Source organism: Gymnogyps californianus, chromosome 13 (assembly GCF_018139145.2).
Source record: "Gymnogyps californianus isolate 813 chromosome 13, ASM1813914v2, whole genome shotgun sequence".
Classification (NCBI taxonomy): Eukaryota; Metazoa; Chordata; class Aves; order Accipitriformes; family Cathartidae; genus Gymnogyps; species Gymnogyps californianus.
In genome coordinates, this window is record NC_059483.1 from 24408403 (window position 1) to 24552581 (window position 144179).

General features: G+C 45.0%; 3 protein-coding genes across 6 annotated transcripts; 1 reads left to right on the forward strand and 2 right to left on the reverse strand.

The window, feature by feature from the left end:
- Positions 1-13336: 13336 nt before the first annotated feature.
- On the forward strand, positions 13337-33564 carry NINJ1 (ninjurin 1). Its single transcript, XM_050904987.1, has 4 exons — positions 13337-13415; positions 22877-23111; positions 28023-28184; positions 31271-33564. Exons 1-3 carry the CDS (start codon positions 13344-13346, stop codon positions 28175-28177), a joined length of 462 nt encoding a protein of 153 aa, XP_050760944.1. The 5' UTR covers positions 13337-13343; the 3' UTR covers positions 28178-28184; positions 31271-33564.
- An 8031-nt stretch (positions 33565-41595) lies between these two features.
- Positions 41596-64253, reverse strand: CARD19 (caspase recruitment domain family member 19). Of its 4 annotated transcripts, none has more exons than XM_050904984.1 (6): positions 64235-64253; positions 57326-57468; positions 55219-55372; positions 50222-50281; positions 48277-48348; positions 41596-46569 (listed from the first exon to the last, which is right to left on the reverse strand). In XM_050904984.1, exons 1-6 carry the CDS (start codon positions 64239-64241, stop codon positions 46457-46459), a joined length of 549 nt encoding a protein of 182 aa, XP_050760941.1. In that variant the 5' UTR covers positions 64242-64253; the 3' UTR covers positions 41596-46456. The 4 variants fall into 4 exon arrangements, with proteins under 4 accessions (XP_050760941.1, XP_050760942.1, XP_050760943.1 ...); XM_050904985.1 differs by lacking the exon at positions 64235-64253 and adding an exon at positions 63297-63369; XM_050904986.1 differs by lacking the exon at positions 64235-64253 and adding an exon at positions 60276-60335.
- A 12273-nt stretch (positions 64254-76526) lies between these two features.
- SUSD3 (sushi domain containing 3) lies at positions 76527-110259 on the reverse strand. The gene is made up of 5 exons (XM_050904908.1): positions 110175-110259; positions 92259-92447; positions 90625-90772; positions 87526-87693; positions 76527-77153 (listed from the first exon to the last, which is right to left on the reverse strand). The coding sequence occupies exons 1-5, from the start codon at positions 110257-110259 to the stop codon at positions 76940-76942; spliced, it is 804 nt and encodes a 267-aa protein (XP_050760865.1). The 3' UTR covers positions 76527-76939.
- Positions 110260-144179: the final 33920 nt, after the last annotated feature.

Below are 144179 nucleotides of genomic sequence, written 5' to 3' on the forward strand. Positions count from 1 at the left end.
CTGAGCTAGGCTGAGACTCTGTGTTTTCTTTTCCTAAAAATGTGAAGGTGGTTATTTCTGTCTTCATCCAGAAACCCCTACTTGGTCAAACTTTTCTTTTTTAACCATTTCAAAATTCCTGTTCTGTACTTCGAGTCTCTAGTAGCAATGCCTTTATAAAGGTTCTGAGATTGCCCAGCGTGTTGGTATAAGCATCCATTACTCTTACACACTACCATTAGAGTTTCTCTTCTGAAATAAAAACCAAGTGCCTAGAAATGCAGCATGCAGCAATATCCAAACCACAGTTGCCCTGGCCCCAGCATTAGAATGTTTCCTGTCTCTCAGTCATTGATTACCTCTTGTTTGTATATCAATCCTGCAGAAAAGCAATGCCAGAGAGAAAGATAAATTCCTATCTCACTCCTTCTGCCTACTCAGGAAGTCAGAAAAATGATTTGGTGGTGCTCAAGAAGGAAATCCTCAGAAGGGACTAATGACTTCCCCTTTTATTGTAACCTTTTTACAATCCATCACGCTGACTGCTAGATTTAGGGCTTCACAGTTAGACCTCCTGGCAACCAGCTGCACTGCAGAAGTGATTCACATATAGTCCTACAACAGAGACAGTTCTAGTCCAAAAGATTAATTTCTGCCTGCTTCCATGCCTTAAAAACAGCCTTCCCTGGAACCGTGGAGGCTGGCAGTGAATAAGAGCACAGGTCTGCAGATGAGGACACCTGGACCCTGCTCCAAGCACGGATATAGCCTGTGTTTAGTCGCTTCAAGGTCCCTTAGGAACCAGATCCAATACAGAACTTACGTTCAGCAATACTTCATCCTGCAGCATCTGATCCCAAAGCAAATCTCAGGATTCTGTGTTTGGTACCTGGCTGGTCTATCAAAACGGGTTTCGAAGTAGCCAGCATGCTAGATTTCCTTTTGGGGCCCACTTTCATTAGAATGTCTGGCTTGCAAATGTTTTGAACTAGCAACTTTTCCTCCTTCTATCTTCAGCCAGTGTAAGAAGTCACTCAATTTCATTTAAAATCCATAGCCTAGACACCAGAATGACTTCCCCCCCCACCCCGAGATGAGTGAAATTCTTTATTCTAAAATAAAGAAGCAATGGTGTTTCCCCTTTAAACTGTAGCAGTGTAGTTGTTAGAGTACTTAGCTATGTTCCATTTCTTTCCCAATAAGAGAGGTTCAAACCTGTGCCCCAAAGACTGTAACAATGGCTTTCACACTGTGCTAGTCGGGGTGCTCAGCACCTCTCACGCTGAAGTCATGCCATCACTCCTCGCAAAATTTGCTGGGTCGGGGAAAATGGGATTTCAGATCAGCTTTCCCTATGCTCCCCAAAGCACCCACTGAGCAGCTCTGCGCTGGGCTGAGACCTTGGACCTCCCACTTCTGGGCATAACTCCAAACTTTTATCTAGAACTACCAACTTGCCTCCTCTAAGGACCATGTTTTAAAGTAAAGTAGCATCTTACCCCTGCACTCTAGAGGGATCCCAGTCTTGTCAATACAAACTGCACATGCCCTGGGGTAGGTGGGGAACAGAGCTCCATCCTCAGAGCCCTCAGGCAGATGAATTAACCAGCCTTTAGATTTCAGTCCAGCTTCAGCATTAAGATGCTCAACGCAAGCAGTTCTTGACTTTAGGTAGAAGCACAACTATTGATTTTAATCTCCAGCTAGACAGGGGTTTTAAAAATCACATTTTTGGATCTAAACCCCATCTATCTATGCCCCATTTAAAACGTTATTTATCAGTTCTGGTTCATTTCCTCCATACCTCAGTATTTCGGTTTGTAACACTGGGCCGATGCTCTACTTCTTTGTAGGAGTAATGCGAGCATTAAGCAGAGATGTTTGCAGCACAGCTCAGCAGATGGCAGAACGTGACACAGCAGACAAAGTTTAAAAAGTAAAATATGCATCTTAATGGGACAGTTACCCTGAACTCACATTCCATGCAAGCTCCTCACAAAGCTTACAACAAAAGCAGATATGAATGAATTACAACAAATACCCTGTAAATACAAAGATGTTTTTATATCTGTGGGCTATGTAACTGACATTATAATATTCTTGATTGATAGCTTTTTTCTTTATGGCCTATTAATGACTTATGGTTTAATTCCCTAATTATTATATTCTAAGTCAGAGAAGATTACTCACAACTAGTGCAACCATCAAGATTTAATAAGAATACAAAAGTCACTCAGCAAATAAAAGAAGAAAAGCCAACAATGGGAAATAATTGCAAGCATAAGCACCTAATGAAGTGACAACATGGCAACGCAGTGCTAGTAAACTGGCTATATTGGAAATTTTTTTGCTATATTGCATCAAATATTCAGTCGATAGAAGAAACAAAAAGCCAGATGGCGCTGCTTTCTTTAGGCAACAGGTCTCCAAAGACCAAATCGCTTACATATATATGTATTCTTGAAGATAGGAACCAAAAGAAAAAAACATATGCAATGTATTTCTGATAGTCTGCCAGTAAAACACCAGCATAAATCTGTGTTTCTACAGACGGCCAATAACACTCAGCATAACTGCAGCGGGGAATGAAGATCACAGGTGGAATGAAAGCGTCTACAAGTTCTGCTGAAGACACTCAACACTTTCTGGTCTAAGTCGATTTAAAAAATTCCTTATGTATCATATTTAATGGTTTCAGTTCAGTCTAGTCTATAGGCTGATTGTTTACCACATCCCAAAGCTGTCGAGTACCTTCAATGTCAGTTTTAAAAGCAATGCCAAGGCCTTAAACAAAACCAACTGTCTTTCTGAAATACATGCTCTGGTTCAACCACAAGCTACGGGGCAAACTGTAAGCGGTGCTGAGTGAAATTCAAGCAAAATGATCACGACAGTGATTTCTGGCCTTGAAATACACATTTGAGATGGAATTTCCTCTTGCTACTTTAAACTGTGTTTCAGTAATGAACAGCAATCAGATTGTGCAGATATCATTTTAAATGATCCAGACCTAAAGATTTCATGTGGTTTCCTCAAACGAACAAACAAACAAATAAAAAATTATACTGTCAAATTCCTGGCTTTCCAAAAAACTTCTGCCTATGAACCTCGCAAAAAGACAACATGAAAGGGATGTAAATTGATATTTGTAAATTTATATATTGGAACATTATCATGACAAAGAAACTACCAAAAAACCGCTTAAAGGCTGATGAGCATGGGCCAGCAGTGTGCTCTGGCAGCAAAGGTGGCCAACGAGATCCTGGGCTGTGTTAACAGCAGCATAGCCAGCAGATCGTGGGTAGTGATTATCCCCCTCTGCTGCTCAGCACCCATGAGTCCACCTGTAGAAAACTGCACCCAGTTTTGGGCTCCCAATACAAACCAGACATCAATTACCTGCAGTGAGTTCAGCACAGTGCCACCAAGACGGTCAAGGGACCAGAGCACGTGCCCTGTGAGGGAGAGGCCGAGGGAACTGGGCTTGTTCAACATGAAGATTTGAGAGGAGCTCGTAGCAGCCTCCCAATACCTACGAAGAGCCCACCAAGGAGACAGAGCCAGGCTCTGCACAGTGGTGCCTCGTGGGAGGATGAGAGAGAACAGACGTTAACTGAAACAAGAAAGATTCACACTAGACAGTAAAAATAACTTTTTCACCATGAGGACAAGCAATGGAACAGGTTGTCCAGAGAGTCTCCAACTTTGGAGGTTTTCAAAACCAGGCTGGGGTAAAGCCCTAAGTCACCTGGCCTGACCTCATAGCTGATCCTACTTCGAGCAAACTGTTAGACTAGCTGACCTCCTGACGTCTCTTTCAGCCTGAATTAGCCTAAGAATCTAGGAACAAACAACTTCCAGAAATTCTGGAAAAAACCACCTTAAGTAGGCACTCTTACTGGACAATGAAAACAGCCTCACTACTTGCACACTCAAGACACATGGTCTCCCTTATTGCATACGTTAGTCACACTGATAAGCCTCTCTTGCAGTATTTAAGTGCACATGTAATGCACATAAACTTACCCCGTTGCACACAGTGGAACCTGAACTCGGTCTTGGGAGAGTCCAAACAAAACCAAACAGGTTCAGGCCCTACAGCCTGTGCAGCCCTGCACACAGTCACAACCCTGTTACAACACAAGAGCTCTAAAAACTGACTGACTGCTGCAAGACTGTGACATCTAGCCAGGATCAGGGTTTTTTTTTTTAAAGACAGTAAAATTAAGAAAATACATAATGAATGGGGATGGGCTGGACCTTGGCAACGGAGTCTACTTTTCTGGAGTCTACATTTCTTTCCTCTGGCCCACTGCAGGGTAGGTGCTTCAGGACCTGGGGAACCTCACCGCTGCTATAGCATCTGTGGAGCTGGTGCTCTGCCTCACGGGAAAATTTTCTTTTCTCCTTCCTTCCTCCCTCCCTCCTCTCCCCGTACATCTTGTGAGCTGGGAACTACTCCTAAAAGCATGAGTCTGTGATACAAAAGAACCCTTTGAACAGCTTTTTTTCCTTCTTCTTTTTTCTTTTTTTTTAAACTACATTTCAATAGCACGCATTGTTCTATGAATTACATTTTGGAGTAATTCCATATACAGAGGCCTTTTCATTTAACTGGATTATTCCTTTCATTGAATCACACTTTGCCAATAGTAGCCTTAGGGCCTGATTCTTCTCTTATTTACCCCATTGTTGACAAGCTATGTAAGGACATACAATTCACATTCACACCTGTACAAAGACCTGGCATTTTACACAGATGCATTGTTTACTCATGTTTACAGATAACCTCCTGCCACTCTCCTAGAGCACTGCACCACCTCTGCTGACAACATCTGGAAAATACATTAGGCTGGCTTTTTCTTTAAACTCATTGTTCTGGGATGTATTACTGATAATGTGTCATCTCTGACCTATCACTGAGTATACATTTGATCAAAAGAGCTAAAACTAACCTTTCAAAAATAAACATTATTTCCCAGAGTGTGCACATAGAGGTTTTTAAATCATTCTCCATCTATTTTATGTAATAAAACCTATAAAAAGCATTTATAAAATCTATAAAAATGATTTAATGATAATAAGAAGATTCTGTTGGCTAGAATAAAACAATAACAACACAGTTTGGAAATTTAGGTGCAACTGATTCCTGATCTCACATTCATTACCTAGACGTAGATTCAGCACCTCTAAAGTCAATTACCTGTATACCCTCTAAAAACACACCACCACCTCTTAAACCTGTATGTTATTTGTATACTTTGCAGCGTGCAGCTAAAAGTTACGCAGCTTCAGACACATGCAAATGTCCTTTTCTTAGCTAGGTACTTTACCAGCCAAGATAAATCATTAATGTACATCACAGTACATTTCACGAACAGTTTTAATAAAGACAGTGTTCAAGCTCCCCAGAACTTTTAGACCAGCCTCATGATGCCAAACTTGCAACTTTATATCCCATCTCATTTCAGCTATACAATTTTTCACAACTTTTGCATAAAAATCATGTGTTCCCTCGTTGTAGAAGTGTGTAAATACACACACACAGACATATATGCTGTGGTTAAAAAAAGGTGCAGTGATTTTACTGGGACTTTAAAAAGGAGAAATTAATATGTAGAAATAGACTAAGCTAAGCTATTTCAGCCTGAAAATGTAAAGGTTATGAAGTCCCTAAAACTGAGGATAAAAACAGGAGCTTTGTTTCCCCCTATTGAGTCTCTTCTATCCATACTCTTGACATTTATTTGTTTATTTCCTATTTTCAGTAAAAGGCTGAAACTAGTTTCTCAGATAACATTGTGTGGTAACACTTCTTGAAGAGTGAATACTGTCCCTTTACAGGAGAGGCAGATGCAGCAACGTAAGCACACACTGAAGCAGTCTTTCCAGGATGGAGTTAATAGAAAGCTTAAGCCAACAGTGCCAGACCTCCTCAGGAAGTGTGCTCCGGAATGGGAGAACAGCAGAACCACCTGACAACCTGGCTGGCTGTCATCATCTCAAACAAAAGGAAAAAAGGATCAACAGACTCTCCAGGGAGGAATGCCAATAATTTGTACAAAGCACAGATTTTTGCTCCATGGGCCAGGCTAGGGGACCGCACAGTTATCTATGTACACACGGTTTGTAATTAGACGGCATGCTGACATGCGATGTCAACCCCATGCAGATTTCTCTGGTTTCCAGATGACATGTGGCCGTGCGGCTGCTTTGGACTCTACATTCAGATGGGACACAGTCACTTGTGGACGCTTCTTCGTCAGTGCAGCGCAGCACCCCGGCCACCTCCCTTCACGGGGGTCCAAGGCCACGGGGGCCCTCTTCTCCCTAAAGCCAATCCCCTCAGGCACAGTCTAGCTAACATCTGTACTACAGTCACTCTAGCTGCTTAAATAAACAATACAAAGCACTTTATATTATGTGAACATCTGTTTGCACAATGCTGAATAGAGCAGTTAAGAGGTTTATTTGAGTGTACAGCTAATTTGATGTGTACTGTGAATACAATGCACTGTACAGAAATGTGTTAGTGCGTGAAGGACAGCAAGCCCAGGGGAAATAATAAGCACTATAGCATGGAAGACTCATTTCCATAACGGGTAGTACTTGCTCTTTACTGAGAAAATTAACTGCCTTACACTTCTAAATGCATAAAAAATGAATCCAAAAGAGTATTGTTAAATTGTATATCCTGGGTCAGATCATTTTCACAAACTCCAGACGTCCCTATTTTAATGCTAAACCATTTGCGTAGATGTTTCTGCATATTTCTAGGCGGGAGCTTACTCATTTCCTTCTGGCATGAGTCCAATGCTGCTCGAAACCTTCTCTTTCTCAAAAAGTCTGTTTCAAGTATGTCTGTGCCAAGCAAGCCAGCACATCTTAAGCAAAAGAATATTTTTAATCACTAGTTTCACAGATTTTAAATCCAAAATGGACAATTGTGATTGCTGAATCTGATCTTCTGAATAACAGAGGCCAGAGAATTCCCAATGTGCTTCATGCATTAAGCCCACAACCAATTCTCTGTGAACAGGCAAAACATCTTTCCAGAATCTACTGACTAGAAGTGAAGGGCACCATCACTTGCCTCGATCATTGGCTTTTCATGAAAGCTCATAGTAAACCAAAATATTCAGGTCACTTTCAGAACTTTGATATTGTCATAACCATCCATGTACCTTGATTCCTGGGGGCTGCCAGGCAGACCGACAATTTAAGTTATTCTGGAGCAATGCCAGCCACTTGCAATACAAGTAGGCTGTTACATAGTGGATTCAATAAACCTCCTTACCCCTGTGTTATGCAATGGTAATTGTTCACGAAATGGTTTCTGAAGTAGCAGAGAACTAGTTATCTGCCTACAATACAGAAAGCTGCTCTGTCATACCGATATTATACACCCACAAATGTAAACCCCTCTTCCCCAGACACTTGTTACAGCCCCTAAAAATATTCTAATGGCCTGCTTCTCTGACTGTGTGGCCATAGCAGATGTACTGCTACAACTAATTCTCAAATCAAAACTTTACTTTGACAAGTTTCAGCTTATCTAAATACGTTTCAGTGAGCCCAACCAACTCCTCCATCCACAACCATCTCTTAATATTAGAGACGGCTGTAGCCATAACCCAGAACGGTTTTAAGACTGTTTCTTCCTCTTGCTCTGCAACGCATAGCCTTGTCCAGGTAGTCAATTTAAACTTTTTTGCAGTGTGTAGGCGCTTGATAGTCGTGATCACACCAGACCTTCCAGCTTTACGTGCCCTATATTGCTACAGACTAAGTCGCAGTTTGTGGGAAGTCAGTAATTTTGTAACATAAATATTGCAAAATATGTTATGGCTCTATGGAATTAATAGTGTCATTTAAACACAGATCTACTAAAGAGCCAGGGTATGCAACAGGTCAGGTCTAAATTATGTATCGTGACCCCTGGACACAAAACAAACTACAGGAGATTAGCTTGCAGTGTCAGTTACATCACTGGATATGTCCAACTGCAGAGAAGTAATTCCATACAGGCACCATTCATAATAGAAAAAAAGCACCATTTTCATACACATTATGAAGTTATTTAAAACAGGCTGCCTTCCTGGGAACTAGCAGACAGAAGCACAGGAAGCAAAGACGGATTTTAGAGAGATGAATGGAAGATGCGGGGAATTTTGCAGTTCTGCTGCTAGGCTAGATGTTTGTCAGGCCCTTCAAATCTCCTTTGCTTTTTCTTCAAATTAATGCTTTGATTTTTTTACCCACCCGATTTTTATTTGAAAAGGGAAAGTGGGACAGGTCTCCCGCCCTTAGGTGGAGAATATCTCTCTACTGCATCCCATCCTGTCATTCACAGAGAGCATCATGGAAACTCCTTTTTGTCTATCTTCTCCCAACTCCAAAGTAGTTCATGTAAACACAAAGAGCAAGCATCAGGCAGGAAATTATGACAGGAGACCACAAGAAAACAACTAAATGCATAATTCAGGTGAAAATATAAAGAAAAAAAAAGTCAATTTCTTTCCTGGAGTTCACATCTATCAGGAGTGATGAACTAAGAAGATATGAGATACTAACAGCTAGCTATGTTTTTAAATGTTATTTTCATTAAAATCAGTCAGGCATTTGGAGCAAGAACTTCCTAAATTAAGTATTTACCTTTAAAATTATTTCTAAACCACCATGATTTTCTGCAGAGTATAATGCAAGACTTGAAGGAATAACAGGAAACCGAAAAAGGAAGAAACAGCACAAAACAATGTGCTTTCACTCCAAGTAGTTTCAATGATACGACACATGTTCACCTCTTCCCAAAACAAACAAACAATCAAACTACACACATCTTACAGGAGATAGAAAGGTTTGGGGTTTTTTTTTGTTGAGAATATCTGCCAGGGCAAGGAACTAAAATTTCATGTGTGTAAATCTAGATGCCAGCAAAAAAAAAGTAGGATGTGCCAAGGGAGGTAGGAGGAGATTATAAAAGGTGACACAGTTGTAACGGGTACAAAGTACCAGTTTTGGAATTGCAACCTCTATATCCATGTTAAATAGCTCAAGCAGTCTCATTTCTTCATCACCAGTACCCTCCTCCTTAGATCCTTCCCTCACTCTTCATTTTTGAATGACTGATCTGTTTTTCCCATAGAGAGATTACACCAAATGCCATTTTGTTTACTTAAACTTGTGCTCTAGTTAGGAAGTACCAGTCTGCATAATGACTTGTTTTTATAGTGACCACAACTGCCAGGTAGTACCATGTACTTTTTATTTTGGGCTTCTTCAGATTGTCTTTTTGGTCACATAAATAGTATTCACTCAGAGAAAATGAATCCCTAGATTAAAAAAAAAAAAAATCAACAAAAAATCCCTCCCCAAAACCAAACCAAACCAAAAAAACTCATGAAATTTTAGTGAAAATGCAAAATGTTGTCCTTTCTAGTTAGGTTTCATTAGTGTTCTAGGGTCATTCTGTGCCTGTCACATAGTCATCACAGTGATTTTGAGGAAAAAAAACCCCCAAACCGTTAATAACAATTAGTGGCTTGAGAGTCTAATACAGACTGCAAATTCATTTCATGGCTAAGATGCAAAGGCGCAGTGCAATGGGTCTTTTTTTGTCTTGAGTATTTCCATCCAGGTCTCAATGGCTGTTCTGACAGTGGTCCGAAGGACCCTCTCTGCACCCTCCCATATCCGCTCTGCATAACACTCACCAAAAATCCTGACTCAGACTAATGTGATAACACTTGCAGAGTTCTCATTTTATAATGACTGTGCTCAAATTCACACACAAACAAGAATGACCTAGCACACAGTATTGTCTTGCCGCTTCACTGCATGGCTGCAGACTGATCACATCACGAGCCTATAACCTCTCTTACCACCAGCTTGAGTCTGCAACTATTTTCCTATAGGGAGCACAGGGTCCTTATGAAAAGGACATAAGCAGTATAAGCAGTAAAGCAGTAAAAAATATATATTTTTTTTCAGATTCACCCAGCAGAACTAACTCAAAAGCTGGATAACAGGAAAATTTATTGTTAAAAAATTGATACTGAGCTGACATGCGCAACAATATAAAGATGCAACAGAGCACTGACTGTTTCAGACCGTATGTGAATACTGGCTCACAGGCCATTTCACAAGCTCAGACTAAGCTGCTTCTCAGTTCCACTGAAATTATACCAATTTCCCGTAAGCTTAACAACAGGTCCTATTCTCACAGAGCTCTTTGGCATGTGACTGTACAGTACGAATGTGAGTTAGCACAGAGAAGGAATAACTCAGCACTATCACTCCTAAGTGTCACCTACAGAGAGCAGACCTTCTCTAATTTTTAGGATTAAGGGCAGAATATTTTCACTAGAGCGAATCAAACCTTTACAGCTGCCAAACAAGTTTATCAAAATGCATTTGCAAAGAGCTGCAGAAGATGAAAAAGGGGCAATTAAAAATATAGCAGTATCTCTGAAAACGTCACTGAACACTTGCAGCCAGAGAGGATTCTGATCAGCTTTTCTTGGGGTTCAACCACCATGGCAATTATGGTCCAAGCATATTTAATGACTGTTAAATTAACTGGTAATGCGTCTGATAAAGGCTAGCCTAGTTGAGTGCATTACTGAAGTTCAGCTACTACAAACCCAAAAACTAAGGAAAGCATTGTGCTTTTTCAAGCCTTGGACTTGTTAAGAACTGACAACACAGTGTGGTTTATAGCTTTGCTTCAAAGTGCCCCAGTGTCACCTTCTTGTGCTTACTCTTTGACTAAATATTTGTGCCCACCCTGGCAAGCCGTAACACCACCTGAGCAATTAATATGATACTCCCATCCACTGGAAACATCGCAGGTGAGGGTTCAGCATAGCACTGGTTCAAAATAGTGCAACAAACATTTTTTTCAGCTTATGTCCATTCTTCTCCTTTTACTGTATACTCTCCTCAGCATAAGAGCAAAAGATACAAATATATCTTTGCTCTCATAAGACATTGTTTCTTCCATTTTCTATGGACTATAATAACAAAACTTTACTTCTCTCTCTAAATAAGTGTTTTCTAGCCCACTGTACTAAAGAAAGGCAGAGAAGGCCACTAGGAATCAAGATAGATGAGGACTTCCTATAAAGTCTAATTAAATAAATGTTTGCTGTGCAGTTTGTGAAGACAGTAACTTGCTAGTGTATCTGTAACTTGGCATGTGACTGTACAGTACAAATGTGAGTTAGCACAGAGAAGGAATAACTCAGCACTATCACTCCTAAGTGTCACACTCCTGAGTACAGTGAAATGTAATCTTCAGTGACCTTTAGCATTAAAAATGGAAGCCTAACTTGTGCTTAATTTGTGCTTAGCCACATCTGGTTGTCCATATGCTTCTGCATGGACTCTAAAAATGGATTCAGTCACCAATTAGGTCTGCTTTAGCAAAAAGTCACTGTGAACTCAAAACCAAAAGCCAGCTACAGGAAGTCAGCGCAGTTTAATGCCAAGGGGAATATAAATTTCCATCAAACCCTACTGGAGAAACTCCAAAGGACTAAATAGTCAGAGAAACTCACAAAATTTTAAGGTGGTTGCCACAATTCCACTCTCATATCTGCTCAGTAGCTATTGCACGTTAGAGAGGCGCGCCCATCTGCTGTATGGAAAAAGCTGTAGCGATACGGTATATGGTAGAGGTTTTTACTCGATGTGCCACAATCCTTACGCCTGAGTCTGCATTTTTGGGCAGGCTCACTTTGTAGGGTACACTGCAGTCCGAGACCTCATATATAACCCCTGACTAGTCCAGCTGGAGGACCTGCTGAAGTGAACTGCAGATCCCTCCCTGCAGGCAGGGCATGGTCTTGGTGTGTGTCTGTGAGACTCAGACTAAGGGCTAAGTCCCAAGCCCAGTGGCTAGAAAGCGAAGGACAGCCAAGGCTCCAGACCTCCTTTCAGCAGTGGCCTCTTGCAACCTGTTCATGAGTGTAGGTCCAACAGCTTTGTGTTTATTGCACTACGCAGTACAACTGGGGCTTCCCTCCACGGGAGCTGCTTATGTAAAAATCCTATCTTGGTGATAAGGGAATTGGTAGTAATGCTTCTCATTGGCTCTCTTTATGCAAGGTCTAGCAAAAGGCCTTTATACCTTTTTTAAAAATTCAATTTATATTTATTTATATTTACATTCTGTATGTTTATATTCTATATGTTTGATTACATTCTGTAAAGAGAATATCCTTTAATTCTCTTTAGAGAGTGAGAAAAGTGATTCCTAACATAGAAGATTTTGAAGGAGTTAACCTGAGGACTACATGTTTGGACACCACACATAGGAACAGGCTCGCTGAACAACTACTCAAGAACATATTCAGCGCAGATGAGCAGTTCATTGCTAGCCTTAGAAGAGATTACGTGTGGTCATATAAGACACATCTTTTATTTATTTATTTATTTATTTATTACTCTGAACACTGTTAAATTTAAGTAGCGGAAGGTTTGCTGGTAACAATAACATTTTAAAATCTAATGTAAATTATTTTGCTTTGTTTCATACTTTAGGCTTACTTTACTGCTCTCGTTGCCAGTTGTGTTGTTTCTATGCATCCTAGTGTTCCTCTGATGTTCCATCACCATCAAACCTGTATGTTAATTGTTTTTATGTGCGTCCTTCGCCGTGGTACAGGTGGGAAAATAAGTCTAGGGAGAAAAAAAAAAAAGGATAATGAAACTGAAAACGTAAAAACACTGATGAGAGTGCTCTTAAAATACAACCCTAGCCTTCAATTTTGTCCAGATAGATATTTTTCTAAAATGAAACGTTTGCATGTGGTACCAATTACCTATACTCCTCCCCAGAACAGCACAAACTGATTCTTGGCCAACATTGGAAATTTGGTCTTAAACCCAAGCTTTTTGGTCTTAAAACCACGCTGACCGTGCGAGACAGCCGCTCGGGTCCCCAGGCCCCGCTCAGCCCCAAACCCAGCAGGAGCTGAAGGAACCTCACCCCAGCCCCGAACGCTGGCGGGCAAGAGGCCGCTGCCGCAGGGCGGGCGCTGGGCCCCGGCGGGCCGCCCGCCGGGTCTCCGTCCCGCACGGAAACCTCCACCGGCGGGGACGGCGGGCTGCCTCTGCCAGGCGGGGGACTTCCCCGGGGCGGGCTGGAAAGACAGCCCCCGGGGCGGCGTGTGTGAGGAGAGGGAGGGACGGGAGCGGGAGCGCCCGCCGCGCCAGCTCCCGCAATCGCCGCCTCGCTGGGAACTTTCTTCTCAGCGGCCAGCGGCCCTTCCCGCCCCTGACCCGCCGAGCCGGGCCCAGCCGGGACCAAAGGGCTCCCCGCGGGCAGCCGGGGCTGGGGCCGAGGTCTGCCCTGCGCCGCGATGGACTCCGGCGGCGAGACCCACGAGCTCAACGGGCTGGCGGAGGGCGCGGAGCCGGCGGCCGCCGAGCGGGTAGGGGCCGGGGGCGCTTCCCGCCGGCTGCGGGGAGGGGAGGGGGCGGCGGAGGGCGGGAGCGGGCTCGGCTGCCGCGGCGCCCGGACATGGCGGGCGGGAGCGGGGCGTGAGGAGGCGGCGGAGCGGGCCGGGAAGCGGGCCGGGAAGCGGGAAGCGGCGGGTCTCACAGCAGCGGTGAGGCAGGCGCGGGGGGGGGGCCGGGGCCGGCCCGGAGCCCATCTCCGGCAGCGGCAGTTGCAGGTGCCCCCGCGGAGCCCTCCCGCTGAGCCGGGGCGGGAAGAAACTCCGGGAAGGGGATGGTGTGCTGGCTGCTGCCGCGGTCCTGTGATCGGTACTTCTCGATTATTATGTTTCTTTACACGTCTTCCATTAATTCAGCACCTTTTTGTAGGGGTGCCGCTGCAAGCATCCCATTTTGTCTCACTTCAAAGACAGAAAAGTGCCAACGGAGGACTGAAAAGAAAATCCTTTTTATTCCTTAGCACGATGATCCCTTAGTTCCTACACACATCAGCTGAAAGGTCATCAGATGTCCTCCCTACCCAAAAATCTCTGCTCGGAGCACACCGGCACCGCTCTGAACCTGGGAGGGTTTTTCCACCCGGATGACTTGGGAGAGGATGGAAAAGTTACTCAGGGATGTCTACACAGGAGATAAGTGAGCACAAAAGTAGAGGGAATTACTTAAAGGGTTGGGCCAGTATGGTTTTTCTTCCATACAGTAATCCAAATAAAAACAAGAAGAGAAATACCCAGCTTTTTACTACTCCATGTAGTCAAAACATGACCGGAGATCTTCACTGGAAAGCATTTCATCCCATATTCTGTTTACGCATAAAGGATGTTTTCCAAGCATGCCACTTATCTGAAAAGCCAGACTGGTAAAAGAGCATCCTTTATGTTGTTTTGGAAAGGACTAAACTCTAAAAAGCAGCTCTTATTCCAACCTAAGACTCTGCCACATAGAAACAGTTGTACTAAACCACCTTGTACGTCACTGGTAAAACTTTCTGGTTACAGACAGACTGGACTGATTGAGTAGCAGATCTGTCCTTCCTCCCTCCCTTCCTGACAAACCCTTGTAGTCATGAATATCATCAAGAAAAAAAATGTCTGGTTTTAATAAATCCTGGAAAGTCCCTAAAGAGAATCAAGGCTGGGATACGCAGGTCAAACTGGTGGCCTGAGGGGTTTCCTTTAAGCCACTGGCTTCTCAGCAATTTTCTTTTTTTTATTAACGTAGAGTTGTGATTGCATCACAAGTACTAGTCATGGGGATTTATTTTTTTAAACTTGGTCTGCTCCAAGAATTTTTCTGCAACTTTCCTGTTTTACTTCATCTTCAGTTGCAAGCAATCATCATTTTGTTACATCTTTCCCATAGAAACTGCAAGTTCTATGTGAGTGTCATATAAAAAATAAGCAGCGAGATGTACTATTATATTGTATTACATGTATACAGTAGCACTTCAGAGAAGTTTGCAGACACTTTTTTTCATTTTCTCACAAAAAAAAGATAAAAAAAGAAGTATATGCGAGATAAAACAGATGGGGACAGATTTCTTAAAAACCGATCTGTGAATAGGAGATACCTTAAAAAATCTGACCAAGTTCACAATTCACACAAACAAAAGAACTCCCCAACTCAGCAGCCAACTAAACCTGGAGAGACCACAAATCTGCAGGTGCCTGAATCTTCAGTATTGGAGTCAAAAGTGCATAAATACCTGCTTTTAGGAATGCTCGCAGGCATCGGCAGCTTGGACCACCCTGGTTTGCCTACTGCCCATCCTAGCGTCTGCCCTCTCCTCAAAATAGATTCTCTTGCACGTCTTCAGCAATAGACTGCTACCTTCTCTTACAGAAGAGCTGACGTCAAATGCAGATGTAGTTGTCTTACCTTCAAAGCATTCAAAGCACACGAACTAAAAAAAGACTAGGTAAGCCCACTGTACTTCTGAATGAGTGGTCACACAGTGGTTTAATGTGGTTTATTTTAACTCCATCATTAATTTGGATAAAGTTTTTTAGCAGCTATCAAGCTTTTAGGAGCAAGAAATTCCTTGCTTCTAATACTGGGTTGGCCTGGCACACCTCACTGACTAATGTGAATAATTACACTTGGCAGAAGTGTCTGGCCGCTTCTGCAAAGGATCCCTTCGTACAAATGCAGACAGTAACTGTTTTTTCATCTTCCTCTATTTGCTTTCCCTGTTCATGGTCCATATTGAAACAGTCTAGATTCACCATGTTGTAAAACCTAGTTTAATGTTTCCAAGATAACAGGAAATGCTAGTTGAAAAAGTTAAAGAAGAACTATGAAAAAAGGTGAACAAGAATTGGATAGTAGAAAAGAACAGCTCTGGAATAGTTGGCTTCTATTAATTCATAAGTAATTTTGGGACATGGCAGTTTCTTGGCATCATACTGCAAGTAACAAATTTCAAATTTGTAGGACCTTGAAATAATTTTACTGCATATAGAATGAAATGGAATGTTCTAAAGCATTACTTATGTCAACTTGAATTGGGAGTATTTGATATACTCCAAATATTAAAACTATTGGTGATAGGTTTTTGTTTGCTTGTTTTTTACATAGCTAGAATAAACTAACAGTGCTTTAACAACACGAAATAGGCAGCCCAGTTGTGAGAAACAGTATTATGAGACCAAATCAGTGCAATGAGCAGTAGTAGTGCAAGACAGAAAAAGAATTGTACAGGAGAAAGCTTCTATTTAAATAGCTATACGAACAAGTTTAAGTTATTACTTCATTTCACAAAGTTAGTCATCAGGTGTGCTGATTATTTTTAAGTCATTTAATGAGTGAAAATATTCTAACTTGGTCCTGGAACCAGTATAGCTTTAGGAAAACTGTGCTCCGCCCTGAACTAACATGACTGTACTTTTCCCTTTTTTTTCATACTAACTTTTTAGCTCTCAGGAATCAGCATGGTTTTTTTCTTCTTAACGTAGTCATACTTACATTTTCTGTCTGTCCGTATAGAAGGAGGCTCTTCTTAAGTATAGGCTTTTAAAGATGCTAGAAGATTGATGCTGTCTATGAAGTATGAACACAGGCTGAGTTTTTCCCTTTTTTAAATTGCCTGCAACTGTACTGTCTCAAGCTGTGATTGCAGAAGTCTCACAAGCTAGTTAATGTTACGCTAGGTTGGTACTTGGATGGACAGATTCCCCACCACCAGCAAAATGAAATTCCTACAGGAAATGTAACCGATGATTCAGTCCAGATGTAGGGGTTTTCTCTCTGAGTCAGTGCTAAGCTGAACAAGTGATCTAATGTTTTATTGAGGGAAAAGAAATAGTATCTTCTGAGGAGGTGTACAAAGGATCTAATCATCCATTACATAACTGATATAGCTTAAAATATTTTTATTGGAAGAATATTTCTTTTCTTTGTAGAATATTTTCCCTATTTTTTTAGATCAGCAAGATCTCCGAGACAGAGGGGAGGTCTGATTTCAGAGCGGCCACATATGGCCCATCACATTTGCAGTACGTAGGTGATGGAGATGTGGACAGAAATTCCACATCTCTGAGGATTATTAAATAATTGTATAAAGTTACTAGTTCAACTGCAGGGTTGATCTTAGAAAAAAATAAAAGTTCTGAAATTGTGTTCTGTTTTAGTCCTGTATTATTCCTTTTATGTCTGATCCTTTCTCTTTTTTGATATAACTGGAATTTTTCTGGAACATGAAATTACCACTAAAAGATCTGGAAAAGTTTGCCGTGCAGTGTTTTTCTTAAAGGTGAATACTTAAAAAACTTAGAAAATTACTTTTTAAACAAAAGGGCTTTTTAGCATCTTTTTAACAGTTTTGATTAGAAAGACTATTGCAAAACACAGTAAAGAACAGTCCGCTGTAAGATCAGTATGACTCAGCCTTTTATTTGCACAGCCTCATTATTACGTAGCATGTTTCCATTATTTTAAAATTAGGACTGTCCCTAAACGTAAGAATTTAAGGAAGCTTGCTCCATGACATTACAAACCCAGAGGACAAGCTTGTCCGATCCGATCTCATTTCGAATGAAGGCTTTTTGGCTATTAAAAGTGTCTAAAAGCTGCCGTACAATTGCAGTAATCACTAATCTAAAATAGAAAGAAAACTGGATGCAGAGTTAGAGCAAGCCAAAGACTATGAAGACTGTATTTCAGAGTGAATGTACTTGAAGGCGAAGAACCTTCTGACAGCTTAAGGAAGGTGTTATTAATCAGAAGCACAACTTGTTTGGAATACATAAATCAGCATACAGAATCAGCATTATTTTCCCAATTATCCCGTACAAAACTGTGGGTCCCCTGTATTTAATAAAGGCATTCTACCGCATAATGATTTGAAGTTAGAATACCATGAAAGTGTTCAGTGCTAATACTGTACCAATACTAAAATAAGTATTTGTGTGTTTTCAGAGCCCAGATATGACACTGGGCCTGACAAGCAAGGCACGGTGAGCTCTGGGTCCTGCAGTCCCAGCTGATATTAAGTAGCTGCAATTACAAGTTGCAAATCAAAATTAAAGCAACTCACGCTGTACTTCTGGCTTATACTTTGCAGTTTCTGGTTCTAAGTGTTCATTTGGGAAATTGGAAGTTCACCTTGCTAACTGCAAAATACTGGTTTTCTAGTGGGATTTCAGAAGAAAACAGTAACCACTCTTGTGCTATTGCAAGTACGTGTTAACTTCATTACAAGAACAGTAAATTCAGGCTTCATAACAGTCTGACTCTTAACTTGGAAATTTCAAGGTCCAACTGATTAGGCAATATTTGTCTTTTGCAGGTTTTTGTGGGACTTTTGGCTTTTTTTTAGATTTTCTTAAAACAATCTCTTTAGGGGAACATACGTATGGTGGAAGACATTTAAGAAGCTGAGTAAAGTACCTAGGAACATACCAAAAGAGAAGGAATGAATCCTAAAAACTCGCACTCAAAATCCAAACAATTTCTTTCCTCTTGCATTCATAGGGCAGAGTGACAGAAACTAATATAACTAAGTCCTAAATACAAATGCAAAATAGGCATCATTTTAGCTAGTGTTTTTTTCCTCTGTGGATTGCAGATGACTGGCATGTCAAAAACCCCACCTGTCTTCTCCGGACAGACTAACTGGTACCATTTTGGGAAACTCAGTGAGGTCAAGTTGGATAAGAAAAAAAAAATTTACTTTTGGGCTTTCCTGTTTTTTTGGTCAGACTTCCAGCACATTAATTTGACTACTTCAGCAGTCACTAGTGTTTGATAAATACTCTGTTGAACAAACAGCCGCATAAATTTTGTCACAAGTAGCGATTTAATGCTGTAATGGAAGCAGAAATCCTTACGATAACAAGTTGCTGTATTTAGCACAGATATTTTATTATTTGTTTTCAAATGGTTCCCTTTTCAGTGCTGTTTCCTTCCTGTTGAATCACCAGGTGGGTCTTAGACGTGATTCATGAAACTCAGCATCTAAGGACATTTACCTCAGTGCCACTTTTATTTATTTTTTAATAAATGTAATGAATAAATCCTTTCTGTATTTCGAAGGGACTCAGTTCTTCTGGGCGTACTGTTAAAATGACGAGTGAAGCAAAGCAGCCGCAAAGTCTGTGCCAACAGAGTTGTCAGTAAGACTGTGTATCCAATACCATTCAATCCTAGTGTGAAGGTTTGGTCTTACAGAAGCAAAAAAGTGCCAGCTTCTGATGTAGCATCTTAGCTTTATCCTTGCAAACTGCAGCGCTCTGGGCAAGCAAACAGACGCTGCTGCCGTGCGGAGACGCAGAACGGTGCTGTCTGTGGGGACAGCATCGTGTGACTGTGAAAATAAGCTCTTCCGTAGGGGGTTCTTCCAGTCACAGGCGGAGCAAGAGGGGGAGGCTTTTCGCTCCTCTCCTTTTTATACCCGTGTGTAGACTAGCACGGCGGGTTGTTCTGCTCAGGGATTGATGCTTTGTGGGCGACGGGAGACCTGAGAGCAGGCTGTTACTGACAGGGAAGGGAAGATACAGCAGTTCCAGCTACACCTGGCTCTTACGCACACACGTGTGAACCCACGTGCTGTTTTTCCTCAGACTCATTTGGTGACACCAGCTGAAGGGATCAGCTTGTCTGTACCAGGTAATCTGAATATTGAAAGTGTGTAATGAGGTGTTTTGATTACGTTGAGACTGAAGCAGGTCACGTGGAATACATACTGTTCTCTTGCCAAGTGACACCTGCAGGAAAAGCCTTACTTTACATGCATCCTAGAAAATCTTCCGAAGTTTCACCTCCCCTGTCTGCAGCCCTGCAGGTGATAACAGCACGGTAAGGGTCGTTCGGTGCTGCGGGCTGCGTGTGTTGCTACGTGCTTGGAATCTCCCTGAAACCATAAAGCCACATAACAAAGCTCCCGTATAATTTCCGTTGTACATGACTGTCATTATCCTGAGGTTAAGGCAACAGCTCTCCTTTCATTGCCTGTCTATATATTGCTGTGTAACACGTAGTCTGGTCTTAAAAACTGCTGCCATAGTACTGACTGCGCTTGTTTCAATACTTTTGGCAGTTGCCTTCAACTTGCTTCCAGAAGGCAAGGCTAATTTGCTTTTTTTTTTGTTTTATGGTTTTCCAGCATGAGTCGGGAGGCTCCATTTCTCAATCAGGAGATGGGAAATGATTGTTTCTGGGGCTTTCATGATTACAGGTCCTTTTTCCTGGCAGAAGGCAAGATCACAGGCTGAGAAAAAGCTCTGTGCGGTAGAACCGACGTTTCAGTTCTCCATATGCCTAGTTCCGATTCTGAACTGGTCTGCTTTCAGGAGTGGTAGCTGAAAGCCTCTTAACAGACTAAAATGCCATTTTTTAGAATCTAAACATAGTAAACAGCTGAGCTGTCATTCCAGGAATAAGAAGTTTTGCCTTAGTTTGCCTTAGCTTGCCTTAGCAGCACCCTACTTCGAAAAGTCGTCTCCATTTATTGGAGTTCAGAAGTGATTCAAAACCTTTGCTTCCACCGCAGTTCAAACACCATAGCCTGCTATTTCCACCTGCAACGTAACCGTACAGAAAATTGGCAAACAGCAAGGTCCTAAAGGGCAGCAGTACATTTCCCCAGGAAAAAGAGAAGATCATGTTCTGTTGTTTATGTAGAAACTGTCTTACATCATGTAGTCACAAATGTAACTGAAAGGAAGGTGTAGCCCAGACTATTTACTCTTTTGGTAGTTAAAAAACAAAAAAGCCATGTCAAACATGATCACATTCCTACATCGAGTGAAAACAAAGAAACTGGTCGTCATGTTTTCACTGCAGTCCCCTTCCATCAGGATTAAGAATTGAGGCACAGCGACCTGTGTAGTTTTTGCCTGTGTTACACACTGCAGCCTCATAGACCCTATAGATACTTTGAAGTCAGTATTTTTGGCAGGAAGGAGTTAATTAGCTACTAGACATAGGAAAAAACTTCCTCTGATATGAACTTGTGACAAAATAGATCGTATTACTTCTACAGCCTACTGAGAAGAGTGTGTTTTAAGTTCATGCCCAGAAATTGATTTCTACTATTACACGTATAGTTCCCCATCCCCTCTTACGCTGCTAGCATCAGGTAACCAAGAGCTAAATGTGTGTGTTTGGCTTTTTACTGTACAATAAACAGTGAAAAATGTTAGTCTGGATTTTTTAACTGAATACTGCCAGCATATATTCCGTGCTGCTTTCCATAAGGAAATGAACATCCACACCTGGTTTAGTGCTTCTGGTGGATGGTATACTAGAATTACAATATTTTTTCTGAAGCATCCAAACGCTATAGTGGTTTAATGGGGCAGGGGGGTGGGAAGAGGAGACTCTCCTTGGTGAGAGAAAAGGTGACAAATGTGGGACAGATTCCCCAGCCAAATTGCATTTTTAGGTTATGGGATATAGACAAAACCAAGTGAGTATCGAGTTCTTCCTGACTGAAGTCAGTATCCGTCTCAGAGCCATTTTCTTCCCGGGAGCTTGGTCTCGGTAAAGAAGCCGCCTGCATGAAGCTACAATTACATGGCTTCCTTCTCTTTGCAGAAAAAAAGTCTACAGCTGCCCCATGACATTTTTCTCTCAGTAAAATATTTAGACTGTGGTTGATGACAACGTGTCTGGTGAAAATAGGTCAAGTTTGGTATTTGAATGCCCTGGAAAAACTGGCAGTGTGTTTGCCGAATGCATCAATATCTGTCCTATTTAAAAGGACACTTTTAAGTCTGGACAGTGGCAAACCTGGCTTTGGAGTTGGAAATTTGATAGTTATTAGTGCTGCTGAAGAGAGTAATTGGAGGGCGTTTTCTGCATTTGAACTAACCTTCAAAGAGAGACTTTCCTCGCAGTATTTTTTGGCAAGCAGGAACATATTTGTGCAGTAAAAAGGTCTCTAAGAAGCAGGTTTAAAGAAGTCAGCTAGAATAAGCTTACTCTTAATATATTTGTGTATTATTTTTGAAAATAAAGTCTAGAAGTAAGAGCAGCAAGAAGGAAGTTCCTAACCTGTTCAGAGACTGCAGAAAAGAGGGTTACTTACTCTTTCTTCGTCTCAGAGTTAGGCATCTAAGCCTAACCAAGTTACCCTAAGCTGCACCTAATCAGCAGAGAAATAGGCACCCCTGGGAGACAAGCTGTCAAATTCCAAATTGGGTCACATGAGTCGTCATCAGGAAAAACTCATTGTATTCATCCCGCTGGGTTAGCTAGCTCTGATTTTGCCCTGCAGTTGGTTTTTATTTTCCTGTTTGTTTGCAGGGGAATTTAACAAAAAAACAAAACACAACTGCTGATGCGAAAATGGAAAGAAAAGTTTCCTTGTAACTGGGCAGTGCTTGGTGACCACAGATCATACGACATTTAAACAGAAAAACAGTTCACTCTGTATGGATGGACCTGGACAGTGGCATGGCAGAGTAAGAAGCAGCAGGGAAAGAGGTCAAGCGAAGCTCATACAGTGGCCAACTTCTACATAAATCCTCAAAATAAGACTCATGAGTAATTAAGGAACTGTGTAGATGTGTGATGACAGAGGGTGAATTTAATAAATATTTGTATTTTTAAGTATGCCTTCAGGAGTAAATTATTTGCAACAACTCGTTGTTTGCTTGATTGTTTTACAGCGGTTTTTGCCTCCCAACTTTCCTCAGTGCAAACTTTTCTGCTTTTTCAATCTTTCCTTGTCTCAGAGTAGAAACATACTAACTGTTCAGACTGATCCTACAAGCTGGAAAAAGTATATCTGCCAAAGTCCAGTACAGACACTGTTTACTGCTCTCTTTGATGAGAGGAGGACAGTAGTAACAGTGAAAAAGATGCACTGATAGTCTCAGTACTGCTATTACTCTATCAGTATGATTACAGAAATCAGTTGATGGGCCAAGTTATCTCTCGCTCACGACACCAATTAAGAGATGTGAATAACCTTTTTCCTCTCTCCCAATTTTAGCGCAGAACGTCACAGTGGTTTCAAAGGAATGGACCTATGAATATCAACCACTACGCAAATAAGAAGAGCGCTGCCGAGAGCATGTTGGACATTGCCCTGCTGATGGCCAATGCATCCCAGCTGAAAGCCGTGATGGAGCAAGGACCTTCTTTTTCCTTCTACATCCCACTTATCGTTCTTATCAGCCTGTCGCTCACGCTGCAAGTTATGGTGGGAGTGCTCCTGATATTCCTTGGTATGTAGCAACAGCAAGAACCATTGACATGTATTTTTCTTATAGGATGCCACCAATAAGACGGTCTATAAGATGCTATATAGACTCCCCTTTTATTTTTAAAAAGCTGTTACATTTGAAAGTCTTTACCTCAGAATTGATACCTTTAATCAGAATTGATTAAAGTTTTCTCTTAAGACCATAGAAATATTGCAACAAAAGGAGTAAGGGCAGCTTTATGTGGAATCTTCAATTTTGATCAACTTCCTCATGCTCATTTGCCCAGAGCATCAATATTTTTCTTTTCAGAAGGTCTGAGGAGGAAGGAAAATTATGAAATACTGTAAAAGAAACATTATTAGGCCAGATAGGATCATGCAGCCTGCCCAGTTTCATAATACTGTTTCTGGCAAGACCTGTTACTTAATCTTATGACTGAAATGTATTTGTTCCGTATCAGTCATATCATATGTAGTATTATAGGAATATATTGTGAACGTAGAACTCCAAAACAGAAGTGAAAGTTGAAATGTCCATCTTCATGTTGGTGTGGTATATTGTCTTCAGTTTGTTTGTGTTTCTGCAATCACATCAAAGGTTTGATAGCAAAGGCTTGACAATAATGAAAAAACCCCCGTAGTTTTAAATTTAGGAAATTATTCAAAGCATCCTAAATCTCTAGGTGGGGAACGGTAGAAATGTACTTGTTATTGTTAATTTTCAAACCTGTGGTAAACTGAAATTAAAGCTAAAAAGAAAAATAGGCTAGTTGGAGCAAGATTTCACCATAAGAACGTACCTCATCTATTATCCACATATTATGATTTCAGTCAAAAAAATTGAAATTATGTATAATGTGAAAACACAGTCCGAGTAGCATCCTGGGACTACAAATATAGTGTCTTGAATTCTGCTTATCGCTAGGGAAACCTTTGCTACTTTCTACCAAGGAAATGTGATGTAATACATTTAACATATGCTAGAAATCATTTCAAGAGAATGAGTTCAAATAGGAGTTGTGTTAGTGCGTGCTTTGGACACGTTTAATGAGACAGCTGTAGAATTAGTTCCCCGCTCCCTGCCTTCCCCCCCTCTCCCCTTTCTGTCTTAATTGTTGAATTACGGACCTTCGCATTCCTGGAAGTTCAATGCAATGTCTTTGCTGTTCTCAAAAATAGAGGTTCCACTACTCAGTATTAATAGGAACAATGCTATGAGGCACAAGAACCAGTACTTATCACTAAAAATTAGGTATTTTAAGTTAGTATTGCTGGATTAGTAGCACACGTATGTCCTACACCCTCTGCCTTATTCTGTAAGGCAGAATATTGATCTAAGTAGCTATAGAACCAGGCTCATTTCTAAAACAGTGTCATCACAAAGTCAGCATGAATTATCCAAAAAAGTCCAGTTGAAACTCCACAGAGAGTGGAGAGACAGCACTCTTCTGGAAATCTGAGGTTTCTGTTTTGACCTTAAACAAGGCTTCAGTACTTCTCTTCGCTATTTTAACCTACTGTGATATTTTCCCCAATGCTTTTGCAAGGCAAAATGCAAAAAGAATCCAGTGGCACTTTGCAAAGTTGCTGAAAACCTGCGACATTCATTAGCAGCACCCAAAACCCCAGACCGTAACTTTGGAGAGTTGATCAAAGATACCTGTGGAAATCAGAGGAAATGTTTAGGTTTCAGCATCAGTTGAACCCCCATTATTCACTGAAATAAATGACGCCTTTGCTGGTAGGAAACAGCTATGGATCACTTTTTTTGCTAGTGATATATGATCATTTATTCTCATAACTTTTTTCAAGTCTTTCCCTTTAAATTAATGGGTACTATATGACAGATCTTAAGTCTACCGTAAATGAAAAGCTTTGAAGGTGATAGCCAGAGTTCACACATGGCATTTACTAAGTTATAGGTGCCACCTTTGGCATCTCTGTTAGTCTTTCAATGTTCCGTTTTTTAGCACAACTTCCTGTTCAAGGAGGAAGTTCCTAGGAAACCAGGACACATAAGGCTTCTAATATTGATATGCAGCTGACGCAGCTTTTTTTTTCTTACGAAAGAGAGAGAATACAGCTGTCTCTGCATTTGGTAGAGTTGGTACAAGAGCGAAATCCAGGTCCTGGCTCAGAGGAGATTCCAGAAGGGGACTGGAAAAAGCAGCCTGATGATACTGGGGGATATGGGAAGAGAGTCATGGAAAAATCAGCAAAACACTTAGGTGTTTCTTGGTTGAAGGCATCTCCCTGGTGGTTGTTTCTGTTAAGCAGGCTTTGAGGCTGTAAACAAGTTCCCTGGTTTTTGTTGGGCAATAATTTCTCAGTATATGCTGAGAGATGGCTTTTTAATGTTTGTTTCTGCCAGATGTTGCCAAAGTGGCTTCCATCTCTGTAATTTTTACCTTTGTCACACTGAGAGCAAAGAGAGTACCCAGTAGCCCCAACTCCAAAGATGGGCTGAGGTCGAGTTCACAGACCACTTACTTAGAAAACGGTGAGATTCATCAGGAGTTCAGCCTGCGCTCTGCAGCCAGCACTGGCTGTGGGTTTGGCGTACCGAGGGTGACAAAGCCCTCGGCGTATAGCGGTATGCTATACGTTGGAGCGATGCTGTCATGCTGAGCTCAAAAGTACTGAAGATAGGAAACAGGGCCTGAAGGTACAAAGATACAGGCCTCATAGCAAGAACTTGCTTTTCACAATGTGTATTTGGTAGTTTTGGCCTGCAGGAACAGTTTGCCTTTCTGTCCAGCCACAAAATGCTGCCTCTTACAAGCTCTCACAAGTCCAAACAAAAGTCTGTGCAACCATCCAGTTTCTTTCCTTGAGACCTACCACTTCTCACATGGGATTAAAAGCTTTTCCTCCTTCAAAAGGGCCTTTCACAAAACCGTTTTGAAAAATGTTCAGCAAACTTGTCCTTGAAAGTGATTTGGTAATCTTAACTTTTTGGAAGAAAAGCAAAGAATGTCTTGAAATAGTTTAAGTGGCACGAAATCATAGTAATCTAATCCCACTATAATAAAATACTTAAAGAATAACTATTCTTAAGGCCATTTTCACCAACACCCTCATCTTAAGTACTGTAATCACAAAGATAGGATTACTGCAATTCTACTTCAAAATTTAGAGCACCGCCTAAACTGACAAGCAACACTTGTCTTCTCTGACCCTTATTTGGACAAAGGGACAGCTCTGAAAGTGTCAGTTCCCCTTTGAGCATGATTTCTTTTGACTCACAAAACACGTTAGACCATTATTGCCTTTTCTTTTTTAAAGCAACTGTCTGAAATACTTTGCTTCCATACTTCAGGATTAATTATTCCATTTCATTTATTCCACTTCATTCACATGACAGTACTAGAGTCCTTCCAGGTACTGTTGGGATGCAAGCATCCAGATGCTTTACAGACATGTATAAACTCATTTTCAGGGCTAAGTACTGCTGAACTTAAATTATTTCATGCCTACACACGTGCAGTAGCTTAAGCTTCTCAGATAGTTCCCCCACACTGTTCTTCAGTGCTTTGACTGGCATGTGATGTTTGACTATACTGCTTTAGCAAACAGGACTTGAACAGGCGCCCAGAATTCCTTGAAACCAAAACAGCATTAGACTTCCTAATTAGGGACACCAAGTGAACCTGGCTTTTAATACTCCACGAGTGTGTTTGCCACCACTTCTACTTAACTGCTTCAACAAGCAAGCGAGTCTTGGTTCTGTGGTTAAGTTCTGCAGTGCTGGCAGTGGGTCATTACGTTAAAAGCAAATAACAAAGTTTATCATCGCATGCAGTAGAGTCGTAAGCTACACATCTGTGTATGTGCCTATCAGAAGGAGCTCACAGTTTTATTTGTGTTGCTGTAAAAACTTGTCAGTATAAACATCCTCTCACATGTCTTGTACATGCACACACAAGCTCCAGTGGTCTATGCGTTTAAGAACTAGGAGTCTTAATAGACAAAACCCATTCTCAAAACACGCTCCAGAATTCATCGGCACTCATTCCACCAGCATCAAAGAAATTTAGCAGAGGTTCTGAGTTGCTGAGCCCTTTCTGCAAGAGAACAGAGGAGAATCTTGAGTTTCCACATGATGCCAGGCAAGCGCCCCGAGACTTCCTACTGTCCTGGACAAGCACATGCTTTACTTTATCATCAAGTCTATTATCAGTCCAATGTAACTCATTTATATGTTTTCACAAGGCCTGGAATCAAAGCTTAAACTAAATTAATACTATCTCCCTTGTGTGTTCCTCCCTCACTTCCATTAGCTATTCAACCAAAGAACAACTGCAAGAAACAAAAGAAAATGTTTACACAGCTGATGCTGTCTGTAAAAAGAACTTGCAGCTACACTGCTTTGAAATCTTCCTCTGTTTAACAGATATAACAGCCCTTGCTTTCTAAAAACAGAATCGGTGCAAAAGCAGGGAGTACAGCTGGGGAAGGGCACCAGTACAAAAAAAATCTGGCACTGGTAAAGAGATTGGGCTGTCTGTCTGCAAAGAACCTGTAGCTTTTTAACTTTAGGAAATTTAACTTCATTCCATCCTGTCAAGGCTTCAAGCTTCATGTATTCAAGATTGAAATAGTTTTTAAATGCTTAAAGTCTGCAGCAAAACTAGATTTCAAAAGATCAAGAACTCAGAAGATTTCTAGTAATGTTTGTGTATCCGTTACTTCCCATGTGCATCCACAGAGATTAGATGCTAATTACTGGAAGCTAATAGGCTCCTTGTGGTTAAAGATCTTCTCCTTAGCACTTTTACTGACACTGCAGAATCTTACTTCCCTTTTAAGTATGACTGATGCAAATAGCTCCCTGTAAGAGAAATTCTTGAACTACATGAGTAGTGAAGACTTTTATGCTGGATTTTGAAATATACATATAATGAAAACTTCTTTTTTTCCTTTCTCTTTGAAGTAAAATATGACCTTAACAACCCTGCAAAACATGGAAAGCTGGATTTCCTCAACAACCTTGCAACTGGACTAGTATTCATTATAGTGGTTGTGAATATTTTTATCACTGCCTTTGGAGTGCAGAAGCCAGTTGCTGAGTCAGCACCAAGAGTTTAAGTACGAGGTGAGTGTGGTCTCTCTGCGCCATAAGGTAGTAGGGCATAGCATACAAGAATGCAGTGCACGCTAGGGCGTAGCTTTAAAAATAGCCACGAGCTTATCTATACAGCTCTAGCCTTCGCAGATGAATGAGTTTACTTCAGACTACTGCAAAAGCAGAAGCTACTAGGAACTGCTAAGTTATTACAGTATATCTGTCAATGTAGAGTTCAAAAGTTGATGGCAGCATCTTACTTTGTCAGGGGCCCCTTGCATGTGTCATGCGTCAGAAGTGTAAAGGTTGTCCTTCTGGCTTAGCCACTCCTTTTCCCCATTGCTGACTAAGCCAAGAAGGGAAATAATATTGTTTTGCTTCCTCCAAATGCTTCTTTTTTTAAGAAAGGTTTGCAGTGCACTGCATCCAGTCTGTTATCAACACTGAAGACTTAATCTTTATCCAGGTAACTAGGGCTATTAAGTCCGACATCTAATACTACACACCATTGGAGCCCTTCAGTTCCTATGCAGATAGTGTGGCTTTTCTGTCCTCCCAAGCTGCAGGGCTTTTGCTTTGTGGGATACTCAGCCCAGAAAGATGTGTACTATCGCTTTACGTGATATACGCGGTCATTTAGAACAATATTGTTTGCTCTACCTGCATTTTAAAGTTTGATATTTACTTATACAGAAGGATAAATACAGGAATTGCGGGAGTCAAAATGGGTATCTTCCCAGCATCATAGCTATGATGAACGATTTGGGAGGAGATAAACCTAAATTGTAGGCTTGTAGCCCAAGAAGCACTATAGTCCAACATCTGCCTTTAAAATAGCACTGCTAAGTCTGTATGTGGCAACATTGCTCTGGCTCTTTATCTTCCAAATCTCAAATCACGTTCAGAAGACCTGCTGAAGAAGGAATTACTTGACTTTCCTGACAAGCCACTGGCTACTACACAGACAGCCCGTACATGTAATGTTATCGGTTTGAGTTAACTTCTAGACGAAACCCTTTCTCTATGAAAAAGAAGATACAAGGCCTTTAAACCCCCAATCTGAAGATGAATGACGCAACAGAAATCTGTAACAAGAATGGAAACCAGACTAGAATTTATCAGGACTCTAAACAGCATGGGGGGAAATCAGTGGAACAAATTACTAGGAAGATGAAGAATGAAGTTCGTTTATTTCAGGGTGTGGGTGGAATCGTCTGCTTTAACCAAAACCTGTGAAATTCTGGCAGTGAAACAAGCTGGTTTTATTGTAGTTTCTGGCCATAGTCTCTACAAATAAACTAATAAATATTTAATTTTAGCAGCAAAGAGCACATAGATTATCTGAGATATTATCAGAATTATAGGTAGAACATCCATCTCAGCAGTATGTATTAAAACAATACTGAAATACTAACCACAAAATTGCACTGGCAAAGTGAGGAGAACTGAATGAAGGATTACTGGAATTTTAGCTGTCTTCACAGGAAAAAACATGCACAACAGCCAGGAACAGAGGCAGAGACAAGAATCTGAAACAGGCATCAAGAAGTTCAAACAGTGGACAAGGCATACCAGAATCCCAGCCATGCCTCTTTTTGATATAGTGAAAGAAAAACTTAAGAGGGAAGAGAGGAGAAGCGGTTTTTGCTTATCATACCGATGTACGCTGAGTAGAGAGGAAGATGAGTTGACAATCCAATCCCAAGCCAGTTAGTGCCTTAATATAATGGTATTTTGAGAAGTCAGCTAATATCCAGAAGATAGGTATGACACCCCTTGCCTTACCAGGATACTGGATGGGTGAGCTCACCCACATTTCATCTGCTATTTCTCTACTGGTACCGTGTTCTCTAATGAGGTGCCTTCCTGATTCTCCCCAGTAGCAGTGCCAGCTCTGCTCCCTTTTCGATCTCTCGCTGGCTTTTAGGAGATGCTGCTTCTGCAGTGTTTCCCAAACATGACTGCTGTATTCCTCTGCAGCAGAACTCAAGACTGAAGTGCTCTGAAGAACCCTGTGGCTGTTACAGAGTTTGCAGGACATCTGTTTTGTGTGGTACAATCCGATTCAGCTCTGGACAGCACTAACGTGCCAGACTGGCTCCTGAACATTACTGTGCATTAGCTCTTTAAACACGTAGAATGCATCCCCCTGCAAATTTCTCCCGCCTGTCCGTGGACCTTGTCTACTTTCCCCTTCCTTCACACACATATGTGGCTAAGTCTTCTGGAAACATCCGCGGTTTTGTGCAATGTCTCACTGCTTAGCTGGCACCGGCTGGCAAGAAGGGGCTCTTCACAGCGTTTGTGTTGGAGTTTCTCCTCTACTATTCCTTCTGCTCTCCATTAACTGTCAGCCCAAAGGGGTTTGTGGCTTAATTATGACTAGGATTGTGGAATCCCTAGTTAGAAAGCTAGGTCTTAAATGAGAAACCAGTTCACATATAACTTCTCTGAGATTGTCATGAGAGCATGAAACACAGTTCTGCCTAATGGATGGTGCTAGCTCATACAGCTATAGATCATATATTGTATATAGCTATGCACAGCCAGAGTATTTGCTCACATACATAAACATGATTGGTATCTACTGCTGAAATTGGTTTAGTAAACTTGCAGTGCCTCAGTAAAGGAGAAACAGTAGCTGGTGTATGTAACCTCAGGTAGAGGCAAGACCAAAGGGTGTTTAAAGCAAGTTTACATCTGTACAAAACCAGCCGCTGGGTGAGCCTGCCTTCCTGCTTCTCACACATGCAGTTTCCTAATAAAATGGCCAAATGCGGCATCTGGAACCTGTGTCGTTTTGCTCCAGACTTGTTAAATGTGGGAGTTCTTCATGGCTTTAGAACATTACAGCTGTTGTTTGCTCATTTGTACATATTGCCCTTGCTAAAAACACCTGGTCATCTGAATGTAACGTGAAAAATAAGTCTTTTGCAGTCCGCTGTCAGTATCTCCTCAAAGCCCTGAGAGAAGTGAGTGGCCACCATTTTCTGGCTTCACCTTTACTATTATGCACACTTTTCCAAAGAAAACTTAATTCCCCCTTTAAGGCAAATTTGTCATTTACTATAATTCCTGTATCACTAACATCTCAATATCTTTGTTTTGTATTTCAGAGACCTGAAGCATTCATTCTAGATGCCATTTGCACTTGAGATAGTTACACTTGGACACAGTGGGGGAAAAAAAATCTGAAGAAGCTGGACATACCGAGCAGCTTTCTCAAGTTTCCAACAACCAACACATTTGTGTACCTAAAATTTTCCCATGTGTTAATATTTAAACTGTTTGGCATCTAAGGAAAGGTTGATTTTGACCCAAGGACATTGTTTTTCTGGAATATTGGCATTTCAATTTCTGTAGAAACTAATTGTTTTTCAGAGAAGTGGCATAAGCTCATCAAACGAGGTAATATCAACCGGTGGCACTTCACAGGACTTCCTATTTTCCATGCCTTTGTTTTTTTGTGGCAGTTTGTCATTTCCACCGAGGTAAGAAATGGCAGGCCTGCGGTTCTGGCGTCGTCCCATTGTCCTTTATTTCACTCGCTTGGCGCCGAACCTGTGTACTCCATAGCGCAGCAGTGGTCTTCCTTTGCGGTGTGCAAAGATAGCTGTGCCTCGTTTTCTTTTTGCTCCGCTCTAGCTAAAGCAAAGATGAGACAAACCAAAATGGCAGGCTATCTTTTGTCCAGTTTTGCTCACAGGTACTCGCTTGTGCTGTTCTTCATCTCTGGACCACACAAAATTTCCTCTCCTTTGTGCACAGGCACGCAAATAACCTAATTGCTAATAGTTTCTTACTATTAGCTGCTATACTCCATATTCTGTGCATTATATATATTTCTGGAAACCCTGTTAGAAGCGCTACCTTTTCTAGGCCCAACTGGAAAACTAGAGGACACAGCGTGAACTTTACCTGCTAAACTGGTACTGAGTGCCTGTCAGCAATTCAAGTAGCAAACTGGAAGAAGTTTATCCCTCCGTAACTTACTTTTCCCTTTTCTCTTCCCAAGATTGATTGCTGCAGTTTTGTTACTCTTATGAGTTTATGGCTAAAAGCATAACTAATTTTTTTAATTTTTATTTTTAAATATATAGGGAGAGATATAAATATCTTCTAGGTTCTTACCTGCTGGCTCAGGGACTGACACTTTTTCTAAATATACTTTGCTAGTAATGGTGTAGGTTATAAAAATTTCTACAACAAAAACATTTCAGTCATTTTATTTCCAAAGTATCACATGTGCAATCAGAAAAATCCTAGTTTTCTAGATTATGCTTACTTGTAGATGCAGATTTGTACTAATACATTTCCTTACCGTTAATTTTTAAATGCTCCCTTGCACATATTAATAGAAGTTTGACTTCCATGTGTCTCATCTCATTTACAATTTTTATTGATCACATTTCTCTTTAGTTATGTCTCAAGGCCCATTGATGTACCATATGTTCATTTACACGTTCTGTAAGAATTACTAACAGAAAACAAATCAGAAACGTGTGTGATTAGTAATGGAATAGACATTCTTTTTTATTTTTTAATTCGTCTTTTGTTGCTTCATTTCCAAGTTAACATGTATTTAACCAGTATCTAGCAAGCAATGGTTTTAATTGTGCGTGTTGTACTAATTTAAACGTAGCTCAGAACAAGTTCTGAATGAGGTACTCAGGACAATTTTCCTTATTTATTTTTTACAAACCAGCGAACTGTTGAAGGACTATTCATACTTGTGCTATCATCGCAGTTTCGATGCTGTAGTGTAGTGAATTGACTGGCCAAATGGCAGTGCTGAAAACCTTAAAAACCTTTCTTTTGGAGAAAATAGGTGACTGTAGGCAGAGCCCTTCCAAGCAGGAAATTCATCTGTGGCTCGACTTCGGGCAGTAGTTTTGATAAGATTCTTGAATGTACCGTCTTTGTTACCTCTCACCTTCTTACTCACTGGAATATTTGCCCGTCTGTGCATCTGATTCAGTCTGGAGAGGCTCTCTGGAGGCAGCTACCTCTCTTCTGTACGGGAAGCTTTGTACCTAAGCTAGATGTCTGAAGTAGTTGCTTTATGTTCTCCTAAATACATAACCTGTCCAAAAGATAGTTACTTTTAACTTAGGTATGAATATTAGATATTTTTCACTGCCAGATTTCCACCTTTCTAGTTTTTCAAGCAAGACATAAAAATAGGAAGAAATGTGGTTCTGGCACTTAGCTAATCCTCTCACTTTCTGACTTGTCCTTGCTACCCAAAAGGCAGATGCGAACAGACGCCCAGGCTCTACTGGTGTGCACCGTTTTTATAGTCGGTGGTGATTTGGCCCAATTTTGAATGTAGCTTTCCATTCCTGTGCTACTTATCGCCACGGCCCTCTCTTGTGAGCATGATCACGTTTGTCTTGCACTGAAACATTTGAAAGCAGCTGGGGGGGGGCAGTACGGACATACCAGGTCTTTGCCCATTTTATTCCCCTCTTTATTGGACCCTAATTTTTCAGGTCACTCAAGCAAACAAGCTGTTACAGTAGCTTTCTCCTGAAAAATAGAATATCTGTTCTTATAGCATCTTTACTGCTAAGCTGTTGTCTAACAGAAACTACCAAGGCTTGTATATCCCGTCTCCCAGCGCCTTGTGGAACTAACTGAATCCAGAGCCGTGGGGCAGGGAACGCTCACCCGGCGGTCACTTGTCAACTACAGATTCCAATGGACTTTGCAAGACAGAGGCTTTGGGACATACAGGAGGGAAAGAAAAAATACTTCAAGCTCGAACGCGTTGTTGGGTGCCAAGAGCTGGATGTGGAGAGCTGCGGTAAGCGGCTAGGTGTCTGTTCGCTGGAAGGGTCCCAGAGCCAGGCTCAGAACAACAACAAAAAACCCGCCATGAATCCCTCTGCCTCCTGAGCTCCTGAAAGTGGGACTGCGGCATCGCAACAGAGATCCTTGCAGCTTCAGAGAGCCTGGTCTCTTCTTTTGGTTCTAAACACACGAAAACCTGATCTGGAAGCCATCCATCTGACTACAAGGCCGTACTGGGCATCAGCAGTATTCAACTTGCAACTGGATGTCTTTTTTTTAAATAAAAAGGATGCTGGTTTATTACCATGTCTTTTATTGTGATTAAGTAAGATTTGCAAAACATTCTCAGACATGCAATCTGTATTTTAAGTCTCTGAAGCCTTCAGAGGTCATGTATTTTTTAGCAGACAAAAGCATCTGCAAGTTGGTTTCGAGTATAAATAATTTAATCACATGATTATTATTCTTTTAAGTCAGCTGCTTATTTAAAATCCTAGCGAATATCTCCTAGGGGCGGCATACAAATGCATCAGTTTAAATAGCTCTTTGGTTTGCTGTGCTTCTCCAGAGTTCTTGGTTGTAGGCAAACATTTCACTTTTAAAAAGAGGTCGTCAATGAGGAAGCGAGATGAATTTTTACAGGCTGTCTCGGGAAACGGTTCATGCCAGGTCATCCGTTTACTTCTGTTTCATAAGCTGCTGAGCAGAGTAAGAATTACACACGCCGCTCTGGTCGTTCTCATTAGTCCCTTCAGCATCTAGGACTGCCTGGGTTGAAATCTTCAGTGTAGCTGTACTCACTGAAGCAGGCGACAACAGCTATATTTACTGGAACTGAGTTTTAAGTATTTGTCTTCTAAACCAGGTCGCTGCTCAAGCTTATTCTGCAGCTGCGTATTGCATAAAAGGGGCTGAACTAGAAAGCATAACCCTGGTTATGTTTTCCCCTCAACTCTCGTTCAGAAGGTTTTGGTCACTCGTTTGAATTTATTCGAACAACTGCTTTATCCCGTTTTCTGCCGTGCCTTCCCACGAGTCGCCCTGAGCCCTGCCAGCCACGCTTCGGTGCGGGTACGAGTTGACTGGGGCACGCTGCCCTGTACCGGAGGTACTGGTGCGCTGCGCTCATCTCCTCGGTCCAGGGCAGGGGCTTGTTACTACGGGTTCCCCTAAAAGCTTGGATGCTCTTTTAAGAAGAAGAAACATGATAATCATCTTGATCATTCAAATATTTACAAAAGAGTTATCAGAAATGAGTGACAGAATCCAAATGCTAAGCTCTGCTTATTTTCTAGCTTACCAAAGGTGTTGCCATTATAAGTTTTATCTGGTTCAGGAAATGCTACGTGTGGTACCAATTTATGCACTGTTTTTACAGTTTGTTTTCAAAAAAAAACCACCCCAAAAACCAATGTCAGAAGCTGGTCTGTGTCTTACAATGTAATTTTGTCAAACCGCAGGAGAACTGGCTCTACTGAAAGTGTGTTTACTTACTGCAGGGCAGTGGGAACACTTAGAAGAAAACTGATGATATATTTTCATACGTATAACTCATATCTTTGATAACCTGCGCATTTAAACACACCGCTCCTCGAAAATAATTCATCAGACCTCCCGTAAGGTTAGAGGCAGCGTAGGGCATACAGAAGCACTGAGACTGAACAGAAGCAGGCTCTCCTTCTCCTCAGTTGTTTCGACACAAGAAAAAGGCACACTGCTGCTAAATGACAGTGTTTTGCTTTGAAAGAAATGATTTGCAGGTTATATACGTACGCATAGTATCCAAACGTGAGAGGTGGGGCCTCCCATCTTTGCCTGGCCAGCGTCACAAAGCCTACACTTCCATTAAGAAATTAAAAAATAATAAACCAAGAGCTTCCGAATACTCCCGGCAGTTTTGCTACACAGAAGCAGTCCTGTTTAGTTCTTAAGACAACACATTCAGTATTATCACTGTTCAGCCAATATCCGGGAAAGGATACTGCAGAAGAATAGTGTAGATACCACATTTCCCTTAGAATAAGTCAGGAAACAACTGGTACCCTGGATATCACCAGATGGTAGCTATTTGTAAACTACTTTCTAGTAGAAACGAACGCGGCTAACATCACTTAAATATACACACATTTAACGACCTTAAAGTGGAGTTCACGCATTGTAGAGACCACCGCACCAGGGAGTTCAGACGCAGATTTTGCCCCAAGGAGCTACCCCGGAGGACAGCATGTATCTTGGAGGAAACCTCCCACAGCGATGGGAAACGAGATGATGTTCTCCTTTATGAAATAACATTTCAGCATGTCATTTTGATTTTAGAAGCTTTCACATACAACAGCACAAGGCACCACGGTCAAAAGTCTTGAAAAGTAAGCAAACTCCATCTCGGGACTACTACTAAGCTCGAGCTAACTCGGAAGCATGCGGAAGAGCAGAAAGTTTGCTGTGCCTCGTGTTGCCGCCGCCTTTATCTCGGAAAGCGACATGTCTGAGGAGCAGGCTCTCTTTCTCCCCTGGGAAAAGGAGCGGTCGCTGCTTTACAGCTGAAATATTTCAGGAGCGGGAGAGGAGCCCATTCACCCTAGTGTCACGTAGGGGTCTTGCTGCAGCCCTTTAATGTTCGCAGGTGATCCACAAGGCTGGAGCAGAGTCAAAAGCTAAGACAAGACATTACTAGAGCAAGAAATAAATTAAAATAAATGAGAGAGCGCATTTGAGGAAGAGAGAAATAACTGCATGGCCACAGCAGGCTCTTAGAGCAGAGTTTCCATCAGAGACTGGGTTAAGCCTGAACGCTGCAGGGGTGATGGGTCAGCTGTACCCAGAATTTTACCCTTCTCCCACCGCCGTTTATTCACATCCTCACATTTGAACACCAGCAGTGGGAGGGCAGAGAGGGCAGGAGCAGAGGCAGAGCTAAGGGAAACGCTCACGCCGTTAGCAGGCGGCTCTCGGCTACGTCAGGGGGCAAACACCGGCCATGGTAGGTACATACACAGCAAAAAGACTGACGTGAAAAAATGTGGTGTTTAAAGGCTGCTGCTTCTGCAAGGAGGAATTTCACATTTTCACACCGATTGAATTCTTTACTCCCTATTAAATGCACACGCTCAGCCTCGGCCCCACTTTTCTAATAGCCCTTGGCTGTGACATTGGGAGTGTCACCTGCATGTCATTGCCGGATACGTGATGATAAATAGTGGAAGACACAGAATACAATCTTTTCAAGAATAATGTCTAACCAACTATTATCCAAGGGTGGTGACAAAAAGTTACCTTCCCTGCTATTGGATGCAATGGATTATTTTGAACTCAGTTCCCTCCTTCTCCGCAGTTTATTGACGTGAGGATCTGTTTTCATGGGTATTTCCCCCCCCCCCCGGATTATTTCATAACGAGCACTATTTAATAACCCGGCTGCCTTCCCAAGGAGAGTGCCACAGCCCCCAGCTGGGAACAGACACTGCCCAATGCCTGCTCCTCAGGCAAGCTGGGCTTTGTCAGAACCGGAGATGGCAAAAACTCGGGTTACTTTTTCTTCCAGCCTCCTTCACGATGCTTTCCACTCCTCCTCCTCCGTTTTCCAATCGTACAGCTCAGAGGCGGCCCCAACCCCCTTTTTACGGTACAGGTTTTAATTAGTTGGGAGGTGAGTGGTAAATCTGGTGCCATGGTACGAAGCACGGCGCCAGGACTCCTGAAACATTGCCAACCATTTTCACCGGTACCAAAAATATTTGAGAATAAATCGGTTTCATCACCACCCAACGCACTTTTCTGGCATCAAGGATGAAAATAATTTAAAGCGTTGGAAAGGCCTTATGTTTCAGATTTGCGTTGGACTTGTGGAAGCTATGGAGGGGAACAGCTACGTGTCTTTACCCTGAAATAGGAATTCTTTTTTTCTGCGTCAGAAAATATGATTCATCAGGCACGCCAGGGAGAGCATCATTCAGGAAAGAAATGACTGTATTTCCCCCCGGGCCTCCCCATCGCTCGTGGAGATTCAAATCCTGGGAACATGACTTAACAAAATCGAACTGTATGAGGTGCGCTAAATGGGGCAGCGTGAGAGCAAGCGACGACGGGCCCGTGTTGGTCAGTATTCTCCTTCACACTCTGTAAAAGCTTTTTTCTCCATGCTGATAAAACCCCAGGTTTGAAAGGCCCGCATCCCACCGCCGCGCTGGTACGTCTCATCACAATACCTTGAAGGGAACGCGGTTATCAAACCGAGAGGCCAGCCTGTTTAAACCTGAAGTCACTGTTACTATTTTGCTTCATTTGCGCGTCCCCTTCACTTGCAGAGACAGGGCGTGATGGAATAACGAGTCGTCTTCTTCGTGTTTCCAGAGTCAGGACCAGCCTAGACTCATCCAGGGCTGAATTTCATCCAGCTCTGAATGAGGAATTTCCTTCCTACTTCTTTTCTTACTGCCTCCGTGCTAGTCAGGACAAGTTTCACCTGTGCCCCACAGTGCTCCCTGCCTGGGAATACCCTGAAAGATGCCTTTGCAATTCTTTCATAGAGAACTGCTATCTATCTAAATTATTATTATTATTATTAACTATTATTATTTTCTGCTATCATTTTACCTGTTATACCTGGACTTTGAATTTGGTTCCTACCTGCCGTAAACTACCTTCCTACCTCCTGGCAGGATGGAGTTCTTCCAGAGCTGCGGAAAGCAGCAGCGATAAATCCGGGCGACTCTGAGCCAGCTCCAAGCAGCACACGTGGGCCCTCGGAGTGAAGGATGAGCCTCCTCTCACCTCCGGAGGCTCTCACTGCACCTTACTGCTTAAACACAAAACGGCATAAAACTAAAGCAAAGCGGGCATGGAGCGGTGCGTGACTTAAGGGTGGGAGAACAAGCTCCTGGACTTGCATTATAAACCCTCCAGGTGAGAGATTCAGCCGCAGGTCCAGCCCCATGCTCACAGCGATGGGACAAGAATGTCCCCTCTGCAGCACCCTTAAGCCACCAGAACACAGCCAGCTTGTGCAAGGCGTGGGGCAGAGAGCAAAAGCTACCAGGAGCGTATGAAGGTGCCCATTTGGAGTCTGTAACGCATCCAGAAGCATCCAGCACAGCCTCTGACCGGTCAGTGCTCAGCTGTGCGTAATGGCTTCAATTCTGCATTGGAAAGTAGTGATGAATTCTAGATTTTCCTCTCTTGGCGTGCAGGAAAAAGCGTGAAGGCAGAGCTAGCGCCGATCGCTCCCGGTTATTGCAGCACTGCGCCTGTCTCTCTTGTGCCACCCCTTGTTTCCCCTGCGCCAGCATCCCAAGCGCCAGCCCGGGGCCTGGGTTACCGTACCCCCCCGTAGCGGGGGCCGGGCAGCTCCGTGCCCTCCTGCCAGCTTGGCCAGCTGGAGAAAGGGGCAGGGAGCAGCAGCTCTGCTCGGGAGCAACCCTTTGGTTTTGACACCTGTGAATTTTAAAAACGCGTTGTCCTTCCAAGCCAGGACAAGCCCCAAGCTGGAATTGGTAGGCTGGAGAGCGCAGAGTTTTTTGCCTCTTCTCCCTCTCTGAAAATACCTGGAATCCACTTTGTGCTTGGGAACCTACTTAACAAATCTTTATTGAAACACCCGGGCAAGTGGAAAGGTCACCCCAGGACAGGGGAGGGGTGGGAGAGGGACAGAGGGCTGAGCTCTCCCCGGGCAGCCATGAGAGCAGGGCAACACAGCTCTTCCAAAGATTCCCAGTGTGCTTCTCAGCCCCGGCTAGATTTGGAAATCACAGCCTCAGTGGGTGGGTTTTCTTCCTCCGCAGAGAGATGAGAACCGTAACACAGCTGTCCGCAACCATTACGGATCAGGAATATTTAAGAGGCACAGGCATCCTATTTTCAACCTCTGCTAGGAAATTTTAAAATGAATTAGCCCAGTGCAGACAGTGGAAAACAGCCTTACATCTCTCCCGTTCTGTTAGTGCAGAGCCGTGGCATTCAGCAGGGAGGCAGCCGCAGGGACCAGGCAGCGCTGCCCCGTCCAAGGCCATCGCCGGAGCCGGCGCTGCGGTGGTGCCGGCGGGTGTGTGACAGCCGCTGGATGGCACGGAGCATCCTCCGGCCAGGGGCTGCGGGGCTTGGGTGCTGCAAAACCCCCAGGGTAGTTAAAACCAGGGGTGCAAAGGAAAAAAAAAAACCCCACCCGAGCGTGACGAAATATTTTGCTACTGAAAAGAAAGGACTTGGTGTAAGTTGCGCCATGAGGACACATCCTGCCAGTTATTTATTCAGGCCTCAGGTGCCGTGGTGCTCCGGCTGCTGGCATCCGACTTCCCCTGTTACCAGCTCATGAAGCGCAGTCCGAGTCTGAAAGGTTTTTGCTTTACTAGGCATAACGTTATTAAAGATTTATCAACAGCAACATGGCAGAACGCTCTTCCTCGCGACCGCAGTGTATAGCGGCCTGTGCTCCAAAATAGAAAGGGCAGGTCAGGATTCACCCAAAATGCTCTTTTACGCCAAAGCAGCTACGCTGAATTAAACAGAGCGATGCTGCTGCATACCTGTCTCATCTCCAGCCACTGGTTTCTTTTGCTTTTGGCATTAATAATGTGGAAATGAAGTGGATGAGTTGAAGCTATGATGAAAATTACTCCCTCCCCCAAATCCTACAGTTTTTGTAGCTTAATTGAGCTGGTTTTTCACTCACATCAAAACCTTGGTGACACCCATGGAGAAGAGCTCTGCGCCGGTCCCGTCTCCTGGCACCAGGCACAAGAGCCCTGCTGCAGCGGCAGAGGGTCGGGGCACCACGTGCCGGCTCAGCACAGACGCAAGCGCGGCCTCCTGGTAACAAAGCTGCGCCTCTCCCTCCTCCCCCCGAGGAGCCACACGCCAGCCAGCGGGAAAGGTGGGGAGAGACTCCCGTTCCAACTCAGCAGGCAGAGACCCTCCGAGGGAGGGCAAGGGATGAGGAGGATCTCCCTTGCTGCTCAACAGTTACCTCAACAAGAGATCGTCCTCCATCGATGCTGACAACCCAGCTCCCGTTGAACAGCGTTTCCCGTGCTATGGGAAGGTGCCGAGGCTCTGGGGTTCCTCTTGGCCCCCAAAGAACGCGGTGCGGCAGGGGATGCAATCCGGGCTGCGGGTCAGCGACTCCCCCGAAGCTTCTCCTGCCACAGCAACACGTTGCTTTGGTAGGACCCTTAACACTGCCCATAGGAGCACCTGGGCCAGCAGATCCTCCTTCAAAGTCTACCCAAAAGAACAAGCCAGTACCAGCTTTGTCTGCATGTTTTTCTTACCTGAAGTCCCTTTTTGGGTGGCCAAAGTAACCCTTAAAATCAATCTTGTGTCAAAGTCACTTTATACCAAGAAGAGCTAGGCCTCCACGCAAGTCCTGATGGGCAATGATTCACTGGACTACCAAAATGAGACCAAGTCTTTGCACCGATGTGCCCTGTTAACTTCAGATCACAAGTTAAGCAGAAAAACTGCAAGGAATTTTGAAAGCAGATGAAAACGTTAAAAATCTCGCCGCAAATACCCAAAACAAAAATTGATCCGTCACAGAGCAGAGACGAGGAGGGAGTCAGTCGGCAGACAGCAGCCTCGGGAGGGCAACGCATTGAGGGGCGCTTCGGGAAGGAAGTGCAAAGTACTAACTACAAGAAAAACAGCAGCATTTTTTTCTCAGTACAGATTTTATTTCAATTTAATTGCCAGCTTCACCCCATTAAAAAAAGAACAAATTCCATTAATTTCTACAGAATTCAAGAAGAGGTACGTTAGGAGAAATGATTACAAAACACAGGACCTGTGAAGTACAGCAAACTGTTTGCATTTCTTAGTGTAACAGCAACGCTGATTACACAACTACGGCATGGCATCTCTCTGGAGTAATGTTTGTGCACATAGAACAGCAGTGAAAAGCCTCCATAACTGCAAATTTTGACCAAATATGTTTTCAATTTATTACAGTATGAGGGGGGGGGGGAAAAATCACAAGTGAAAGAAACAAAAAGAGTAACTTTGCCTCGGCAGCTTTGAAAACTCCAGCCAGCAGCTATGAAGTAGCCCCGTGTGTCCCAGAATGAATCATCACTTTATCCAGCTCTGGCTTGCAGGCACATCATACTTCGGCGAAGTACTTTAAATAGCAGTCTGTCTTTAAATGGAATTGTGCAAATTCATTGTATGATCTGTCACTTTGCTTCCCAGCTCGCTCTGCATGCAGGCGGCCCCGTCACTCTGCCTTAACTACTTACATGGCTCGGGCCAGCCGCCTGCACGCTCTGCTTAGGGAGCTGTCACACCGGCTAACCCCTCCTCTTGAATCTAGAGAGCCCTGACATTACCACCAAGACAATCCGAGGCAGTTCGGCTTTAATTTAAACCAAAAAGCCCATTCCTAAGAAAAAAACCACAGGGAAGGAAGATGAGGTTTGGCTAGGTATCAGGAGTCCTCCAGGCTGAAGAGCGTGGAGCTCATCCTCCCTCCCGTCCCCTCGGGATGCCCGCCCAAGTCGCACAGCAGCGAAGGGGGACGGTCCCCGGTGGGACCTGCAGCAAGGCCCTGTGCGAGGCGCTCGCTGCAGAGCGGAGTCTAAACTGGCAGGGGAGCCAACTGCCTGATAACCTGCACGCTCCCACCCTCCAGCGACCACAGCTTCCCCTTGCTCATCTCTTTCCCGAGAGCCACGCTCAGCGCGCCAGGAGAGCATCACTCCCGCAGCAGCCGTTGGGCTCCTGAGCCCACAATGCCGCTAAAGGCACAACGCTGCTTACGCTGCAGGGAAAAAACCAAACATCTTACTTCTTCAACGAGAGTTGCACAAGGTGAGAGAGGGTACGTTGAAAACACGGCTGCTTTTTCTTAGCTCCTGTACATTTACTGTCTGCAGCACGAGAACCACGGCATTCACGAGAACGGCCTCTATCCTCTGCACGTGTAACCACCTACTGAATTTTACACAGCCAGGACAACTTCCCTGCACATGAAGTAAAGCACGTTCCTAAATACCATTACAGTTTCAGCAGCAAATGCCAAGCTATTCGTGACTTGACAGGGAAGCTGGAATTCTGCAGCTAGACAGGCTCATCCAAGACCCTCCTTGTTATTTATTTCCAAGTACATAACACTGCTTGCCTAGAAGGACCCGACTCCCCCGCAGGTACATACGGGCTTCCTCCAGAACTGACGATGGAATTATCACTTCATCTGCTGCCTGCATGCGCTGCATAGCTGCGCTTGCAGAGAAGTGTATTAAACCTCGGTATTTGCTCCCAAAAGAAAAATCTTCCAAGAAAAAGAATGTCTCCCAACCTATGCACATGCCAATTTTATAGCTAGCCTCACTTTTACTTTTTAAATGAATAACTAGCACTATAAAGGAACAGATTATTTTCTATTCTTTGCTGTCAGGTCCTTGAACTAACAACACTGGGATGAACCAAGACTCGTTCTTCCTCTCTCCTCCCAGCCCTCACGCTGCGGATAGCTCATCCTGGATTATTTTTTTTTCCCCTGAGAGGCATCCTCATCTCAAGCAACCTCAGAAAGGGAAGAAATATAGCCACAGCCTTTAGTAAACTTCCTATGCCATATGGTTTTCAAGGCTCAAGCAAGCCACTCGCTTTAAGGAACTGGGAGGACCACGTCCTACTGCCCAGCCAGCGTGCTCCTGGGGCAGTGTGATCGACCCGAGGCGGCTCCTGGCACTGCAAGGCATCCTTCAACCAGTAAATACAGCAGATTCTCACCTTCGGATTAAATAAGGCACCGGGAACTTCTGTAGGTTTCAGTAATTTGTGACCTGTTATCCAAAGGGTAACACGGTGGATAATCTAAGCAGAAAGAATCTGCCTAGCAGCAATAAGGCCTCTGTTCCTGCTTTAAAATGAGATGCGACTGTTGCAATTACTTTGAATAATGGTTTTCTGTGTGAAATGGAATACCGTTCCTCTAACAAGGTTTCAAAGTTGGCTTCGAGGCAAAGATTTAAAATCCCTTCAGATTTCAGAGGTATTTTTTCTAGTCCCTTAAAAAGGGGCTGCTATAGGAGGTAAGCAGCAGTGGGGAAAGGAACATTTCATTTCAAATGTTATAAATTAGAGCTGGTTTGCTGGAGAAAAAAAAACCAACCTGTTGTCACCTTAAACACAAGGCAAGGCAGAGAGAAAACAACAGAATAGAATTAAAGCACTTCCCAAGATGGAAGGCAGCACAACAGCCGATCGTTGTGTAACAAGGGCACCAGCGCCTCGTGGTTAGCCAATTCTGTAGGAAACGCGCTCAGCTCCGTCACCGTTTTCTCCCTAATAAGAGTCCCCGTGGAGATTAGATCGAAGAGACACAAGAGCTGGTGGGGTAGAGGCAGGGGAAAAGAAGTCTAAATAAAGCGCTCTGCTGGGTGTTATTTTGTTCGCACGGCATTTGTCTCATTTCACGTTTTACACTGCAGCACTCAGGCTATTAAGCGTTTATAATATCCCTTGGCCCACTGCTGATCTTGGGGTACGTCTGCCTGTCCACGCGGAAAACTCTTTCTGTTGAGTGGTGCAGTTACAGCGGGGAGCTGTTAGGGAAATGCCGGCGCTGCACTCAAAGGAGCGGCTGCAGCTGTGTACAAACAGCCACGGCAGCTTTACCGGGGCGGCGGGAGGCACCGCTCCCACCGCAAACCCGGCAACTGGGAGCTTGGCTTCCCAGAGCCAGAGTAAATACTTCACCAAATAGCTTGCGCTGACTCCCAGTGTGGCTGGAGTGCTATCCCCGCGGCCCGTCTGATTTCCCTTGGGTGTTTCGAGATAAGCTGCGCTCGCACCAGCGACGGCCATGAAGACGCACCGTCTGTTCTTGAGATTTGCCCTACCGAAGACTGTGGCTACCTCTACGTGGGGTTGGCTCGTGTCCCAGCCACGCTCCAATGCCGCAGGTAAAAACAGTTTATCAGAAGAGTAAAATCGGGTCCTCTGAGCCCTTTTTCATCTCTCAAGACATTTCCCGCAAATACTCTTTGGGTCTTTTATTTGCAAATTTGGCCCTGTACACTATTCCTCCTCTGGACTATACGCTTGCTACTATATCGGGTGAGTGTTGTCCTGGAAGGAAATACAGTTATTACAAGACAACTTGCTTTGGAGAAGACGATGCCATTTTTATAGCATGAATAAAGTTTAAAGCTGGAAGACAATTTTCAGTCTGACTGTTTCGAGAAAACCACTCCAAATGACTGAAAATTTCGCATGGGATCCTCCGGTGCATGGTAACTTGTGATGTAGCTGCAACTTTTATTCAGGTGATATTTGATCTGGAAATCTCTTCGTTCAGTCAGTGAACGAAGAGCCACATAGCGTCTTCCTCACCAAGTACCGGGACATGGTCTCCCCAAGCTCCTTACGCTCTTGAGCAGGTAACTGAACAACTACCCACTGAAAATGTCATTTCTCACAGCCCGTTCAGAAGTACTGCACCTCCCATCTGGAGGAGGAAAGGCGTTTGTACTGAGCTAGGCAGGAGCAAGCTAAGAAACCCCAAGCTGCTTCACTTGCAGCCCTGACTCCCTGCATCTCCCTCAAGAATTTTAGTCTTACAATGGTTTCTGCAAGTTTTTCAGGTTTCAACTCGCAGAAGAAAAACATAACATCAAATGACATGATGAACAACCTCAGGCTCTTCAAGTAAGTATCCGTATTTTTGGCTGTAAAAAAAGCCCCACGTCCTGGCACTTAAGTCCCTGCAAAGTATCTTGGATTACTTCAGTTTCTTAGATATACAGACTGCAAAACACTTCACTAGAAAAGGAAAAGCTAAATAAATCTGAAAAGTCTTCTTGGTAGTTTGAAGTGCTTCAGATCAGACATTCCAGTCCCTGGGACCCTCCGCAGGCTGGGAACCAGTCTGCACCAGCTCCAGCGCATTCAAACCACGGCCAACAGCTGAGTGTGAACACGAACAAGGCAGGCTGGGATGAGGCACGAACAGGAGAACTAGAAAAGCCGGCAAGTACTAGGCATACACAAAGGTAACTGGCACTGATAAACGTTTTCCGTAGGCGCCAGTGCCCACCTGAGCTCAGGCAGTAAGTATAAAGGATCTAGACAAAACAGACAATCCTGAGATGGAGATCCATTTCTTAGTAAGGCTTTGAGTGCATGTGGTTTTTTAAGTGCTTTTCTTAAATTAATTGTCACAAAAGACAGGCTAGCATCCTTTAAACAGTTGTGATCCTTCATTCCAGTATAAAACACATATGCAAACATGGCTTAAGACCCATGATCACTTAGGATATCATTTTAAAGTTTGTATTAAAATATTCTTTATCCAAATGATAAATATTTTAAAATAAGCATTTACAAAAATAAACGGTCCATTCCCATAAGGAAGGACATATATAGCTGAAATTCTGAATACATCTTGAGGCAACACAATCATTGATGAAGCTAGTTAATAAAATCTTTGGTATGAGAGTATAGTACATTAATATTCATGCACCGTTGCCTTCCCTTGGCAGGTATACTGTACGGACAAGCGAAGAGGCAGCTTTCCCTTAATTTCTTGATACGTCTTCCAAATACAACATACAAATATTTCTAACGTGTCTTCCTATGATAATAGGAGAAAAGCCCAAGATTCTCCTGGCTCTTCCCACAACTTTCGTATCTAAAACAGAATGAAGAAGGGAGGAAAAAGAGAAAGTGAACACAGTTAAGTTTCATTCTAGCTAGTAAGCAGCACCTACCAAAAATAAAAATCAATAAAAAGACGGCTCTAGAGGAAAGCCCATTTCCTTCAATATTGTATACATCAACTGCCAAGACAGGATAACGACGACTCTGTCAGGATTCATCGCTGCAAGCTCAGACACAGGAAGAGCAGATTACTGAGTTAGGTAAGGGGGCAGCTTTACACCTGAGCGCGGCACCGGCTGGTGCAAGCCTGGAACACCACATCCAGGTCTGGCGGCCCTGCTACACATGGGGCATCGAGGTATTGCGTAGGTACAGGAAAGAGCCTCAAAAACTGGAAAAAAAAGAGCCTTGGAACAAAAGACTTGGAGAGATTAGTTGGTAATTTTAGCAAAAATAAAGACGGAGAGCTGCCTTGAGGCACAAGGACCTCCACAGGGAGAAAATATGAAGCGTTAGCTGGCACAGAAACAAGGGGCTAAGGGGCTCTGCAATCTGGTAAAGAAAGGCTTAACAAAAATGACAGGCTGGAGCTGAAGTCAGTTCAAACTGAGATTAAAGACACACATTTCTAACGCGATGGACAATTAACTGGGATCAAGGGAAGTGATGGATTCTCTGGGTTTTTTGGTATCAGTCCCTGAATGCTTTTCTGAAAATGCTTCTATTAAATGCTGGTGACTGAACCTGATGAAGGGAAGTGACGGCAGCTAGGGAAACACATGGGTTAGCCTTGAAGGTCTACGGTTCCCTTTTAGCCTTAAACTCTGACTCCATGGACAGTCCAGCTGAGGGACTCTGATCTGGGAACGAAGCCCAGACTCCCACGTCACCTGACATGCCCATGAACTGGCGCTACTGTAGCCTACAGCTCTGGGAAAAAAAACCAGTAAAGAACAATGTCCAACTGTAACTGCTGTGACCGGGCTATGAGAGGCAGAAGGCACTAAACCAAAATGGAGTTTGGATTCTGCTCCCCATCTACCGTGTGAAGACTGGCACTTCCCACAGCACCACATGAAGACTTGAGAGCAAGTGACACCTCTGAATCAGCCACTCTCTCCCCCTGGATCTCTCCCACTAGCACTGACTCACTGCTTTGCTGAAGTTGATCCATGCGGACGCATCAACGCGCTTTCTGCTAAGAGCTGCTGCTCTCACAGCAACGTGGGGCGAGTGGAAGGTAGGACTGTGAAGAGGAGCGGGAGCTCTGCTCTGCTGGCTGCGGGGAAGCAGGCGACTTTCGGCCGACAGGGAGAGCTAACGCCCAGAGCCAGCAACAGGGGCAATGGCTGTGGCTGCTCGGGCTCAGCAAATCGAGCCAGCGTCCTCCGGCCCTGGCACTGGTCATGCTTCAACCAGCTCCCAAGGGACGTGGAAGCCAGAAGGTTTGGGTCTGTCTCATGACTGCTGGGAATCATGACCCATTGCTATAGCAACAGGAGCTCACATGACTACTGTCTTTAAAAAGAGCCCCTATTTGTGGCATCCTCTGTAGGCAAACTATCCATTATTTATATCTCGGCATGTCTGAAGCGCAATTTGTATCCTAACCTCATTAATGAATGATGACACCTTGACCCGCTCTATTAAGTAAGCCATGTTAGATCAAGAGGCATGCCGCTCTCCCGTCCCGTGCTAAAGGAAGGCAACCAAGAGAAAAAACACCGGAGTAAATTACCTGAGGTACAGCAATACCAAAACAACGCAAATCCTGCAGCAACGCTAAAACAAGCGAGGAAAAACACTGGACCTAAAGAAAACGAAAAAAGAAACACATTAAGACAGAACAGAGCAGTGGAAGTTTAGCTCAGTTCATAAAACATCAATTGCTATTAATGTGCATAATTAAGTGTATTCAAATGAAGCTAACACATTCACAATTATGTATGTTCTGCAGCTAATGTACTATGAAGCACATTTACTATACTGTAATTAATTTTTACAACAGCTGCTTTGACACCATTCACTGTTCGCCTCCGTTCATCTAGCTACATCCTATGAAATTTAAGTGAAAGCTTCCTTAGATGTTCTCTCACTCTAAAACTTTGTGCAAAACCCCCTTTAAAACACTACAACAAAATACTAACCAGACTACCGGGACCTCACCACACAGTGTAGCATTTTACTCTGTAAAGAGCCCCCGCTGGGCCAATGCACTGCCTGTGGGTAAGAGTACATCATATGAGACTGCAGTGCCTTCGAAGCAGACTTTCAGGGTTTTGCTTTTTCCCCACAGATGTTCCACAAATTCCACTTTCATGAGAAGAGCAAATATTCTTGTTCCTGTTTACAATTCTGCTGGAAGCTGAAATGCAGAGCCACATGCACACCTAAACCAAATCTCTGGAAACGTTTCCTTCGTGTGCCTGCCTGGAATTACGTGCAGTTTAATGCTGACGTTCAGTATTGATGTTCAATAAAACCTTTCTAATCCATACTTATCCACAGACAAACCTCATGAAGATTTATGTCTGCTTCTTTATTATCTAATATGCTATTTGTATTTACTACTTCACTATCAATATAGCTACAATTAAACCGCCCCTGTCAATTTAAGGACAAACGTAGTGCCGACTAACGACTCAGTGGAGCTGACCACGCGGACAAGGACATTGGAGAAACAGCAAAGGAGCAAGGACTTGGTTGCTCCTTCGGATGTAATCTCCCAACGAGGGTGGCTAGCAGCCGGACAATCTCCAGTCTGGGGCCAGCTCTTTCATCAGCAGAGTAAGAATAGAAATTATTTCATTTTCTTATTTCCAAGCATTTTCTCTGTTCTTCCTGTACTATTATGCTGCAGTTAGCAATAGTGATGTGAAAAATCTGAAGAGCAATTTGGTTCAATAGTCAAAGTAACAGCAACACAGGCAAAAATATACATTGAGTTAAACTGTGCTTCCACCCCTCGTTTCGGTTTTCTCTCAGGGGAAAACTGGCAAAAAGGCATAGTTCATAGAAGGTGCTTTTATTCTCTCATAATTGTATCCAAATTTCTAAATAAGATACCAATCAAACTTAAGTGATAAAATAGTTCATTATAAATTTTGAAAATTCTTCCGCTTTCTTTCAGATCTTCAATTCCTTTTCAAAATACCTTTCAGTGAATAAAATATTTGCCTCTGTAATCTGGGCATTAAACAGAGCAAGGGGAAAAAAAATTAACAGGTTTTCCTAAGGAAAGTATGTTTAAGTTCACCCTTGCTCATCTTCCTTTCTGTCTTTGCTTTCAAATGATTTGTACTTAAATTGAAAGCTTAAAAAAACTGAAAAAATTTGAAAGTTATATAAAAAAATTATTGATGGCCTTATGCAAAATGACAGCAGCAGCAGCTGAATAGACCTTACTATTCAAGCATTGAAGAAATCATAGGAAATGAAGAGTTTAGCTATAACAGTGTAAGTAAAAATACCATTGTAAATATTGATTAAACTCTACAGTCTCTTGAACTTCCTGCACTGTTTCAGAGCACTCGTATTTTTCCATTAATTCCACTTAACTTGTGATGGTAAAGACATCATAAAACAAACTATTTGTTCCATGAAATGCAAATTACATGATAAAATAAATTGCATCATAATCTGAAAAGCCATTCCATCCAGTGACACTGTATGCATTTATTTACCCCTGTCATTTAGCATATATTTCTCCTTGTCAGTGTCTATCTCTGTGGAATCTGTGGTTTCTAGAAATAAAAGCAACACATGAAAAGTTAGTATTCAGCTCAAGCAAACAAACGAACATCATCAGCACATGCAAAACCGTGCAAAACAACACATTTCAGAAAAATATCCCATTTTGACATAAAATATTAACCCCTCCAAAGGTAAATCATTGCTACAGTTAAATCCGGATATATGTTGATGAAAAGACATAGGCCCATAGTCATCTGAATGCAACTATAAATAGCTGCAGCAACACCTCTGATCTGGTTAAGCACTAACCACGTAAGTAACATTACACTTGTTTCCCAAGTGAGGAAAGCAGGAGCTAATCCGTCCATAATGCCAGAAATTTTCATTGTAATAAATACAAACTATTTGTTAATATATGTGCTAATCTGAAAACACCCCTATAATTTAACGCATCACCGTTCTTTCTGTTCTTGAGTAAATCTCTGGGCATTAATGTATCTGGCAGATGGAGCGCTTGGAACACACTGCTTGGTGCAGATTATTTATCTAAATTCTGGTCTCAGCAAAAGACACGTACAGCTTCTTCAAAAGTCTGTGGGTACTACGTGCTAACATTTGGCGCAAATAATTTTTGCCTCCATCTTTCTGCAAATTCTAGTAGAAAAGGAGGTTGACCTTCAGACAAGGTGCTCAGTAGTTAGCAGCAATAAAGCAGTTTCTGCTTTGGGCAGTGTCCTGGTTTCGGGTGGGACAGAGTTAACTCTCTTCTTAGTAGCTGGTACAGTGCTGTGTTTTGGATTTAGTGTGAGAATGATGTTGATAACACGCTGATGTTTTAGTTGTTGCTAAGTAGTGCATAAGTTAAGGACTTTTCAGTTTCCCATGCTCTGCCAGCAAGCAGGTGTGCAAGAAGCTGGGAGGGAGCACGGCCAGGGCAGCTGACCCGAACTAGCCAAAGGGATATTCCATACCATGGAACGTCATGCCCAGTATATAAACGGGGGGGAGTTGGCTGGGAGGGGCGGATCGTGGCTCGGGAACTAACTGGGCATCGGTCAGCGGGTGGTGAGCAATTGCATTGTGCATCACTGGTTTTTTTCCTTCCCCCCCCCCCCCCCCCCCCTTCCTGTTTTTTGTTATATTCCTTTTCATTACTATTATATTTCATTATTACTATTGTTAGTATTATATTTTACTTTAGTTATTAAACTGTTCTTATCTCAACCCACGAATTTTACTTTTTTTTTTCTTTCCTTTCCTCCTCCTCACCCCACTGGGAGGGGGAGGGGGAAACGGCTGCGTGGTGCTGAGTTGCTGACTGGGGTTAAACCACGACAGGTAGAAAGACCTGCAGGTCTTTGAGAGGAGCCTTTTTCATATACATGTGGAGATAACATTGTCTGCAGAACGTGTGTGCAACACCAAAGAACACCGCTGTCACCATAAATGGCAGAGGAATGACTTCCCTTTAATGCACCACGAATCTGCAAAACAACTTTTTCAGCCAAACCTCTCTGTGGTCAAGAGGGTTAAAAAAAAGAAAAGAAAAAAAGTGAGAGCTCCAAAGTGGGCTGTCAATAGGAAGAATTTGAGACTGGCTGGTTTCAACTTATTTCCTTCTTCTCCACGACAATCTGGAGCCAGGTAAGGCGTCTTGGAAAACCGCCCTGTACACCAAGTCAGCAAAGGGGACCTGCTGTCAGCCAACATTAGACAGTGAACATCCGTCTCCCACGCGTATTTAACGTCCCTCTCAGTGGGGTGACAGGGCACGGCATTCAAGCAGAACAGAAACATCTGAAACACTTTGCTGCAAAGCTTGAGAGTCACTGAAGCAGAAAGGATTGCTGCACAGCCTCCACGGCACGCTCTGTATCAATGGCAATCTGACAGAGCCGGCTCGTTTGGAGGGACGTCCTCCCTACGTACTCTAGCTAAGAAATCCTCACACTTCACAGGAGAGCACAGCCGAATCTCTCCACTTTTGTGAGGCTATCGCTGTGTGGGGCTGATCGGGTCCTTTATCTTTCTAGTCTATGTCAGCACTGAGAGAAATAATAAGATTTTCTGAGTCACTTGGAAGATCCTGTTAGGCTTCCGCAGCCATGAGGTTCCCATGCCGTGTGCCTTACTCACCCTCTAGCGGGAATTCTGAGGCATTGCTGAACATTGCCCTTGCAATATTATACTTCAGGCAAAGAAATTTTGTTCTAGCACAAATTTTAAAGTGGTTTTAAAAATGAAAAAGAAATCTTTGAAAGGATTTCCTCCGTAGAAAACATTTTTCCTATGTACAGCTGCGTGTAACCTATTACAGAACTCCGTCCTGGCCATAGTTCATCAGTGTCCTCACCAATAATTTCTCCAGGTGTTCATAATGCTGCTTGTTTCAGTTCAATCTGCATTTAGAACTACATCCCCATGTTAGGGGGGGACTTTTTTTCCTCACGTTTACAAACTCCACTGTCAATTCTGTAAATGCTCTGTGCTAAATTTGACAAATTTAACAACTACTGCTACGAGTAACATAAGAATTTTACGTTAGAGTTCTGAAGGATAATGCCTTTAATATTCAAAATGTCCAAGTTCACTTAAATAAGAAATAACACCTCATATTGAAAAGGGAGCTTTTCCTGAAGAATAAAATCTTTTGCGGTTTTAGCTTAAAATGTTGTACAGATGTTTATCAACCATTCAAGCCAGAATGCAGGCATTTGTTCTAGTTACAGAACTCATAAGAAGCAGCAAAGATATTAACACAATCATCTCATTAATTCCTTCTCAGGTCAATATAAGGAAACGGCAGAGTCTCAGCATGTAGTCGTATTTTAACTCAGTTATTTAAATCATTTTCATCGTTCTGAAGATGGTAACATAAAAGAGTGTACCAAGACACAGAGAATTTAATGACTTATGGTGGTTACTGGAGTCCCTTTGCATAATGCAACAGCAGCAAAACAGTGCTGGGGCACCACAAACAGCTCTATTTTTTCTGTGAAGCGCTTCTAGCGCATGCACTTGCTACGCGCAGTCTGAACATGAGCAGCCCTAACGCTGCCTACTCATGTGGCTACCTGAGTAAAAGCCCTCCGAAGTAACCACGTAAATCAGGGGCAAGGATGAGCATGTTTATGCTCTAGCTAAAAGCGAAAACATCACGCAGACACCCTATGCACGTTTCCTTTCGGCTGGTTTGTCCAGGCACGACAACAGCACGAGGTGGTGGGAGAGTTCATCTTTGCAGTATCTGCACAACTTCCCATGTGAGTTTTATGGGTACGGATGAACTTGCTCACAGCTATGCTATTTCTAGTACCCAACTGAACTCAGACCGTTTATACGGGATGTAGTCAGGCCTTGGCTACTGTGTACACATGTTAAGACACATTTTCAGAAAGGGCTTGTAGAAGGTAAGTGTTACTGAACATTAACAAGAGCTTAAACTCTTAAACCATCAATACACCCTTGAAATTTTATTTTTAGTGATTACACTAAGACTTCTTAAGTTGCTCTTAATTAATGCCTTCTATTCAGCCTGGCAGAAAAACCTGTTGCTCTTGAGCTTTACCCGAGTAAAAACGATCGATTCAAGACTATTGATTTAAGAGCCCTCAAAGGGCATGACTTCTGCAAGGTGAATATCGGATCAAAAGCACTGCCTTAAAGCTGCTGCGAGGCTGAATCAATAGGGATTCGTGCTCATCTGGGATTCTGAGGCAGGGATGGGCCCAGACTTTCCTAGTTCAAGAGGGTTCGGGTATGGATGTGGAGACCTGGGGTAACTTTGCAGCCTCCCTGTGCAGGCAGAAAAATGGGCAGTCTTGCACCGGTATGTATTTGTGCGGGGTAGATACAAACCTTTTCCTTCACAATGAAAGGCAAAACAAAGCTAGACAATGCAGTATCTTCAAAGGTAATTACAATTTTACATGCCATTTTCACTCCAGAAATAAGAGGTCTAACTGTTTTTTTTAAATCTATGGACTTGTGGTGTAATGGTTTGAATCTCTCTAGAGTTTGACCCACATGTCTAAAATTTCCCCTGGCACCTAACTGTGGAGTTTCTTACAACTAGAAATCAATTGACCGGTGAAGCATTAGTGCTGTTAGATACTTTATAAGGATTTCTTAAACTGCAGTCCCTTGCAGCTTCATTGACTTAAATATGGGAGCTTTCCCTCAAGCTCCTCAAGTCATTTCAGTATGCGGGAAGCCTGAACGTATTTCCCATCCATTTGGAACATTGTTCTTTCCTCCAGTTCATGGGGGGAAGAAACACCAACACATAGCAAGCATTATTCCAGGTTGCCAAGTCAGGCTTGATACTTTAAGGAAAAGAAATGAGCTCCTTTGCAGTACAGAATCAAATCTGTTTGAGCCTCAGTCCTTCTGAAGTATATACAGGTATATCTGGGGGGCAGCTTTATGGACATCAGTCAGGCCTGTCAGCTGCACAAAACAAGCCCTAAGTGATTAATATCACAGTTCGTCATTGCAAGGGCCTATGAATGTTTGCTTCACGTTAAACTAGACACAACTAGGAGATTTATGGATCGAGGGAAAGCTAAGCTTCTGGGCCATCAGAGTTTTGAGCTTAACAAATTTGAGGTTTGTAATGTTCTTATGTGCTACAAGTCAGAATCCAGAGGAAATAAACAAGCTATTAAGAAGCAATGCTTGTGAAAAGAGAAATTTATGAGTTATATTGCTGTCTTACATTTTGCACTTAAACTGTTTTAAAGACATATTTCAAAACAATCAAAGTGTTTTGGACTACCCACACTAGTCAACAAATAACAAGAACTAAGCAGTCAAATCCCCTTACAGCTTTTGGAAAATTCCAGTCAGAAGGAATCAAGGTATACCCCAAGAATTATTTAAATAACCTAAACAAGTTATTTAAATAACCTAAACCTCATCTGAAATGAGGTTTTGTAATACACTGATGAGGAAATCCACAACTCAATCAACTTACAAATCAACTTACTCAAGATTTTCCTGCTTGGCAGGTCATTATACAGCTGTTCAGCATTGATCTGCAGAGCCCTGTAAAACTCTTGACAGTGTCTGTCTCCTTTCTTTTGAAGGTGCTTTATCAGATCTGAAAGTCTGGTATGGAGTGATGCCTTTGGATTCCTGAACTGTAAGAGAAAAGCACTCATCAGAAAGGAGATTACAACAGCTAGGGATCAATTTTACATCACTTTACAGTATGCCAAGGAGTGAAGGTATGGAGCTTGTTTTACATTTGCTAAAAGAACGGGCCAAAAAAATGAGGGGAACCTAAAAAGGACATACATGCATTGCACAGCAGTCTTCAAGACCCGAGCTCCATCCTGTCAGCACCGCTCGATGGACAGCATATTGCCTCTGCCTTCCCTCGTTCTTTTTGCTGTCCTGACAAAGTGACAGCTGCTCTGCGTTTGATGTTTTCTCTGCATTCAAACTAATATGGTACTTGCTATTCTACAATTTGATTCTGACAGCTGTTGATAGAAAATATCAACAAATCTTATCATAAAGTTTTATGTTTTCAAGTTTTCCCTTAGTTGCCTAGTAATGATCACCCAAAAAGGTACTTTATACTGCTTATATTAGTCCCAGTATGGAGTGTTCATCATCCCAAGATTACACGTTTCATTGTTTCCAGCACAATTAACTGCTGCGTACTCACTGCAACATGTACAAGTTCTCATTACTCAGGCAACATGGCAAGCAGCTGCAGTAGAAAGTACTTTTTTTTCTGTAGTCCACAATGTGATGAATATTAGGAGACCTTACAAAAAGAATGAAAATGCGTACCTAGCCTTACACACATCAAACTGATTTCACCTTATCTGGAAAACGTCCAAAGCCATTCTCAACAAAGCATTATATTTCAGACCAGCACAGTAGATAACCTTTGTAGTATACTTAGTTCCGATCAATTCCTGCTCTAGGGGGACAGGAACGCAACATACCTTATACAACGCTCCTTATTCTGACAAAATTCCCACAAGGTCTGCTGGATATAGCTGAGATTGTAAGCTTCCTAAACACTCAATCGAGTGAACAGAAACTTACCTGGACCTATGAGAAAGCAGTTCATCTCTGTCTGCTAAGTGCAGAAGTCACAAATTACGTTTCACAGATTCTTTATCCATTTAGTTTGAAGCTCTTGAGGGAATGAGATGATCTTCAATTGTGCATGTCACGTTGTTTATCATAACTGAGTGGCTAGGCTGGCTCAGGTGATGATCTAGCACTGCTCTGCACACCAAAGCACTATTCGTCGCCATGGAGTTTGGTTATGACAGAATTAGACCTATTTTTCCTCATGTTAAAATACTGATATGCCAAAACCCCGAGCCTTGTGCAGACAATGAAGTCAGCAGAGGGCAAGTACAAACCGTTGTAAGTAGGATCTGGCAAGCTTTTAACTGACTTTAACTTTCACTCCACACAAGTTTAAAAGATCTTTCTCCCTAAAAACAGCTACCCATTTTTGAAAGATTTCATGCCAGGGAGGGTGGCCTTCCTCCATACGTAGCGGCACCACTGGAAGCTGTTACTAACTCCATCCACTTCCCACAGCTCCCACGCTTACAGGTGGGACTAATGCCCCCCTTCTCTACCAATACGCAGAGTTATTAATCGTATTAATCAGCAACCAGAACTGATTAAGCTAATATAGATGATTTTGTGGACACAGCTGGATGCAGCACAGATCATCTGACACGACACTCCACACCGACTCATGTGAGGAGGCAGGCATGCAGGGCATTCGGTCACACGATGGGTGCAATCCTGCCCACACAGTGGTTAGAAGATAGTGTGCTTCTGCACGCACGGCGTCAGCCGTCATGGCAGGGACCGTGGCATTAAGCTGCTGCTGAAGAGAATGCCCTCTCTCATAACCACTTGGCACAGGGAACGTGCCAGCCCTGTGACTCCTCCTCTGATATGAGATCCCAGATACAAGTGGTCAGCAAGTAAGAGGTGAGGAAGACTGGCTGCATGTGGCACCAAGAGTCAAGTCGGGAAGAGGGCAGCTGTGCTACTGACCCTTAAAAACAATGCGACATTCAGAGATATAGTAAAATTCATCAAATTACCTTTTCTGCTTCTGCATTGGTAAGAATTTGGGGGTAGACTCTGTTAAGCTGAAGAATAATTTTATCAACCACTTGCTCATTCAGTCGGCTATTGCTCGTAAGAAAATACATGTCGTGCTGCAGCCGATGACAAAACGACTGATCTAGAGATAAAATAATACAAAGAACAAACCACAGCAGTTAATTAGCACGCCATTTTTAAATTCTGTAAATTTCATTTTCCTAACAGTGGTTAAATAGCTAAAATAAAATTACCACCATCACATAATTTTAGAAAGCTGAACTATCTATTAGGGAAACACAACATAGCAATGTGCTTTCAGAGACCCATCCACTCACAGTTACACACATCTGAACTCCTGGCTGGTTACTCGTGCTGCCTCTCTCTTTCCAAAAGGAGAGGGTTCTAAATTATTTAGATGCCAAGCACTGATGGATATTTAATCAAATGCAGTCCTAAAGTTGTTAAATCACTGAAGATAAATTTTCTGTCATTTATGAAGTCAGATTATGGAGTTGAAAACTAATGTGTTTTATAAATTTTTTGATGTAAATATGTATTTCATAGAGAGAGGTTCTCTCTGATGCAGAACGGTAAAGGGACATAAATTTGACTTCAAATTATGTACATTACTGATACTGGTATACAGGACAGGGCTGGTCTTTGCCTGCTGCTTAGCACCCGACGACTGCAGCACAGCGTGGGGTGGGATGGGACAGGACGCAGAGAAGCTCACACAGCCAGGCAAAGCCAGGGGCTGACTGAGCTGGAGTGATTTGGCCCTAACATCACCCAGCCCTCCAAGAGTTTCTTGCTGCCTTTGGTCTAACGGGAGACTTCAGCAACTTGCCCAGGGGAAACTGCCCAGACTGAAACAGAACTGGAACATAAGGAACAGCATCTCTGTCAAAGAGCCATGAAGTTTTTTAGGGAAGGACTTCTGCCTTCACCTCAGGCAGGAGTGGGGAGAAAAGGCATTCAAAAAGCAGTACATTTTTACCACGGAAGTACACTCAAATACACATACAAATAAACCACATCTTTTTCTATTAACCCAAACCTCTGCAAATACACAAATCCAGACTTGCTGTTGGTTTGGGCACTATTTCCAATTTGACAGCAATGGATTTTGCAGGAGCATAGCTTTCCCTATAGCTGCTTGTCTGTAGTCCCTACAATAAGGTTCCAGAGACCTCTTCTTGGACCAGAGGTTCCAAGACTGGTTCCACGGGTTACTGTGCCCTTATCAGATTTAGAAAGAGAATGTCTGTGACCGCATCTGAAATAAGTGTTAAAATGTCAGTACAGCACTTTATAACCAAGCAGCATAGAAAACAAAAACAAAACACCACCACCCCCAGCACATTCCCCATTTAAAGCAAATGCATAGGTTTTATGGTATTTTGGCTACCAGAAAATACATAAGCATCAGCCCTTTGTGCCCTGCAATTTAGAGACGATAAGAATGAAGGAAAAGAGCCAGAAAACTTTGGCACGATGCACTGCACCTAGGCACAGCCCTCGCCCTTTCTATGTCATGTTCGGGGTTTTTTGTATTACACGGTCCTTTTTCTGTATCTGTGTAGCACTAAGAGCATTTACAGGAAAGGGTTCAGGAAAACCTCCCAGTGTGACCATCACGCACTAGTGACTTCTCCAGTGCCAGTGCCACTCCTATTCAAACAAGAACACACAGCTATTGACACTGCATAGAGAGCTGCGATTCTACAGGCACAACAGGATTTCAGTTACATTCTTACTTTTTATACAAATACCATATTATTTCCACATGTCTCTAATGCCTCGCTTTTCCATGGCTCGCTCTCAAGGCAGCTTTTTAGTGTACTGTCAGAAACATACTGCCCTGACATACTTGCTGTGCAACTACCTTTTGTTGCAAGAAGTTCCACGGTATCTGATTCAGGGCTGAGATCAAACTTCTCCTCTTCAGAACAACTCATTGGCATGCACAAAAGGCTGAGGCAAGGACCAGGAGACTGAAGTTGCGTCTGTTCATGCAAATACTTTTTGGGGAACGAAGTGCCACACTCCCTGCAGCTTCCTCCTCCTCCTCCTGCCTCAGCTACATGATTTGTAGTGACTCTCAGTGTCACCAACAACTCCGTACCTTCTGCAAACTTACAAAAAACATGCATTAAACCAGGGTCTTACAGCTAGCAAAGCAATTAAACTTCAAATAACACTGTGACATTCAAACAACGAACCACAGCAAGTGCTAAAAGCATGACAAGGATCCAGCAGAATGAGTATACAGAGTAAAATAAAAGCAGGCTCGAAGTGTCATCTCCTTCCCTGCCTCTTGCTCTGCTGCTGCCTTGTCATTACCGATCCCCACACACGCAGCACGCAGAAGTCTATTAGCAGCAATTACACCAGTGAAGTTAACTGCGACCAACTGAAGATCGCATTTAAGTCAAGATCATTTTCTGAGCAATCAGGAGCACTCCATGTCCTCACGGCACTTTTCATCTACACACACTCATTAAACCATCACCAGTCTTACCGAGGGCTTTTTGCTGCCATCTGAACCCTGTGCGCTGGGCATAAGCCTCTCAGATTTCAGGGGTGGCTATGTTTTCTTCCCATCTAAGCCAAAAGGCGTGAGAAGAGAATGAGATAATGCTCTTGGCCTCTCTGGCTCCTGCTAAACTGTCCCTGCCAAGGACAGGTCTTATGCCTGGCTCAGGCATCTGCAAGATGCTTCTCCCATCCTATGGGATGCTCCATTTTTAAGAAGCACCCATGAAGCAGTCTGCTTCCTCCCCATTCCCACAGAGACGTTTCACCTGCCTGCACCTTGACCTCCTCCAAATGACTTCAGTTCAGTATTTAGGATGGGGTGCAAGGTTTAAAATTTCCTGAAGAGCGGTTATCAAGCTCAACACTAGCTCAATAAAAGCAGAGCAGAAGTAATTTCCAGTATCTCACCTCTCTCTTCTGAAATCTTTCATCTTGCCTCTAACTCTGAGAAATCTCTGCCCAAACCACACAAGGAACTGCCTTCAGGCTTCTGGTAGACCAGAGAAGTGAAACTTCCCACTGACACCACCCACAAGTGCAGAATTGTGCTCTAGCTACTAAATTTAAAGAAAACAAACAAAACAAGCCCCACCAATCCTAGCGGCTGGAACCTGGCACCCTGCTTTGGCACGATAATGGTATCTGGAAAGCACACGTGTGCATTTGAAGCCACCACGCAATGCTCCTGGGCCCAGCCTGCCCCAGGAGCTCCGGCAGCTTTCTCATGGCACAGGCTTGCTTCCATGCACCGCCAGTCATGGCCCAGTTATGGATGTACAAACATGTCCGTGCTATGAGGTTTTATAATCACTGTTCATGAGCAGCAGCTTTTTAATATTGAACACGCCCATTATTTACATTTTAAAGTAACAGGAGCCCCAAACCAGGCAGCTTCATGACTGCAGCAAGGCTACTGATGTGCTGTCAGGTCTTGAGAATTTAGGGAGCAGTTGTTTGGGATACTTTGCATATCCACCTTTATCTCACTGCCTCAAAGAGACAACAGTTATTGCAAAGAAAATTTAAAATCCTTATGCTAAGAAGACTTTGTTTTTAAGCAGGAGTCACCCCAGCATTAAAAGGACATCCGTGCTGTTAGCCAGTACTTGCCTAGAATGTTCAGAGCAGCAAAATCGGGAGACCAGGTCAATTAGCCACAGCTTACAGCACAGGCACGGCATTGCCAGGCATCTTAACGTCCTCAGACTGCACAAGGATTGCATCTAACTCAGAATTTGCAATGTGTTGTTACTGCAGTCACACTTTCTCCTCTGCCAGAACACTAATCTAACTGGGCTTAATCCTGTCCACAGGCTTTGGACCCAGCCGCAGGTTTGCTCAAGCATGCAGCTGCAGTGGAGGAGTCTGCAGGCTTTGACATAGCTAGAGGGTTGGCAGTGGACTGAGCTCAGCCTCACCGAAGAGAGGCAGCAAATACAGCTGAGATTGGATACCACATCACTAAAGCTGACCTAAAGGTTGCTTAAAAAAAGGTCGGTATTTTCCTTACTCAGAGGAAATGTAAACTCATCAAAGAGACAGACAGGAAACTTGGGAACTGTCTTTGACAGTTGAGAAGAAAACATGACTAATAATTTCATGTTATTGACTTATAATTACTATAAGCCCATGACACATCATACACAGCTGCTTTTTTCTCTTACCTAAAGTACAAAAGGCCTCTGGGGTACAGCATATGCATGCCATGCTAACATACACAGCCTGCACCTGACCGCACACAAGGAAGGAAAGGAAGTACACATAATTAAGAAGTATCGGAGAAAAGCAAGAGATTACTGGTTATTTGTAGCCAGCAGCTGCTCAAACAGAGAATAAAATACATAAAATCAGTGACAATAAATGTGCAAGCAGAAAATGACAGTAACAAAGCAACATACTCATTTTTCACCTGCAGGTAAAAGTCACCCCCATTGCAACCCTTCATAAAATGACACATCTCTATTCTTCCTTCCAAATGGGCAATTAGGTTTCTGGCAATAGCTGCAGAATGACCCAGCCATTATACTAAGTGCTGGCATTTTAAGGCTGCTGAAATATATTCTGCTCTTGGAAGTAACAAGGCTCATAAAAAATCTGATCTTATGTGACCATAACGTGCCAGATTGTCTTCTACAGCACCTGCAGGAAAAATGTCAAGGGCAACAGAGCCACCCTTCCCAAAGCTCTTCCTAATTTAATAGGAGAGTGAGTTCACAGAGCGTTTTTCAGAGACAACTCCTAACCTAGGCACCGGCATGCCAGTCCCTGGCAGCAGCCAGGACGTCACACCAGCGCTGTGGCATTGGCACTCTTGCTCCGTACGCCTGTGGTGAGGCGTCTGGTCCCTGAAAGGTGTCATTGGCACAACGCACTGATAACACAAAACATAACTTCCAGGTTATAGTGGCTGTCAAAAACCCCTTTGTAATTTTGATGGTGCTTAATTATTCTTACCATAAAAGACCCCACGTTGTTTTCTGTACAAGGAATATCAAATGGGAGTTTGTCTCTTGCAGTCCCCTGCATACACTCCTCTACGATCTACCTTCACTGCCCTTCTGGATAAAACTACATGGCCCTAGGGACCTGTCACCTTAGGCTGGGGTCTGCATTGCCACCTCATGTTTATCACAGTAAATGAATAAATCCAGCTGCATTTCAAATTTGTAGGCTGCAATCAGCCCCTCCTTGCTGCGCTGCGACACGTAACCGCTCTCATCCACGCTTGGGCCCCAGGAGCATATATGCTGCCAACCACCTTAAGTCCAATTAATAACTCCACCAATATTTACGTAAGGACTCTTGATACAGTCTCTGACACCACTGTATCTTTATTATGGCTTGATCTTTTGTTTGTTTTTCCCTTAAAAGCCTTCAATTTACCAAACAAATAGACAGGATCATCACAGGCAGATAAATTTAAATGCAACAGACACAAAACCCAACACATTTCTCTGACATTTTCCATAACAATACACATAATTTGTAAACATCCATTCCAGAAACCTCAATGGTATCTGCTGTGCAATGCAAACACAAGTTGCAACTTCCTGTAAAACTCCTGGATGATTTTCTTAAACTTTATAAAGGCAAGCTGACAACCAAAACTTGAAGGCACATGACCTGCCGTTTGTACGTGTCCATGCGAACTCCCTGCTGAAGCATCTGAGGAAAGAGCTGAAAAAGTCTCTCTCAACAAAATGTTAGCTTAACACTAATTTAGGATTCGGCTTTTCCCTTTCAAGAGCCCAAGAAAGGGATGCTGAGGATTTAAGGAGGAATCTGGCTGCAGAGAAACGGTCTGAGATGATCAGATTGCACTGGTTACCAAACGCACCCCCGACGAAGAGCAACTGGTCTGCTCCCCTGAGCTGCAAGTGGCGATACAGAGGTGAAAGACAACGTGCCACCCTCCCCAGCCGCACTCACCCGCTGCCACGTGCTGGTGCTACTGGCAAGTTAGTAACCAGAAGTCAAGAGCCTTTGATAGCAAGTTCAGTACCTCATCTTTATCTGAAGTATCTTTTAAAAATAGAAAAGAAGAAATAACAAAGCGGTGAGCAAAATGTTAAAGTGCTCTTGATACTCGAGGGTGGCACCAGTTCATACACATTCCCGGTCCTCCACGCTTCGTACAAAGGCGACAACGGGGCCCTTCAGTAACCGGGAAAGCTTGCGTGCACCGCAGGCGCGGAGCCAGACCGGTGAGGAGCAAAGGCGGGAGGCTGGGCCTCAGCGGCAGGTTCCTCTTCCCCGCCACACAGCGTGCGGCCGGCGTGCCAAGGTGTGAAACCCGGCACCGCGCCGGCCGCGCCCCGAGCGGGACGCGGCCCGTCCCAGCCCTGCCCTCCGCGGGGTACCGCAGCCGCGGCCTCCCACACCGGCGCCCAGCGGCGCCTGCCGCCCCCAGTCCCCGGCGCCGGCTCCCCCCCGCCCCTGCAAAACCCGCCGCCGTACCCCGAAGCCCAGCCCGCCGGGCCCCGCGGCGAGCCGTGACGCTGCGGCGCTGCCCGGCCCCCGCGCCCAGGCCAGAGGCGGCACGGCCGGGCGGCGCCCGCTCCCCAGGACCGGGGGTGACGCCGCGCGATCACCCGCGAAGCGTCACCCGTGGGGCCGGCACCCCGTCCCGGGGACCCACGGACGAGCCGTGACTCCCGCAGTCACAGCCTCCCCCGCCGCCGACGGCGGCCCGAGTACGGGGCGCCGAAGGCACCAAGACGCTCGCCCTTGCGAACGGCGCGGCGACACCCGAGCGGCTCCGGTCACGGACCCCCAGAGCGAAGCGGCGCCGCCTCAGAAAGCCACGGCCTCCTGCCTGAGGCGGCCCCGCCGGCGGAGCCCCCGGGCTCTCCCCGCCCCGCACTCACCGGCCATGGCGGCCCCGGCCCCGGCCCTGCCCGGCCCGCCGGCGGGCTGCGGGCCTTCCTGCTGGGGATGGCGGCGGGGCCGGGCCGGGGCCGGGCGGGCGCGGCCTGCCGGGGCGGTGCGGCGCGGCGCGGCCTGCCGGGGCGGCGCCTCCCGGGCCCGGAGGAGGCGCTGCCGGAGGCGGCGAGGGGAAGCGGAGCGCCCGGGGCTGCTCCAGGGGCGGCCGGGCCGTTTCGTGGCGGGTTTCCCATCGCCTTGACAGCCTCGCGGGGTAACGCAGCGTCATTTATAGCGACTGCGGTCCTCTGGCCACTCGGGGCGGTGGTGCAGCTCCAAAGTATGGATTTACGCTTGCACGACTGCCAGGTTTGAAACAATTCATTGCATCATGAGTAATGCCACAATTTACTTTTCCACAAGTAATTTAACCGTTCCGAATACCATGTCTACATTTTCATCATATCCGTATGCAATTTATATTTTTTCTTGTGCCGCAGCGCTGTACACGTTTGTTTAAATGCAGCTACGATGTGTAAGGCAAATTTGACAGTTATTCAAGTCCAAGGAGCAGGGACAACTTTTCTCAATTGGAGAAAAGCTTGCAGTGAAGCATCTAATCAACTGGGATATATTAACTTCGTGAGGGAAGAAGTACAAGGAAATCTGTGCATTTTCAAAGCTCCCCTTGGCACAAAATTTCATCAGTGTTTAATTACCCAGTGAGGTATGGAGGACAATATGCCTTCCTAGGTATAAATGCCGCAGAGGAGTGAGGCTGAACCTTAGCTTTGCAAATTGTGATAAAGAAAGGGATACGTTATTTATTACTGCAGATTTTTTTTACTGCAAAATCTGGTCTTTTTATAGCGTATTGGAAAAGGCAGATTTCTAGTATGGCAAAGACACAGGGTGATTTGTAATTACGACTTCTGTTGAAACCACGAAGAAAATGTTTATGTTGAAGAGGGACAGAAATCTTCCCGAGGGATTAAAATCACAGTAGGCAAAGCTGCCTCCGGACTGGTACATAAAATGCTTGAGCCACACAACTGCCCTCGCACAGACAGCTCTTGCTGAAACAGTTTGCTTCTCTTAAGTAGCAAGTCCCCGAGCACCAAGACACAGCCTTACCCAGGAAACACAGCCATTGTGTGGATGACCACTAGGCCACAAGATCCTGAAAGGTTTGCCCTGCTTTGCCTCCTCGCCATCATAACCCAAGCATGTGGAAAAGCAATACCAATATCCCAGGAACGGTTAAACAGAGAGAGATTAAAACGCGCGGCCCCTTGCTTGGAGTGGTGTGGTGTGTTGGGAACTAGCAGCACTGAAGCTGGAAGTCGGCACGTCCTGACTGACAGGCCGGGACTTCTGAAGCCTGCAGGGTAGGCACCAGTTGCCAAACGGGAGGTAAGAAAGGATTTAGTGAGGACTTGACTTTGCGCTTGGATACTGTCCACCCTCTTAGGAGAGACAGCTCCAGCTAGCCTGGGAGTTAGAAAAAATGAAAAAAGAGAATTTGCTGGAAGTTTGCGAGTGCTGCCACTCGGTGGTGGCACGGAGGAAGTGTCACACCCAGCACAACCCCAGAGATGCTGCGTGGGGCGTTTCTAGCGTGTCCTGGGCCAGCATTTCGGCTAGCAGGGTTAGCCCCGCAGTCCCGAAGCTTTCTTCCGGATAATCTCTTTCTCTGATACTCTCGCCTTTGTTTTCAGGGTCTGGCCTTCCCTGCCAGGGTGGGCTTTCTAGCCTGGCACAGCTCTCCAAAGCGAGCGGCGTCCCACCCCAGCGCCGCATCGCACACCCCTGCGCTCCCTGTGCCGCGGCTCCGAGGAGCTCATCGCGGAGACCTTCCTGGGGAGCACAGCCAGAACTGCTGTAATTCACACGATTATATGCACCTCCATTAACAAATGAGATACCTGCATCCCCTCGTTTACTCTTGAAAATGATGGTCTATACCTCCGTACTACAAATGAGAGCAGCTTCTTTATCTAGAAAGTGTAAGAACATGGGACAAAAACCTCATTGAAATATTTTTAGTATTGTCAAATGCTGTGACATTTATGGTGCGTGTCCTTGGGAAGATGAATAGAGTATAAACATCCTGAGTTTATTCCATTTACCCTCAGGAATCCAGATCTTCTGAACAGCATGAAAATAGATTTTTAAATTATTATTATTGCACATGGAGACCTTGATCATGCCTGTATCAGAGTGATTTTTGGCAATGTATTGTAGTAACAGAAACAGGCACCTTGTGGAAAGGAAATTGTCATTTTATAACGCCTTTCATCATATATTTTTAAGACTATTTCATATGTATATTAAAATATTACAGCAAGAAGTGTTGCCTAGTACTAAGAAGCAGTGGTAGTATGGCATGCTGAGGATTTGTTTTTATGACCATTTTATACTGTTGTGAACTCACTGCATTTTGTGCTCCGCTAAAAAGTTTCCCTGGAATCGCTACCAGAATCTAAACCACAAAACTGAAAACCTGGTCGTCTTAATGTGACATAGACTGAAATCTCTAATATAAATCTTAAATGTTTTTTTAGCAGACAGTGTTTCCAAGCTCTGTGAGTGAAATGGAAGTGAAAATCAATCATTCAGGAGTGTTGTGGTCTACAGTGCCACATTGCCTGGAGATATTTTTGTCCTATAGACTCGGATAATGATACAAGATTCAGGGGTTAAATATATCTCCTCCTCATGCCCATGGCACGCAAGACTTCTGCAGCCCTATCGCTGTTAGATTTGCCTTGGAAAGACAGGTCCTTGGGGAGTCGCACGGCCACGGCAGAGGCAGCGGAGAGGGACACACGTCCACATGCACAGGGCACGTCCCTGGGGAGGCACGTACTTGGCCGGAGCTGGGCCACCGAATCCGCTCCCACGGTATGATCCGTGACATTCAAAGAGCACAGCCGGATAGGTAGGACACACGCTCGGTACCGGTAACAGCGATGAGCCGTATGCAGACGGTGCTATGAAACCCTTACGCTCTTTGAGGCGAGTAATGCTGATTTTCAAACCGCTCACAGACCGAGCGGCACTGTGCGAAGCCCTCGCTTCCTGCTTACGGCAGGCGTGCCGCGTCGACAGAGCCCGACTCGTTTCCGAAACTCTGTGATTCATTTCAGATTTCTATCTCCTAATTTAGTGGCTAAGCTAAGTGACCTGCCCAACAATGTTTTATTTCCCAGCGTCTAAAGGACAGCAGATGTATTTCCTGGTTAGCTAATCTCAAAAGCCATTGCTGTTTCCCCCCTGCTAAACCGACTGATTTGTTTATTTGAGTGAATTATTTGATTTACTAAATATTACCCTTGTCCTGGCAGGATCGGCATGTAGTGTTTTCTTGTTTTATCTGTTAATTGTTAAATCACAATATGGTTTCTTATTTTCCCACAGCTGAAGAGGACTGGATCTCTTTAGGAACAAATCAAATCCAGATAGTGCAGGCAGTTCCTTTAACAAAGTCTTTCTTTGTGTTTAAGAAAACGCAATGAAATATTTCTTAAAAGCTCAGATTACACACTAAGCTCCCTTCAGCAAGTTTTAGCTAATCATTTATAAAAACAGACTCTAAGAAGGAAAAAAAAAAGGGAAGGCAGCAACCGGCTGGCCACTCCCGTCAGAGCCGCTGCCCCTCCTGGCTCCGCACTTTTGTTCCTGCAGATTCGGACTTTTTCAGACCGGTCATTCTGCCCAAGTTCCTCGTTACAAATATGCACTTACATGTCTTGTAGAGCATCATCCATAGGTTTCACGGGTTTGCGCTGTGCCCGGTACACGTACAGCGGCGGGGCAGCCGGAGTGCTGTCCTCCTTGCGTGGACGAGCAGAGGTCACTGGCAAGTTGGAGAAGCGAAAGTACACTGGGAGGGAGCGGGTCCGGCTGTGCACAGCCGGCAGAGACCTCCCGGGTGCGTGCAGGTCACGGCTGCCGGGAGCACAGACCCCGGCAGTGCAAATGGGGGGCTGCTCCTTCGCTCCTGCGAGCCAGCGGCAGTTTGCTGTTGATTTTAAGGGACGTGTAATCAGCTCTGAAAACCAAGATGTTTGTTTACTCACAGGATTTTTGTGTGTGTGTGTGTGCTAACGATTTCTAGGATTGCTTTGCATATAGGACAGGTAATTTTCCAGTCTTATTTATATAGTCATAGTATTATTATTGGTATAGTCACCTTTTATTTCTTCGTTGGTTAGAAGGAGATGAAGAAAAACAATTCTCTGACTCCAAACACAAAGGCAGAAGCTGTGCCGCGAGTTCTCAGCTCTTTATTCCCAACCAGCTAAGCCAAACTATTAGATGTGAACCAAACTGACTTGGGTGAAATCATAGCCTGGAGCATCCACAGGTCTGGAAATCCCTGGTCAGTTTTAACTTCTTCTGTTTGTTACATGAGTGAATTACACGCACCCCGATTCTGCTGTGTGACACCCTATCCTGGGAAATTTTGACGGCATTAGTAAAACAAGAAGATGATGCAGATAATGGAAAAATTGAGTACCTCTTGTTCCTGGCACAATGGAAAAGTCAGCATATAGAATAAGCCCTTGTATACTGATCATAAATCATTTTGATAAATATTGTAGAAGTTACTGTGTTGGCTATTAGGTTGTACATGGGATAATGAACAGCCAGCTTCACATACATGTTCAAAACCGCACTTAGCTCAGTATCTGATCCCTTGTAAAGTACAAATCAAATTATACACACGAGAAAAAATACTCAACTAATTTTTTTTTTTCCTAAAAAAGCCAAAACATTGAAATTCTTTGAAGGCAGGAAGCAAATAAAGCCATTTGAGCATCCTCCCCTTAAAATAGGTGTATAAATAAACAGCTGACAGATTTGGCAAACTGACGTTCAGCAGAGCTCCAGGGAGAGAAGCAAGCCACTTCGTCTACGGTGTCCTCACATGGAAGTCATCACCCTGCCAGCTCAGTGCCTCACCTGCCCACCACGGGCCAGGAAGGACAGAAAGGATGGATGGATGCATGCAGCCAGCATGCAACCCACGGGCTTTAAGAATTAAAGGCCAGCATCTGGGCATGGATTAGAAGCCACTGCAGAACCCAGCTCGTAGATGCAACATACGTCCTGTGGGAGACACTGCTGTGAGCATTTCCATATAACCTTGACCTTGAAACACATGAGCAGTCTGAACGCACACATGCGTAAGTATAGCATCAGGGATCCAGGGAACAAGCTGCCGCTGCTCTGCTTTACACCAGATGAACTTTCACTGCCTCGCTTGCTGCTGTGCCAGAGGAGTTTCATGTTTCCGTCATTGCATTAGCGTTAGCTACCAGGAATGGAGACTGGCTTTTGAAACATCTTGATGTGCAGGGTGCTGGGGACTATACAGCGTTCCCACCGGCTGATGCGTTCTGGGTGCAGTGACAATAGAAATGGCTATTGGTTGTGGAATAATTACAAGAGCCTTTCAACACTGGCTCTGTCAATCGTTGCTCTCTTCATAATAGTCCTTAAAAAAATAAGTAGAAAACATCACCTGCTTGTGTTACTGAAGGAACAAACAGATGAGGTTCCTTGGATCACTTTTAGGGGGACAGGATTTGATCAGATTTTACATAGTCATATGTTATGAGGTGTAACTCAAAATACCGCCCTAAATCTGAAAGGTTCTGCTCCACCCCACAGCAAGAGTTTATTAACATGTCATGGAGGAACCTTGCTTTACCCCTGCTGGAGGCCGTTATCTGGCTCTTGCTGTGGTCAGACTTGTCAAGCTGTTTCTTGTGGGGAAATGAGCCCAAGATGAGGTGAAACATGTCCCAAGGATATTTTAAACATATATCACTAGCTTTTCTGGACTTTTGCTCATCCGTGAGTTACCCTACCCTACTCCCAAACCAAGAAAAGTTCTTAAACTTCTCAACAGTTACTAAATGTGCTGAAGATGAAACAGTCCTATAGACGCAGTCAAGTGTAGCCACCTTTCTGAAGCAAGCCAGAGGAGCATGCAGGTCTCAGCTCTGGCTGGAGATCCCCCACCCGCAAGGTGCTCATTGTGATGTTTCTTTCTACTCTTGCCTCAGGTGTTTTTTCTGGGCACAAGAACTACTGCACTATGGTATTTAAAGATAGTGTAAATTCTGCAGATATCTTGTAAGCTGTATCAGATGTTGTTGTGGTTTAATGCCAGCCGGCAACTCAGCCCCACACAGCCACTCACTCACTCCCCCCCGGTGGGACAGGGGAGAGAATTGGAAGAGTCAAAGTGAGAACACTCATGGATTGAGATAAAGACAGTTTAATAGGTAAAGCAAAAGCTGCGCACGCAAGCAAAGCAAAACAAGGAATTCATTCACCATCGGCAGGCAGGTGTTCAGCCATCTCCAGGAAAGCAGGGCTCCATCACGCCTAACAGTGACTTGGGAAGACAAACGCCATCACTCCGAACGTCCCCCCCTTCCTTCTTCTTCCCCCAGCTTTATATGCTGAGCATGATGTCATATGGTCTGGACTCTCCCTTTGGTCAGTTGGGGTCAGCTGTCCCGGCTGTGTCCCCTCCCAGCTCCTTGTGCACCCCCAGCCTGCTCGCAGGTGGGGTGGGGTGAGGAGCAGAAAAGGCCTTGACTCTGTGTAAGCACTGCTCAGCAATAAGGAAAGCATCCCTGTGTTATCAACACTGTTTTCAGCACAAATCCAAACCATAGCCCCATACCAGCTACTATGAAGAAAATCAACTCTATCCCCGCCAAAACCAGCACAGATGTCATCAGATAGCATTTATGTGAATTTTCCCTAAAACTTCCACAGAACACTTAAGATATCCCTAAACAAAACAAAATACGTATCACAGTTTAACAGCTTCTTGCTGAGCTATCAACGTTATGAAAGGATGCAACCATAAGTCATCTCAAAAGCTACCAGCTGGCATATTGCCAAATTTTCTTCTTGGTCCTTCCAAGCAGAAGATTCAATTATATCTACCCTTTAATTAAAGTTATTAAGAAGTTGTGCTGCGTGACATTGTTTTAAAAAAAAAATAGTTGCAAAAGCCGTTTACATCTGACAATAAGTTATAGCAGATTGATTTAGTTACTCTGCTTCCAAGATATCACTGATGACTGGGATGTTTTGGAAGCAAAATTGTTAGAGCCCTCTGCCTCCTCTTCACCCCAAACCATCAGTCGTTTGTATCCTGTTCTTACAGCCGATGTCTGGTGTAGCCAGAGGGCTCCTGCTTCCCCGTGCCGTGCCGTTTCCGACCGGTGGTATCGGCCACCTCCTGCAGGTTGTCACGTTCCATCAGTTTCACAGGCCTGCCTCTTTTCGGGGTCCTGGCCTTCTCCTGGAAACTTTGAACAATACCAGCCCATAACCAAAAGTTAGACAGACAGCAGCAGAGCGTGCTGAGGAAAACAGCATCTTTAGAGACTTCCAGGATAATACCCAACGGGCAGGTGTCCAGGAGAAAGCCGGCATGGCCAAAAATCCATGTGGAAAGCTCCATGAAAGCAATGTTAACTCTACGGTAGGTACTCTGGTGTCCATCCCAAGCTTCATTGCTCCATCCAGATCAAAATGTAGTCTTTCCCTTTCTTTCAACCATAGAAGACGTGTCAAGGTTATACATACATTTGACAGCTTCAAGTATTCGTGAATCGTGAGTCAGGCCTCCCCCAAATCATGTCATAACCATCAAAGAAACTTAAGAGACTTGTGTGTTTTCTTCTGTTGTTTGACACTTCAGGACTGAAACTTCTCCCTTTCAATACAAGTGTGAGGCACCTATTTATTTTTAAATAGAAGCTGTGATTTTCACCTGTTCGTCCAACTCCACCATTTCTGGCTTAAGAAAATAAGAAGTATCACAAGACTTGTGACAAAAATCACAGGATCTGGCAACACTATACTCTGTGCTCTCCCACAAATACAAGTAGGTGTTCCCCACAGGAGATACTTCTGTGAGGACTTACTGCTGCAGGTACGGGGTTCACTGGGTTCCCATGCAGAGCCCTCAGCACTTCCCAGGCTCAGGCACTCCAGGTTTCCAGCATGCCTTCTTTCCTTTGTTTCAAAGAATGAATTTTCATTTAAAAGGAAGGAAGGATCAGATACCCTCCTGCAGCAAATAGTATGTCAGCTGGCTTAAAAACCATTCCCTGTTCAGTATTTAGTATAAGATCTTAAAAACTGTCTTTTGGTTTTCTGCAAGCAGTCAAAGCTTAACAACAGACCAGTGCAAGAGCCTCAGCAGAGTTGCCTGCTCTAGGAAAACACTTTTAAAATAACAGGGTGAGGGAATGCAAATAAGCAATTGCTCTGATAAACACTGTTGCCAGTTTTTAAATCTGTGAAGAATTATCCTGTCATACTGTAACGTACATCAAGTTACAAGCATCCGTGCAGGGAGGGGGCTGTCTTGTGCTTGTTTATGTAGTTTGTAGCATTTTAACTTGTTCTTTAAGTGCAAGCCGTCAGTTCCATAAAATACACAAGGAAATGCAAGTCGTCTGTAGCAGAAATGGGAGCCTGAATCCATTTGAAACCACTGGCTGGCAAACATTTAAGGGTTAACTTAATAAATACGAGTTTTTAAATGTCTATTTTAGATTCTCAGTTGCTTTCATCTCCTTCCTGCACAGCACTTATTTTCCTTCTGACAATAAATAATGTTTACATGAGCAATAAAGCTAACTCCAGGGGGTGCAGGCGTCATAAACTAAGCACAGTCCCAGAGGAAACCGAGCCACAAATCTTATAAAACCAGTATGGGTGTTGTTTCCTTATCTTCGTGTAACTTTGCTGCCTCTTGTTTTAGACGCCTAAATAAATAACAGTAATCCAATGCTCTGGCACAGAGACAGCAAATTTACCTACCTTCTCTGTTGCTTGCCGTGGCTATCAATGCCTTGTCATCTCAAGGTTTTACTTTCCCCCAGCAAACATTCCTTAGATTGGCCTGATCTGTAGGACAGGGTAACCGGGCTCCCTTCTCACGCAGCGTGTTGACCCAGACATCCCAACGAGTGAATTTATTTCACTCAGTGCCTTGCAATCATATTATCGCATTTTAAAGTCACGTGATAAAATCAAAATGCCAGGGAGCTAAATCATGAAATCCAATTAGCATAATCGCAGAGATGTGGAAGAGGAAGGAAATTCGGAAGAGCTGCAGAGGGGCAGGATCAAGCATAGCTGGGCCACCCTTCACACGTGTACCTTACCTGCTTTTAAGAAGTCAGGCATGATATTACTACTAGAACCGAACAGTTCCCTCCCATGCCTACAACTCTGTTTAATCCTAGGTGGAGATGTGCCTTCTTTGCAAATTGTTTAATCATTTGTCCTACACTCTTTCTGGGTATCAGAGAAGCGCCTTCATTCTGGTACTTCTTGAGGTTCTCTGCTCTCTCCTTATTAGATTTGCCCTTTTCCATCTTCTAAGACCTCCCTTGTCCCTTCACTGTTTCCTGAAGCTGTATCAATGATGGTTCAAGTATTGCTTAGCTAATTCCTCAGTGCTTTAGGATGAATTTCATCAAGGAATCACATTTATCTTCATATTTGTGATCTTTTTCTTGCATTATTCTAGGCTGCAATCCTTGTCCTGTGTTAAAATTCATCACATTAAACAGCAAACTTTTCAGTGATACCTGATCCAAAGTAGACATTAAGTGGTTGTCATCTCGGGGTCCATTTTTGCTTTTCCCGAGAAATACCTTACCTGTAGTTTTACTCTCTCTTTCTTCCACTGTATTTTTCTCTTCTTTCATTTCCCTTGCTTGCTGTAGCTCACATATTACCTCTTATCTTTCTGAACAGCTGCACTCACCTCTTTTTGTGCTGCTCCTCAGTCATCTGCCACATTTCCTTTTTTTGAGTTTTTCCGCTCTAATTTTCATGTCCTCAGAGTTCCTGAGGCAGCTGTATCAGATTTTTGCTGTCCTCTGCATCGGGTTTGTCTGGCATGCCTTTAAACAGTCTCTGCTAGTGACTGCCAGCTCTCCTGCGCTCCTTCTATCAGATTGTTTCGGCATAGATCCTTTGTATTTGTTATTTCAGTACGTCAAAATTTGCCTTTTCGAAGTCCATTTTCCTTATTCTGCTGCTCTTCCTCCTTTTCTTAAAAATGTGATGTCACTTATTTTCACATTCGCCCAAATGTCACTTTTGATTTTTAACAAGTTCTTCCCTGCTATGCTCAGAAGCAACTGCCACTCCACTTCCCACCACCTTTGGAAATAAAGCAGTCACCAAGACATATGTTCGAACTCCTGACGGTTGTACACTTTTCCAGCAGAGAATTAGACAAATAAAGTCACCCAATATTAAAGATGGTTCTGTTATTTCCCCAAGTAAACTTCTGCCAGCTCCTCCTCCTAACTGCAGAGTCAGTGCTGAGCGTCCAGCAGCCCATGCTCCACGCTCCTTCGCCCTTCGTTCTCCAACCACAACCATTAATTAACGAGCATTTCACCTCATGCTGCACTTCAGAGAATGTACAGACCTTTCTTCTCATGTGTCCTACCTGGAACAAGCTATCATTTACCATGCCAAGATCCTAGTCCTATCATTTGTCCCACCAGCACCAGTAATTCTTATTAAGTTGTACCTTTCATTTACCAAGTGGAAAGTCTTGAACTTCTTTGCATTTAATTGTAATGTACCAGCCATACGTATAGGAGCATCGCAGATGTTTGGTTGGTTTTCCCAGCCCTTGTTCCTCTCTGTGCTCCTTTCACACATTTTGTTTTCATTTTCATCCACCTGCGGACTTTCACCGCTGATGCTATTCAAGCCTTCACTCTCAAACAGGACCCAGGAGTGCTTTCCTCTGCCGGATGGAGCCCAGCCATTCCCAGCTGTCCTGCCCCAAAGCCCCACGCCAGCCGTGGGGAAGAGCTGCCGCTCTGACGGCTGGAGCGCGTAGCTTTGTGCCGAGATTTCACATCCTTGCATCTCATTTTCCACTTGAGGGCACCCGGCTAGGGCCTCCAGCTGGCCCCTCCGAGGGACTGCCTTGCGCCCAGACTTTCTAACGCGTCCCCTCAAAAAAACTTTCTGACCCCTTTGCACCCTCCCAAACATCGCCAGCGACCCTGCGAGCTGCCCGGCGCGGCTGCAGCCGGGCTGGCGGTGTGGCACAGGCAGCGGAGCCGGTGCCAGCCCCGCGCGTAGCCAGAGGCAAACGCTGCACATGGGATGCAAGAGCGCATCTGGGTAGAGAAGCTGGCTGGGTCTGGCAGGGTACCGAAAACCTGCAGGTAAAATGGTTCCCAGCACAAATATGTCCTGCTAAACATTGGCTAGTATTAATTTAATGAATTGAGAACTTAATTGGAACGAGTGTTGAGAAGTAGATCCATTCTCCTTTTCGCCGCACATACTAAGTGCATTGCAGGGGTACAGCCTGTTGTAATGTATAGAAGAACTGAGCTTATTAGGAACAAAAAAAAGCTCCTTTGCTCCAACTTCCACAAAGCTGAAGTTCAAGCACGTGTTTTTGATCTCTGCCAAGTGTGGCCGGGATGGAACAGGGCATTTCTAAGCCTGCCAGCAAGATACAGTAATTTGAACTTCAAAACTGAAACTTTAAGGTCTTAAGAGGATACCTGATTCATAACAAGTGGGATATACAATAAAACAATTACTGGAGCTTGCTGTAAGATCATATTTCCATCATGACAGGACTGTGACAATACCCATTAGACAGCTTATGACAGGAGAATAAATAAGGCTTCAATTTGAACAAAAAATAACTATACTGTAACTATAAGATATACATGTGTGTGCATATAAACAGCAGAATAAGAGCCACATCAGTTACTTAACTATTCAAAATGGACAAAACAAGAAAAAAACCAAACCTTGTTTCCTCACACAGTGAACAGATTAATAATAGGAAAAGAAGGCAGGTTTCCAAAAAACTACATCACCCCTTTATTTAGAGTGCTCTCACAGGGATGCTGCAGCGATCATCTGAGCCACGCTGCTCCAGGGAGGCTGCACCACCTTCCCCCCCCCGCAAGCCCGCACACCGGCTGCTCTCTTGCGCTGACACACGTACATCAGCTATAGGCGGTCAACGGTGTGCTCCCTCGCGGGACAAAGCGTGCCATAGTAAGGCAGCACATCCCTCCATACGCTCTCCCCTCTCCGACAGGCTGGTGGATCTGGAGATGTGCCTCTACTGCACCCAGTCTCACACGCTCTCTAAATGCGGAGCAGATGAATCGAACAAAAAGGCCTTCCTGATACAAAACAACGGGGGCTTTTAATTAAAAACAAAATTTTATTGTAGTTCTATCACACTACTGTGTAAAAATATGGGGGATTTTTCATTCTGAAATGCTTACAAAAAACACTGGTTAAAAGAAGGTTGCAATCTTACGAATGTGTAATTATCATCAGTGACTTTGTATGAGGCAAATATACAAACGGGCTACCGTTTCTCTCTAGATGCACAGAAGAATGATATTATGCTTTTGCCACGGTCACAATACATAGCACACCGTAGAGAATGCCTACGGACTGCCAGCCTCAACGATCATTTTTTTATTTGTATCAGACCTTGAAGCATTTCTGTTAAATAACCATCTTGGAATATAGAAAACTTTCAAATTCATATGAATAATTAACTTTCTATGTTGTCTTTAAGGCACATATTTCTATCCAAATTTCATTTTGGTCCAGAGGAGCAATTGTATTTCAGACACCAGCTATCCAGGTATCTGACAGCTCGGTTTGTTATAACTATCCTTATGTCCATAGACTTCAACCACATGTATTGAATTCACTGTCTGTACCGCCGTGTTGTGTCCTGGTACAGCTTGTTTCACGGGTGCACTACTGCTTTTGGTTAACTTAGGCAGATGACCGGTGTCTTTGCAACACCCAGGAGCTATGACGTCCCGAGTCCACTCCTCCTGGAACCTGTAAGCATGAAGGAAAAAGTTATTTCTGTTTCATTTGCTCTGGTGAGGATACAGAACTTTCTAATCCATTTTATTTGTACATCAGGCATTTTGCAAACAACTTGTGCTGTAACATATGGACTCACTTCTTTAAAACCAGTTGGCAGCAGCAGGGCAAATAATTGTGTCTCCGTAAAAACTGATGCAGACCTTGAAAAGACTTGTGAGGTTGATTTTATTTGGGGTTGGGGCAGATGTTATTTGTTTGTTTTCCATCGAACGAGTCCCCAGCTTCAATTTAATGCTACGCTATCTGGAGAATATTACTAAGAACACTTGAATGCTGAGACTGGTGCAGAAGGAAAGTCCTTGCTTGGTTAGCGGAGCACTGTTGGGAGCACAAGAGCCAGTTGTGCTCAGTGGGATTTGAGGTGTTATTTGCAGAGCTGCCAGCGATGCCGATGCAGCGCGGACGCATCGTGGCTTGTGCTAGCCTTTGACTGCCCGACCTGGCTGCTGCCTGGCCCTCCCAGAAGGGACCGCAGGCTGGGACTCGGTCTTTGCCAGCTGCGTGTGTATGCAGCACTGGCAGTCACCGATCCATCCTGCACCCCACCTTCCCACACCGGGAAAGCAAGGTGTGCCCAGCTGTGGGGTAAGCCAGCACAGGCTGCTGACCCAGACAGCAAATAACCCCGCAGTGGATGGTGTGGGCAGAGCAGCAGCAGCGGCAGACCGAGACGGCAGACTTGCTGAAAGGATGCTCAGTAAACTACGCACAACTCGTTCAGGGAAACGGGGGGATGGGATCAGCTTGTTCTTGAACTCTGCTGCAAGAGGCATGATGGCTGCAGCGGGCTTCTGTGAACCAGAAGCAGGTAAGACGCAGCCCTTCTGGGTTTGTGCCAAATTACTGTAGTCTGAGCGTGTGGGCTTTTGTAAAACATCAGTTATTCCACGGCAGCTGCTTGCACGCAGGGCAGATGCTGAGGTTGCTTGCCCCACATTCACTGCAGGTGAGCTAGCTCACGTGGCTCCTCTAGCTTCCTCTGAAGCCGTCGGTGTTGGCCCCTGAACGCAGCAGCCTGCACACCCACATCCAGGACAACGTGGTCTTACCCTTTCGTAAGTGAAAAGCTGGTCAGGAAACAGAAGCTGCATTCTGCAGTTATCGGTTGCAGAAAGCCAGCAGAAATGCTCGTACACGAAACGTGCATACATACAGGAACCGCAGGGGAATAACAGAAAATAAAACCAAATAACCAAGGTCTTGCTGTTCTGGTACAGAGTAGGTATACTGCAGATACATCTTTCCTGTAAAGGAGAATAAATCTTGCTCTTCACTGGAAAGCTGTATTACAGAACTATTTGGGGCATGAGCTACAGTCAGATAGTGTAAAGGCATCTTAAAACACTTCTGCATTTGACGCGAGAAGGCACTGTATCAGCACAGTCAGAATATACTCATCAAGGAGGTGCTCAGATGAGCAGAATTTATCCACCTGTAATGTGGACAACAACAAACAACTCATCTATTTCTCAAAAAACCCAGCCTGGTAACTTTACCCGCTTTGTATTGACCTGTACTGTTTTAACTGTGCCTTTTAATCTCGATGTGTCAACAAGTCCTCAAGTATCTTTGTGCTGGACACCAGAACACCTATCTGAGTAACCCTGTGGCTTGCCATCAGGGAACAGAAGCTACGTGGAGTAATGCTGCAGATATCACTGCTGAAAGAAAATCTTCTGAGATACTTGTTACTGTTTATTTATTGGGGTTTTTTTTATAGTATGAGGAACTAGGTTCCGTCTTCTTGAGGTGGTAGTCAATAGTTACAAAATAAAAATCAAATCAAAAGAGCGTGTAGAGGGAGAACTGGGATAATGTTTTGCATGGGGTATCCACAGCCTTTGCAAATAGCCCTGCCAGGATTATAGTTCAAATGTAGGTATTCTGGTTATTCTGCAATACATATAGTTTACCTGGACAGAATTCATCCCATTCGGACATCCTCTCCTATAAAGCTCTGCATTGTGAAACTCTGCAGTTACCCACAGTCTACCACCAACTCAGAAAGCCAAACTGGCTAAAACTGTACTTGGAGGACAACTATACTGCTGGCTAAGCAACCTCTTCCTCCCATTTGGGGAACTATTAAGCCTCCATTGACTGAAATAAGTCTAGGATGAGGTGACAGTAGGCACCCTCCATTCATTGCAGTACACCCAACCCTGTGGACGCCAGAGGGACAGTGAAGTCAGCGGAGTTCCACCTAAGCGGAGGCTGAGAAGAGCTATTAAGAGGGTTGCAGTGTCAACAAGGGACAGATAAATGTGCACGCAGTGGGCTCTCCTCTGCACACATGGCTATCAGTCAGACGCAGCCTTCAGTTTGCACTTTCATCCTCGGGAGATCTGTACTTTATCATGAATAAGTGTGACTTTTTTTCAAGTGCTTCAACTTCCCTTAACTCCAGTTTCCAGCTGGGCTACTTCAAAACATCACGGTAAGAGGATCAGAAGGCCTCCCTGTACTCTTATCTGGAAAGGCAAACCCACCCAAGGATGCTAGGTGCTGAACAGCCTAGCTAGATGCACAATACATTTGACAAGGACAGACTTTATTTGACAGATAAAGTCAGAGCTCCCATCTGGGGAGAAGAACAGCCACCACAGCATTTGTCAATGGGTTTTAGAGGATTCACAAGAATTTTGCTTTGTGTGACTTGAGAGCTGTTCCTAGCTGGAGGGGAAGACGCTGTTAACGGGACATCCGAGAAGTGTGAGAACTCAGAGCACTGGGGCTGCCACAATGCTGCCCCGTGCTGGCACTGGCTCTGAAAAGAGATTTTTATACTGGAGGAGGGGAGGGGATTTTTTTGTTGCTGTATGTCTGGTGACTTTGTACAAGACCCTGGGGTAATCATGGAAGCATTATGAAAACAATAATAGCAGCTTTATTGAAAGCACATGTTGCTGTGCACACACTCTCCACGCTCGTTGCGATGACAATTAAGATTGAAATTCAGAAATCGGTACAATTTAGCAGCCAGCTATCCTACCCTTTGTGACAGGGCCCCAAGATGAAACCACAGCTCACTTCCCCTGCCTGATCTTTCTTTGAAACATGCGTGTCAAAAGGTACTGGAAGATTTTAGTCGCTGAAAGGTGGCGGCGGGGAACACAGAGCACAGTAATAACAGACTAGAGGGAAAAAAAAAACCCTCTATGAATAGAGAAGCTCAAGGTGGGACAACTCGCAGGGTGGGACAATCTATGTAAAAGCTTGAAAAGGAAATCTGCCCCTCTCCTGTGCTGGGTCTCCTCCCCTCCGGTCCTAGGTGCCACGCAATCAAACATCGCATGTGTAGGGAACGGTATTAATTACGTACAATTGTATCAAACAGGTCATTTGCTCTTTGCAGCCGTTTCCCTGGATGCTTTATGTAGCGAAGTATTAAACACCACAGTGACGATCGGTCCCACATCTCCTCCTGCAGCCCTGGGAGCAGCCCACTGGCGGCTCTCTGCAATTTAAGCCTTGTAGCTGAGCGAGGGGGGCCACCGTCCCTTGGCTACTCACTCACGCCCGCGCAGATGTTCAAGTACGCCGTGCAAAGGATCCCGCACAGGTACCACAGCCTGGGGCGGCAGGAGCCAGCATGCCCGAGCTTTCAGACAAACGAGAGCAATTTCTGACAGCGAGGCCGATCGTAAAAGAAAATGCATGGGTCTTTTGGAGGGAGTGAAGGGTCCAGCTCTCTGGTGAGGCTGCTGACCTTCAAAAGCACCCAGAGAAATCGGTTTCCCCAGGACCTCTAACAGTCTTGCACTAAGTCACTGTTGTAGAACATGTTTTGCCCCCTTAATTCTCCCACTGATGCATCTCCTGACAGTCATTCTAGGTGTCCTGGTGGGTTTTTCTTGTTCTACTTAGGTTTTCGATCGAGCTTTGCAGCAGCCTGTCTCTCAACGTGGGTATTTTTTCAAGTGTTGGCCCCTTTCACCGTGGTAAATCTACACCACGCTATCCTGCTTCCTTCAGATCCTTCAACTTTTTAATCTCTGCTACTTAGGTGTCCAGAGGGGAAGAGCAGCTGGGAAAGCGCCCTCAAGGCAGCAGAGGGCAACGCAGGAATGTGGCCAAGTGTCCCCTCCCATCTTGTCCATACTTCTAGAAGCTCCTTTGCCTTAAAACCGCACTCCTCAGCAAGCCTGGGCAGACATGAACATTTTTTAGAGCAACACGAGTTTCTGATTTGCGCCTTCCTTGCAACCCCTTACACAAGGTAGTGGAAAACTTCAACCGTTATAGCCACTAAATCAAAGAGAAAAAGAAAACACATTTCATTTTACTGTGGAGGCCAAAGCTGTGAGCTAATTTCACCAACCTTGCATATGACTTCTTGGACTGACTGAAAACACCGAGTTGCCTCTCCTAAGAGCATGCTGGCTTTGGGTTTTTTTGCAAAACCTTTTCACTTGGACATCTTTGTTGTTGGATTGTCCTTATCTGCTTTTTGCCAGGTACACTGGTAATGCATCTTGTAGTCAGAAAGGGCTCCGGTACAAAAATTTCAGGTACTAAAAATATCTGCTGTGGGAGAATATACTAGCCTGTTTCTCTGCAGAGAAGATTTTTTCTTCTTGATAATATGCTCCAGCTGTAGTGGATATCTGAAAGGAGGACTTTAAACCTACTGAGACATGGGCTTTTCCATTTGACTCACTCCTGCAGTCAGATCAGCTACTTCATAGAGAATGTTTTATAACTTGGCCTAGAGCTGTGTAAAATAATTCACCTCAAAACAGTCCAAATTTGGAATGCACAACTTCTTCCAAATGCTTCCACACCAGGAGAAAAAAAATCACCAAATTTCTTTGCTGCTCTTTAAGATGTATTTTTGAGCTGGACTAGTTTCTTTCTGGTTGTTATCTTAGCTGACAGAGGATGAAAAGGAGTTAGTCTACAGCTAAATTCAGTTCTTCCTGACTGTCGAAAATACTGGACCATCAATTCTCCCTTGCAAAGTAACAGCACATCCCTGAGTCAAGGGAGTATCTATTCTAGGACAGGTTACAGGACTGTTACGCTGAAAAAACAAAGAAAATAGAGACTTCCCTAGGTGTGGCTATTTCTTACCATAATTAGGAAGTTGATGCAAACTGAAACGAGCTCTCTCAGCTTTTTCTTATTACTAGCTATCTGTATTTCTCCTGGGACCGCTATCTTCCTGCGCGTGCTGATGTATAAATATGCTACGGCTCAAACAGTGGAGCGCCCAGTTCTTTAATGTCTTTGCAGGCCAAAAAGGGTTTGCTGTTTGCTCTCACAATGGTTACGCTAGCTTGTGCATATTTTTGTGATTTCTCCTAGAGGCGTGGCTAGGACTACTTAATGGAAAAGAGGAGGCTGCTATTTCAGTTTGGGAGTGACAAGCAAGCCGCTGGAGTTTCTCCGCCTTGCTCCGGGCAGGGGATCCCAAGGCCAAACTGGCCTCAACCCACCCGTACCAACCATTCCCCCGGGGAACAGCCACAGCTGACCCACGGCAGCGGGTGAGCGCACCCCCGCGCCCGCGTTAGGGTGACCCCCCTCTTCTGTTCGACACCAGTGTCTTTAATATCATCTCTTCCCGACCTTCACCTCCATCTCTCAGCCATTACCAGTAGCGGGCACAGAGGAAGGACAGCTCTCATTAAGCTTCTCTTTACTGATGTTTTACCCTGGGCCTGTCACAGGGCAGAGGACAGCCTGCCTGCTCCAGCAGCTGACTAAGTCCAAGCTCTCCCACGTGGCTGTTTGCTGGGGATGGAAGAGGACGGTTCATCTCGGGCGGTGCTTGCCCAAGCAATTATTCCAGAGAAGGATTACTGCAGGGTCAGGTATTATTCTTCGTCAGAAAAGTAACTGCCTCAAAAATAACATATCCTGCTCAGGAACGTAACCATATCAAAAAACCTCTTAAAGCCCGCACGGCATCTCAAATGCTAGTTCTTCTGCAATACCAAACGTCCCTGGTGCTCAGGGCTCTCCCCGGCGAGACCCACAGTGCCTGTCTAACCCCGGGCAGACGCAGGCATGGCGCTCTCTGCTGCTTTGAGGTGCTCCTCACTTTGGATGAACGATGCCAACAGTCCCGGTTTCATTCTCATGCAGAATTGGGAAGACTTTTAAATCTTAAAATGTTAAAGAGAGCAGAATGTGGTTTACTGATTTTAGGCTTTTCTCCTGATACATACTGCAGCCGGGCTGTGCGAGCTATTCCCAATACCTCCCCGTGGTGACAAGCCCTGCCTCTGCCTAGCAATCCTCCCGGGGGGCTGTTCTGGAGGTTCATGCACATTGTTCTCCTCTAACTACACGGCCCAGAGCTGCAGCTAATCTCCCTCCCATAGACGGCAGACCCTTTTCTTCAGCTAATCTGTCTCAAACCTCTGCATCATGCAGCAACCTGCTATCTCTGCTCTATGCTCCAAACTTCTGAGAAGCAACGCCGGGGAAAACATGTCCCTCCCAGCGGCCCCATGCCTTGTAGCTTGTCTTTCCCTGCTCAACATTAGTTAGCTCTTCAAATATTATAAAAGAGCAAATATGCTGTAAATGCTTGCAGCTCCTGCATATGACTTTCTGCTAAAAACTGGTATTTTTATCCTCATTAGGATTCCTTACATCCAAATGAAAGAGGTGGCATCAACAGTCAATGCACTGTAGGTAATGATCCCCGGTATTTGTAGACTTATTTCTCAGCAATTTAAAGCAATTTGTTCAAGCAGCCAAGAAGCCAGAACGGGGCTCATTATAATTAGAGTAGTTGCCACTAAAATTCAACATTTCCCTGCAAAACTATATATTCATCACATTTGTTCCGTGCTTCAAACACGAAGGGAAAAAGATCTCATTTTGTGGCAGACAGGTCCAGACAGCACACTGGAGCCTCTCCTGTCCAACAGCTGGGCTTCTACATTATTTATAACTTCTATACATCAGCATTCTGCATCCACATTATGTCACCTCATTAGAGCCAAAATTATGTCATCGGCATACTAAGGCACTGCTTTTACAGACAATAGTTTTTTAATCCTAAATTACTCTGTAAACCATAACAAACATCTTACCTGCCTGAGAGAATTAGCTTTTTCATTTGTTCTTACAGTATTTTTGATCCTTAAAGTGGTGAATCAAAATGTTAATCTCTAGTTAATCTCTAAATCTATTTCAATTAAGTCTGAAAAGCCGCATGACCTACATCCTTGTTTAGTCAAAAATAGGCTAAGATATACTCAAGAGGGTCTTCTTCAAGGGTGGAGGAGTTCTCACTCTTCCAGATACTTCATATGTTACATGAAGAAGCAGCAGAACAGTTTTCTTTAAGAAAAGGAAATGCTATCGTAAAAATGACTTAAATTGCCAAGCCTCCACCCACTCCTTTCTCAGACAAGGGCACCACTCATGTCTCAGCCTTCCCCTTTTAAGTGGGTTGCAGAGCCACTTCTCATGGCTGTATCACAGAGAACAACGCGTACCGCAGCCCTGAAAAAGGCAGGGAGAAAACGATCAGCCTCCCGTGCTTCTTAGGACAGTTCCTTATTAGAAGAACAAAGTAGGATTTCTGATTTGCTCAGACGTCTAGCGATGCATTGCACAAATTCCTCCAAATGTCTGAAACATTAACACAAGAACAGAACAGGATAGGATAGGATATTTCAGTTGGAAGGGACCTACAACAATCATCTAGTCCAACTGCCTGACCGCTTCAGGGTTGACCAAAAGTTAAAGCAAATTATTAAGGGCATTGTCCAAATGCCTCTTGAACACTGCCAGGCTTGGGGCATCGACCACCTCTCCAGGAAGCCCGGTCCAGCGTTTGACCACCCTCTCGGTAAAGAAATGCTTCCTCATGTCAAGTCTGAACCTGCCTTGAGGAGCCTTGGTTAAATTTTCTTTTGGCTTGTTCGCACTTTGGTTCACATGCACACGGCAACGTACAGAATCTTTCCTTTGGGCTTGCTTGCCCTCAGTTTTGCTGCTTTTTTCCAACCGTGCTGCATGCCTTTATTTATTTCCTTGGACAATCAACACTGTAACAGCTCCACCACTACAGCAACACCCACACGGTTAGAGATTTCCTCCAAGCATAGGCTGCCAACACGTCCACTTCACGTTAAACGGAGAAAGGTACCGCAGAAATAACCCAGGTAGTGAACATGTCCTTTCACGCTGGTCTTCCCAGCACAACCCAGCTTCATGTTTGCACCTCCCCAGGGATTTGCCTACACTGTCCTGCTGTTCCCAGTAAGCTGGATGTGCAAAGGATGATGAAACTTCGCCTAATTTGCTACACGGAAAAAATAAGTCTTGCAAGTGAAATGCAAAGCTGACAGATCATTTGTTGTCTTCAAGAGCTGGCATGAAATATGTTAGCAGAATTCCTGCGTCTCATCCTGCGCATATATCCGTTTAACAGAATTAAACAGTAGAAATTAGCAACTTTTACTAACCTCGATTAAATAGATCTTATTTCAGTGAAGAAAGGGGACGAGGTGCAAGTTGCTGGAGGGTCACACCTGTTCCTACAGCAATTCCAAGACCGTTTTATTCAGAGTCTGTCACAGCTTCAATGCCATTTCCATCTCTGATTAGAAGCAGCGCCCGTTCTCCACGTGCGAAACGGCTAGACTTTTGGCTCAGGGGTGCACAGACTAATACATTTGCTCTCCTAGCTGATTTTTGCTCTGGCTAGTGATTAGCCAGCATCACATCACCTCTGCATCGTGGAAATAAAGTAGACCTCGATTAATAGTGGACCTCATGCATCAGGAGGCGGGTATGTGCACCAGTATTTAACACAGCATGTGTATTGTTCTACGTAGGGAAAAAAGAGCTCACAGGCTTTCCTCCTCCTGCCCTCTGCAATTCCCCACTGGAGTTTATACATTCTCCAGCTTTCTAAAGAAATAATAAACTTGTTGATTTCTGGTCCCAGAGAAGCTGCTTATCCAGAGGAATTGTATATTCCCCGCTACTTCCAGCGTACAGAATTTGGTAAACATAATACAGCAGCTTCTGCTCCATGGAGTGGTGCAGATAAGAACCCAGAAGGAGCTCGAGGCTCCGGCAGAGCACTAACCTCTGTTCACAGCCCTTTATAAGTTTATCCATGTTATTTTAAAAGCAGATTACACTTATACAAAACATTAACATCGTAGCAGATTGAAGTTGCCCAAAATTAAAAATTGCATCCTGAGTCTTCTAACAACTGTTTAGCTTATAATCAGCATTTAATTAGGTTTATCCATCTTTCTGAAATCACCCAAAGCTAGGAATTAATTAAGCAGCCATCAGAGTTCTGTGCAAGTGCTCCATTTGAATATAATTTCCATCTGCACTGTGACATGGAAGTAGGTTTATCATCTGCATAAAACTGTGTTCTGCAGGTAACCACTACAAATTACAGATACTGCTGTACATAAAAGCTGTGCAAGTGAGCAGTCAATTAAAAGCAAACAAGGATTGTGCTATATATTACTGTACATGACGACGAAGCAGAACCCAAAGGATATAAGAGACACAATGATGTGTGTTTATATGAATGGTAATAGCAAAACAGCTTTAGAATTTAACACGTATTCATTTTTCTGTTTTTTCTTTTGTTGGCAACACCACAGTCAGCGTAAGACGTCTGGACACTTTCAGAGGTGATTTTGAACTGACACAAAAAATACCTAGGCCCACCGTCCGCGCATCCACAGCAGGCGATGCGCTTTATTTCAGCGCGGACGGTTCTTTGCACTACCCCAGGGGCAGGGCTCCCGCGCTGCGGGCGTTCACGCTGCCTCGCGGACGAGGAGCCCGTTGCATTTGCCCTGCACACCCTGGTAACGAAACGGTATTTCTCAAGAGAGCTTTCGCGGTGACCGAGGGATAAAGGGCAATACTCGACGCTCACCCTGAGCCGTGCCGCAGCCCCAGGCGTCCCTGGCTGCCCCCTCTCCTAAGGCTCTTAGGCAGGCTGGCACCTTGATACCACGAACCAATACAGAGCAGTGGCTTTCCTGCTGCAGTTTAGCATCAACTTAACCAAGCCAATTAAAAACCTCTCGCCAGTTAATCTGGCGCAGCCTCCCCTGCAGACCAGGCTTAACCGAGCACTACTGGGGACAGATGCAAAAAGCTGTAAGGAGGGAGGTCATGCTCAGCTTCTCTGCTGTCTCAGCTTTTGGCAACATTAATTCCCCACAAGACGGGCAAGTTCAAGGACAAGCCCTGACAATCCGCTGGCATCACCTCCTCTTCAGGGCCATCCCTTTAAAATGCATTTTCGAGGAATCCTCTTTCTAAAATTTGCTCAACAAACTCATTCAAACCCACTATATTTTAATAGCCTTACCTGTAGAAGCCTTGGTTATCATATGCCATGTTAGTCACATCATCAAATACGGATTTATTCCTGAGTTTCTTGTTGTTGTTGTTATTGTTTCTCCCCTTAAAACCAAAGTAAGCAGCTTGCATGTGCTCTAGTTCTTCAGTTCTGAGCTGGTACCACAGCTGCATATCTCTGTGAATAAAGCAAGGGGTAAAATACATTACTGTGAAAGACGGCTGTATATCTGAGCTTTTATCTGACCACAGCCTTGACTCACTAGAGTTTAAATCTAAATCCAGGTTTACTCAAGACAGCACTTAAACACATGCTGAACTTCAAGTGTAAGCCAAATTTCCAGAGACTTAAATACCTGCTTAAATACCTTAAGGTGGGGGGTTCTGAAATAGCATAAATAGTATTCTGTAAAATAGTGTTATGTTAAGTATTGTCCAGCACTCCTCAAAAACCAAGCAAACAAACCAAAAAAAAGAGCAATTTTCTTATGAGCACCTGTGGATAGTTCAAAGGAACAAAAGCCCAATAATTATGTCAATTTGGTTCAGTGGATTTTGAGACTACAGGAAAGTCACTTAAGGCGTGATGTTGCGTCAATGTTCTCATGGACCTTCATCGGTGACACACGTCAGGCTGGATCCTGTTGTACGTGAAAAGACTACAGACCATCCCCATTTTATGGAATAAACTATTTCAGAAAAAAAAGTATTTTCTGTGAATTTTCACAGCACTGCCATTCCTAAGGGTTCAAAAATCACCAGGCAGGTTGAAAAGATGAATTGACTTAAGAATAGAGGAGACAGGTAACGTTGCTTTTGTTAAGAGCAGGGCTTATTCGGTTGCCTTCAGGATTTCCTTTCGGAAATGCTCAAGGTGCTTTTCATGCTGCTCTCTACAACCCTGGGGCAACAAAAAAAATCACAATTTCTTTTCTGGTTTTTAAAAGAAGTCTAAGATTCACATAATCACAGACATTCACACTAGCTGATGGGACAAGATGAAACTGTGAGGGCTGGCGATGCTGATTTTGGTGTCATTTCTGTCCTCTCAGGATGCAATCCTGCTCCTACCAAAGAAAATGGCAGCTACGCTCATGCAGTGGGACAAGGTCTGCCAGGAGGCTAAAATATGTGAGGATTTTCAGCAGCCTTTGTCCTTTTTCTCTCCAAATGCAAAGATAAAACACAAGATGGCACTTCAAAGATCATCAAACAGATACCTCGCAAGGCAGGTTTGTAGGCAGAGGTGATCTCTTCTAGTAGACCAACTAAAAGAGCCAAAACAAAGTAGACAGGCAGACTTCAAAGCTCAAGGCAAGATGAGGACATCCTCCCTACTCCACAGGTACAGACTACCTTTTCTTTCAGAGATGGTCTAAGAGACACTTATTTAACTAATCCCCTAGCAAGTATTCTCATTTTGTCTTAAGTTATCAAGCCTACAGCTTCTCTTCAGATTAGTGCTTTGTGCATCCAAAAGTCGATCCACATTTTCCACGTACATCAACAACAGAGATGCTACCGCCGCATCTGGCACTCGGCAGCACGGGCTGCGGGTCGAGCGAGTTTCATCCAGGGATGCGTTACTCTTTCTCGTGTAACATGGACAGTTCCTACATCATCTCGCTTGCTTTCTGACAGCGAGGCCAAGCCACACAACGTCTACAGTGCCCCCAGGTTCCCGCCCCAGGAGCGGGAGTTGTGGATGGTCCGGGTTGGAGCAGCTCCTTCAGGAGGCAGTGATGGGAGGACAGAGGGCAGCAGGGAACTGAGAAGCTCCCAGCAAAGGGAATCGTTTTATGTCCTGATGACAGAACCAGGTCAAAACATCCAGCGTGAAGGGCTTTTCTTTCATAAGAGAAAAATATCAAGTCATCAAAGTCATGTGAACAGCTAATTTTGACAAAACTTCATTTAAAATAAATGAAAAACAAGGACTTTGATACGAATAGTCTTATCAAAAAGAAAAGTGGCGATTCCAAAAATGCCAATCAACCCTGACATTTCAAAAACTATTTCATGCTATCAGTGAAAACCTAATATTATGAATGACACCAAGGACTTTCTTTTTTGCCTCACAAAATCCTTTCAAGGGAAATAGAAACTCTGTATTTTGGTTACAATCAGATTTCGAAATGACAGAATTTCCCCCCTAAGCTGGTTGCCACGCAGCTCTAGATAAAACACAGGTCGGAGCAGAGACCTTCGCTTGTGTCCTCCCCAGTCTCCCTCTACTCCACCGCTACCCCACCTCACTCCAAACGCTTCTCTGAAGCACGAAGAGGCTTAAAATCAATCCGAAGCGCAGCTTACTGTCTGCCCCGCAGGCATCAGCGGGACGGGGTGCAGCCACCCCACTGAGCTACGTGCAGCGGTGGGAACAACGAGCAGGAAAAGCGGGAGGGAAAGGAAGAAGAGTACCCGCGGAAAGCCTTCTGCAGCAGGTGACTTTGGATGGACGCTCTCATGAACAACAGTGGCTTGGCTTTAGCGTCCAGCCAGATGCGGTCGCGCAGCCACCCTTCAGACTGAGTTTTTATAATGGACTGGATTGGTAGATTTTACTTCTTCCCATGCCTGTTTATAATCCTGCCCGCTGACTTGCGCTTCAAGCCAGAAGACAAAATCCTACGTCCTTCCAGCCGAGTGTTGTGACAGCTTTAAGTATGCTTTGCAGACGGTGAGGGCTTTGACGGTTTCGACACGGGTAGATTAATTTTCCCAGCAGCGTTCAAGGAAAGCAAAGGAAAAAAGGAAAGAGAGAGAGAGAAGAAGGGAAAACACAGCCCATCTTAAATCATTCGAGGAGAGAAAGACTGGGCCAGCAAATAAGACTTGTATGTTCAGCTTCTGCATTATCCTGGGTAAATCCAGATCTGCCCAGGCCCACTGAGGTCATCTAATATTAACAGACATTAGGTGCCTAAATATTCTTGAATTCCAAGTCTTTCTATGCCTAAAGCCTGACCTACAAATCAAGGATTTTAAGTAATTGCATCATTGCAGTGCTCCGAGCATCAAGTCCTTTGAAGCTCTCTGCTAATCACAGCAATGGGGTCCACATGACGTACAGTCTTACACCGGTTTTAAAAATCTTTTCTCGACATACCTTTGAGTCCTCCTCCTTTCACTTTTCTTCACACACTTGATAAGACAACAGGTTAAAAAAGCCATGGACATCAGCAGAATGACGGCGCAGCTCACGATGGAGGCAATCACTGCGACCTTAAATCCAAAAGTCTCATATTTTGAAATGGCTGCAGCAAAGCAAACACAGAAGCATGTTTCTAAGGTCAACCCATGAATTTATCTTTCACATTTTCATCAAACCATGCTGAAACCTACCTGCTTCACATTTCTGCTAATAATAGCTCAGTGAGGACTTTCACGTTAGTATGTGTCAAGATACCAGAGTATCGAGGCTTCAGCTTAGAGCTACGCAAGCCTCAAATTGGGCTATTTAAAAACTCCTGTTTATAAGCTACTAATGAATTGTTCACAAGTATTTCACCACTGCAATTAATTAAACACAATGCCTTTAGCGCTGCAGTAGCTAAAAAGCACAACTTTGTCAGCATATCAAATGCAGATGAGCTAGCAGACTCTTATAAGCAGTTGTTAACAAGGACTGGAGCTGCAAAACCAAATACTGACAGGGGTAACTGAGTTTGAAGAAGCCCTTTAGAGCAAGGAACTGCCATATAATTATATCCTATTTGGCAGGCAGCAAACAACAGGTCTTCCTCCGTTTTGGGGGAGGATGCCGGATGGAAGAAGGGACACTATCTGCAGGGCTGAGTGTTCAGAGTGATCTGATGCTGGAAGTGAATTATCCAGACAAAAGGAGCAGTGGGAATGTGGTGTGGCACAGCTAACGCAGATCTCTGCCAACTCATTTGGAGCACTAAGCATGTCTTGCTTCAAAACTCATCTAGTTCTTCCAACACCACGATGACCAGCATCAGAAATGGCTCAGCTGAGCTCCGCACAAAGCGTTATATTTCTGCAGCCTCTGGAGGGAAGGATTTCTCTCATTTTTCTTTAATAGAATCTCTCAAATGAGAGATAAGAATAGCTGAGTTTGTGAGAGAGCGATAAGTGTCTAAAAGAGCCATCCATCTACTGGTGATTTAAAATTATACATCTGAGATTCTCAAAGCTCAGAGCTACCACGTTTTGCTGGGGCCTACTTCTAGTCAAATTACTAACAGCCTCATAATAAATAAGAAGGAACACAGCATGAAAGGTAGTTAATGTTGTTGCCATTCAAACACAATTTGTCAACACGGTAACTTTCCCATGCGGCTGCCCACAGGCAACAACCTAGAATTGTTCAAAAAACATCACTGCGTTTCTTTTACAGCAAAAATATCTTCAGACAAGAATGCCAGGAGATTTGCAAATATGCTTGCACATTAGTTGGTCATATCTATACCTTTTCTAAAGAAGGGTACAGCTTGTAGCTACAGAGCCACAGTTATTCCGGGTGCAACACTACCGGAGTCGGTGCTGTGAGATCAGACATAAATTCGACCGAGTCTTTTCTGTGTCATGATAATGAATGATGTCAGAACACATATGGAGTGCAATTACAGTCAGTGGGGGCAACTTTGAAGGAAATTGAATTTGTCTTTTTCCTTGCACAGATGTCTAGAATTAATCCTAACATTGTAGGAGATAGGCAGGGCAAAATAAACACAATGCAGCCCAAAGGGACTGGGAATGGTTTGGAAAGAACCTTACGCTTGCAGGAGGGCACGCCGGCTGTCCACTGGGTACTGTTCGCTTTCCAAACGCAGGTGATGACGCCCGGTCCCTCCAGCTGGTGCTCGGCAGAGCACTGGAACGTTATCACCGTCCCCACGGCCGTGCCGTTGCCGTGAATGATCTGTAGCGTGCCGAGCTGGGGAGGGAAGACGCGGCTGCACTGCCCTGCGGAACAAAACCAAAGCGAGACAATGCAGCGCCAGAGCCAAAAGCGAAGGTCCACTTAAGTTTTATTGTGATCAGATTGTAAATCAGTCCCAGTTAATGGTCAAAACAAATAACAGACCTCGGGGTGGGCGATGCTGACTGCTCTGCCAAGTACCAGCCCAAGGCCAAACTCCCTTCAGTGCCATTCAACAGCTCCACTGCCCTGACCCCCGGCACAAAGCGGGGTTTTACTTGTGTTGCAACATTATCTGCTTAGACTGGTACATATTAAACATTTAAAAAAAAAAAAAGTCATTCTGTGAGTGGTGTAGTCTCCTACGGATTCCTGTCTTGTTGGACTCCGTGTGTTTAATTAAGTACTCAGGCTGGCATCTTCCATGCTGGGAATATTCATAACACATCTTCCCCCATGCGAACTTTTCAAGATCTAATGGACTGATCACATATTTCAGCATTTCAGTCTACTCGGTAGCATCTTTTCATGATCCTACAGAAAATTCCTGTCTTTCAAGAGCACTGCACCTCTGTTAGTCTTGGCTGAAACAAGCCAGGGGGTTCCAAAGCCACAGGGAGGGGACAGAGAGACATACACATACAGCACAGCTACACTCAACTCATCGCCATTTTCAATTGACAAACTCCCCTTTATAGGGTCTCATTCATTTTTAGTACATTTTTGTTCATTCAGCTTTTCTCTTTCTATTTCTTTGCTGTTCATACAGCTGTTCTTTGAGTCACGGAGCTGCTCTCCTCTCGGCCACCTAATGTCAGCCACTAACTTTATACATTGAGTTTTATTGTCACAACATTCCTTGTTTCACACTCATTTTCAACACAGATTTTAATGACCGGTGATTAAGACAATATATAATATCCAGATATACTTCGAAGATAACAACAATAAATACATTTGCTGGTTTTGTACATGTGCACTGACAGAATCTGGAAACTGTTTACATAATCTTTTTTTTTTTTTTTAACATTTACTAAATACCAGCAGTGCTTCTGCCTCAGAGCCCAAGTTCCCTATCTTTCACTGGATTTCCAAATGACTTCAGCAGACTCAGAGGCAACAGCGCTGCAGTTGCAAGACCAGAGTTGCAAGCACTATGATGACGCAAAAAAAAATTAAAAGGGGGAAAATATGCTTCTCACACTTACAAGCAAAAAGAAATGTAGAGTTCTAATCGCCTCCTTGAGAACATCTTGACAGAATCACATGTTGATAGCAAATCTATTTTAATACTAGAACTCCCCCCTGGTCATTAATTAACGTTAAGCTCCTGCGATCAAACCACAGCAGACAGCCTTACTACCCATCTTCAATTTATGTTCTTAAAAACCCCAGCACCCTGGAAAACAAACCCAAAGAAATCTCAGCAAAAGACCAAACAAAAGCCACAGTCACAATTACTCGTCTAATCTACTAAGTAAATACGTACTGAGGACTAGGTTTTAAAAACATGCCTGGTTTAATTCCGTGCAGATTGTTTCTGTTTGTTTTGCCACTTCTTTCAGTCTCTTACTATGGCAGCAATTTGCCTCAACGAGAGCAAATATTTTCTAGAGGGTCGTTTCCCTTCATCTCTTGTCCTTCCCTCCAACATCCCATTACTGGCACACACGGGATGTGTGCATCGGACAACCTTCCTCCTCGCTCCAGATGAGCGTTATGAGTTTGGGCTTTTCTTTTTACCTTCATCACTCAGAGACTTACCATGAAAAACCATTGCCCTAAGCTGCAAATTATCTACCTTTTTGCATTTTACACTTTCAAGGCTATTTTTAGATACTGGATCACATACTTAGAGTTCACGTCGGTGACACTTCTAGCTGCACGAGATGCAGAAAGTAATCCAGAGCCAAATTTGATTCCAAGTACATCTGCTTAGCCACAACAGCAGCCCTCATCAGATGCTTTCAGTTGACTTGCCAGTTTACCTGGACTCGTTATTCAGCCTCTGCTCTCCAAAGAATAGATCACTGGGCACTGGATCCTTTCTTTCAAGACGGATTTCATTTAATCCAGCATTGACCATCCTGAGTAATACGTACAGCTGTGGCTGGTTCAGGTGCTCTTGACCCCGTCCTGCACTGTCCTTGCCCATGACGGTGTATGCCGAGCGATTAAAACCTCTGAATGTCAGCGACCTTGTCAGCATTATTCCTCAGCCATGGATTTTAAAATATTTTTCTTCACTTGAGCACTACAAAGATTTCTAACAGCCATGAAACCGTGGATATTTCCTCGCTTTGGCCGGAGCTGTAACCACGTTATGTCATCCCCAGAGGATCATTCCCATATGAATGTGATTGGGGCAGGAACCCCAGAGGCTCATCTTAACGACAGCTAATGAGAGCTAAACTCCTGAAAGCCTCTATACCTGGCTCTACACAGATGCTGAGCTGAAAGTTCATCGACTGCATTTCATGTACCTGCCTTTGGCCAGAGTAGAGATACTATTTCTTCTTCTTCTAAGACCTTTTCAACACAACTTCTTCCCACTAATGTCAAAACATTAAATGTGTCACTACTTTTTGCTTTTTACAAATGCTTTTATGGAAATGCATAGATGGATTTTTGCCGGTATGCCTTTGTGAATTTCATCTAAGTTCGGATTTAATATCTCTGGATAAAATTTGCCCTAATTTTCATCAGCAATGGTCTTCTAATAACTCATTTGTAAAATCTCTCCTGTAAGCTCTAGCATCCTTTGCTGTTAACTATCTATAATGTTTTTGCGGTTACTTGCTGCATTCACTTTTCTGCTAGGTTCATTTTACCCTTCCATCTCCAGAAAATCATTCTTTAGGTAAGCTTCCATCCTCATATTTATATAAGCAGATGTTCCACATAGACTTATCCTTTGAATACTCTTCAGGCATGTTTATCTGACTATATCCACTACAATCAAGAATTTTATTATTGTTTTTTTGAATATAACATATTCATATTTTTGTTTTCAGCTGGGGCTGGTGTTTGAGGCTGCATTGCCTCCTGAAGTAAAACACAAATACTGCATAAACATTTGTGCTGACCAGATTGACATCTTGATTTATATTTCTTTTCTAAATATCTAGAAAATATCATGTTCAGGTCTTGGTTTGCAGTAACTGTTAGCATCCAGAAATGTAAAACTAAATAAAACCCCCTAATTATTGCTCATGTAGCTTTTGCAATAGCTGCATCTCAGACCCCCCCGAGTCATGCCTGACAGCCAGCACCTAAAGCTAGGAGGAACGCTTGAGGAATTAACAGCCTATCAGCCAGTTCTATGTAGTTTATAATAAACATGAAAATTCATGATGTGTTGTTTAGTTTTGATTAGCCTCATGGCATCGTTCCTAGACTTGATACGTGTCTCCAGCGCCCAGTTCCCATTATTCCTCCCTGTTGTTCTCCACTCCCAGGCTCGTGCTCGGCTTACACTTCCAGATACTGGCTACTACTTCCAAGCTCAAGAAGAAAACTCACTTGCTGATACCTCCCTATGAAACAAAGGCTGGAAACGTCTTTTTTTTAATTTATTTTGAAGTCCAACAGAAGTTGTGAGGACTCTAGCTTGTTCATTTTACTCATTGAAAAGGATTAACAAACCACCTTGTCCCCTCTGTGTACCATGCCAACGTACAGCATCAGCTCTGGTGAACCGAGATGACCATCAGCCGGCCAATTCGCTTCAGGGCACAAAGAGCCGAACACCTTCAAGTTCCTGCAGCTACTTCTGCAGCTCCTTGTAAAGCAAGAGCGGATTTCTACGAACACGTCTTAGCTTGGCTTCGCACTAAGCGGATATCCAGTGTTCAAAAAGTATCTGCATCTGCTGCTACTGTCTGCCAGCACAGAAGAAGGGCATTGGCTATAGCAAATGAACAGATTATTTCATATGACAAATAACTGTCCTCAAAGTAAAGACACTAAAGTGTAGTGTACTCCATAAATTCTCAATTCACCCAAACCTCTGGGTTCAGAAATAGCCACACACATAATTTCCAGGCACTGAAAAATAGAGAGTAATGCAAGAATTAAGACAAAATAATCCAAAATATCTCTTCTCATGCACAGCCAGGATTATCTGTATTGAAAACGATTTGTCAGGAGTTACCATATGGTTTCATTGTCAGCAAGCTGTGGATTTATGTTTTGCTGATAAGAAAACAGAAATGAGAGAGCAACCTAGGCACGCTTGCCCGTTAAACATTTCCTGTGCTCCTTCCATAGCGAGACATAGAGCCTAAACATCAAATACATCGCATAAGTATATACCAAAATGATCTAAAACACAGCAATAATTACCTGAAAGCATGTTATCAAGATTGCCACTCACTGTTTGTGCAGAAAGGGAGCAATCCATGACTTCGCCTCATTATTCCCACACACACGTAACTCAAGCCTTTGCGTTGCTTATTGTTGACTATTTAATGCAGCTGGAATAACCAGATGCCAGAAAGAGACAGAACATTAGGTTCTATAAACCCTGCAGAAAATAAACATGCTGATATTATTTCTGCAAGTCTATTTTCCTACAGAAACATGCCTTAGAAATTAGTGTCCCTGAAGTCACAGGCATAATGTTGAACATCTACAGCAGCCTCACAGAAGAGCTCTTGGAAGAGCTCGTTATGTCAAAAAGCAAAAGAAAAGCAGCTAGAAGTGAAATATGAAATAAAGCAGATGTAGTAAAGCATCTTGTGTGAGTGAAACCGCCTGGCTCTGGCATCAGTCCCCTCGCGACCGTGCCTTCGCTCCCTTGCAGAGCTGGCCATGAATCCTGCCAGGGCTGGGCAGGACTGCATGAAATGCTGCAACAACAAATGGCTACCAGGAGGAGCTTAGCCTCCCACTAGCAAATTCAGACACTGGCATGGCTTGTTTTTTTAACAAATTAGTGTTAAACGCTGACACCAACCCAGCAGTAAAAGAGAGGGGGGGGAGGTCCAGGCTCTTTAAGCTGCAGAGCTTGAACAAGGTCCCCAGCTGGGCCGCAGCCACCGGGAAGCGTGCTATGGGGACTTCCTACTGCTTGGTGGCACCAGGTAAGGACCTGCTTCAACCTTTTCTAACAAAAGCACACGTCAGCAATGGCATGATTTGACCTTTCCTACCTATTTCACTGGTTTCCGAGAGTCACTATAAAGCTGAGACACTGGAAAGCTCTTATAGACCTGTCTGCCTTCCAAGACGCGGGTATGGCCCTACAAAGTTATTCCCCGGGGGAGGTTTTGGAGGTCCAGGTGTGGCACAAACCACATGCACCAAAACACAGCCCTCTGCACACACATCACTGCGAGGACCACCTTCGGCGGGCCCAGGGGAGCTTCACGCTCCGGAGTCTGACGGAGACCTGCAAGAACTGCAACAGCAGCCGTGGAGGCGGCTGTTCCCCCGGGTCAGTCCCACGGAGGAACCATCTGGACAACTGCAGACAGTGAAACTCGAAGGTACCTACAGAAGACGTCTGTCAGAGCACGTAATCTGAAAAAAGAAACGCAGCTTCTTAATGATACGTGGGTCTTGCATCTGCCTGATTTCAGCATTTCCAAGTTAAAATACTCCCTATAAAACACTCTGGGTTTCTATTGAAAAATTAATTTTAAAATTGTGAAAGAGGGAACCCAATTTCTGATCATTCTCACAGGCCACCATTAAACACTCGTGGAAATGCTTTTTCAGAAAAGCTTATTCTCCCATTGATAAGGAAATTCCATGCAATTAAGAGAGAAGACGGAAGGAGGAGGAGAGAAAAAAGGTATTTGAAGTGAGATTCTTTCTGTGTTTACACATCCATACTCAAATGAGCTCTCTGCTCACACCTCTATTATAGCAGATACCTTAGGCTTGCTCCTACCGACTTCCCTCATTTTTTTCCTGTGGTCTCTTTTGTAGGTAAAACCGATTTTTCAACACACCGTTTGCAACGTAATTAACAACATGCAATAGTTCTGCAGCGTGAAGGGGTGCTGGGACTCCCACGCCAGGCTGAGTCTCATCGGTCGCATTTCGGGCAGCATTGCTTTCCTTCTCACCACGCTCGGGGTCACCGGCGAGGCGGGAGCCCCCAGGACGAGCGAGCACACCTCAGCATCCTGCGCGCTTCCTCGCGCGCGGGTAGTTCCCGTCAGGAGCGCTTCTGCGATTTCAGTCCAGCCAAGGCAGAGTTTGGGCAGCAGCTCAAGGATCCCAAGCAGGATCCTTCCTGGCTCGGAGCAGGGAAGGGTGCACGTACAGAAGAACAGAGAAGGAAATGCATCCAGAGAAAAGAAAGCACCAGCCCAGCGTCAAACGCCAAGCATGAAACACGAGAGGGGCAAGGAGTGCTCACCAACACGACCTTTTCAGATAAGTGAGCAAAAGCCCAGACCCAACTGCTGTGGGATGCTGGGGACACTTCAGTGGGAATCTGATCCTCCTGAGCCTCATCCTCCAGCTGGACAAAGCTGGTGTGAAGCTGGCGAGAAGTCGTGGGCAAGGCATTAAATCACCTCGTCAACACGGCTGAGGTGGAGCAGGCACTGGTGCTGTGCCCTGTGCAATCCAGAGCTGCTGGATGGCTGCACCCACTTCATGCGGGGCTGCCGGTCACTCACTCTGTGGAGCTGTGATCCCTACAGATTTTTCCAGATGGGAAAATACACAGTAATGTACTGACCACTGCGCGGTCCTTGACAACTCAGGATGCTCTTTGGTGGATGAAGGATGGCAAAGTCTACTTCAAGATCTTTTCATGCCTGCTAAGGTAGCAAAAATTATCAGATAGCGGTAAATTCTTGGCTTCCATCTCAAAAAGAAACTGTCGTGCTACGCTGCTGCAAAATCTTACAACCAAATCCAAAGCAGACAAGTTTGTTTCATTTCTCTTCATGATACCAAGCCTTTTTCTTCTCTCTTGCCCAGCATTTGCATCTGGCTTTTGAGCTGCTCAGTGTAGTGAACAAGATGTGGCAAGATTTAGGTGTCAGCACTAAACACTTCTCAACTCTACTCTGAAATAGTAGAGGGCTGCAAGCAATTTTAATCCATGTAAAATCCAAGCTACACATCACTGAAGTGCTAGATTAGGGTTTGATGACAACATGTGCAATCCACTCCTAATTCAAACATAAATAATGTGTAGGATTGCTGTAAAATGATTCTTATTCATGTCTTTTATGTTACTCTTTTAAGAGAGGATTTGTTCCAGTCACCGTACTGCCATCTCCACGATTGATTTTTTTTGCCAATTTACATCAAAGTCAGGTTATTCTCATCTGTACATTTTACTCTTGGATCTAGCAACGAGGGCAGTACTGAGTATTTCTCTTCTTATGGGAACAATTAAATGAGAAATAAGAACTAAATGAAAAATGAGGTATTTGATGAAGTCCCCAGTAAAACAAGAACAGATGGGTTTTCTGTGCTTTATTAGTCTGTTTACCAACAGAATTGAAAAAATAGGTTATGACACTTCTGAAAAGTTAATAATAGTGCAACTTTCGAGAACAGGAAGGATCCGTTAAACCTAAAGCAAATCAGAAGCGTTCATCTATTTATCTCTTCACCACTACTTCCATATTAAGAAAAAAAAGGTAATTTTATATCTATCTCTATCTCTATCTATCTATCTATCTATATCTCCACTATGGAGTGCACCAGAATTATGCTTTAATTCAAACTGTTCCCAATCAAAGATTACCCGTGGAAGCGATGCCAACAGTTGCTTTTGTGACTGATTGTTTAGTGAATAGAGCTAATATTGCTGATGGTCTCCCCTCTTTGTCATTCTAAAGCAGATCATAAATAAATTACATATTTGCACAATGCAGAGTTTGTGGCCTACTTTCTAAAACAAAGATCCTAAAGAGAATAAAGTTAAGAGGAATAGCTTGAAATGAGCTTTTCACCTGCACTTCAGCTGAGGCCCTGAACGTATCAAATGCCCTGGAGCAGACAGACCCGACGGGCAGGTGATCTCACCAGGATGCAACCAAAATCCACCGCTCCAGAGAGCCGAGTCCCAGCACGCCGTCCCCAGCAGGCAGCGAGGGATCCAGCCCTTGCCTCCAAAGCGTGTTAGCACTGCTTCTTGCATAATAAGCATTGGTATTTACAAGAAGGAGAACAGAAGTAACTGGTTACACAATACCACAGTCTTCTACAGATGGTCCTCAGCCTCCCCCGTGCATCTCTACACCCGCAGTCTCCGGAGAGGTTCAAATCCAAAGCACGATGCGAGTGTTACCCCAGGATCTGTCACCCCATCTTTCGGGAAAGCCAAGCAGAATCAGGGACATGAGAAACATAAAGCGAGACAAATGAATCCATCAGCTCAAGTCTGAATTTGAAATTTGCAGGTCAGGAATCTGTTTCTATATCATTTTCCTTCTCTCCGGGGAGTAACAAAGACTAGGAGCACCTCCGCACCTTCCCTCTGCCGCCAGGTCCCTCTCTGTCCTCAGCCAGGTTTTGAGAGGCATATCCTTGCTGGTGGAAGTGTCCTTCATGAAACATCAGGCCGGTGAAGTCTGTAGGTTTATATTTTCAACTTTCATCATTATTTTTCCCCAGTGCTCATGAATAACTTCTCATTCGTTAAACCTGTGCAGCCAACTGTAACATTTCTGCAGACGGTGCAAAGCCATACGTGGGCTCCGTTAACCAGACCCTGTATATTTTCCAATGGAAACTATGATGACCAGAACTGTTAAAATTTTCCCTTGTCCATAGTCGAGATAAGAGATTACCTTGGACCAATGCTCAAAGCATTTTTCATCATCACAATAACTGCAAGAAAACAATCACCGCAAACGAAATAAAAGTTAAACAAAAACGCTACAGAAGGCCAATGATTTTGGGAAATCCAGATTTCAGCGTCAAAGCCAACATTTAGCACCTTGCTAACACAGATCAAGTATCAAGAGGAAAACAGACAAGTTTTACTAGCAGTCTGTCTTTGGCGAGCCCTTCTCCGTGCTCGCACGGGAGCCTGACGTGAGAGAGAACCAACAACCGCTTACGAGAGCAAAACTCTTTCAGCACTCTCCCTTCACACAGAGGTGATGATGGGCATTTCTGGGGTCTGGAGAAGGCTGCGGGTGCTCGCTTGTCGGGACTTGAATTGGAAAACCTGAGCTTTTTGTCTGAAAGGGGATGCTCTGACAGAATCCGCTCTCTTGCTTTTGTTCCCTTTAAAACGCAGAAAGAAGAAAAATGTCAAAACCACCTTGTCCAGCCAGTTCTAAGACGAATACTTTATCAGCACTCATCCTATCAATGGGCCCAAGAAAAGGGCTCGCTGTCACAAAACCTTCAGCTCTGTGGCTTTTCACCTACAAAATGGTTTAGCACCGCTAAGGATCTCTGCAAAACCCTTCGGCTTTTTCTCTGTAGAGCAGACAATTTTTTTTTTTAACACCTAAGTGCATCAGTTTTTTATTTAACCTGGAAGCCAGCTAGTAACAAATCCAACATTTTCTGGCTTCTCTTGATAATTATTGACGTTTGGCGCCAAAATAAAGCATTTTAATAGATCTTTGGTAAACTGAGCAAGATTCAGATTTTACTGCTTCTTGCAGATGAGGAAACTAAAATAGAGAGAAACCAGCAGCAATGTTGTCCATTAAGCTCTGGATCTACAGATTCAATACGTAAATCACTGGTGCTTCTGGTGACCCCCAGCAGGCTGCACGGATGAGCAGGAGAGCTGGGCAGAGCTAAGCTAAGAATCTCAGGAATTAAAGGATAAAGGATAGAAAATTATTATCTGAACACACCTGATGGGAAAATGAGTCTGAATCCGATGCCCTGGCAACATCAGACATCTCCTGCTTTTAACATGGTTTTCAATAGTCTATTTAATTTGCAATAGACAGGGTAGAAATTCAGCGCTTCTTTGAAAAGCTAGCCACCGGAGAAGCCAAAAGAAAACCTCACACCTATTTTCACAGGGAAAGCACGTGTCTGTTAGGAGCCATAGATGGAGGAAGGATGAAGGATGCCCTACCCTGACACACTCCCGTTCCTCACCACTAACCCGGGCACTACGGAGAAACGGAGCTCAAGCCGGCTGCGTGTCTGGCCCCTGCACAGCCAGCGACGGCTCCGGGTTATCTGCCTGCAGCAACCGTTTGGTCTGGTTTGTGCACAGCGGCATGCAAACACGCGCGGTGCAATGAACGTCGCCGACAAAAGCAGATGTCCCCCGATGATGCAGCCGGTGGCCTCTTGCTTCTGCGTGACGTTTGCCAGACTGGGCACAACCGCTGTGGACGGCAGAAATCCCTGCCGGTGGGGGGGACGTGAGGTGAGCACTGCACCGACGCTACCTTGACTGAAAAATGCTTGAGTGGGAAGGGTCTGGTGCTGGCCAAAAACTGCTTCAGGCATTAGAAAATTGATCCCCAACGTGAAATTTTAGGTGGACCAGAAATGCTTGCTACTTGATGGTTAGATGCTCATTTTTGGCCAAAAAGCCCCAAAACATAGGAATTGCATTTGCACAAAGCGCTTACATGTAAAGAATATAGAAACTTTTCAACCTTTTCTCTTTGAAACTACTTTCTTGTTTTAAAACGGACTATTGAATACAGGTTTGTTAGTTTTCTAGGGGAACTTCCAACCATCCTGTTAAGCAAAACCACCCTGAATGCTAGAGACCTTGCCTGCATTTGCTCCCCTCAGCTGGCCTGTTTTGGCTTCTGCAAGTCCTTTTTCCTTCCCAAGAGCAAACTGAAGCTGCTCCTGCACTTGGTTTGCTGTGTTAAGCTGCTAAATGCACACCATAGAGCTGTGACCTGGCATTTGCAACTGTCAGCAAGAATTTCTGTGAATAATTGATTTTTTTAGACCCCAGTCTGTAAGAGTTAGCAATAGCATGCAATTTATTATGGTGATAGAAATCATTCATGGACTGAGAAACTAACAGCCAGATTTAAAAACCTTCTCTGCGGTTTTATCACTTTTTATTTTTCTTCTCTCCTTTTTTTTTTTTTTTTTTGCTGCTGGGTTCGGCTTTCCTGTTCCTGGGCTTCACCCACGACAGCAGAGGGGCATGCAGCCAGCAGCCTGGCCATGGACACAAAAGCAACCTGCAAAACTGCAACGTGTGAAAGTCACGCAGCATCCTGCCAGAAACCATTCAAGCACAGCAATGATTAACAGCACGAGTCAATAAGCACATCTGCTTTCGGCCTCCCTGGCCATAGGAATTAGTGAAAGAAGGCATGAAGATTGACGGGGATGCCAGTATAAGGACAAGGAAGCAGTCCATTGTGTTTACTTTTTCCCATTAAAAAAGTCAATGATTGCAGGTGAGTTATACGCAGAATGACAAGTAGCTTAAGCGAGTAGATCAAAGGACAGCAGCCCCGTGCCCTTCGCTTTCTTGTACTGCACATGTCTAAGAAACCAAGATCTGCATCAGATAATTCAGCTAAATCACTGGCAGCTTTTGGACGGCCAGAACATGGGGCAAGGATAGTCTCTGATTCATATTTAGAATGAGTGAAAAACTTAGTCCCAATCTATATTTCTGTATTTATTAACGATAACGGGCCAAACACCCGAGCTCTCTCTTGCCTACGCAAAACTGCCACTGGCTTCGTGGGGCACCTCTTTTTAGAGCGAAGCGAAACCTGGGTGTCCAGTCCAGATGCCTCTTTTGACCCAACCAACTAGCGAAGGTCATAGTCTTGGAGATTACTGCAGTTCTGAGCAGAAACTCTCCTGGGTATAATTCTGATCTTTTACGTGAAGGCACAAATTTCTGCTCTCCTGAACAGGAGGAATCAAACAACAAAACTCGCCCCTTGCACCTCCTTCAGCCACCCCAGCCCCAAACATCTTCCCAAACACCGCTTCCCAGCCCACACATACGCTCAGGTTTTTGTACACCACCTCTTCCCTTCACCTAACCCACCTTCTGTCCCCATTTTCACCCCTCCTCAAAATCACGCCCAAAGACCCCTCTGCTGAGGAGACTCGTACATGTGAGCAGCGTTGTCTTTGGCCTTATTTCATCCCAGAAATAATAACTTAATAATCGCTTCCAACTCCATTAGAGGAAAAGCAAGCAGTTAACCCATCCGAGTGCCTCTACCAGCCGCTGCTGCTCCAATTTACGCCGACGCAGCTGCGAGCGCTGCCTCCCCGCGCAGCCTGGGGGCTGTCGGGCCAGCAGCTCGGCTCCTGCCATGGAGGCTCTGCTCTGCTGGCAAAACCTCGTACGTAAACCAGGCACCAGCTCCACCCCATCTCCAAGACCCTCAACACATACAGGAATTGATTTATTTTGGTGAGCGGTTGCTCATTCTGCAACTTCTGCATTTCTCGCTGTCATCTTAAAATGGAACAAAACGCGGGAGAGGCAGACTTCCACCAAGACTGCAAAATCATCTCTCTGTCAATCTTTTGATCCACTGAGCTAGTCAAAACTGCTCCTCAGAATAACACGCTTGCTTATCTGTGACTGCCTTTGAAAGACAGCGTGTCAATAAAATGTCTAAATGGAAACGAGCAACTGTCCTGTATGTTGGCTTGTCCCCATCAAATTATTGGAGGCAAGACTCTGTAGTGCCAGGCACATAAAAAGTCAGTGGCAATCATAAATAAGCTAAGTAGTGCTAATTTCAGCACAGCGAAAATTCTCTTTGTCGTAGAGTTGCAGACGTGCGTTGGGAAGCTCCGCTTTCTCACGGGAAAGGTCCAAAGACCTCCTGGCTCTGCCACGGTGGGAACAGCCAAACCGGCAGCGTTTTGGCCCTTTAAAATGGACCACGTTTCTGGTCACACCTAACCCAGAAAGTGCTGGATTATCTGTTGTCATTTGGGTGGGTTTATTTTTGTGTTTTGAGGCTGACTTCTGATTTTTGAAATATCAATGTTTTGGGTCCAAAACATTCAGCTCACTTCATTCCCTAGCTGAAAATCAGAAGTCTAGACATAATTCATCTCTATATCTTAGGTAATTTAAGAGTAGCTAGGACAAAGTATTGGAGAATACCATAGGGAACAATCTTGCACCGTGGAGGACTGTGCCAGAAGACCTAATAACTCTTTTCGTTCTCTGTTTTGTACCGTTCTAGTGTTTTTATGACAAGCACAAAAATCATTCCCTCAAAGCAGCAACAACGCCTGGTGCAAATGCCTAACCACTAAGATTAGCACCTTGCAGTCCAGGAGATAAAACCAATTAGCTGAAATTCTGCAACTGTCACTTCTTTTACCTTATTTAATAAAAGGTTTCACTTTGATCTCATGGGAGAAAAAGGAAGGAGAAATAACCCTGAAGAAATTACGAGCCCATATATTCCATGTTGTGTCATGTTCTGCCCTGTGGAAATGGAAATTCGGGATCAATGTTTTCTTCCCCAGTCTAAAAACTGAGCCGCATCTCAGGATCGCAGGAACAAGGTGAGAAACCTTCTTGCAGCCTTTCTGCAGAGCAGCAGCGCTCTTGGCTTTGAAGAACAGCTTTGCTTTTGCTTTCCTGGAAGAGCAACTGTAAGTGCTTAGTGACATGATTTCACAGTTTCTGCACTGGCAAGGAAACTCACTTCAGAAAAAAAAAGTTGCTCACAAGAAAAGAACAGACACCTCGAGTCACGCCAAAGATACATCCAGCCTGGTACCTACATCCCACTATGGCCACTAACAGTCATCCAGAGTATAACCGAGCAAATAAGTGGCGATACCTCTTCCATCCGCCAGCAAACCGCAGCTTGTGTCCGTCCTAAGCCAGAGGTCATGTCTCTTCCCTTAAATGGTATCTGTTAGATAATTTCTTCCACGACTTGGTCTGGAGGTAGCATGCACAGCGTCCTGCAGCACGTTCCACCTTACCTCAGGCAGCCTCTCTTCTTCCCTGGTCTGGGAAGGCAGAGGGACGAAGCAGAACCACAACTACAGACAGCAACCCAGCAGCGAGAGACCTACTCATTTATAACCTGGCATAACAACCGCTCCTGTCGTGTTCTGTATTTCTTTCCTACATTCTCTTTGTCTGTGGCTGCACCGATGTGTTTGTAGATGCACCTATATGTTTATAAGAAGTATGTGCTGCCCCGGTCTGAAAGAGCTACAGCATTGCCTTGAGGAATGCGGGAGGAATCACAGCAAAAACCAAGGTACTACCCTGGAAAAACAGAAGGCCAGACCCCCCAGCTTCAGCAACATGAAGACTAAAAATAATGATACACCTTCGATACTCCTTCCTCTTTTTCCTGTTTCACCCAAAGAGCCCCCAATACAATTTTAGCAGCTTCAGAGGCAACAACAACTCAGTGGCAATGCAGCGGCTGGGCTGACGACAGCATCCCGCTTCACGGCAATTCCCGCAGGGCAGGAAAGCGCTCAGGTCACCACTGACATGAGCATTTCAGAATTTCAGAGGCTTTTCCAGATAATATAACGAGCCTGGCAAGAGACGGTCGATGAGTATCTGTCCATAGTAAACTACTGCAGAAAGGCAATAATACTGTAATGCTGCTGTGACAGCAAAACAACCACAGTACGATACGGAACACATAAAAGCATCTGTAGCTTTTAAAAATGTAAGAGGCCGAATTGAAGAAGGCTTCTTCTCAGCTTCTAGACGTTTGCACCCCACGCTCCGCCCTGCACATTTGCCCTTCTGATACGCTGACCTTCCCAAGGTGTAAGTCAGGCTCCCGCAGCTCCTTTGGCAAGTGCGCTGCTGAAGGCGCTCAAGGACAGGGTGGTATCATTCTCCCTGCTCAAGGTGAGACTGTCAGAGGGAGAAACTAGTCCTCAAAACGTAGGCCAGACCAGGAAAAGCAGAGGGTGTTCGAATTTCACAGCTGGGTTTCAGGAAGCTGTAAGACCCCCTGAGTGCTACAGGCATCAGGCTGTGCTAAGGAACTTCCTTTAACTTCTCTCTCATTCACGCGTTAATTCAAATGGAAATCTTGCCACATTTTTTCATCCTCTGCAAAAGGAATGCGTGAGGGAGTTTGTCCGTGCAAATCTCTGTTACCACCCTATTGCTCATGGCCTGAACTTTTACTCAATCAAAGCAGCATGAAAAATGATCACCAATAATAACATGATACAATGAAAGATACCGTATAACAGTTGTCATCCGCTTTCTCTAGAGGTCACTTCTCCAGCAAATACTGCTGCATAAATAACACAGTCACATTTAAATTAAGCATCCTGAACAAGACTGTAATTCAAGATTATACAAGTAGTCATAATTTTAGCTAAGCCACTCAGATTTAACAGCAGCACATCCACCTAACTCAATACATTCGTAGTAACAAATGGATATTCAACGAAGGTGAAATCTGCACAGATGGTGAAGGCCAAGACAAACCTCCGTAAAGCAGCAGGGCAATGAGAGGAGAGGGGACGAGGGAGCACGACACCCAGCAAAGGTCTGGCAAAGCCCCGTGTGCCGCAAGCAGCTCTGCCGGTCCTACAGCAGATGCAGCAGCTACGTGCAGGCGTAGCCATGCCCTGATCCCGTGGACTCCCTTTTTACTCCAATTCAGCACCTTACTGAGAATTCCTGCTCCGTGGTTTTGGTGTAGTTGGTTTGGAAAAAATGGTGTTTGTTTGTTCTGGTTGCATGGCTGAGAGAAGCCAGGTTTGTAGGTATCTGAGGGATTAACTGAGGGTGGATTTCTAGTCCGAATGCCAATTTTTTTTTTTGGTGGATCCCGCCTTTCTGGGAGTTTTGCCACAGATCTACACAGGGCAAGATTAGCCTAGGCAGGAACAGAAAGGGGGTGTCCCGTGAGTGTAACAAACACAGGACATGCCACTTCCAAACCTCACCATAATTGTGGGCAAACCCAGCCCCAGAAGACAATTTGACACAACAAATAAAAGCAGCCAAATATACATGATTTTACAAAAGAAAAAAAGTCAGTAATTAGTAACATTAGCATCAAAGTACAGCAACAGGGTCTACACTTGTGTTTGAGTTGTTAATTCGCTAAGTAGGTTTCCCAGAACTTGTTTCGCATTTTTAAAATGAACTGCTCTATTAAATTCAAATTAAATGCACAGTTAAGCACATTCAGTGGATGCAATTTAAAGCATTGCTACACTGTTAGCCCAAACACGTTTGCTCATTTCTATCAGCACAACAAAATCGGGTCATTGATAAAGTCTGCTAGAACCGCACGAGCAAATTAAATCGCAGGGAGACGTGGGGACAGGCTGCGAAGGAGAAGGAGGTCCCTGAATTTCAGGAGCGCTCAGCCCTGCTTGCACTGAAGCCAGGGAAAAACCCTGTCTACCCTGCGATCTGCAGTATGGCAGGGAGAAACCTGGGCGAGCCGCGCTACGCCGACAGCAGCTCACCCGCCGCCGCACCGAGCTCCTGCAGGCTCCTTCCATCTCACCTCGCTCCCAGGCTTCAGGGCTCTCTGGGGCCGCGACCAGGCGGCTCCCGCTGCCCGAGCCAGCGGCGCTGGGGGCCGCGGCTCTGCCTCCCTCCCGGACCCAGAAACTGGGGGAGGCTACAGCCCCCACGCAGCGCGCACATCCCACCCGTGTCAGGGCCAGGCCCGCTATCAGCTCCCGTTATCATCAAGTTAACCATCAGACCCCTTTGAGCCAAAGAGGGTTTGAAAGGATGTTATGATCTATGCGATCAAATTGAATTGCAAAGCTGAGAGGGAAGAGAGAGAAAAGGAAACAAAAAAGCTTTGATTGGTTTCTCATTCCACTCCTCAGCGTATTATCCTATTCCACTAAAACACCGACATCTTCATTTTCTACCCGCTCAATTTACATTGGCCCAGAGATGCTTTCTCTTTGAGGACCAGCAGCTTCCAACAGGCTGCAAGAAGATACATGCTGTACCCCTTCCCTCTTTAAAAGTACACTCGATTTCACGTTTGCCCAGCCCTCGCAGCTCCGAGTCGCTCGCCACCGCAGCGCCCTGCGTTCACTCAAGCCAGCCGACTCCAAACTCCCATAAATTAAGCCCAGTGCTTCCCATTGAAGAGCAATTAAAGCCCAGGGGAGGCCCAGGCAGCGGGCTGCCGCCTCGCCTGGCCCTCCAGCGCAGGACACCCCACGCAGGGCTGTTTCCTCAAATCGCTGCCGGGGCTCCGGTAGCCGCCTCGGGAGACATCTGGGGTGACCCGCTGGGGTGGCTCTGGGGAGGGGGCTGCTGTACGAAGCCCTGCTCGGACACCCATCCCTGGGGTGCCCCGGGGCGGCCCTCACCCCGCCTGACCCCGCACCCCCGGGGCTGCCACCGCAGCCTCGCCCCGCAGGAGCCGTCGCTCCCCGCTCGGCACCCGGAACGCAGCCCCGGCAGAGCCGTTTCAGGGCCGCCGGGACCCCGCCGAGCCCCCCCATGCCCGGGGCGGCTCTGGGACACTCGCCCCGCGGTGTCGTGTCCCCGAGAACTTCAGGGTGAGGAGCCCCCCCCCACCCTTCCCGGCCGCAGGGACCCGCCCCGGAGCCGGGACGGGGAGGGTGCCCTGCCTGGAGAGGGGGGGTCCGGAGCTGAAGGGGGGCGGGGGGGGTCCCGCGCCCCTTCCCGGGGGACACACATCTCTGTCGAGGGGGGTCCCCCATGCTGCCCCGGGTACCCCGCATCCCTACGCGGGGGGCGGTCCCGCACCCCGCCCGAGGTCCGGCGCTGCCCCCGCTGGCATCCCCCCCTCCCGGTGCGGCGCAGGAGGGAACTTGTGCGAGGAACGATGCGGGACCCCGCGGGGCCGGGGCTGGGGCCGGGGCCGGGGCCGGGGCCGGGGCCGCGCTCGTACCTGTGTATCCGCGGGGGCGGCCGCTGTCCCGCCCGGGCGCGGCGGTCCGCTGCCCGTCCAGCCCCGGCGCCGTGGCTGCCGGCATGGCTCCGCCGAGCCCGGCCGCGCCGAGCCCAGCCGCGCCGCCCGCGCCGCCCCGGCAGGTGCAGCCCGCGCCCGCCTCCGCCCGCCCTCCGCCGCCGCCGGGGCCGGGCCGGGCCGGGGAGGTGGGGGGGCGCCGTCCCGCGGGAGCCGCCGCCGCCGCCGCCGCCGCGGCCCCGCCAGCCCGCGCCGGGCGCCCGCCCCGCGGCCCCTCCGCCGGCACCCGCGGAGCAGGGGGAGGCGGGGGAGGAGGAGGAGGAGGAGGAGGAGGAGGGCGGGAGGCGGCGGCTACTCGGGGCTGGCGGGAGCCCAGGCGCCGCCGGAGCGGCTCCTCAGCCCGCTGCGGCCCCGCGGCAGCGGGCAGCGCCGTGCTGTGCCACCCCCCACCGTCCCCCCCGGGGGCCGGCGCCTGCCCCCACCGGCACCCGGCGCTCGGCCCGTCCTCTCCCGACCCGCACGGCTCCCCCGGAGCGGGCCTGGCGGGGATGCGGCACCGCGCCGCGGCGCCGGGCAGAGGGCTGCCTGCCCTGCCTGCTGCCTGCCCTGCCTGCTCCCCCTCGCTGCCTGCCCTGCCTGCTCCCCCCACCGCTGCCTGCCCTGCCTGCTGCCCGCCCTGCCTGCTCCCCCTCGCTGCCCGCCCTGCCTGCTCCCCCCTCGCTGCCTGCCCTACCTGCTCCCCCCTCGCTGCCTGCCCTGCCTGCTGCCCCCCCGCTGCCCGCCCTGCCTGCTCCCCCCTCACTGCCTGCCCTGCCTACTCCCCCCGCCGCTGCCTGCCCTCGGCCCCAGTGCGGCCGGGCCGGTGCTCGCAGCCCGGAGAGCCTCAGGTGGGGCGGGCCGGTCTCATGGGTCTAGTCTTCTCGTTAAAAACATGCATTGTGCCATTGTGTGCCAGGAGCTGCATCTCTCACATACGTGCAGCTTACGGTCTTCAAAGTAGTGTGTATTTTCACTGGGATCTGAAACAAAACTCACTGGATGGATAGTGCCAAGATCCATCATCTTCCTACCTGGGAGCTGGACGGCACCCACCAACACACGCAGGCTATTCAGTGAAACCCAAGCACCTTGCACTCACTTCGTGTGTAATACCGTGCCTATCACATCCTGGCCATCTCACCCGCAGTCACTTACTACCCTAGCAGCATTACCTCAAACGAGTGAGTTTGGGTCTCAGCAGTGTTTGGTGAGATCCTTGATTTGCTGACACAGGCAGGAGATTCAGACAAGTACTTCAGGGGTTTGCACTGTGCGTCCAGGAAAAGCAAGAGGAGGAACAGCAGGCTCTTCTTCGGAAGGAGCTCTGCTTGTTGGTGCCGAGCATATGGGCTGGGGCCCACACGAAGCGCTGCGGCTATTAACACTCACTCCGCTTGTTTCACCCTCTCATTTTTTTCACATGGAATTAGAAGAAAAAAAGCCTGCAGGAGCAGATTGGAGAGATGAAATTCCAAGATGCACCAAACCCAAATAAACTGAGAAAAATCTCCTAAGGCTCTTCTGGCAGCACCAAACGGAGCGGGATCGTACCCATGGGCAGTGGTGACACAGCTGCTCTGTGCTACTGGACATAGCACTCTGCCCTGTGAGCTTACCTGGCAGGGAGTCCATAGAAATATTGCAGATATAAAGGGCTGCTATTTCCATCTCTACAACTAAAACACATTTAAAAAGTAATACTTGGTCACATTATAGCAAAAGAACAGCATTTTTGAAAATGCTGCAGCTTACCAATTAGGTCTGTATTTCCAGTAATGCCAAATACTCATAAATCTAATTTAAGTCAACAAGGAACTATAGCTCCCGCAATCGAGTCCTTCATGTCTGTGAAGCCAGAGGCATACCAAAGACAGATAAGTGATATTTTTTCCTTAAGCCATTGTTACTGCAACTGCTATTATACAATTAAAGTTGAACACAACTGTGTTGCAAGTCAAATCTTTTCCTACAGGCACTTACAGAAGCAAGTTCAGAAGCAGCATCTGAATCCCACTCATCTCATGTCAAGGTTTCGTTTTTCTTCGTAAGGGAAAGCATAACCCAACAGAGGTGGTTTTGCTTAGCGTGCCCGAGAGCAGCACAGGCGAAGAGCAGCCCTGGCTCCGGCTGCAGCCTCCCGGGCGGTAATTCACCTCCCTGGCTTCGGGGTGAGCGCTTCTCTGGGGAAGCTGTGGGGACTCAGTGCGTGCCATCAGTGGAAGTCTTGCTGATGATTTTAATGGAGAAGGTGGCCAATTCCATTGACCCGGTGTCTACAATCCTTACTTAAAATCCAGCTGTAATAAACGGGAATTTTGCCAAGTAAGGTGCTGTCATCTGCCATCATCAACAATGGTGACATGATTTCGCTTTTCAAGCCCCGCCTCCCATGCAAATACACTTTGAATTTAGTAAAAAAATCTTATCGGTATAGTGGGAACAAACACAAGAAAAAAAGGTGAGAGAGAAGGAAGAGAGCAGAGAGTGCATCTTAAAAATGAGGAAGGTTTCCATGCTGCAGCCCAGTTTTTCCCTGCCGGACCCCTCATTTTGCCTTCAGCATCAGGGGAAGCCGTGCAACCCCAACTAGACACTTAGTGCCTTCGCATAGGCCTTGTTTAACTGTTGGATTTCTCTAAGCTGCCCTAAGGCACTGTCTTTCTTCTAATCCCAGTTATTACGGCTGGCTCAAGGCATGCCAAGGGCACAAGGCTGCTGAAGCGACAGTCCCCGTCGCGGTGCCGCCTGCTTAGGCAGCGGCTGCCGAGGCTGGCTGGCTGCAGGGCAGGGACACGCTCCCCAGCCCGGCTGGCTGCAGGGCAGGGACATGCTCCCCAGCCCGGCGGTGGCAGCTTTCCAGCCCTCCGGCAGCAGCAAGCTGAGCTCTGGCTCTCTCCCTCCCCGCAGCCAGCCCCGCTGCCACCTCCTCCTTACCCGCCTGCTCCCTGGAGCTGCAGGAGCTGTCTGGCTCCAGCTGAGCATCAGCCCCTCAAGCCCCAGGCAACGAAACTTGGTTTTGCCTGCGTTGCTCAGACGCCTCGAGTGGGCCCTGTTGCTTATTCAGTAACTCTTGAAAAGAAGGCTAGTAGCTCTCAGCCACAGGTTTCTGTTTAATCAGGTAACACATGTAGAGGTGTTATTGCTAAAAGTCCTCTTGGGCTCAGCAATTATATGCCTGAAAGAAAAACTACACCCTTAGAAGTGACAGGGAAACAATCTGGTGGGTGGTAAGAACTGTTCCCATCCCTCCGGTACTCCTGAATCCGTGGTGTGCCACTGCCCAAAGGAGCTGGTTTCGCTCTGCCCCCCAGCTTCTCCTCCTCCTCCTCCCAGCTACAGGTTTCACCCCTGCCCTTCTGCTGGCTCTGACAGCAAGGTGTGCCAGCAAAACCTGCTAACCCAGCAAAACCAGAGGGGGAAAGCGGCCTCCTTCCTCTTGCCTTGGCAGGGGGCAGTTATCCCGACCCAGGCTTTGTGAAACTGGAACCCGAAGCCCTCGCCTTTTCCTTCAGCTACAACAGTGACTGATGGCTTCAGCCACCCCTGTGAGGCTCAAGGTCTGCCTGGGAGACTGCATTTTCAGACGCGGTGAAGGACTGCTGCGTGAAGCAGCCGTTCAAGGAACCTTCCAGAGGAGAAAAGCACACCGTCTACCTCAGACTGCCACCTTGGAGCCTCTGTGTTACAGACCACGACGTACTCCAAATCCAACCTCTTCGCGAGAGCGACAGGAGCCGGACAATTCACCACCGTTGTACTGACCTCGGAAAGGGGAACCGGGTAAAAGGACCGCATTAGAAAAGAGCCCCTGAGGAAGAGCCAAGAGAGTCAAATCCTGCCAGGCAGACCAGAGACTGTTGGTGGCCACCGGGCTGGAGGTGCGGGACACACCTGCTTGCCAGCAAGGACTTGACAAGGATCAGAAAGGAAAAGCTGGCAGGACCGAGCAGCAGAGAGGAAAGGTTGTTAGAAGCAAGTACGTATCCTTCTGAAAAATCTGAAGATGCGCCCAAATGAGGAAAGCAGAAAATCTGGCAGATTGAACATGAAAGGCACAAGAAGCAGGCCAAAGAGCGGGAACAATTTGCAAAAAAGCATCAAAACGAATCGTAAATTTGTCTTTGGATGCCCTACAGGCAGGAAGTCTGTCTGTCAGAGAACCGGAGGGGTCCTTGATCAGGATCTGAGAGAAACACTCAGAGAAGATAAGGTCATAGCAGAAAGGCTAAATTAATTCTTTGCTTACCCCGGAGGAAAGTAGAGAGGAAAGCTGGAGCCCCTCTTTGAGGGGATGCACGAGATGGTCTGTGTGTTGGTAGAGGATGCTGTGGAACGTGCAGACGAAGAACAAGAGCAGGTGGCGTTCAGCAAGAGTGCAAAGGAAACTCAAGATGAAATAACCAAATTAATTTTTAACGATGGTGCATAACCTCTCACTTAAAATCTTCTGGATTACCCAAGGTCTGAAATAGAGGAAATGTGACACCAGCTTTTTAAAAGGATTTCTTTCAGATGAGACCTCAGGAACTACTGGTTGGTAAGCCTGAAATCTGTACCAGCCACGATAACAGAAAATGTTTTAGGAAATAAGATCAGTGAACACCTTACTACATTTAATATACTGGGGAAAAGTCAACATGGGTTTTATGAACGGAAGTAAGTTATATCTCAAAAATCCTCTGGAGATGTTTAAAGGAGTCAACAGGCCAGAACATAGGGAAAATCTAGTTGATATTTTCTACGTGGGTTTTCATAAAAGGGCTTTCAGCAAAATCTCTTCTCAAAGGACCTCGAACAGCGATGGCGCAGCAGGAAAGGACCTTGCCCAAATAAGAAAAGTGATCAGAGGTGGGAATAAAGGGCGGCTTTTCCCAGCAGAGAGGAGCGATGATGGGAACTCCTCAGGGCAGGGGAAACCAATCTGGTTTTGGAGTGAGGAATACCGCACACAGGGACCTGGAGAGTCATTCCTGCCAGGGGCAAGCTGCGTGCCCATGCCAAACTCCGTTTCGGCTCCTCCGCCGACTCTCTTGGGCTATCAGCGGCGCAGAGCTCTGCTGTGCTCACGCAGTGACAGCTCGTGGCTGATAACAAGTGACCCGCTCACGCGCTGCAAAAAACACCGATGTATTTTCCTTTTGTCTAGTGACCCTACGCTTTTTCCCCCAAGAGATGTAGCCAGATGTTAGGGAGGTGGCCATAGCTCAGGAACTATTTTCTTGTACTGCTATTAAGTATAGTGCGGTGCCACAGTATAGAAAAATACAGCAACACGCAGCTATGTTTATCCCATTGGAGTCTGAAAATGTTAAGCTAATTTGAAGTGGGAACATTTTTGTTCCCTCTGTACTAGAAATGAATAAATACAGCGCGACAGGCCAAGTGGCATCAATACACATACCGTTTTGCCAGTAGCTTGGAAAAACAAACATTCTGAGAACAATCATTTATGTCTTCAATATAAGATAAAATGTTGCTGTGTACACTCGCACGCAAACCATCTCCTCCAGCATTGTTCGGAGCTAATCAGCACGGTTACAGTTAAGCAGACATGGCCTCACAAATTCATGTTTGGTTTGGGATTTGGTGCCTGTGGTAATCTGGCACATGTCACACTTTCTTCTCAGCTTAATTTCTTAGCATTATAATGGAAAGCAAATAATGATAATTCTGTTTCCCCATTTAAATTGTTTGTGCTGATTATAGGCATAAGAAAACAAAATAAATGGTAAAAACATGCAAATCTCTACATTACAAACATGCACGCTGCATCGCACCATGGGGTTTGACAGCCCTGGGCTCTGCTACAAATGTGCGAGAGTGTGCTGCAAAGCAGCCTCGGGTTTGCTGCGCTTTCGCAATCCCCGTTTAAGATCAAATACCAGCTTTTGAGCTGGTAGAGATGTTTTTAAGAGGCACAGTATCGGAATTAATACACATAAAGTAATGGGAAATAAATGATAAAGAATGATGGGAGGAACTGGGAAAGGAGAGACAGAAAGCAAGTGGCTCATTAAAAAAAACAAGTACAAAGGGTGCATGTGTGACACTTCCAGGCGTCGAGCAGGACAGAGAAGTCAGAGGACAGCCCATGAAGAAGTGTCTGACAGCAGGTTGCAGGGGATGAGATGGTGCCTCAACGAGGGATAAGAAAACAGCAAAGGCTCACAACCGGTGGGCTACGCCTGCTGGGAGCTGATGGCCGTTATCTGAGGAAGAGCTAACCCGCCACGCCGAAGGAGGGCGAGACCTGGAGAATAGATAGGAGCCCCCATGGACACCAAGGCCTGGGGGGATCCAGCAGAGAGAACCTGAAGAATAAAGGATACGTTTCAGGTTCCTTCACCCACATGCCCTGGAAGATGGACATTTCAAAGCAGAAAACTGTTTGCATTCCCACAGGATTTGGAACTGAGCTAGATTCACATCAGGTGTCCTTGATATGAACACCCCAAAATACGGGACATCCAGATATTGGGGTACTGTTCAGACTGAGACTTGCTGTAACAAATAAGATTTTTTCTTCTTTTTTTTATTCTTATAGTTAAGATCTGAATGTGAAAACAGTTCCAAAATCAGGAGCCACTTTCAAAGAAAAGATGCTGTGAGGCAGTAAGTGCAGGGATTGTATGGTGGAATAAAAATGGAAGTAAGCAGGGGGATTTTCCTCTCCGCTTAAGACCTAGAGCTCTTGGAAAGCAGATCTGCTGTGAAAATCAGAGCGCTGCTGATTTTAGACAGAAGCAGCTTTCTGCAGAAGCATGTCTCCTGGCATTATCAACAAGCAGCAGAATTCACCATGTGAGGGGGGGGCTCGTTTCTCAGAGAGGATGACCCCTTCCCTCCTTGCAGACTACCAAAAAAGAGGCAGAAGAAATCACAAAGACCGTGCTCAATGACACCTTGTACTCAATATTCAGACTTGAGCTTGGGTTTCTGCATTTCCAGCCCCCATCACCAGGGCGCTTCTTCCTCAGAGCTGCAAATCCAGCCTCAGGGCCGAGGTAACGCGCGCAAACGTAGAGAGTTTAAGATGGAGAAGTTACGGGACACAATACACGAGGCTGACAGGATATTGAGTCCGATGCCACAGACAGGATTTATATAGGTTCATAACATTATCAGTGGTAGTGAGATGGCCTGTTTTAAAGCATACATAGAGGAGAATGCTGACAGGTTCACAAATAAACTCGAGGTTCAAGTGATAATTTTTAATTTATCCGGAAGAAGATGGGCAAAGTTCATTCCTATTACACACTAGTGAAAAAAAATTGAAGCCAGCAAGAGCTTGGGTCCCGACTGCAGTTGAGTTTGAGCTTGTACGTCTTACCCACGCATGACATTTTCCACTAAGATGGATTCTGAGCAAAGGCATGAAATGTATTCCTGAATGTACTTACTTTGCTTTAACGGAAAATAAATGCACACTTCTATGTCCTGTTTTTTTCTCTTGAAAACAAAAAGTAGCCAGGACAGACACAATGTACTCCTGAAAGTTCAAATTTATACTAGCAAGAACAAGCACGGCAGTCATCACCTTTGCAAAGGCTCGTTAAAGGAGTTATTTCCCCCCACAGGACTTGTCAATCTGATTTCACAGACAAGGAAAGTAATTATTAGGATATTTATGATAATTTTATTTTCCCACCACAAACTAAGCCCTGGAGTTACAGTCATCCAAAACACATTGTGTGATCTGGCAGCACTCCAAACCCCGCTGACTTCCCTCCTGTAATTAGTACCTTTTACTTTACTGTATCCACTCAGTCTTTGTACCCCGAGTCTCCGTGAAGCCTCGGGTGCTTATTTTTAATGAGTACCACAATGAAGAATATATGTGCCTGACAGGAGTTATGAAGGGAGACATCAGCAACTTCTGAAAGTGCAAGCTATACATTTGCTGGTGGCTGGAGTAAGTCAAGTGGATCTACTTGCTCTCTGTTTATTACTCTGTATAAAATACAGTTACGCTTTATGCAGGCAGCTTTATGCAGGCAGTTTTTTGTAATAACCATTTGTTACAGCCTACCCTGTAATAGCATGAACAGAAGAACTATAGCTTAAATATTTGGCCTGAAGCAAAAACCTGTGCTATTACTGATGTGCACTGTTGTTAGAATTACCTGTATACTGAATTATATTAACAAGGGCTATTAAGTGAGATGGTCTCAAGTCCATCTGATTCAAGCAAGAAATAACTTACCTCTAATAAAAAAGACAAGAAGAACAGCAGTCTTTCTGACCCAAGTCTGCCAGGAGTGCAGTTTACAGAAAATATTTCATTCTACAAGTAATATCATGGCTTACTTGAGCTTATTGAGAATCGTTGGGCTTTGGCTACAGCTCTCCAAGAGCTCCATCCTCAAATAAAGGTGTGGAGGCACTGCCAGGAGATCTAACCTGTTTGTCAGGAGAAAATCCAAGTTATTCACTCGTTAGCAGCACTGTAAGACCCCTTGTGCGTGGTCAGCCAGTTTCTTTTGCCCTCTGATCACAGCTGACGAAACTGATCCCTGCTACCCCAAAAGTCAAACGGGAACGTGCTAATACCAGAGCAATACAAAGAGTGGATCTGCAAGTGATATCACAGGCATGAATGAAATATTAAAAGCTGAAAAAGGCAAAAAAGATCTCTGGAAAAACTTGCCTGTAGCCTCCAGGGGTTTGTTCTCGAGTTTCAAGGGAAGCAGCGTTAGAAGACTCACCTTTATCCGGTGTGGTCTTCTTGACTGCAGTCCCCTGCCAGACACCCACAGGATCTCAGATGCTTCCAACCTAAACATTGGAAGAATAGAAGCACATGAGAGAACAGAGTTAGATAATACATAAAAAGTGAGTTAAGAAAATCAAATAATAAAATGAAAACTGAACTCGTTTGCTGAGCTTTTTTCCCCACAAAAGGCAGCCAGGCCATCCTGTTAAACTGGTTAGCCAGAAGGAACGACTAATTCCTGCTGGGCATCTCTCAAGGCTCCGAAATGGTTAAGAAATACTGCTGCTGTTGTCAAAATGACAGAATTGGCAGGAAGGAGGAAAAGTTAAATTTCAGGTAACACCAGTAATGAAGAAAATGAGTGTCAGTGCACAAGTTACTCAGCACAGTGCTCCACAGTAATTAAGGACAGCAGACAACACAGCTATTGAGTACACAGATGGGTAAAACTGCTCCAGCCCCATAGAGCGGAGGATCCCAGTCACTTGGCCACAAAGAGAGAGAAAAGGAGGAATGAAGATGTGAAATTATGCGTGGTTTGCCGTTTCAGTTCCTACGCTGGCGTTCAGGCCAACCACACTCTGCTATAGAGGTCAATGCCAGCTGGAGCTGGTTGAGTTGCAAAGTACACAAACAAATAGAAAAATATTTTCCTGTGTGTGAAGAGCACAGAGTTCAGCTGGCCAAAGCGTGCAGAATGCTCCTACTCCTGCTGCCGAGGGTTTCCCCAGACAGCAGAGCTTTGTGAAGGTACCTGTAAACATGTGCAGTGTTCTTGAAGTTGTACAAAAGCTTTTCCAGTGAAAACTGTAATCCCGAGTGTGCCATTAACAGTCATCGCAGCTTAACTGACAAAAAAGGTATCTTATTGGCAACTAATAATGAGACTAGCTCTAGTAACTATTGAAATGAGGGAGAAAAAGATGAGAAAGGGAGAGAAACACGCCCATGTACAATTTGTGATCTTTAATGGAAATTGCTTACATCGGTTTAAATTAATTACAACTTGCTTTTGCTCTATGATATATTAAAATTGCAAGAGAGATTTCTAAGCACAGTCAGCTATCTGGTTACTAGAACACATCATTTCTTGCTTGTCTGTTTTGCTTTAGTATTTAATATCCAGCGTTAAGGGAAAAAGCAATACAATTGTGTCACATCTTTGGAGACTGTTCACAGCTGAGCGGTAAGTGAGTATGTCCTAAAAATACCATGAACGGGACACATTTCAGGCTACCCAGTCAAAATGATAAACTTTCCATTTAAAAGCCATGTACAGTTGAAGTAGCACATTCATCTTTCTTTCGTTCCACAGAGACATGAACGAGAAAGCTGAAGTTTTACGTACTGAGATCCTGCACTCAGTAAAGGCAATGGCACAATTCCCATCGTAGCCAGAGTTTCTTGTCACCGAGTACTTGCTGTCTATAGACCGAGCCATTACGGCAGTGGAGTATGTGGAGACACTGTACGTGTTCATACTTGCCTACAAATTAATCATTTGGGTTCACACAGGTGAACCATAAATCATGATTCTCCTAAATCAGGAATCTAGCAAGCAATAAGCTGGAAAAAAAATTCTAAATAATCAAGCTTGCCGGAATTCAGAAACCTGACTCCAAATTAGCAGAGAATGAGAACTCAAATCCAAAAAATACTGCCTAAAATTGCTGATGCCAACATCACAAAACTTTGAGAATCCAAAGCCCGCTTTCTTATTTCCGCATCCGTTTACTAAGTTGCGTTGTACTGTGGGTTGTGTTCTGCTTAAAATTACCCCTATGCGCATTGATCTGTGTAGGAGTTAGTTCACCGTGGTGTCCCATCATAACACCATCACCACGAGTACCGCAATGGACTATTACATGATCAACGCAGCTGGAAGGAAAATTCCGTTCTAGCTGCTGGACACAGAAAAAATCCCCGTGTATTCTTTGGCCGACAAAATAGATGGTACCTAATGCTACCATATGTTATCTCCTCAGGTGTTGGCCCAACAGAAATTGGAAGGGAAAGAACTACTGACTGGCACAGTGGCTTCATCTTGGGATGATCACAGGCTGAGATCCCTATCTCCTAAATTAGCTTATCTTGAAAATAACTGCATAAAAGGGAATAAACATAATCTGAAAAGAGTTGTGAGAAGTATTTGACTTGTTGCTGCCACTGAACTTAGAAAGTTAAAGCTGAAAACATAATTTCCTACAAATCTCAAATTACTTGACCACAATTCTAGACCCAATGGAGTTTAATGATGTCTCATTCTTTTAAATTAGACTTCCAATTTAGGAAAAGAAAAGATGGGAATCTGCAGAGTAATGAAAGTAAAACATAACCTAAAAATAGAAAGGGTACATATGATCAAATAAAAAATTCAGGGAAGGGAACATTTCACCAAATGAGAAAGTCCACAGAGGATTTCCGGAGCAACTCTCCTCCTTGTACTGAAAAAGTGACGGAAGAAACCTTTATTCATTTATCCCTTGGGCAAATATTTCTTTTTTGTTGTCACTGCTTTCTCTGAAAGACCTCTTTCAGCTGTAACAGAAGTCAACTTCAGCCACCTCAATGTCCGCCGCCCTTAACAGCCGTGGTTTGGGCAGAGCCGGCACCAAAGTCCTCAGCTCCTCAACGCCGGCGGGTCAGGGCCGGCAGCGCTGGGGAGTACAACGCCCACAGACAGCTGAGAAAAAATGGGCCCTGACCAGTGCAAATCAGAAGTCAGAGAGGTCTGCCTTTGTAGTGAATCCTAGCTCAAATAAGGTATAGAAGGGACTGACAGTATTCCCAAGAAAACCCAAGGATATGTCCATTTTCTTACACTGTACGGGTGCCTTTGTCACCCATTGCTGCCACCCAAGGATCTTAATGGCTGAGGCGATTATACAAACGATCAATGGATGTAAATGAACTCTGGAAATATCGATGGTTTATTGGCTGGTGAAGCATTTAACCTTCAAGATGATACGGCTTCAGCACCGTCTGCGAGCGCCTGAGTACTGACTGCAAGCAGGAGATTGACTTTGCAAACGTTTCGACAGAACCCGGCTGCCTCCAGCCTGCAGCCAGCCTGTCTCCTCGTGTCTGACAATAATGCTGTCCCTAGGAGTTTCTGCAGTAGTTTTAACCTCTGTATTCAATATTTGGCAGAAAACTAGTGCAGCAAAAATGTCCAAATTACAAACTTCAGGGTTCTCCTTATAGACAGAAACAGCGAGTCTTTGCTCGCTGTACCAGACCATCAGCCTGGGCTAGAAATCATGTTGCTTCCATAACAGCAAAATCAGAGTCCTTATCAGCAAAGTCTCTCTCGACTGGGAGGTTCAATCTATATCTCGAATCTAAGCAGACAGTTTATTTTTGTAATTTTAGCTTTTATACCAGTTTCACTCCTATATGCTTGAAATACTAAAATTATAAATGGATAAGTATTAATTTTCTATAAAGATAGATGCACACATATGGATACGAATACATATTCACATAGCATCATCATATACAAACCTCACATCTAGATTAAGTGCGTAAGTGTGATGGCAGTTTGTGCCTGATAGGTTTTTAAATAGCATAAAAGCAAATTCCCTCTCACTCTGGCATGAATGTTCTGTAAGACGCTGTTCTGTACCTGTAAGAAACAATAAACTGGAGGGAACTAAGAGATGATTTCATATTTTATTTTAAAACCAAGTAGAACATAAAATGAGTATTTCCCCCAGAAGAGCTCTCTTGATTTTAACTAACCCACTACAGTAAAACAAAGGAGAAGTACATTAAAGCGAGTTCTGCGGGAGCTTTTTGTATCTGGCAGAGTTTCTCCGGAGCCCCGGGAATGGCAGGATAGCACATCTGGAAGACGCAAGAACAAAACAGGATATTTAGAATCATTTTTCTTGCTCACGGGAGGGAAGAGCACTGCAGGCCCTCTGCACACACCAACGCAGCTCCGCAGCGCTTGTTTACTGTATTTGCTTGAAAAATTACAAGGAATGGGATTTAAAGGAGACTCCATATGATATTGCTCTAGAGTGCTTTTTGCAGAGAATTCACTCAGGGCAATATCCCAGAGCACTGTATTCTGCATAGATACGGATTCAGTCCTGCAGGAAACATTCCCTGCCATGTCCTGAAGTCTGAGAATTTTCCAGCAGTATTTAGGCACCATAAACACAAGTTTCTCTGTTGACTACGGTCACCTCCAGCTTTCATGGTCATAAAATCTCTTCCGGATCTCATATTTTAGAATCAAACTTTCACATACGTAACATTAATGATGTATGTAGTACAGCGTGCGACAGAAGAGGTCTGAGCTCTAGCTACATACAGGACCTTCTGCTTCTTATTCCTTATTTCAATCAATGAGAAGGGAAACTTCCTTCCCGGTAGGTTTGTTCTTTGAAGATGACTCTTGTATGTCTGTTCCCCCGAGTTCACGGGAAAGAGACTCTCACCCTTGGAGAAGATCGGAAATAAAAGAAGTAGTCCCAAACTATAGCTGGTTTCTGCACGTCGCAGTTCCTGATGCTGGCAGTGTGGCTCTGCGGGGATAACCCAAGCCTTCTAGGAAAACGGTTGCAAGGTCAGGAGTAGGTCTTCTGTCCAAATTGCTGCAGGTAAACTTTGCCAGCTTCTTTACTCCTGTTGAGAGATTCAGATAAATTCTACCAAGGCAATTCGCTGGACCGACCCTGCTCCTCCCACAGTGTTACCTTGATTCTGAATTTTATATAGAGGTTTTCATTTGTGTTATTATTCTAAAAATGAGACAACTTTGCTTGTGCAGTCGGTGGTGACATTTCCATCCTGCTATTTCAGTCACCCATTAGCAAAACAAAGACGACGCTTCTGATGTGGGAACCTCAGCTAGGCACTCTCCCACATACGGTTTTTAAAGCAAAGTGGCCCAAGTTATCTTATTTTGGCAGACACGTAATATTAGCACCAAAAACCAGCCTATACCTAACACTCCAAGCCCTAGGAGATCCAGCAAGAAGCAGCAATTGTTATTCTGCCTTCTCTTCTGCTCTAACTGACCCCAGTCCTAATTAAACCTGAGTGATGCTGAACAGAGCCAAGCTTAAATATAAACCATTGCAGAACCAGCAACTCGTTCAGCTTGCAAGGAGCCTTGAGAGACCTCCAGTCCTCCTGCTTTCAGAGCAGGGTGGACACTGATTTCAGACCATGTTCCTCAGCGCTTTACCCAGATGGGAGCTGAAGACCTCCAAGGTCAGCGATGTCTTTGGAGTGTTGTGGGCTTCTGTTTTTGTGATTAATTATCCTCTAAATGAAAAAATATTTTTCCTTATCTCTGGTCCTGTGCTTCAATTTATGTTCACTGTCTGTTAGTCTTCTGCTGTGCGCCCCAGTAAAGAGCCTGGCTCTCCCTCATTGGTGCCAGAAAGTGGATATCAGGTCCCCTCTAAGCAAGTCCAGTTCCCTTGGCTGCCTCTTCTAATTTCCTTACCATCTTGTTTGTCCTCCAGCGGCCTTCCTCCAGTTCATCAGCATCTCCCTTATACTCCCTTCATCCAAACCTGAAAGAAAACTAAGAAAAGTGCAAGGATGTACAGAAGCCAGGAGAAATGTCACCAATCCAAACCTTAAATATCACGTACTACAACCAATATCATTTAACCAATATATCCCACAGCCGGAGTGCTCACAACTGGTGTAAACGGTCCTACTCTTTTCCTGGTCTCACACAGTCATGCACCTCATCTCTGCCTTAAAAGGCAGCCTTGTTTCAATTCTGCTAACGAATCTGAAAAGACGCTATGGAGGTGCTTAAGTGCTCCAGCAGGTCCCTGAGAAAACAACAGAAGAAATCGCTGACGATGAAGGCAGGCATTTGACTGCCTCCCAAAGAGAATAATATCCCCAAGAGCATCAAGATGCACTCAGCTACTTCCAGCTACATGGGATGAAGACTCTAATGACAAAGTTTCTTCCTAAACATGTTCTTTGCCCTTAGTTGCTTAAGATTCGTCTCTATTGCCCTACTACCAGAGACAGTTATGTGGGAACCTATCTATAGTTCCAGGGCAGGAATCTCAATTGGCAGTAGATTAAGTTGGAGGTGGAGAGAAGAAGTAAATGAGGGCATTTTTCTTGTATCTTACAAAATCACTACCTTTCCTTACAACTGGATATGTCATCACTCCAGCAACTGATATATCTGAATTACAGTGTCTCCAATTATTTAAATTTCATGCCACTTTTCTTCAGGAGCTCTGCATAGTCCACCGGCAGATACAGGTTTTCTTTATGCCTACCGAAGCGCTGGTGGTTCTGAATACTGGGTCACCTTATGAATAGCAATCGTAATCTATGGTTTTTACTCTGAGCATTTTCCCAGTGATAGTTTTAGATATTAGCAATCTTACCAGAAAGTAACAAAGCAGCTAAGAAAGCCTCAGTCTCCCCAGCCCCCCCAGCCCAAGAGGAGAAGTGCTAGCCGACAGGGGTTCGATCTGGTCCCTATTTAGCAAGCATCACGTTATAGTGCAGTAATCATTTTCCCCTTGCTCTCTACGAAGTGGGGAGTGAAGTTACCATCATGCTGTTAACAATGTGAGAGATTAAGGACTCCATTTCCAAATCGCTGCAATGAAACACAATTGGCAGGCAGGGTGAGGATGAGAATAAAAAAAAAATAAATGGTACAAGTAGCAGGCTGAAGGAGCAAATCGCACTTTCGAAGCAAGGCACGGGGCTTGGCTGTGTGTTTTCTTTGGAAGAATTGTAGGAACTGTCTCCTAAGGCAATTAGGAGCGGTTAAGGTGACAGGTAAGCTCTGCAGAGCCAAACCCGAGCTACAACTGCTCTGCACAAAGGGACTGAGGAGGGGGAGTGCGATTTCACTCCCCTTTCGCACACCAAACAGCTCCTTCTCACTGCTTTAGTTAAACTATAAATAAAAGTGTCCTGTCATCATCTCCTCTGATCCACCTCCTCTGTTCTCCTTCGGGATGGCTCTGGCTTTCCTGTATCACCCATGGAAGAGCAAGAACCCAGGGGAACCTCGCAGGGGCCTCGCGCCGGGGACGTTCAGGTAGCAGGTGCCCCTCTGGATCCCCCTCCCCACGCCAGGCATGCTTCAAGGTCCTTGGGACAGAGGCTTGGCAACTGGGCACCTTCCCTGGGCCCCGGATGGCTGGCTTTTAATAGCAGGAGATACAAAGTCCACTCTGCCGTTAATAGACTGAATATTAGAGAAGAAGTGCTCGGGCGCGGCTTATCTTCTCTAATAGAACACACAATGTGCGATGCTTTCAGATATGGGCGCAGTCTGCGCCAAACACGAGTGATAAGGCAAAACCGGAGCAAAGAGATCATTCAGCTAAGGACCAACCTGCATGCATCTCAAACAAAGCTTCGTTTGGGGAGTTTTCTTTTAATAAAGAAAAAAACTTTTTTTTTCCTTAAAAAAAAGACTTTGTCTTTAAAAAAAAAAGAAAAAAATTTCAGTGTTCATATAGCCATAGTGTGTATGAATGTACTGTTGCGATTTACATTTTCCTTGCCTCAGACTCCACGTTTTTAGCTGGGATAGCAGGAAAATGTTCTTCTCAAGACATCTCTGCCTCAGCCAGAAGCCCCTGTCTAACCCGAAGAAGTGCGTTACCCTCAGAGCTGCAAGAAGCAGGATCCCTTGGGAAAGTACCAGGCAAACGGAGCTACAGATGCTCCAATTGCTTCTCAGGCTTCCAGTCCTTAAATAACATGATAATATCAGGGAAATGGCAGAGACAAAGACTAATGTGCCTCCTTTTGTCCCCGTTTGGCTTCTCATTTGCTATCTTGTCTATGTAGAATACAAACCCTTCCAGGCATGGGCTTTTCATTCCCACACAGTGCGTAATACAATGGGACCTTAACTGATGCCTACAGACGTTTCCCTAATATATTGGTATTATACAACATGTCATCTTGGGGGTTGCTGACTTTTGCATTTGTGTTTTTAACCCAGGAATTCAGAAAAGGGCTCAGAAAAGAGCAGAGCCACCTCGTAATGCGTTTTAAACCCATTTTCCATTTTACAGATCCACATCCTCCTTGCACTTGGAGAACATAAGGGAGTTCAGATAAGAACCGGAACCTCTCAGGTTCCCTTCCCTCCCAACAGATGCTGAACAATTGAACTCCCTTTTTTTTCCTAGATGGCTGCATCTGCTCGGCACGGGGTTGATTTATACTGGACATTAGAGCACCGTGCTCAGGAGCTTGCTAATCTTTCAAAAACACTTTAGCGCATCAGCGCTATCTGGTCCTCTGTGTGTCTGCGCACAAACAAAATATACATGCACAAGCACACAGAGCATCAGACACATATATATGTATATATATTTTTATGTGTATATATATGTATATACTTTTTTTTATATATATATATACACACACACAAACATATGCACTTTTTTTTCCCCCTTTGTGAGAAGGTAATGCTTTTGATGCCAGCTGAAACAATTATTTCAGTTAATGCAGACAAATGAGTGGGCAGTGGAGAACATCAATAACACGTACTAAATATTTCACTAAAAGGCAGAGATCTTTCAGGACAACGTTTGAGAGGCATCTGGTGGGTCCCACAGAAGCACTCCAGGGTTGGTATATGGTCCGAATGTTAAAGTTTTACGTCTCACCTCAAACAAAACTTAGATTTCTGGTCAAGTGAAGAAGTTGTTAGAAATCAAAGTGTGCCATGCTACAGCTAGTACCCCAGGACAGAGAACTGAGTAGCTCCTAAACTCCGCTGAAGTCAACACGAATGCATAATGCTTCCCGGAGTCTGAGATTATGTAAAAACCAACATTAAATGAAAAAAAAAGAGACGTCCATTCCTTGCTCTTTCCTAATTTTTTACAGGATGCAGTTCTAGGGTTCATTTGTAAACATCAGAAAGATTTGTTGATTATAGATTTTCGGTTTTCTTTCTTTTTTCCTTTTTTTTTTTCCTTAGGTTTTAGTTTTAAACTCTTTGGGCTCTTGTTGTAAGTCAGTGTGACAGTGTCTCATACCTCTAATAGTCTGACCCTGAAGCGTCCATAGCATGGATCAAATGATTGGGATAACAGCTCAGGATATGGGAACAGACAGGTTTGACTTTTTATCATTCTAAAGCCGCCTTCTCTAGGCAAGGGCGAGAATTTTGGCTTAGCTCTACAAAGGTATTTGGATGCCTTATTCCTATTTAAGTATCTAATACTTATTACATAGAAGCTACATATGTAAACACCTCCACAAATCTGGGATTGAATATTTGAGCTTTGCACCCTTCCATCTGTGAAACAAGGGTAACCATACTTCTGGAAAGTATGATTAATTTTTTATAAGCTTAATTTTTCTGGAAAATTAATCCTTCAGAGTTAATCCAGCACTTCACTAGTTAAACAGAAACAAAGGCAAAAGCAAAAGTTTATCCAAGCACCCTTCTCCTGTTCAGCTTCATTCATCCCCCCAGGTTTAGCCTCTCTTAGACCCAGTCTATCCCAGCCACCCCAGAAAGAGGATATTTCACGGAGGAGTCTACTTCTGTAGGGACACTCAGAAAACGAAGACAAACCCATTAAAGGCATGAAGGCAGCGTGCAGCAGTTACAGCACGCTGAATTCCCACGTGACTCCTCTCTCAGAGCGAGCCGTACTCCTGATTCGCAATCCTCCTTCCAGGAGGATTAACATGGATTATCGACTGGCAGACTGACAGCCCTCAATACGCAACTGCGACTGGGGGATCATCGGTGTCACGTCGCTCTTCCCAGTGCATTCCTGCCGTGCCAGACTCGGAACCGTTTCATGTTTTTACTGACGACAGAATTAAAAAATCGTCATGGTTAAAGTTTGCTAATGGCACAAAGATAGAAGAAAATGGGTAACTGGCACAGAGAAATCCAGTTCATTTGGTAACTTGGAGGTAGGCTAACAACACGCATTTTAAAACAGCAAAATGTGGAGTGCCAGCTCTGTGACCGAAGAGCATCGCAGGATGGGGACTTCAGGAAGCTGTGGCTGAAGGCAGCTGGAGCGTCCAAAGAGAGAAACGCCTGACCTTGTATTCCCAGCACTGCGTTGGGCCCAAAAGATGAACACCACCTATGACTGGAGAGACAGAAATACTGAGAAACAGCTGGAAAATCCTATTATTTCTGTAACTGGCACAAGTTTGCCAGCTTCTGAAGTACCGTGCCTAGTGCTGGCATCAAAGTGAGAGGCAGACCACTGGTTTGGAAAGGACTCGGGGAAGTGCAGCAGAAATACCAGAAAAAAATAAGATCTCATAGATTTGCTGGAGGGAAGAGTAAGGGGATTACTTCATGGACAGTTATAAATACCTAAGGTCAGGGACAAAACATTTGTTTGGCTCGTTGGTCTAACGAACTACATCATAGCATGGCCCAAGCTGAGCTCACACGGAGGGATGTTGGGAAGCCTGCACACGTGTCCTTGGCGATGGGGACCATCAAGTGAGGATTTGCCAAACGTGGCTGTCAACTTGCAGCCCCCAGCAATCTTTACATCAGGAGTGGATGTTTTCCTAAAAGAAATTAGCTAAGGGAAGTCTAGTGATGCTAGTGTCTGCCTAAGCAGATGACGATAATAATCCCTTCCAGGCTTATAAAACTGCAAGACCATGCTTTTGTATTTCCCTATTTAAAACGCTCCGCATAAATGATGTCGTGACGATGGTGTCGGCGCTGAAAGAGCTGGAGACTTACGGTTTTAAACATAGTCCAGGAGAATCCTTACACAAATGGTCACCCAGGGGTTACAATTTTACTGCTAAGATAATGGCTTCTCTCTCTTGCTCAGCATTTTATTGGGAATATTGATCCTGCCCTGCGCTAACTGGGCTGGGGTGCTCATACCCCAGCTGAGATATTTACAGTTGCCTGCTGCTATGGTCCTGCAGTGCTGTGACATAGGTCACTCGTACCTAGCTAAACCATATTATTCATTGTTTGCTTTCCTAGGTTCCAATTTGTACGGGTTTGGAGTACCACTTTAAAAGCATTAATGCCTGTTTTCGTACATGTTTGCTACTAAAATTGAAAATAGCTCTTTGTGTTGCCTTGGATAAGGAACGAGGACACCATGAACCCTTAACGGTAAGATGATGATATTCTCCTCCATAATGCAGTTCTCCATGTTAGTGCAGCACTCTGTAAAACAGTACTGTATTTCTAAAGCAAATGCAGATAACCTCAAGCAACCTCAGTCTTCCACTGACATTCAGTTGCAGACCGCTTTTATAATGGTAATATATAGGAAAGCTGTCATCTTGTCATCTCAAGAGCCGTGGTCCATCACTTTATAAACCATTCTGACACTGGCTGACAAGAAATGTCAATTTTTTTAATTATTATTTTTTTATTTTTAGAGTAGATTGGCTATCTGGTCTCTTGGACCAATACACTTAAAATTTTGTATCCAGCCTGAGTTTCTACAAATAATAATTTGATGGATTGGCCATAAGGAAAAAAAAAGCTAAATTTCTGACAGTGCCATATTGCCTCCACATGCTGCCATTTCCACTTCGCTCCCGCTAAGCTCGTTCTTGGCCTGGGTGAGTGAAAGACGCCAAGGGTCACCACAGCTCGTTCGTACTTCTGGAAAAAACTTCAGAGCATCTGCTTTGGAAAAGCCACCAGAGCCATGCCATTTATGGCTTTCATGGGCCAAGGCTACTGGCCCTGACACTTGCTGTTGTTAGATTCTGGTTTTATCTACCTAAACCTTGTCCAACTATGGTGTCTGGCTGAAGTTTCTCCTCCAGGTGAGAACTAGTCTTAATTTTCTCAGAAATTCTTAACCAAAGTATTGTTCCAATGTTAGGATACAGAAACCAGATTTTTTTACATCCTGTCTTTTATGTAAGAATCATTAATTTTTTACAAATTTTACTCTGTTTTGGGGAGGTTTTTGGGGGGAGCCAAAAGTGACACATGAGCAACTTGCTCCAATATCAAGTAAGTCGTCCTGATTTCAAAGAAATGCCATTCACTTGGTGGAACCTGCTTCATCTCTGGCCAAGTCTGTCCCAAACCCCGGTGCCGGGGCAACGTTTGTGTAACGAAGCTGGCACACATGCAACTGCCAAGTCCCTGGGTCAAATGGGTCCTGGGGATTTTGATCTGCGTAACTCAGAAGAGGATTGAACCCATGTGATACCAGTGCCTGCTTTAGAAACTTTCGCGAGATGCGCGTTGGATTTGCTTTATCCCTTCGAAACAGCAGCAGGAAGTAATCTCTAAGAAATATTGTAAAGCATTCATGTACTCTTCCTAAGTGATGGCTCCATTACAGACTTACAGTAATGCATTATTATCCTAAGCCTAGTGCTTACTTTGGAAATCAGGGAAGAAGTGCTAATATGCCACAAATCTGACACAAAAATGATCTCTCAGGCAAAAAAAATAATGGCTATTGCAATAATACTGTAGTGTCTGGTTGTCTCTGTGCTAATGGAAATTGGGGAAAATTCACTGAAGAGGGAGAAAATCAACTCAAGAGCTATTTGCAGGCAAAGAGCAATAGAAATCTGACGAGACCTGATCTCCAGATGACTCCGTGGGGAGTGGGCATCCCCCTTCCCGAGGGGCAGCTGCTGGAAGTCACCGCCCGCGCCGAGGAGGACGGGAAGAGGGGGGACGCCTGCTCCTGCCCGGCGGGGCACCTCCACCTCCAGCTCCCGCGCCTTCTCCCGTTTGGAGAGTAAGACACAACTGAAGTGGCCCCTTGCCTCCACCTGTTGAAAACCCTATGGGCCGCAAGTACATTTGCTTTGCAATTATTATTGCCAATTTAAAACTAAAGCCCTCTCTGAGAAGACGAAGAACAATTGAGTCACAAGGCTGGCTTTTTTTGTTGGTGCAACTACGAAATTCACTCCGCCCTACAAGCACATTGCGGCGCTGATTAAGCTCAGCTTGACTTCAGCTCAGTTTAGTCCCGACAGCTCCACTTCCAAGGACTCAGTCAGCTGGCTGAATGACATCCTCCTGTGGGTAACCACGTCCCTAACACACTTTTATCTGAAAGTGGTGACAGACCCTGAAGCTGCCTCAGTTTCTCATTCTGGGAGTCCTCAAACTTAACTGAAGAGAGATGATGACTTTTCCTGTCCCAGGTGCCAACTTGAACTCAAATACTTCTTTTCTTGGCAACATTTCTTGCCACCTTCCTGGGCTGCACATGCTGTGAATAGTCTAAGTCACATTCACACCACAGCAAGGCAGCTCTCTCAAGCCTTTACCAGTATCTCATGACCTGACAACCAGAGCAGCATTTCTTTTTTAACTACATCTTTCTGATATGAATCCCACAAATACCACAAATCAGTCACTAACCTTTGAAAGAAAAATGTTTAATGAAGTAATAATTTTTTAAAATGTCTTTTTATTCATATCCAGGTACTATTGCTTCCACCCACGGCTTTACTTAGCACACCATTACACTCAACACAAGAAGTGAAGCGCAAATAGCCATGATTTCACTGTATAGGGTATGTAATGCAATCTTCCATTGCCTTGTGATAATTTGGCAGACTGACATGAGTTTGAGCAAGACAAAACCAACATCCATATAGATTTAAAAATACACAAAACGATCACATCAGCTAGCAGTTTCTGTTAGATTACATAGGGCTTTTTTTTCTTTTGGAAGACTCCCTTCTCTGATTTTCCACACCGGCTGTGGGCAGGCTCGGCCTCCCGGCCTCCCGGCCTCCCGCCGCCATCCCAGGGGCTGGGGGAGCCGCAGGCCCCCCGCACCGCACCGGCCGCCCCTGCGGGCAGTGCAGCTGCCGGCACAGGCAATCACTTCGCAGCTACTTATGAATAAAAAACAAGGACAGATTTTTTGAGCCCCGGCTTGGAAGTCTTCAATGTTGGGAGCTGCATTTGGCAACATAGATGTGGGTTTGGTTTTTTCCTTCGAAGACCACGAGCTTATCCTGGGGGCTGAGAAGACGAACCCAGGCAGTGCGTCCCACCTCCCCGTTGTCCATAGGCCATGACAAGGCTGATCTCAGCAGCAACCCACCCGCCTACGCTGCCCGCCACAGGGCCAGCGCGCCAGCGCTCTGCTGCTGGAAGCCACAGCGCACAGCGTTTGGGGATACTGAGCCACAGCCCACAGCACGGCTACAGCAGTGTGTGTTTTAACTGAAGCTGGCGGGAATGCGACTGTCCAACTCAGAGCTTGCACAGGGTGGGAGAAACCGCTGCTTCAAGCCGGGCATGCGTATTGACTCCAGCGATGACGGGCCCCAGCCGGGGTCCCTGCTCCGAGCTGCTCGTACCAGCTCATCCCCAGCCTCTCCCGGCAGCGAGCAGCCTTGCCTGTAGCCAGCAGCGTGGGAGGAGTTTCACATTTGTTTTCAGGGGGGGAATCTGAAATTATAAAGCTTCATAAGCTTTGCTGTAAGAGGGAAACAGTATCATGAAACTGAACAACTGCACAAGTCTCCTGTACATCTAGGGACAGCAAAAGCCGTGATGTAAATCCCTGATTATCTAAGGCTTGGCAGGAGGTAGAAATGATCTCATGCTTAAAGATCAAACAAAGGTATATGGTCAGATCCTCAGCTAATTTAACAGACAGAGTTGTAACTAAATCCATCTATTTGTACCAGCCAACGAGCTGCCCGCTGTCTATTTTTACAAATAAAGATTTTTTTTCATGGTGAATGCTCAGTGTTTTTCACAGTGCTGCATTTCCCCTTGTGCAGTTTTAAATGGATTATTGCAATGATTCATTTTATTAAGCCATTTTTATTTTAACCTTTTGCCCTTTTCACTTCATGCAGTGGATTTGTCACAGTCTCTAAGTGGTATATTCAAATATAATTGCGCAGATGCTCTGCAACATCATCAATTTGCTCATTTAGCAAAGGGCAGTGCTTGAAGGATATGCAAGCACAAGTCTAGTATCAACTTCAAAAAAGCCTGAAGCTGATATTGGTTAATATTTCTTCTTCTAGCTTGTTAAAGGGACTGAACAAAGGACGTAACACCAGCCAGCAAAGTGCTGACACATCACTGTTGATCAAGACAGTCAAAATGGTACGAGACGCTGAAGGGGGAAAATATTCTTTGCCCCAGACACAAGCAGTCTGGGACAGAAACGTAAAAATAGAAAGTCACCCAGGCCACCGCAGCAGTCAGCCGGCAGGGAAATATTGAAGACTTCCAAAGTACTTCCCACACTTCATACACTGCAGAACATCAAAAGGAGCTATTTTTTTCACTCTCTTTTCTCATATCAACAGACTGTTGTACCCCTCGAGCTCTCAGCCAGCAGGCTGCATGCAGGGGTCACGAAGGTACGAACATTTCCCCCTCCATCCCCCTGACAAACACCGGTGCCCGCTTTAAATGGAGTAACTGAGGTCAGACTGGAAATGTTAACAAGTGTTGGGGAGGTGATATTTACAAACAGGATACAAGAATCACCTGGAAAGGAGGAGAGAACAAACCAGAAATGGGTATTATGCCACGGTATAAACCAGCAGTGAGCCACCTGCAAAAACATGTAGCTGCCCCTGCCCCTGCCCCTGCCCCAGCTCCTGCCCCTGCCCCGGCTCCTGCCCCTGCCCCAGCTCCTGTCCCTGCCCCTGTCCCTGCCCCAGCTCCTGCCCCAGCCCCTGCCCCGGCTCCAGCCCCTGCCCCAGCCCCAGCTCCTGCCCCTGCCCCTGCCCCTGCCCCGTGTGGTTCCAAGAAGAGCACTGTTGAACTGGGGCAGCTTCAAAGAAAAGAGATTCAAAGAGGGGAAGCAAATGTGACCAGAGCTTCCCAGCAAGGGACGAGCAAGCAGGCCGGGCTCTTCAGCCTGAAAGAGACACCTGGGAAGATCCAGGAGAGCTCTGTGCAACCTTGGGGGCCTGGGGAAGGTTGAGGGGTTGCTGTTCAGTGCTGCTCCCCGGGCAAGACCTAGAAGGTGCCAGCGTGGCAGCCTCAAAAACAAGGAAGGTACTTTCTACCTAAAGTGGAGTTTAGCTATAGGATTCTTTGACACAGGATATTGTGGATATAAAAAAAATTAAAATTATACCATGAAAAAAACCCCATCAGCGAAGTTCTAGGACAAAAATCCTCTAAGGGGCTATTAAAGGCCAGGTACGACCTCTAGCTTGGGATGTCTTTGAGCATCAGGCGGCTGGCAGTCGCACTAGAGCACATCCCTGGCTGCTCCTTCGTATCTGCTCTTGGCCACGGCTGGAGACAAGTTCCTCACCTGGCTGTGCTTTGTGCCCTGGGCTGATACTGGTGCTCGCCTCTCAAATCCACCGGACTCATCTCCGCGTCACTGTCAGAGAAGGGGGACTGGCACAAACACAGCACCAATGATGTGCTCCAGCACAGTAATTACTTTGTTCCATCTGTAAAGTTGTTTATAATGAACATAAAGACATATTGCTAATTTTCACTGCTCTACTGTATTTCCTCTCTCTAAACAGCTCCAGCATCAAACAAGAAATTCCGAGCTTTGCCGTCTTCCTCTCCGAAGCGGCTGTAAGCATCCATCAGTGAGAAGGCAATCCATTAGGACAGGACAAAAAGATTTGGGACTCACATTCCCCCCTGCCGCACGCCGCCTTTAAAAGCAGTTTTCCATACAGGGGCTATTACAGTTATGTGGTTGTGCTCACCTCGTGGGGCCTTGCGTTGCTCAGATTTAGCAGAAGCCCTCACTTGCTGACAACGAAGCTCTGACATGGTGGCACTAGTTCTCCTAAAACCTCAGATTCGTTCCTCTCTTTTTGAAAAAAAAGGTCACATGAACCTGTTGTCCCCCCTAGTAGCCAACACGGAGGCTGGAGAATGAATAAACCAAATGAGCACACTGAAATCTAGACTTTTTGTAAAAGATTAAGGTGAATACTAAATAATCCAGCTGAACGGAGGAGTCCCATTTGCCTCTATCAAAACCTGGCCCCGGTTACCCTGTCCCCAGCGGGCACAGCAGACAAGGACCGTCCCTCTTACCGTTCCCTGTTTCTCATCAGATTTGTACCTGCCCAAGCCCCGCTGGACCCTGCGCACAATATATCAGATCACGTGGATACCCTCGAGTAATTCGGGGCCAGAGGTATTAAGAGGTCCCACGTCATTTAGCAAAAAAGTAACTTCTACTCTGACTGTTTCTCATTCCTTCTTCATTATTTTAAGTGGTGACAGCGATTTGGAAAAAAACCTCTTCAGTGACTGGTTTGATTTTCTGCAGTCTCGGTGCTGACAGCGGGTCTTGTCCAAGCTGCAAAGATCACAGCGCGGGTATAAAGAGCTCGGTTATCACTTGCGCAGCACTAAAGGCCCAAATCCAGGTGGAGAAGAGAGATTCCAATTGCAGCCAGCTCGTTCCTGGAACGCTGTGACTCTCCGAGCCGCGAGTGCGTGTTACTCTTCACCCTCATCGCCGTGCTGCTCATCATGTCCCGAATGAGACGCCTGCCAAACTCCATCCCACGTCTAGGGAAGGGAATAAATAATTGAGGACTCGCCACGTCTGCTTGCTTCGTCGCTTCCTTTTCCCCTTGCGCTCGGCAGCTCCCTCGTTTGTGTTCTCACCTTTGCCAACTCTTCTTTCTGCCGGCATGACACTACGTTTTAGCAGAATAGGAAAACTAATAGAAAAGCGCTCGGACTGAAGATTGCGCTGGAATGATATTAAGTACACCCAGTTGATTTGTTAATGAATGCCTCCTGAAACAAACCCGGTTTTGTTCCAACCCCTTAATCTGTGATTCTCAATTTAAAAAAAAGAAAAAAATGACAGGCATCAGTTGAATTAAGCGCAGAAGGGGGATGACGGGCACCTCCGAAAGAGAGAGTGACTCCTGGGTAAGCAGCTAATCAAAGGAGAGCCTCACCTAACCGCTGCCGGGAAGAACCAAGCGAGCTGTCACAAATCGAAGAGGTTTAGCTCCCAGAAGCAGCAGTATTTTGGGATCCTGCAGTACCTGAGAGCTCAGAACAACACAGCTTGGTTTCATTCTGCACCGACCACGCTCAGAAAAGGTACTTTGTGACTCTGAGGCAGGTAGGGCCTGAGGGCCTCGACCTGTCAGCCTGTATTTTACTTCGTGGTTGCCACCAGCAAAGTGGAAACGGTTTGTTGGTGCAGCTCAGCAGACCACGTACCTCACGCACACAGAAGGTTGTTGACTGATTGCCTGGTTTTGGCATCATTTCTGAAACGTGCTTGACGTCAGGACATCTCAGCTATGGCTATCGCAGTTTTAATCCCACTTCATTTAAATTCAGCCCCCTGTTTAAACTTGACTGCTGCTGCCACAACTATATTTTTTTCTCTAGTCTTATCATGGCCAGCATATAGAATTCAGCTCTATGCAGAGAGCTAGAGAGGGGCTATTAGCAGCTTAAATCTTATTTATTCACTAATGTGAAGGCATAAGTAGGACTTATGTGATGCTTAATCCCTGTGCTAGCCCTCTGCACAGAAGCAAGCTGTACTCAGAAGAACAGATTTTAGGACAAAGGAAAGTCTTAAGCTTACAGCTTTTATGACAAATACTGCCAGTGACTCCTATTTCTTCAGCTTTGGAAGCTCCCGCTTCCCTCCAAATGACAGAAGATGAAGAAAGAGAATGAAACTAAGGTCCTGACCCTACACCCTTTTATCTGGACAAAATCAGATGCTGCTGTAGGTTTATGAGAAGCCTGCAGAGAACTGCAGTGATGTTCGCAGAGGAAGGCAGCACCGTGCTCTGGGCCCCTTGCACTGGTTCCTTTGGCACAGGAAACCGATGCAGACCGAGACAGACTCTACTACAAAAGCATTTTGTAGGGTGTGTCCTTTCTCTGAGGGTGCTTTGCTATTGCATTATTGTATGTTGCTTTGTTAATGTGTTCATTTTCATCACGCATATTTCCCTTGATTCGTTTAGAATGCACCTCCCCGAAGGATTTTATTAATGAAGTCACAGTAAATGAGATCCAGGTCTCCTGCTGCATTTCTTGGTGCATTTTGTTGCAAGAACAGCACCGCTAAACACGGAAACCTCATAGGAAATAGGTTTTGCCTACTAGCAAGCGACTGGAGCGGTTCATTATACGATTAAAAGAAAAACAAAAGAAGCCATAAAGGTTTTTGTGAAGTAGGGTTTGTCATTTGGATATTTTCAGAGTGAACTGACATGGTTTCCACAGTTCTTCAATCAGATAAGCAGACAATTCTCAGTCTTCTTTCTGTAAACATAGAGCAAAGCTCCTCTCCCACCTTTAAACGGACTGTCAGCACTCTTAATACGAAATCTAGTGTATTATTACACATCCCCTACCTTAATGACCTAACTTGGATTTGTGGCTAGCTTTGAATTTATACGCAATAGCACCAAAAGACTCCAACCAAGATCCTAGACCATTCATGCTTGGTGCTGTTGAGGCACATAGGGGTAGGCAACCTAGAGACAGAGGCAAATGAGAGGGTCCGTGTTCAAAAACAAAGAGGCGAAAGGAGGACGAGTAAGTAAAGACTAGAAGAGTTGTCACAAGTCACCCAGCAGGCTGGAAACAGGTAGAGAATTGGCTCTCTCTGGCCTCTTTCTCCAACCTACTCCACTACACCACGCCAACCCTCCAGTTGAGCAAGACCTGCTTAGACACACCTTAAGCTTTTGTGCTGCTACCAGAATGATTTGTTTCCAGAGACATTGCCTAAACTCCAAAATGCTTTGAATACTTGGAATAACTGAAAAATCTACATGTCAAAAAAGCTCTTTCTTCTAGCTTTTAATTATAGAATGAACGGATGTTCTGTATCAGCAAAGCAGCACAAACGGTGCGCTACCTTGGTCAACTCCTGTGAAAACTGGTGGAACTCATCTGCTTTCTTTGGAGTAGTTTTCTGAAAAGATACAACTACCCTTACAAAGAAAAAAAGACCCAACAAGGTAGTAGACTGTAGGAAAGCTTAATGAAAAAGGCCCTGCCTGTGCTTCCTAGCTTGACTCACACTGACATGAGATATATTTGGCGATACAGTTCAATTTCAGTAGCGTGGCTTTGAGAAGAGATAAGAAGAGGCATTATTAACAGTGGTGAAGATAATAACATATGGGAAACCAAATCTCTAGTCTAAGAGTTTGCCACAAGGTTCTGAATATTTAGTATTTATTTTAAATATGAATGCATCGCTTCAGTTCAAGTTTACCCCAAAGAAAAGAATTGCTTTAATCCTGTAATTTTAAATGTAGATGTCTACTTAGAGCCAGCTATAAAAATAAAAGTCATAAAAAATACAAATAAAAATCACATGTAAGAGTTCTGTAGTGTAGAACTTGCGTTTATGTGAAGAAAACCTCAGCAATGTTGTTCCTATCATATTTGTCCTACTGTAATGCCTTCACAGTCTTCCACACTTGCACGTAGTGCAAATGGTCGATGAAACTGGGTTTTCCTGCACGTATAAAGGTAGCAGATGCTGTTAGGAGGAACCGGTCTTTGCTTGATTAGAGGACAGAGAAAGATCTTCTTCCTTCCGCAGTGGTGTTGAAACCAAAAATTAATCTAAAGAGAGAGAGAGTGTTACGAAGCGGCGTGCCCAGGTGGGGAGGACTGAAGCCCCGGAGCTCCGCTGTGCCACAGCCCCCTCCTGCTAGCGCTGCAGCACTGGCTCTGCTGCGGAGAGGGAATGAGGAGTAAATGCAGTAAAGTCTTATTTGAGTTGCTAGAGCCAGAAGGTTGGGTTCACACACGGCGAGCAGACCTACTGAGAAAGAAGGGGCAATTCCCCCCCCCTTCATTTTTCAGAGCACAGCTGCACTGTCAAGGAAAGAAAAATGACATGAAAAAGAACCCAGCTTTCGTTGTGCCCTCCACTACAACATCTGCTCAGCTGCTGAAGGTCTGAGACGGGTGATGAGCTAATCCACTTGTTCATCAAGTCTGGTTTGCCACGTACACCCGACGCGGAAGCACCATTCCTATTGCTTGGTTGTACTGGAAAGAGAGGCAGGGTGAATTCAGGCGGGGATCGTGGTGCGGTGCTCTGTAACTCGCCACCTGAGCAGGGGCGAGGAACCCCAAAACCCCCTCCAGAGGTACTTGCAGAATAAGGTTCATAGGGTTGGAGCCAAATACGCACACCAGGGCCAACCTCTGGTGGGTAATTCACGGGGCTTCTGCACCTCCGCGCTGGGATGACGCCGCGCAGCAAGGCGAGGTGGGACTGCTGACATAAGGCTGTCGTGCACCACACGGAGAGGTAGAGAACTGACGAGATTTATTTCCCTGCGTTTTTCTAGATCTGGCTGACCCACTTTTGTTCCTGAAAAGAACTGGCATTATCATTCGAACAAACCTGGCCAGCAAATGTCTACTGCGAGTGCTGGCGAGGAGCTGACAAAATGCCCATTTTTGTGCTGCAGAGAATTAGAAATAAAAACCTAAAATCCATAAACCCACACACTTACAGAAGGACACTGGAGATGAGTTCTTACTGGTCATTGCACAGAGTTTTAAGTCCAGAGTTGCACAGAAGCATCTTTGTAAAACAATGAATTATATTATTCATTTACCCATCAGCATTTTTTTCCCTTTTGATCATATGCTCCCCCTTGGGCTTGTTCAGTAAAATAACCCCATATTCCCCAGGGAAAAAAAAAAGAACTTCCTTCCTTCCCGAGCAACAAAAGCCCGCTCGGCAGGCCGCGTGCTAGGAAAGGCTGCTGATCCAAACCCGGATCACATGTCCCAGAGCTGTACAAGATGAAGGCATGAAAGGACGTACGCCGGGTCCTACCCTACCTCATGCCTACAGGGTCTGCCATCGGGTCGCTCCGATCCCGGAATGCCGACGGCCTCGCTCCTCCGAATGCACCTTGTTATTTCTAGTGGAGATAAGAGGGGAAGGGGCGGCTGGGTGTCTCCTGGAGAGAGCTGCGATGAGGGGCTGCTCGACAGGCACTGGAGAGAGAATCTCTCTGAGTTCTTGTTTCTGTATCTTTGTTTGAACTGGTAATAAATTCAGTCCCTAAGGGTGGTGTAAATCTGTGGGATGTACAAAGCTCTGATCAGGGCTCCTGCTTTATATGTGAGAGGAACTTGAAAGACAAATTGTCCAAGGAGCTCAGCTTCAACCTCAGACTGAATTTCATACATCTTGCAGGTACAGAATTTGCAGGATTATTTGGGCTGCTCTTACTGCAACCGTGAATTTTCCAGAATTGCAGGCAAGCAGCTGAGTAGATGGCTGGCTCTACACTTCTCTTCAGGCTCTGAAAGACTGTCTGGGAAAACATCTACAAGCTTTTATTTTATGCTTTTATTTTCCCCAGTGGGGGCAAAAACCACCAGAACTTGCCAATGAGGAAAGTGAGGTGGTTTTTTATCTTTTTAAAAGCGGGGGGGGGGGGGGGGGGGGGGGGGGGGGGGGGGGGGGGAGTATTCCCAGCTTACCCCATCAGAACAGAAATCTGGAGATGAGGAAGAGGGAGAGCTATTTGGAGTTTTCTGGATTTGTTTAAAGCACACTTCACTCCTCCACCTGGCTCTGACCACCCCCAAGCAGACTCTCGCCTCGCTCCCCGGGGCCAGGGAAGGTGGCAGCACTCAGCACGCTGCCTTCGCTCTCCCCACGCCAACTCACCGGGCTCGTGAGGAAACACGTCAATACGGAATTTAGTCCAAAGTTGTATGAGGGATTGAAAGGGGCAGAGAGAGGTTTGGGCTGCTCTTAAGGCTTGCTCATAGGCAACACTGGCATTCTGACTGCTCCACAGATACTCTGAAGTGTGTGTTTAACCCTATGCAGATTAGTAATTCCATTGACCGAGAACATTTATCCTTACAGTTAAGCATCCACTTTGCTGGGCTGAGGAATTTAAAACGTGCAATGAATAATATGCAAAAAAAACCCCAACCCAAACCCAACTCTATAAATCTAGGGAGAAAAAAAATTGTATTTGACAAAGGAAAAATAGGTCTAAAGAGAGGTCAATGGGAATTTTACCACTGGATTTCTAAGCAGCCAGGATATGGTTTCAAACTGTGAAAACGAAGTAAGGGAAATATCTCCATTTCCCCCCATTTCAGAAAACAAAGCCATTATTTTAACCTGAACCACAGGGTTCAGAACGACTGTTTCCTCTCCTAGCCCGGTCTGTTATCACTGTGAGCAGCCTGCACAACTCCCTGCATTCTGCATGAACCAAAAGCAGCATTATATTGATGCATTTCTTAATAACGGGCAATTGGGTCTATTAAAAATGTTATTAAACATACCGTTTGCAGCATTCTCCAGAAGGATACAGATTGTTTGTGATTAAAGCAGCCTTTATAGATCTTATTCGAACTTTACTGTGGCTGTGAACTAATCCACTCAAACCAAAAACTCCCTGCAACAACCTTGACGCACAAAGGGAAGCTTGAGCAGAGCCGCTGGAGTACCGAATTCAAGGACTTACTGTGGACAGGATTAGCATGTTCTTTGCGTAAATGCAAAAACGCTACAAAACTGGTGAGGCTAAACTACAGACTGAAGCCTAGCTCTGTTCATGAAAAGATGGTATTCCTTTCTTCTAGTCCACTGAAAATAAATCCAACCTAAATTGCATTCTAAATTAGTGTTTCATTATGTACAGTGTATACAGAAAACTCTTTTAGAAAGAGAATGCAAAACAAAGCTTCACACTTTTTAATTATAGCTATTATCCTTCCCACTGCCAGCTCCTGTTCTTTTTTTTCTTTTTTCAATTTATCTGATGCTTGTGCAGAACGCTCTACTAAGTCTGCCATTAAAGAAAGTGCTAATGGTGGTAATTAAACCTAAAGATTGTTGACAGTTACTAGAAATCACTGTTTGGATTATTGGCAATTCCTGTACTGAGATAGATATCATTATCGGGGAGCTCGTAAGACAGCAACATTCAAGAACACAGTGTGGTGCAAAATGAAGAAAATACCCGCACCTGAAACAACTTTATGACTCATAAATGAGTAATAGGCTGGAAATCTTACACTTTTTCATTTATTGTTTGCTTTTGTGACGATTCTTCTTTCCCTAGAACAGCGTGCCGAAGGTGAGCATCAAAACAACCCCCAGTGAGGGAGCACAGTTGCTCCATGACCCTCACTAGCCAACAGGACGGAGGCGGTGGCCGAGGGACAAGGCAAGGATGGCCGCCCAACCTCCCCAGCTTGGGCCCGTCTCTGCCGGTGGCGCTCTCGGTACCCGGCAACGACATGACCGGCTGCATCAAATGCAGATTTAATTAGTGGACCAAACTGGATACAATCTTAGGACATAAGCTGATTCACCGATCGGGCGTGTGAATTTGCAGGAGCCACAGGAAACGCTTCAGGCAGACAGAAGGGAGATGCGCACCCTTACCCCTACACATCTCGCCGTCTCCCACACCGCTCCCAGCTGCAGCCAGGGCTTCTCGTTTCTCTTCATTCATGGTCCCTTCAGCCCCCACCAGGAGCCCTGAACTGCAGCCAGTTACTTTCAGCTTTACTATGCAGAAATGGCACGCCTCGGACACATTTTTATAGACGTCGGTGATTGAAACATAAAAATAAAAGAGATTGAGCTTAAACAGCCTGTCACAGTTTTCATGGTGGGACGGTTGTGATTAATATCCAAACAATATGTTGTTGGTTCTCACTAGATCAAAGTAGGATAAATCCATAAATTTGAAAAAATAAATCCGCTGTCAAAACACAAACCCAAAAATCCAGCAACGACTCATTTTCAAGGATGACACTGCTGAATAATAAATGACTTATAGGCATCCAGTGGAAATTCTTCAGAGTTACTGTAATTATGGGCGTGAATATCACTGTACTGAGACGGGCAGTACCGGTTCGCACCAGTTAGAAGCCGCCAGCTTCGCGAGCACATCTTGCTTTTGGCCACAGGTACTCAAGTCACGCCACTGTCAAGGCTCTTCCTTCAGCCAGGCGCTGCCAAGCAGCTCAGCCTTCCAGGGCGAGCTCATTAACAAGCTCATACCAATTTGCAAGCAATTATTTTGTGCGTGTAGACACAAAAGATGTGGGAAGGGAACCGGCATTGAATTTAAGTCTCTGGAGGCTTAGACCTCAGGAAGATGCACATGGTTGCAGCAGATGAAGTTACTGCCACTGCCCATCACAGGGGAAGGTCACCACCTCCACAGCCTCTTCAGGGCAGTAGGGAAAACAGCCCCAAAATACAACCCCCAAACCATTCTGCCCTCGTTTCAGCCAGTGTCTGCAAAGTGCGGGGGCTCAG

Excerpts from the sequence above, each read along its gene's own strand:
- NINJ1 (XM_050904987.1), top strand. The coding sequence starts at position 13,344 with ATGGACTCCGGCGGCGAGACCCACGAGCTCAACGGGCTGGCGGAGGGC. Across the intron at positions 13,416-22,876 it reads AGCCGGCGGCCGCCGAGCGG|CGCAGAACGTCACAGTGGTT; the intron begins GTAGGGGCCGGG and ends TCCCAATTTTAG. Across the intron at positions 23,112-28,022 it reads AGTGCTCCTGATATTCCTTG|TAAAATATGACCTTAACAAC; the intron begins GTATGTAGCAAC and ends TTCTCTTTGAAG.
- SUSD3 (XM_050904908.1), bottom strand. The coding sequence starts at position 110,259 with ATGCCGGCAGCCACGGCGCCGGGGCTGGACGGGCAGCGGACCGCCGCG. Across the intron at positions 92,448-110,174 it reads CCGCCCCCGCGGATACACAG|GGCAGTGCAGCCGCGTCTTC; the intron begins GTACGAGCGCGG and ends TTTGTTCCGCAG. Across the intron at positions 87,694-90,624 it reads GAAAGGAGGAGGACTCAAAG|AGATATGCAGCTGTGGTACC; the intron begins GTATGTCGAGAA and ends CTTTATTCACAG.
- CARD19 (XM_050904983.1), bottom strand. The coding sequence starts at position 59,293 with ATGCCAATGAGTTGTTCTGAAGAGGAGAAGTTTGATCTCAGCCCTGAA. Across the intron at positions 50,282-55,218 it reads GCCAAGCAGGAAAATCTTGA|AAACCACAGATTCCACAGAG; the intron begins GTAAGTTGATTT and ends TTTTATTTCTAG. Across the intron at positions 48,349-50,221 it reads ATATATGCTAAATGACAGGG|GTCCAGTGTTTTTCCTCGCT; the intron begins GTAAATAAATGC and ends CGTTTTCTTTAG.